The following is a 144,179-nucleotide window of genomic DNA, read 5'->3' as shown; positions in this document are numbered from 1 at the left end:
ACATATACAGGCAGAAAATGCCCCAATCTCCCATCAAGATCCCATCTGTAAAGCACTTAACCATGGACCATTAGCACTTTAAATGTGGTGCAGATCATCAGGGCTGATTTAGACAGAAGAATGAAATGGTATTGATTCAGGATTATGGCCAGGTAAAGACACCATCATGCTGTTTGTTTTGTGCTTGATGTTCATTAAATGAACTAATTTATGGATAGGATTAGTGTGATCTATAGAACAGAGGCCAGGAATGGAAAGCAATATCCTGAACTGCGTGAACTGGAGACTGGATTAGGATTTAGAGGAAGAAAAGGAAAGGAAATATAGGCACCGTATGTACAGTGGCCTGAATTCTGCTGTAGTGAGGAAGAGTTCTTCCAAGCTCTGTCCTTTCTGGACTTCTGCTGCTTTATGCTGGGTTCTCATGAGCTTAAGTACACAACCTCAAGCTGTCAGTTTGGGATTGGATAGACCGGGAGAAAGTTCAGTTACAGAGCTGTAAATTGCTTCCCCCTGCACCCATAAATTAGCCCCAAATATCCCCAGTGTTCCTGTTTCTCTCCTCTAGAACATCAACTACAACAGCTTTCCCTAAAGGTGCCTTGTTGCCATTTGGCACTCGAGGTAGTCACTAGTTTCCTGCCCTCCCCTGTGAACCCAAATTTAGCAATTGGTTTGATATTTACTTGGGGAGCTGATGAGAACATTTTTTAAATGACTACATCTCAGGGGAAAAAAAGTGAGTTTTGCATATAAGTATCCACAAGACACAGTAAATTGGTTTCCAGATCCTCTTCCCTTCTCCCACCCTCTGACAGTCATCACCACTCCTGGGCAGGGGAAACCTGCAGTGTTCTGTGAGTAGATATTGACAGCCTAAAAGAAAGGGGTCCCTGAGGGCTTAAAAACCAGCCTGTGCCTCAGGAGACACATTTTCAGCCCCCCTTGTGATGGCAGCCTCTGCTGATCCTGGCTTTCCTTTTCCCATCTCACCTGTTCCATGCTGAGTAACCATTTTAAGACAGGGACGATCCCTTTGGTCACAGTGCTAAGGACAAAGCAGCCTTGATCTCATCAGAGTTATAAAGTGCTGGGATAACAGCTGTAAGGAAAGCAAAGGCTCTTCATCCCCCTTCCTCTTGTCTGAAGCTGAGAGAGGAGTAAGCTGGTATCCTCAAGAGGCTTGGAAAACAAATCGCTTTTGTGTTTGTTAAGTGCTGAACTTCACACACTTCAAGACCTGCTCAGCTAATTAAGACCCAGTGTAGGAAGCAAAATGGGTGAAACTTCCCCAGGAAGGCTGGAATAACTCACTAGTTATTAAAATCTGTTACGCCAAAGAAATGCCAGCAAAGTCCCCTCTTCCTCCACCCTACACCCCAGCATCATGGAGATATCACAGAGAAGGGAATCAGGTTTTCCCAAGTGTTTTGCAGCTTCACTGCAGCATCTGCCCCAGGCAGACCACCCAGGCAATTTGATCCAATTTGTTAGCAAGAGACATCAAACTTCTCCATGGTGTCTTTAGTCTCCCAAGTTCCAGGATGAAAAACCTCTGAGTGCAATTCCAGAGCAAAAATGGCTCCAAGGCACTGAGGTTACATGAATGTGCTTTAAAAGCATCTGTTAACTCTGTACTCCTTTTCAGCTGTAAAAATTACTTCATATGCTGTCTGCAATCCCCATTTATAGGACTTCAGTACTTTGGTGGATGGATGGAAGGAAGGAAGCCTGGAGCATGCACAGGGGAAGGTACTGCAGAGCACTGTGCACAGCATATTTTGTAGTAATCACTTGATTTCTTCTCAGCCTCTTCCATACAGGGGGATGTCTGTGCAAGAGTCTGGGCCTGTGGTTTCCAAAGCATCACTCATCCCCTGCTTGTTCACAAGACACAACCCAGGACTCCTGGAAGGATTAGCTTCTGCTGCACTGGCCACAGAAGGCTTTGCAAACTCACATTTGCCTGGTGGGCTCCCCTCCCACCTTTAGTTTTCCAGCTGGCTCTGCCTGTTTTGTGGTGGGAGGACTCCCGGGGAGCAGGGGAGCCCAGCTGGCCAGCAACTTTCCATTTGAGTGGCACAAAGAGGCGTAGAGGGGAGTAGGATGATGCTGGTGATGTGAAGCTGTGACCCTTGAATGTGGCACATGCAGCCCACAGGGAGATGTGAAGAAGCAAATCCATGATCCCAGGGTGATCTGCTTCCCCAGATTTCTCAGGACTCCTGTCCTTCCACAAGCAAACATTTCACTGCCTCTCACCCACCAAGACTCAGTGGGCACTCACCCCTTCCTGCTACAAATATCTTCAATTGTCATTTGTTCCTGGTTCCCCACCCCACCAAAACTACACTCCAAAAGGCTCAACTGCTCTTTTTATCTTTCTTTACTACTGTCACTCTTTTTTCCATTCCTCCTCATCATGCAGAACCAGAAGTAAATAAATGAGCCCCAACTTAATTTTACACGCACATATGAGCAGCACAAAGGAGCCATGAACAAAATCAGCAAAAAGCCCTAATTCCAGCAGTCTTTCCCAGGGCCCTTCATGGCATGTGATGTTGGAACAGCCACTGTCAAATGGTGCTCCAGAATGGGGCTGTTTCTCCATCTCTCCCTCCCTCCATCCTCCTCTAAACCCTGGCCACTCTCCTACCATGGCTGTCCCCAGCATCCCAGGGCTGTTTCCCTCTTCCTGCCTCTCCCTGGGCTCCCTCTGCACTCTCAGCTGCCCAGGATGCTGGGGATGGAAGGGGCACCTCCTGCCAGTTGGTGGCTGGAGGGAGCGGTGGGGGCTGAACTGTTACCATTGGAGATGGCAGCAGATGCTTCCTGGTGGAGGCTGCACTGGCTAATTCAGGGCTTTGTGGTTTCAGAAAGAATCCCAATTATTTCCAATTAGGAGATTGTAGTGACAGCTGCTCTGAACGGGGCCTTCTCTCGCAGCTGAGAACCTGCTCCACGTTCAGCTGGGGCTGGATACCTGTATTTCCAGCACGGAGAGCTCAGCCTGGGCTCTATTATAACATCTTTTGCTTCCACCTCTCATTAAGCCATTCCTCTCTCCCACACAATACCACTTCTCAAGAGGAATTTTGGCAGTGGAAACGTCCTTATCTCTCCCTCACCAAAATCCCTCCATTTTCTCCTTTCTATATTCAGAGTTTAATTTTCCTGTTGTGCTGTCCACCTCCCCCTCTTCCCAGTTCCCCCATTACTTCTGCCTGCCCTGTGATGTATGGGCCTTGTCAGGCAGTTTTGGCCTGACCCAGGCAACCAAAATCAGAAGAAAACCTGGTTTTATTTTGCCTGGGGAGAATTCATCACAGAAAATGTCTCATTTAGGGAAATTAAGGATGAAGGAAAGGGAGAGCTGGAAATTATTCTGGTTTGGTGTTAAAAATATATCTATCTACTGCTGTGTTAAAGGCTGATATTTTCTTTCCACTTTTCTTTCACTCTTGTCCAGCCATATCACACAGTCCAGAGGCAGAATTCAGGAATAAGGGGCATTGGGCCCCTTGCTGGCTGGAAAATTCTGCCTGTGGTAGAGAGTGAAAAGGATAAGGAGCTGTTGAACAAGAAGACACTTTTCTCTCCATTCTGTGCCATAACTACTCATCAGAGGCAAATGGAATCCTAAAAATACAGACTAGACAAATGCTTTGAAAGGAGGAAGGGGAATATGCGGGTGCTGGCTTTAGTTATGATTCAGTTAAGTCCTTGTTTGTTTGGAGACTGAGCCTCTTGAATCACAGCAGAGCAAACCCAGAGTGAGCCCTCAAGTGTGCAGAGTCCTGGAGAGCCTCCTCCAGAACTGCTGTCTGCCCTCCCCAAGCACAGGGACAGGGGTTTTCCTGGTCTCCCTTTTCTTCCTCCCTGTCCCAGACACAGTGAAAAGTTCATGGTTTCCTCGGGGAGAATTCCCAGGTGTTTTCTCTTACAGGGGAAGGCATCACTTGGCTACCCCACACCCATCCCAGGTTTGCACTGTGGGCACCAAGGAGCTGTAGAGCAGATTTGGGGGAGCTGTAGGGCAGGTTTGAAATCAGAATTCCTTTCTCTGCTATAGAAACCCCACATCTGGAGGGAACCCAGGATCTGTGTCAAGAAACTCTTGGTCTGGGGGGACACCACCCGTGTTGAGAAGGTGACACCAAGGGGAGGCCAGGCCCTAACTTGACACAGGTGATGCTAACAGCAGTGCTGGGCTGAGAACAAACCCCTGCTGGTCCCTGCTGGTGTCATACCCACTGGTACCCACAAGAATTTTGACAGCAGGTTTTGGCACATGGTGTTTGTCTTGATCCCTGCATGGCTGTGCTCTTAATAGTGCTTTTCATTTTCCCTGGGGTCCAAGAGGGAAGATATTAGTCCAGGAGATTTTTCTGTGGTACTGGGATGAGTGTTGTCTATTAATTCATGTGGAGCTCTTAGGTGCTACAGAAGATAAGTGCCTCGTAAATACAGATAAATAGATCAGATTAGACCTTGACAGTGGTTCATGCAAAAGGCATTTTTATGTGCAAAAAATAATAACATTGTAGAGAAATAGCTGTTATTTGAAACCTTGGGCTAGAGCTTCCATAATTGATATTGTTGGAGGAAAGATGAAGCTAATGGAGAAGACCTGCTGTGATTGCCCTTTTGTCATTGACTAATTCTTCCAGCAACCAAAGTGACATTACCCAGCTCCCATTTAGACCTCCAAGCAAGTGGACACATTTTTCAAGAGAGCACAGCTCAGTGAGCACCGAATCCTTTCACAACTCTACGTGCCAGTACGGTAGTGGCAGGGGTGAGGGAATGGGAGTGATTTTGAAAATCAGCCCTCTCCTTTGCATCCTGACTGCTTGGAAATCTCAACCACGGTGTGGCTCAGAGAGAGGCTTGAAAAATGTCACTGCCCAAGAATCTGGACTTATCCATGACCCTGATGGAAATCACATCCTCAGCAATTTCAAAGGCAGTGCAAGGAGAAGATTTTGGGTTCTTGTGATTATCAGCTCAACAAGGGTTGGCCACAAACTTGAGTTTAACCCATTCAGGCCCAAGCTCCCAGCACATGGGAGGTTCCTCCAGTGGTGTAGGTTCAGACCTTTCTAAGCTACAAATGAAGGCAGACCCTGGATTTCAATTTATCCACGCAGAATTAAAAAATAGAAAGGCAGAAATAAACACTTGAGTGATCTTGGGAATCCTGAAATAAACAGCAGTTTTGTTCCTCTGACAAGTTACAATGAAGTACCAGCATTGCTCCCTCAGCCCCATCACATTAGGTACAAAACACAAGTGCTTAAAAGCCAGGGGATAAATAATTAACAGCATCATACATCTTTTATGCCCTATATAAAGCATATAAAAGGTTAAATCCTGACCCATCCAAAGGCAACGTCAAAGTTCTTGACTTTAGATGAACTTGGGTTTTATCTAAATTGGTTTTTCACACACAGTGAAACGTGTCGTAAGATTCCTCCACAATCTTAATTCTGCACCAAGAGAGATGATTTTCTATCATCGCTTCTAGAATCTAAACAGAAAGCAAACCCTTTTTAAAAAATGTGAAATACACCTACAAAATTAATATTGATTTGAAGACAAACAATATTATGGAAATCCTTTTATTTTAGTATAAATATGGGCACATATTCACCTATTGCAAATTCAGTACCACTTAACAGTAATGGTACTTAGAAATACTTCAACTAACTAATGGTATTTACCACCTAAGAATATTCTTTAAAAGATAATGTTTGTACACCAAATTCAATGAAATAAAAATGCCACATAAAAGAGGAAAAAAAAAAGAAAACAATTCACAGGTTAAGCATGAGGTTGTTTTGTCAAAATAAAAAGTGCACTTCTTTGTACTCTGCTTAAAAACATATATTTATTATGTGGGCAGTATAGGGTTTCAGGAGTCCTTAATCATTCATGTCCCTGTTTTTAAGTGTGAGGGCTTTGCAAATGATGTGATAAGTAAGTACACTGTTGTCACTTAGCAACCGTAACTTCTCTCTGAAATGAGTTGTTTGTTTCTATAACAAACGAGACACTCGGATACCATGGAGATAAGCAGAGACCTTGTCTGCTTTGCCAGAGCCCATCCTGGGAAATGGGATATTGCTTGGAGGGATGAGGTCATCACACAGAGGAGCAGCTCTTCGTTCCTGTCCACAGCATAGAAACGTGGGCACTGGCTGTGTTTGTGCTGATCTGAGAACAAGACTCATTCTTCTTTCGGGCAGAAAACCTGGAATTTTGGGCTTAGCCATGGTGAACTCTCCAGTGTCCAGGACATGGTGGGTTTGCAGCCAGCTCTCAAATGCTTTTGTTGTTATCATCAGCCTTACTCTTTACACTCAGCTCCACACTTGGAAAACACCATCTTTCCATCTTCAGACAGCCCTGCTAGAACCACACTGGGCCTCTTCTTGGCCCCTAATTGCTCTTTTATGCCCCTCTTCTGCTGTAATTCAGCTCTAAGGCCAGTTTAAGCATCTGGAGGAAGATCACTGGCCTCTGGGAAGTCTGTGATAAAGAATGTCCAGTACGGTTCCTGCAGATGGGAACTGATGCCACACCTTGAGGGCTGTGTCTGCGGGAAAAAGGAGGAAAGACAAATGGCACGGCTGAGATAGAACTCCCTCCCTCAAACCTGAGCTCCTGGCATTAAATTAAAGCACAAGGGTTAATAACAAATGTCAAAACAGATTTTAGACAGCTCTGTTCTCTTCTAAAACTGTATTTAATTGTACAAGGCACCAGTAAATCCCTGGACACTGTTGATTTGCTAGAGCTCACCAGATTTTCCCAAATCTTCTCCTCCCTCACTCCTGTATTTCCTGACTTTCACACAATCAACTTGTATGGCTGTTACAGCTTCTTGAGTTTAAATTAATCTTTTAAAGAAGGATGAATCACACAAACTTTCTTTTGGTTTAAGAAATCACATCCATATTCATACCCACTAATCATGTTTGATAAATCAGAATTCATTGTGAAACACACTAGCCCTTCATGTTGCTTCACTTTTTAATCTCACAGGGAAAGCAATCATCGCTGCCAGGGGGCTGGGCTGGGCTGTCTCGGGTGTCTGCTTGAGTCAGCTCCCTTGTTTGTACAATGCAGCTTGTGCTCCTGGATCTAAGCTATCATCTAAAAACGTAATTAAGTCTTCAGCACTTCAGTAGCAAGAGGAATCCTCACAGTGTGAATCAAACACCATCTTCTCAGTGATGCTGGCCTGAGCCTGCAGCTCAGCTGCGGGAGCAGCTCAGAGCTTTCTTCTCATTCCAATGGTGTAACAACCACATGGAAACCTCAAGGTGCTTTGCTTCCAGGTCATCCATGGGAAGAGTTGCACCTGCAGTCAAAGAATAAACAGAGAGATGTTTGTAGGGATCAGCAGGGTCTGTTATTATGCAGTGGCTGGTTTAACCAAGTGCAGTGTGTGGATAAGAGCGAGGGAGATGGCATTTCTGCCCCTCATGTCATTTGGACAGGAACGTGCATGATTGTGTGTTTTCTGTTTGCAAAATGGGACTTTTGGCAACACCTAGATAAGTGCAAGATTAGCTACATCACCGTGTTTTTCTACCCCTATCAGTCCGTTAATCTTGATCTTTTCTTTAGAGGAGAAGTCTTCACATGGCTCCAGTTCCTCTGACATACTCCGTCTGCTTCTCCTGCTGCCAGCTCCAAGATGATCCCTTCTTCCCCACAAGGTGAGGCAGGAGACGAGCAGCCCACAGTGGGGGAAGGACAGTGACAAAGTGGAGTACTCTGGACCATGAACCTCCTCCTGGGGATGATGTCAAGGTTCTGGCTCTGCTCCATACACTGGAGTTGCTCTGCTTTCCCACAGTCCCAAGTTTTGGGCTCCCCTGCTTTCCCAAAGAAATATAGCTGTTATTTGCTGAAGCAGATTCTAAACCTGCCACACTTAATAATTCAGTGGTGAACTTTCGAGCTGTGAGCAGGTTGAAAAATAACTTGCTTTAGTAAGTACAAAATCTCCATTTCTGCTGCCTTTGCTTCTCCTTCCCTCCTCCTCTCGCCCATGGCCCCAGCAGCCCCTGCAATCCAAACACTCCCCGTTATTATACTTCGGAGCAAAAGGGAAAGGCAGGAGGGGGAGAAGAAATTCATTTCCTCTCTGTGGGATGTTTATTGTTTTTCCTGCTCTCAGCCATCCAAGGTCTCTGTCATTTTACGCGATATTTTATAATGGGAACAGTTCTTGTGGGTACCAATGAGTTCATCTGCAGAGAACGTGGAGCCTGGAGATTTAAATTTATACCTCCCTGCCATGGCTGTAATTGGGACTCCCGGGAGAGGAAACCTTGACAAGTGACAAAATAACCCCTGCCAGACCCCTCTCAAGACCTGTAGCAGGAACCCCAGGAGGACTCCCATGATCAAATTAGCCTTAAACAAATGCTCCAGCCTGCAGTAACTAAGGGTGTCACTGCTGAAGGTCAACAAGGTGTGTGTGTGTAACTTGATTACTGGGTTTAGTTCCCATTGCCTGCTCCCAATCAAAGACCAGGAGCTGCAACACTGGCAAAACATAACCAGAAGAAGCTGCAAAACTAATTAAAACTCGTTACTCCAATTGCCTAGGAATACATTTATTTAGGCCTTCCCTACCCCTCTAGCTATGCAGGCATAATTCCACCAGCACTGTTTCCCTGCATATAAATTAATAAAATAGAGTACACACGTTTTCTCTCCTGTGAACTGAAATTTGGCAATGTCTGTGATATTCATTTGGGGAGCTGATACAAACATTTTGAAGATGTCAGCATCTCAGTGGAAAAGAGGAGGTTAAGAAAGATTGATGGGCAGATGGATATGGATATGCAGATATATCCATAGATATAGATGTATAAAAAGGATTTACAGTTTGCTTCTTTTCTCCCACCCTTTTGCAGTAAGCTTTTTAGGGAAACTACGTATTGTATAAATAGATGTAATTTCCATGGAGGAGGAGAAATAATTAATACTGATTTGTCAGCTGCCAGGGAATGTGTTTCAGGTGCTGCACTGCCTTAACTGTTGGTTAAAAGAGGAAAAGTCCCCATAATTGAGCCACAAACTGTGCTGGTGTAAAAAATCTGTATTGACCTTGTTCAAAACACAAATAGCTCCTTCTGATAAAAATAGGAAGACAAAAATTCCAGATGTAATGCAAAAATCATGGGATGAAATTCTCAGACAGGATTATGTAGGAAGTTCAAACTTGAAGAACAAATGAGTTCATAATTATTGATTAAATTATTATTATTATTAGATGTTAATTTATTCTGGATTTCCTCCCAGAATCTGCTGGGTTTGAAACATAAACTTACTTAGTTAGCACAGAGCTTTTTTGTGAGCCCAAGGCCTGGGAGAATCTGTAAGTTCCACAAAAGCTTGATGGGACTCAGGAACTATGGGAAGATTTTCTTAGGAAAAATCAGTCATGGTGTCAAGGGACTGCTTTGTTCCTTGCCCACTGTTTGTTTCTCAGTCATTAAATGGGGCTCCTGTTCCTGGCAGAGCCCTGTTGACAGTCCATCCCTGAGGTTTTGTTCCAGCAGACACCGTGTCCTGGCCCTGGCTGTCCCTGTCACATTCCAGTTGTGCTCCTGTTGGTGAGCTGGACTCTTCCCCACTGCCAGAGGAGCGGCTTGTGCCACAGGCTGGCATTCCCAGGCATTCCCTGGCATTCCCAGGAACTGCAAATGTGCCATTCAGGATTCAGCTCCCTGCAGCTGCTCCAGGGATTTTTTCCTGGATAACATTCCAGGGTATGGGAGGAAGATCTCCAGCCCTCATCCTGTGTCTCCCAGTGCAAGGAGATGCCCAAAGCGCCTTCTCAGCGTCCTGAGCTGTCCAAACTGCCCCAGCATGTGTAGCCATCCTCTAATGCCATGCACAGCCTGCCCAGCTCATCAGCTCACATCCTTCCTAACATGCCCAAATTCTCCCAATATCCCAGTTGCTCAGGGCTCCAGGCCGTTCTGTGCTGGTGGTAAAAATTACAATCACAGAATCGGACTTTTGTGTGTTACCCTCAGCTCAGTCACCAGCAGATTATTTAATTGCATGGGAAAATGTTCTCTTTAATCTTTTAGAATTAGTCATCTCTTCCTCAGTCATCTCTCTATATTTTTGGTTAGAGACACTGAAAAATCTTAATATATCTGTGACATTTATAGCACATGTTAATATTATAAAACGTCAGAGCTCTATTTGCAGAAATGAATACTGATGTGATGGGAGTGTTTTATTATGTCAATGATTTTTATTATAAATATGATAAAACTGTGTCATCTCTTTTTTTCCCCAAATAAAAAATAAAACCACCTAATAATTTATCCCAAGGTTACCGCTGTGCTACCTGGTTAATTTATTCAATAGCAGTGCTAAAAAAAATACAGCCGGCAATGGATTTTCACGTTGTGTGGTCATTTGATGGATGTTATCATTGACCTGAAGGTTTGTTTAGGATTAGAGCGTGACAACGCACACAGGAACAGGGTTCACACAGCGGCTTCCTGGAGACACAAAGCCAGGAGGTGAAACCTACTTTTGAGGGGATAATTAATCATTACCAGAGAGTGAAAGGTGAATGGATGTCATGGAATCTCCACTTCTCTCTCCAGGACTGCTGAAATTGCCAGCCTCAATCTCACCTGCCCTGTCTGCAGATGAGGCTCTTGAGAGGGTTCCCTGCTCAAGGCTCCCTGGCCCTCAGGCTCATTCCCAGAGATCCAGGAGCTCTGGATGGTATCTTAAAGAAGGCCATTTATGGGCTATGATCCATCTTACTAATTAATCTTTATTACTACAGCTAGCATTTACTGTGGTGAGTAAGCTGAACTGGTCACAGCTGGTAGTAGCACTTCCAGCCCCAAAAAGTGACAAATTCACAAAAAATTAAGAGTTCACTGTAAGGATAATGATATTTTATTTAAAAGATTAGTAAATAAGGAGAGTTTCTATAAATTCCCTTACTTATCTTTGAAAGTTGCAGGCCTATAAGAGTCATCTCTAAAAGCAATAAAATATTAATGTATTTAAAAGACAGAATGGGAAAGCTTGATTTGATTCATACAAAGTAACATGACTCCAAGGGCTGGGATTTTTCAGAGTAACAAGGAATGTCATGGAAGTCCCTCCAAAGTTAGAAGCAGCCACAATAATGAAGGGGCACATCATTGCTCTCTGAGGTGACACACTGCATGATGAGGGATCTGTTCCCTGGAGAGAAGCACAGGGAGGATGGAGATTGCAGCTTTGAGATGCTATTGCTATGGTTGGTGGTGTGCAAGACTTCAGGATTTATATTTCTTTTAATTTAAACTTTTTTTCCCCTCCTCCCTCTCCTCTTCTGTCCCTGTGCAAAGAGAAACCCAAAATTCCAGTCCTTGTAAGAAAGACATCTGTTCTGGTTGGTGACTGGGAGGAGGTCAGGAAGAGGCTCTTGAAGATGACTGTCATGCAGTAGTACATAATAAATCCAGAGGGAAATTTAATTAGTGGGTGTTTTTAATGGCAGGCATCTCAAATGTCTGGTGAGACGCCCAGTCTGGTTTTTCAGACCTCTCTGGCGCTGAGACCTGGCAGAGTCACTGCTGAGGAGGAGGTGGGCAGAGGGGTCTGTAGTGGGCAATGAATGAAAGGCTGAGGGGCCAAAGGGACAGCCTCTTTAGATGGCACCAAACTGAACAGCAGCACTGGGCAGGGAAGCTCCTTCAGCTGCTGCTTGAATGAAAAATATCCACAAACTGCCTCTGCTCAGCTCAGTAATAGGATGCTTTGTGGGAAGAGAAATTCCTGCTGGTGTCCAGTCCAGAGAGCTCCCAAAGAGGCAGGTGTGGAGTGGCCATCCCTTGGGACACTGTCAGTGGGACAGGGTGGGCTGTGGCCTGGCTGTGCAGGACCCTCCTGCCCTCACAGCAGGAGGATTCCTGAAATGCTGCCTGGATCATTAGGCTGTGTCCTGTTAGTGATGTTTATGGAGGCTCCCTGAGGACTCCAGCCTGAAGTAGCACAGCCAGAGAGGGCTTCTCCCTCCCATAAGTGACTGGAGACAGAATAGCAGCTCTAAAAGAAAATGCTGAAGCTTCTCTTTTAAATGTTCCACTGGGCTCTTGAGAAGCTTCTCAGACATCTGCAAGGCTCTGAAGGATGAAGTGATGAGCCCACTCATTCATAGCACTGCCCAGCTGCTCCCAGCAACACAAGAATGCAAACTTTCTTATGGTTGCAAAGCAGGATGTGGTAACCAGCTCATTTCATTGTTTAATTTCTTTCTTAAGGAGGGAGAGGGGATATAACCCCTCCTTCCCTGGATTGCAAATGGCTATGGGTAAACTAAAAGTAGGGAAGTTGTGACAAGTTATTTACTGCTGAATGAAATGCCCTGATGAAGAAGCATAAATCACGGTTTGCTCAGAATATTTCCAAATTAAACCTGCAGAAAAGCCTAATGTCCTTCCATTTCTCCTGCTCTCAAACAAGGTTTTCTCAGTATGACACTGATCTGAATTGCTCTCCCTGCAGACATTCATAAGGGTCTTTTATTGGCATTTAAAGTGGGGTCCATAGAAACACCCTTCTGTACAGCAGCCCTTTGCACTCAGGGGTTTGAGGATGTACAGGAAACAAGGCTGGAAACAAGGTCTCCTGAGACATACGTAGACTTTTAAGTCCCCAAGCCCACTGTCACTTGGGCTGCTGAGATCCGGCTACAGATCTGGCTGCAGATTTGCTGCTGTTCTTGGATCCCAGCTAAAACTAATATTGATGCAATTCAGTGGGATAAAGGGAGAGAATCTATAAATATTTTTTATAGATTGTTATCTATGAATACAGCTATATATCTGTATGTACCTGCCCAGATATACAACAGTGTGTTTCCCTGCAATCCTCCTCTGGACTCTTGCCTGACTCCTGCCCTTTGGCAGTGGTGAAGTGCTCACCCTCCTTGCCCAGCTGGTCCTGGTGTTCACCAGGGAATTCCAGTTATGTCCTCACTGGGGCTGGGGTTTGTTTACATTTCCCTTCCAAGTGAGGTTTTATACCTCCCATTTCCCCTAATCTCATGCTTCAGGAGCCAGCCACTGGGAGAGAGATCATGTGAGGGAAGAAATTCCCTTATGTATGTGCTGGGATTTCAAAACACAGCACTGGAGAGCAGAGCTGAGCCTGAGGTCACCCAGGAGATGCCTTTAGTGAGCTCCAGAGAGAAAAGCGTGGCGTGATGGTGCATATAATACCAGCAAACCAGTGGACCCTGAAGCAGAAGAGTGTCTTCAAGCTGGTGTTACTCTGGAATATAGAAAAGATTGAGTCTGAATGGCTAAAAGGGGAAGAGCTGTGATGGGCAGCTCATGGAGGGAGGAGCGTGGGCTGAAGGTAAAGGGCAGCCTGTGTGAGAGGACAACAGGGAGGAAACCATAATATGACAGAAAATAGAATTATGGGATGAAATGAGCAGTCAGAGGGAATCTCTGAAAGGCCTTAATTCAAAGGCAAAACTGCCAGATCCATAATGTTGCTGATAAACATGAATAGGTCAGGGAAGGAGTGAGGCATCTCAGGAACTGAGAGAAGGACTGGAACTGAGGATTTTGAAGGAAGAAACTCTGCATAGAGATGGTTGTGAAAACCAGAAGCATTGGCCTGAGGCAGAGAAGAAGGATAAAGGACGTAGGACCAAAGCACAGAGATACAAGATTGATTTATGGAGAGGGGAGGGCCTGGGAGAGGAGGACAGCCAAGGGGAAACACTGGCAAGAAGAATTCATTTGAGGAAGAAGTAATGCCATGGACAGGGACAGCCTGCCAGATCTTGGTACTCTCTTCATTTTAGTTTGTCAGTTTGCTATAGTTTCACTTCCATCTATCCCTTCCACAACCACCTTACTGAGCTCCTTAAGGATGACTCATTAAAAGTGGGGGGGAGGGATGGAAAAAAAGAAAAAAAAAAAAAAAACAATAACCACCTATTTCTTTTCTAAACTGAAAGGGCAAGATGTGTTTTTTATTTGAGCTTGAAAATACCTTTCAGAGCTCTGCTGGCATTTAATTTGTTTACTCCTTCTCTGGACTCTCACTTGCCCCTCTCTGCTCCTGTTGTTCACAGTTTCTCCTAAGTGGAAGCAAAGCCACTAACGGCCAGGTTGGAGGTGAACTTTTAAACTCACAATTTTTGAGCAGTTTCAGAAGGAAACAAATGGAAGCTGCTCAGGCATAATTTAGGAAATGGGTGGAGATGAATGTGCATTTGGACCTGAAACAAGAACAGGGAGACCATGGACTTCAGTAGAGCAGGAGGATTTTCTGCTTCTTTGAAGAAGCCAGGGGTGCTGTCTCAGGGATAAAAAGGAATGTTAAAAACATCTCCAGATGTGGGAATGGAGCCCAGGTGAAAGTGGCCTTCCTCTTCCTGGAGATGTGACCTGGGCACTGTGGTGGCAGTGTGTGGCAATCCATGATGACAGCTTTATGAGCACATATGTAATGGTGAGGCTGAGCTCCTGGATGGCTCCAAATGGAAGTTTTAAATGCCATGAAACCAGCTGTGCAATACTTTGTGTTTCACAAGAAAAGCAGTGAGGAGGTCTGTGCCAATTTCCAATGCCAGGATGTGCATGTGGACATGGATGTGTGTGCTCTGACGCTGGAAGGGCTGCGGTGCTCTCAAGCTGTCCCTGCTTTCCCAGGGAGAGGAAATTCCAGTTCTGAACTGAAGTGAAAAGGAGCTGGAAACACAATGACCTTTGAAAAGAGGAGCATCATTCCTGCTGGTCTTGTCCATAGAGATGGGGATCTGACAGAAAACTCTGCCTTATCCATGCCTTGCAGCAGGAATCTCTGCAGAGCAGCCAGAGCAGCAGCATCTCTTTCACTTTGGGCTCGCTCAGCCTTTTCCTGGGGCTCCAGGGAACTTGTTCCTATTAACGTAATTGGCAAACACATTGTTCAAGTATTAGCAGTGGCAGCAAAGCCATTGTGTGGGACAAGTCAAGGCAAGCAGTGCCTTCTTCACTCACAACACTCAGAGCTGGGCGCTGTTACCAGGCCTGTCAGGTGCTGACTGTGGTCCAGAAACGCTGTCCAGCTCTGAAGCTGCCTGAGCTGCTCCAATCTTAGCCATTATTAATTTGACTGGGGATAAAACTACATTTAAAGGCCACTTTCTGCAACTGAAAGCAAGTGAGAAAGCATTTTGCGTGACGTTCATCTGCCTCAAGTGTAGGGAGTAAGTGAGGCAGAGCTGTGTGGGAGCAGGACTGAAGGGAGTTGGGCTGAAGGAACCTTCCCATGTCCACATGTTTACTGCATCCAACTCTCCCCTGGCTCCAGCATGTCATCCCAGGAAGAGGTAAAGCAGGAGAGTTGCATAAAGCTGGGGAAAGGTTTGAATCAGCAGCTCCCCAACACAGGAAAATGTCCCCAAGGCTTTGCTGCTGCACCATGGTTATGTAAGGCACAAGTAAGGAGGGTTTGCAGGTACTTTGTTGAATAGGACTTCATGGGAAATGTTTATAGCAGTGAGCCAAATCCCACAACCCCACTGAAATCAATGGCATTTTACGCCGGGTATGAACAGGGTCAATATTTTTATGATGATGCCTTCACTGATATATTATTTGCCTTAAAAAAATGGAATGAAAGTGATCGTAAAACTCAGGTTATGCTTAAGTGTCCAGACATGTGAATAATGCAGTTCCTATATGACAATAAAAAGGATGGAAGGAAGATCTTTTAAATTCTTTATTGATGAATTTAATGTAGCAGCTAATACCAAGTCGATGACACAATGAAGGGTCTGAAGTTGCCAGGTCCACATCTGTGATTTGGGCCAGTCCAATGCTTGAGGGTGATAATTTGGGTCATTAACAATTCTGCTGAGGCTGTGTAAAGAAGTGCCAATAAGATCATCCATGGCAAGGGGTTGGAATTACATAATCTTTAAGGTCCCTTCAAGCCCAAACCATTCTGTGATCACAGAGATCTCCAGGTTGCTTTCATGTAAAGCAGAGTTCCAGTGAGAGGAAACTGGAGAGAGTATTGGTGACCCTGAGATTAATAGGAATGTACTTCCATATCACTGCCCTGTACACAGCAATCCCAGACATCTCTTCCTTCATCCTGCTGCCCAATGGTCCCAGCTTGCTTTGATCTTTCACATAAATCCCCAGTTCTTAGTGATGTATATTAAGGAATACTTTTATTTTCTCTTTTTGGTCAGGAAAGCATGCACTGCTTTTTTTTTCTGTATATGCAGCTGGAAAAAAAAAAAAAAACAAACCCACAGCTCCCCACCACCATGTTCCCAGAAAAACCTAAAGATTTTAAATGGACAAGACACATAAATGAGAATCCAAAACACACTTGTAACAACCTAATGCATTTTTTAGCCATTCTCATGCTGTTTGAACACAGAAAGCTGGGCACGCTCTGGCTCCAGCTGACATCTCTCCTGCTATAACTCTGCTAGAGTTGAGATGAGCTACATCAGCAGACAATTTGGCCCAGAATTTTTCTCGTGACCAGCAATTTAAAACATAATCTCTGAAGGCAGTGGGTGTTTAACCACTGTTCCCTCTGCTCCCTCCCTTTGGGCTGCTTGGAGCCTTGGCAGTAGAGAAGGAGTGTCCCTCCCCTTTGTCAAACCACCCAGACCACACTTCCCAAACAACTGACACTGAGAGAAAATCCACCCAAAGATGTCTCTGCTTCAGAGACACTGCGTCCTCTCTCTTCTGTGGGTAAACTGCCCTATGGAGGGGACACCTGCACGTAAAAATTTCAATAAAAACAATACAGATTTCAACCCCAAATCCCGTATCCTGCTCATTGAAATAATTTTCTCCTTAAACTCAACCTTATGCTTTAGGGGGAAGCCTGTCTTTAAATGAGAAGGAAGCAAAAGCTGTGGTTTCAGCAGACTGTCTGTTAGAATTGAAAACCCTGGAGCTTCTGGTACATTGTTGTGTTCATTAAAAGTTTGTTAAAATTAGTGGGGAAAAATAAGAAAACAAAAATCATTACAGGAAGATTTTTATTTCAATATGTATAAACTCAGATTGATGAACTGATTTTATTTTTTTTTTCTACACAAACATTCTGTTAATTAAGTATTTTGTTGTTTATTTACCTTTACAAATACCCAAGGACAGCTTCACAGCAGGGTTTATATTACTCCCTAGGAAGCAGAAAGCTTGTGGGTCTAGGGAAATATTTTTATTTAACATTTATACCAGACTACAGACCTGATTCACATGCAGAATTTTCCCCTCTGAGGTATTTCAATGTACCCATAAGACTGATAGCAGAAAAAGTTGAACAGAAATGCAATTTTGCTGCAAAATAGTTAAAGGATAGTTTGAAAATGCAAAAAAAAATATTTTGAGTTAAAATCCTCCAGGTATGTCATTTTGCCTCATGATAATGATATTTTGGGGCACATTATTCTCTCCCACGGTCTTCAGAGTAGGGCTTGTACCTGCCTACTTCAAAGGAAATGTTGAAGCAATTTCTGCAACGCTGGTATTTTTCAGCTGATTTTTTTTTTTATTTTGATAGAAACCAACTACCACTTTGCAAATATTTTGATGGAAAATCCCTAGCAATTTCCCACAATTCAATGAACTCAGTTAGATTCCTTGCACAGTCTAAATTCCATGAAAACCAGCATCTGGAATCTGTATCCAGGAGAAATATGCACACCTTTTTTTTTATTGGGTTTATTATATCTGGATTTTCCTTGGTCCCGGCCCCTCTGATTTGAGCCATCCCCACAGATGATTGAGCTTTATTACAATTTTGGATGCTCCTCCTATGGGTGTCCTGTTGCATCCTGCAGACAATGAACTGGAGAGGTGCAGGGAAACAGGAGAAGAGGAAGGACAGATTTTGAGGAGCATCATTTCAGGTCCATGTCAGAATCCTGTGACCACTCAGCCCTAAGAAGGATTTGATCTCCCATTTCCCCACCCCTGAGCCACTGTTGTGAGCATCCATGTTAATTCCTAGCAGGTTGCCACTCCTTTTTCCAGCCTGTATTTGCTGACATTCCAGGGCAAACACGGAAACAGGAAATCAGATGCAGCTGCAGATCCTGGAAAATCTGAGCTGTTTCCAACAGGCTCCCTTTATTATCCCCACCACTTTATTTTTTGGCAGCAAAAGCCAACTAACCATGAAATAGCTACTTCAGCCACAGGAAACTGAACACATCTCATTCTCTATTTCCCTCTCTCCATGGTTCTATTTCATGTTGAGTTTTGATGAGCCTTAGGGATATGTGTCCTTGGGTGATCCAAAGTTTATAAAGTAACAATGAGATCCTCAAAGTAGTAGTAGGATAATGTTTGGCAAGAAAACCAAGCAGGAGAAGACATAAAGGAAAGTGGGGGAAAAAAGAGGAAATAGGAAAAGAGGGGCAGGAAGAAACAATAAAGTCATGCAAAAATGAAAATAGGGAAAAGGCTAAAAGGATGGTAAAGCAAAGATGGAGGAGACAGAATGGAGAAGATGAATAGATGGGCTGAAGGAAGGCAAAGGAAGGGGAAAGCTGAACAAGGAGTGATAAAAGAACTCCAGAGCGATGGGTTTGCAGGTGCATCTCAGCAGGTTGCCTCTGATGGGCTCTCTCAGGGACACAGCATGGCACCTGTGCTAATTTATAGAGGAAATGGAAAGGAAATGGACTCATTATAATGAACACCATTAATTCACCTCTCCAGACTCCACCGATTGAACAGAGAGCATCACACCTCTCAATTGTCATTTGTCTGTTCCATCCTTCTCTGTTGCCTGGTGGAAAGGACTTGTGAGCACAGACGCCCCGAAAGGCTGCAGAGCCACTAATTAGCATATATATTGTTTGTCCTGGTACAAATTTATAGCAAACAGCAATATTTTACACTCCAGTAAAGTTAATAAATGAGGATTTAGGCTATAAAAATTTCATGTTCTTTTGTGCAAAGGTCAATTATAAATAGTTAAGCTCAGATTCATCCAAAAATTCTGGGCTTCAGCAGGGGACGAATAGAATGTGTTTTGGTCACTCTGGTTGCAGCTGGACAAATGCCTCTTCAACAGTGCCTGAGACAACTCTCTGCAACAGCCCACTCAGTTGTAGAGTGGTTTTGGCTCTGAGGTGATGGATGCCCCATTTGAGAGGAAGAAGATGCTCTGAAGGGTGGGAGGCACAGCAGGATCTCACTGGGCCAGGAGAGGGGAGAATTTAATGTTTGGAGTTGTCTTCTCTGAGAGGGAGTTCTGGAGCTGGAAAAGCAGATGCATTCACTCAGCATCTCCAATGGTGTTACAAAGGACAAAAACACAGAAAGAAATTAAGGAATACGAAAACTTCCACATTTTAGACGTAAAAGGAAATCTGGATTTCAAGACATCTTTTATTTCATAGAGTCATGGCAAAATTTTGGTTGAAAGTGGTCTTAAAGTCCCATGGGCAGGGACACCTTCCACTGTCCCAGGTTGCTCTAAGCCCTGTCCAAGCTGGCCCTGGAGACTTCCAGGGATGGGGCAGCCACAGCTTCTCTGGGCACCCTGTGCTACGGCTTCACCACCTTCACAGGGAAGAATTTCTTCCTAATATCCAATCTAAACCTCCTCTCTGTCAGTTTAACCCCATCCCTGCTTGTCCTGTCACTCCTCCATGTCCTATTTGCATTAGGGGAACATGTGGGATCCACATTTTACTCAACTCTATAAATGAAGGAAGGAGAGGTGGCTTTGGTTTAAAGGGCATCATCTGCATACGAGTGATGGAAGGAGATGTTGGTTGTTCTGTGCATTATTATTATTATTATTCCTTTATCACACAGTTGCAACAGGGAGACTGTATCCTATTGTATGAGGTCACATGTGAACGTGTCAAGATAGATATCTCAAGGCTGGGGGTTTATAAGTTATGGGATCAATGATATATAGATTTATCTTCTTCCTAGTGCAGGAGGAAAGAAAAAATATTGATCTTTCCTGCAACAGCCTACTTGAGAATTGAGGCATTAAATCAGAAGTTTTTTGAGGGATCCTGGGGAAGTTGGTCTGGGAGGAGATAATTCAATTGCAGGACATTGGAGATTACAGGATGGACCAGACTGAACAGAGGATTCAGGAGTTAAGTTACCAAAAAGAGACTGTGAACAAGAGCATCTGAAGACTTGACACCACAGGAGGCTGGGAATGGAAAGGGCTGGATCCCAGGTCATGGAGGAAGCAGTGTTAAGCAAACTGTCACCCAGCATTTGTCACCAGGCTTAACCTGGTAACCAGGCAACTGAGAGATGTGTGAGAAGCTCCCTGCATCATCCAGAGCCAAGGGATGTGTTTGGAAGGGAGGAGAAAGGGCTTGGGAGCTCTGCAATTCGTGGGATCAGCAGCCCATCAGGGGCTGCCAGGCTGGCAACTCAGGGGACACATGCAGGCTTTGTAGGGTAGATCAGGGGGAAGCAGGAAAGCATGGAAATGTAATCAGCAGGGATGGGGACTGTACTGAAGAACCCAAGCTTTTGTAATTCCCATCACTATCCACCTCTGAACCATTCCTGTGGCTGTCCCAAATGCCGTTCGTCACTTTGGTTTTATGCTTCCCTCTCCAGGGTTGGGCATCCCCTGTGTCCCTGTGGAGCTTCAGTTTCACTATGGGTCGTAATCAGGGACGTGGATCATCCCTTCACTGCCCAGAGCCCAAGGCAGCCCCCACCGACTCCAGCAAAGGGAAGGACATCCATGGGACTAGAGAGAACTTCCCCACTGCAGCAGGGGAGGATGGAGGAATAAATTTATTTAAATAGGCCACGGATATCCTGGGAGCAGCATGTCAGCAGCTGGGAGTAAGGAGACCCCCTCAATGGAGTAATTTCCTATGGGAAATGGTTTGAAGCTCCTGTTCAAGAAGAATTTTGGCAGGGAGCAGAAAGCTGTGTGGAGGAGACAATGCAAGGGGTTTGGAGAAGGGGTAGGAAAAAAGGGGAGATACATCTTTCCACTGGAAGAGTTGTTAACGCTCTGTGTACATCCAGGGAGGAGAACTCAGCAGGCAAAGCTTGGCTTTCCCACTCCCCTGCTTTTCACTGGGTGAACTTGGAAGTTGTCCCTGGGAACAGAGGGTGTGCAGAGTTACCAGCTCTCTGTGAGGAGGAGACGCAGACACCACAGATCCTGAGAGGGGATTAATGATAAAGTTGACTGAAATGAATCTATTGCCATCATAATAACCTGTGAGTTCATTTCCCTGCATTTCCACCTGATCCATTTTTTTCTGCTTGACATAAAAGGAGCTGTGCAGCAGCAGAGAACAAAAACAGGATTGGAAAGGAGAATCCATCTCCCAGGATGAGCAGAAGCTGTTGGCTGCTACTGCCAGGCTGGCTCAGCAAAGGTCACCCCAAATGGGCAGACCTGTGAGTTCTGCAAGAGGCTGGGAAGCAAAAAGAGGCCAGGCCTGAGCTGGGCTGCTCAAGGGCTTTCAGAGATGCCCCAGAAAGGGGAGGGATGCTGATGTCTGCACTTGGTCAGAAGGAGACAGAGCTCAGCAAGGAAGCTAATGCAGCTGTGACTGTCATGTTGGCTTTGCTTCATTTACAGCACCTGTTAATTACACAAGGTTTGTGTGGGGAACAGCTGGTGAGGTCCCTCCCTCTGTCCTGCTTCTGCATGAGCTGGCCTGGTTGTGTTCTCAGCATGTCAGACCCAGGAGGTTCTTGTCCTTGTGTGTCCAGGCACCATTCTCACTATGGCTCTAGTTATGTAACGTCCGAATTTTAAATTAAACTCTGAAACATTTTTGCAATTTCTTTTCATCTCAGACCATAAAGAATGACAAAAGAAGGGAGATGGGGAAAGCAGCTCTTCAGCTTGGATGTTTTCAGGACCCTTGTGATTTTCAGCCAGTTAATTTCTGACCCCTCTGCTCCAAACCTTCATCCTCCATATTGTCCATAGGTGAAGATTTTTACCCTTTACACTTTTAGAATTACTTGAGTCAGAATGGAAAAAGCTTCTGAAGTTTAAGATACAGAACTTGTGTCACTTCCTCAAATCCGAGGGAGATCATATTTGTTAGGCTGTGGTGACTGGAGAGCTCACTTTCAGAAGATGTTTACACAGAATATTTCAGATATAACTCCCTGGGTTTTTTTGATATTTATATAAAGTTTGGGGAAGACTTCAAATACAGCCTGGATCTCATTGTATAAGAGCAAAGGTGCACAAGGAAAAATGACAAATCTTGTGACAGCCCACACCTTCACAAGTTAGGAGAGGTCCTGCCAACCAGGAGTTCAAGCAAAGGGAGCAGAAATAGAAAAGTCCAGGAAAAGTGGATATGGTGATATCCTGCATTAAGAAGAGACTTGGATTAGGGTGTTTCACTGATTGAGAAGGAAGCAGCCACAGGAGGGTCCTCTCGTGAGACAAAGCCACTTTCAGTGGTCCCCAGTCTCAAATTAAGTCTTTAAACTTGGCACTGATGGTGTGGGCCAAACCCCTGCCCTGGTATTGCAGAAATCATCTGTTTTCCAAAATACTGAGTGCTGGGCACTGTGCTGCACAAAGACAGGGTGAGAGGCAGCAGCCCTGCTCCCCCAAAGGCAGGACAAGATGGTAGAGGGCGTACCCATCCCGCAGCACTCCTACCTCTGCTGCTGCTATTTCCACCTTGGAAGTGGGGCTGCAGAAGGGCTTGAAGAAGCCCAAGGACTGTGAAAGGGGTGTCCTGTGATCCACATCATCTCCTGCAGCTCCAGCTGTGGTGGTATGGGTGGTTGATATACATAGGTTAGTTGTCCACTCTCTTACCTGGATGTATTAACCACTCAGGAGTTCAAAAACTCATATAGATTCAGAAATTTGGAAGCTCAGGCTGGTCTCATCAAAGCTTTCAATGTTTTTTGTAGGTTAAGGGGTTCAGGGTCCAGTCGGGACGGATGGAGACGGGAGATCTCTATAGGCAGGTCTTGGGACACAGTCGGTTTATTGTAAAGGGCGTGGGTATTGGGGCACTGCTCAGAGCTGCCAGACTCAGCTCTGAGCAGGCCCAAGAGAGCAAGAGAGTAAACGGGTGAGAGAGAGAGTGTAAGAGCAAGAGTAAGAGCAAGAGTAGAAGTGGAAGAGAGAAAAGGAATGGAAGAGAGAATGAAGGTCTGAAGTCCTGGTTACAATACAATAAATCATCTTCTGTACTGAATATTCTAATTGTCACTAACCAATCTAATACAAGATACAAATCCTATAGCATTTACATACAGCCTATAAGAGTTCTTATATTACCATAGAGTGTTACATCTTAACTTCTAAAAACTACTCTTTGGACCCCTTCTGCTGAGCTAGTAGGGTCTGCTCTGACCCTTGGACCTGTTTGCAAGCAGAGGGTATTGTTCCATCAAGAGGGGATTACTTCAGTCGGCCATACCATTGTTTTCCAGTTGTTCAGTAACTAAGACTTGGTATTTCAAAAGTGGCTTTCATTTCGATGTTGCCTGTAGTTTTCATATTCCCAAAATCTTTTGTCAGGCAATCATATCCACCAGGCCTTCCTGTTTCATCTTCCCCAACAGTTTTTTCTCTGTGAGCCAGAGGTAGACAAACACCCTCAGGAATTCACCTTTAATAAACACTTGTGGGGCAAGGGGGTGAAGAGCATCCAGCCAGGCCCCTGTTACTATACTTTCGCCTTGTTCAGTACTTCTCTCACTCAAATATCTCAGAGACATAGGGGGTTGCTGGTGGTGATGGGGATCTTATTGCAATTAATTAAAACCAGAGCATTAGGTTCACCTTGCTGTGCTGACTGAGTGCTTTTCATGGAGCAGAGTAAGGCCAGTGGTCCTTGGCAGCGACAAAGCTGGGAGGTGGAAACGCACTGTGTCACTATCTGAGAAGATAAAGAACCACTGAGCTATGGCAAAACTAAAGCTTGCCCTAATTCCCCCACTGAAGTCTGCAATCAAGCTTGGAAGCAGCAAAAATGCCTCCAGACCACAGCCTAGTGAGGAAGTGACACAGCAAGTGCCATCTACAGCTGGAGAAGGCTGCAACAGAACAAAATCCTGGTGCCATGTCACATGCCATGGGTACAGCTGTCCAGGTACTGCAGCCAGGCTGGGCCCAGAGATGTTGGTCAAACCGTTTTTCTCCTGGCAAAACCCATCCTGGGGGACCTGGATCTGCTCCAGGTGTCCCCCCAGGCTCTGCTGTGCCCCCCTGCAGTGTGCTGTAGGAAAAGCATAAACAACATCCAGCTGTCTGCCTCAGCAACAGGTCCCTTTTGGAGGGTGTCAGTGGCAGCTTGAGGCAGTTTCCTCACTGGAACAGGATCTAGCATCTCCAGGGGATGTGGAGGAGAGCCAGGCTGAGACAGCCCTGATCTGAGTCATGGAGTGACTTGCAGAATTCCTTTGACTCAGTAGCTGAAGGGGTTTGGGTTGCTGTTCTCGGGCTTATTCCCGAATCTTCTGTCAGGAACACAGCCGCAGCCAGCAGGAAGGAGCGGTGGTGGGGCTGCTCTACACTGCTGCTCAGAAACCTAAATACAAATGCTTCCCTTTGAAACCCCTTCTCACATAACAGTAGAGGCATGGGCTCCAGGGTTTATTTAATGTTTTGTCATTTTATTCCCACTCTTTCTTCCTTGTCTTCAAAAGGTGCTGCTCACAATGCAGAGGGAGGATCTCTTTCTTAGTTTAAGAGCAAAAAATGTAAATGAGGAACAATACTTGACAAAATAAACCTGTACGGGGAAATCTTCCAGCAGTTTTGCTTTTTGTTGCGAGTTATTATGTACACCCCTGCTCTGATATTATTTTATAATCTAAAATACTGCCATGCAGTAATAAAATAATTAAATACAAATATATTATTACATCTTTGTCTGGCTTAATGATGAACACCTTGGGCAGGGTCACCTGCAAGGTAGAAGCAGCTGGTGGCCTTGTCAGCTCTTGTCCCCTGCTCGGAGTCTCTCTCCTCATTTCCCTCTGCTGCAAGGCCCATTTCCTTGGCCAAGAGCCATGAGCCTCCCAACTGAGAGAGAAATTCGAGCATAGGAAGCAATTTATTGTCAAATAAATACAACCTCTGACATCAGTTTCATTTCTTGTTTTTATTGACCCATTTCACGCATCTGAAGTCAATTTTCAAAGCCTGTTAGGGGCAGGTGTGTCCTTCTTAAATGACCTCACTTTGCACGGCTCCCAAAGAGCACAACCAGGCAGCATCACCTGAGCCCAGGCTCAAACTCCTGGTGTCAGCTGCTGCATCCCTTGCCTCTGGAGCCCAGAAGAGGGACAGCCTTGGAGCCAGGCAGAGAAAACCTGTGAGAGGCAAGCAGGAGGGGCAAGGACTGGAACTGGCTTAAGAACAAAGGGTGAAAGTAAGAGTACAGCAGGAGAATGGGACTTGCTGTGTCAGACCAAGACAGAAAGAAGTGAGAGAGAAGAATAGGAGAATAAGATGGTGTTAGCATAAAATTGTGCTGCAGGAGATAGAGTTGGAAGAAGAAATGTTTATGGGAAGAAGAAAAGAGAGAAGGCAAAACGAAGAAAATAAATGAAGAATTAGTCTGAGGAAGACAAAGAAACAAGAAAAAGTACAGCAAAAAGGGTTTGTACTTCTTCCTCCTGAAGCAGCTGGGTTCAGTTTGTTACTTAACATTTTGGGGCTGTGTTTTAGAGGCTTTTCTTTTTCACCCCCCACTATCCCAGGTTGCTCCAAACTCTGTCCAGCCTGGCCTTGGACACTTCCAGGGATCCAGGGGCAGCTACAGCTTCTCTGGGCACCCTTTGCCAGGGCCTCCCCACCCTCACAGGGAGGAATTTCTTCTTTTAGCAGAATTGGGTCCATGGTTACACCCATTCCTGGGCCCTGGGAGCTGGAAGCCAGCCAGGGTTGATCAGAGACTCCAACCTTCTCCTGCTTCCTCACTTGAAATCACTACCTGCCACCTCAGGAACTGCTGAAATATGTTCTCCACACCTCCTCTGAGCTCCCCACCCTCAGAAGTCTCCTTGGATTTCCAATTTAACTCCTCCAGGGAGAGTGTGCCTGAAAGGAAGAAGCATAAGCTTACTAAATGAATCTCTTAATCACTGTCATTTTAGTCCTAAAAAACCTAGCAAAAACAAAGATATAACTTCTGCAGACAAATGGAAGTCCAGCAGTGAATTTTCCCTTCTGATCACATCCCTCCGGAGAAATCTTTCTTGTTGAGCTGATTTTTTACATATACAAAGCACATTTCCTTTGATATTTTCCACATTCAGCAAGGTGAAAATGCTGGTCAAAAATGGCTTATTTCTATGCAGAGAGAAAAGCAATGTGCATCCAAGCTTTGAAGCCTTCCTCACTAAGCATAACCACAGTGTTCTCAGGAGGAGCTGAGCCCAGGCTGTCTTGGTGGATCAGGCTTTAACCTGCTAAGACTGAGAGGACTTTGATGCTCCCGATGGTGTTAAAGTTGCCCCATGTTCCCAGCTGGTCAAAATTATGGTGCACCCAATATGAAATATCATAGTGAAATGAATCTGAATGAATAAAGTGTGATTAATTCTGCATGTTAAATGGTCATAAGACGCTCAGGGTGCATGAGGCAGAAAGAGCCCAGCTTTCTCCTCATCTTGAAGCTCACAGCATTTAACCATGTTCAAGTTTGGCCTGGTGATCCTGTGCCCCCCTGGTGAGTGAACTGCCTGTGGTGAATCTTGGATTTCGGGCAAACTGGCATAGATACTGTCTCCTCGCTACTAATTGTCCTGAGATAAATCTTGCTATGATGAAATAGCTCTGCCTACAAAAAAAAAAAAGAAGTGATTTGTGAAGGAAAGGCTGCAATGAAATAGCAGAGAGCTCAATAGTGAAGTGAGTTAATAGAGGAGGAAATGTAGGAACTGAAAGCTGAGTCCTACCTTTCATCCGTGCAGTGGGCTCCCCACACGAGGGGAATGCTCTCCCAGATTTGTGCAACAAAGGAATGCAAAGAGGCCCCACCATCCTCTGCTTCTTCCCCCAGCTGGATTAAAATTGTGCATTCAGAAAGTGAGCCGGGATGGATTCCATGTAATAAATTCTGTTTGAAAGCTGGAAGGTTTGCAGCCAGCAGAGGAGGGAAGCTATAGGACAGCCTTCAGCAGGAGGAGTGGGTGGCAGGCAGCAGCCTGATGGGTTTTATGATGAAGCTTGATCTGCTTTCGAGTGGGTGTGCGTGGAGCAGTTGCCCAAGATAGCAGGGACTGGATGCGATGACCTTTGCGGGCTCTTTCCATCATGTGTTTCCTGAAATTCCAGTGAAATCATGGGGTATAACAGACACAGTTCAATATTTTTTTGTTTTATGGAATGTACCTTAGCTCACACCAGCTGAGAACAGCCCTAGTGTGGCCAACACCAAGGCTGGCAACCTTTAATCCTTGCCACGTGTGACAACACCTCAGCCCTCTCAGCCCTCACCTGGCTTCCTGATAATACCAAGGATGGCTTTATTCTTCAGGGCCTTTTTCTATTGTAGAGATGTTAGCAATGATCTGGTGCCACATTCAAATAGATATTTCTCCCTTTGTCTGGCAATAAAAGATACCTTGAAAGAGCAAGGATGGTGGTGAGAGTGTCAGGTGGGGTCACAAGGCACAGGCATTCCACAAAAGGGAACAAAATAACAATGAGAAAATACCTCAAAACACTTGCCAGATATAGCAGCCTAATTAATACAGCCGTTGTTTGCTCAGTGGCTGAACCTCCTTTCCTGTGCTTGGAAATGACTGCTGCGGAATTAGAGGGAACTTGACTTTGTTTCTAAGCTTTAGCCCTAACGATCTGCTTTGATGGAGAAATGTGTATGAAATCAGGTGGCTGATACTCAGCATGGGAGCTCTGGGTTGTGTCAGAACCAACCAGCACAACATGAACATGGGATGCAGAGTACTAACAATGTAATGCCTATTTTATATATATATATATCTATATATATATATAGATCTATCTATCTATCTATCTATCTATTTCACAGAGGGACAGTGTGCCCCCAGTCAAAGTGCTGGATGGACTACAAACAGAACAAAAAGGGCAACCTGCAGAATCTTACAATTCAACCAAGTTATGGCACAGAAAATATAATTCCATGAAAAAATGTTTGGCAAATAAATGCAAAGAATTACTCCCTTGTAGGAGGATAACGCACAGAAAGGCAAAATCAGTCAAGTAAATTAGAAAGAATTTCTAAAGCAAAATTAGCCTGATAAACCTGTGGCTAAAAGTTAATCAGTGCAGTGCTCAGGTTCGGTGTCACTTCCCTCAGGGTGCTGCTGAGCATGGACAGTGACTCAGTGGGGATGCATCAGTCTGGACAAAAAAACTCTCCCAGCCCACTGCTCACCAGACCACAGCTGTCTCCACGTGTACCCATCCGTTTCTGGTAGGAGAACGACACTGGCTTTGTAGAACCTGCTGTTAAGCTTTGTAAGACTTCCAGCTTTGCAGGGCTCTTTTCCCAGTCTCTGTGGTCAGCCAAAATGGCATCTCTTGTGCTGTTGTTTCTCTGGAGACCGTCAGAGATCTGCTGTGCATGCACTGCTGGTTGAAACAGGCAGTGCTGGACTCATCCCTGTGCATTTCAGGATATAAAAAGAAGGATCTAGTTCAATAAGACCATAAAACAAATTTGTCCAAGCTGCACAGGAAAACAAGCCCAGCTGCACATTTTTGTGGATTCATTTATCCTACAGGCAACAGCTCAAGGGTACAAATGTTCATGGTTTCTCTTGCTACCACGTAACACTGAAAAGCACCTCTGTATTTGACATGGGAACAGAATCGAGGTGTCCCTTCATCTTCCCCTGTGAATCCCAGAATCAAACAATGTTTTGGGTTGGAAGAAACCTTAGAGAACATCTCATTCCCAGCCCCTACCATGGGCAGGGACACCTTCCACTATCCCAGGGTGCTCTAAGCCCCGTCCTTGACCAAGTGGCCTTGGACACTTCCAGGGATGCAGGGGCAGCCACAGCTGCTCTGGACAACCTGTGCCAGGGCTTCGCCAGCCTCACAGGGGAGAATTTCTTCCCAATATCCAATCTAACCTTCTGAAGGGGCAGGTTAGAGTAGGGAACATGCCAGGTTGGGGCTCTGTGGTCCCTGACTATATCCCTGGAGGAGGGAATGGTGTCCCTGGACAGACGTCCTGCTCCTGCCAGCACACACAGGAGCACATTTTCTGTGTATCCCTGCTGCTGCTGAGGAAAGGCTTGAAGTGCTGTCTAAAACTGCACTTTTAAGAAACCTCAGTAGCTGCCCAAGGACAGGAGTTTGCTTAATTGCTGTATCAGTGTGTTCAAAGCTCCTCGCTATCTCACCATCGCCCTGGCAAAACATGTATTATCCATTTGTCCTTGGAAGCAGCCATCCCCCAGCGCAGTGATTACAGCACTCTTGTGCCACATGAACCATGCACAGCTCTTCTCCTGCTCCCCCCAAAGATATCATCCCCCTGCCTTTCCCCTAGTTATGACAGAGCTCCTTCTGTTCAATTTATAACGTTTGCACTCATTTGTTTTCCATCAGATTGGCTTCAAGGCACTGCATCCAGTGACCTCTGGCAAAGGGATGGGAATAGCACACACTTTTATCCTGGCACCAGGAAGCAGCAGTGACAAATTGGTTTACTTTTCTTCCTGACACGGGGGGTTCCGAGTAGGGAAAGGGGGTTTATTAGCCTGGACTTATGCATCTAAAATATGCTGGGTAAACTCTGCTCTGATTTTATTTAAAATATGTATTTGGCCTTGTCTCTTATTGCCTTGAAATGCAGTGAGTTTTGCCCAAGTGGATGGAAGCTTCTGGCTGGAAATAAACTTGTTATCACGATATGCTGGGATTTTAAATTTTTATTTTATTTTATTTAACAGCTAAATATAAATGTTCAGTTGTGTATGGATGTATTCGGTTATGTTAGGGAAAGGAACAGCACATACATCCACACTTTCCAGCACAAAAATATCCAGCCATTTACCAGAGAAAAGAGATTAGGAGGTGTGCACAGCCACAAACATTTCTCCAAGCCTATGGGAACATTTTGGAAAGAAAGTACTGTTCCCACTTCTCTCCTTCTAAAGCGAGCAGAAATAGCCCAGCAGATGGGGGATTCTGGGTGATTCTTGGCAGCACAAAGTGATAATAGCATTGAATTTGGTTTCACTGTGTTTTGCCAGCACTGCCCTGCCCTCCAGTTCAACCCCCTCCATGGGCACATCCACCTTTGGGAGTGCCCAGCAGAGCGGCAGAGGAAATAAAGCAGTGGAGATAATTTGTGTGGCATTCAAAATACCGCCCCTCTCTGCACAGCCTGTAAGGTCTACTGATAAAAGCACTAACAGGTGGGTCCTGTGTCTTTGTTACATTCATCACTGATTTAAAAATCAAGGAAAGGTTATAACACCTGAGGACTTTTCCTCAAGAGCCTGCATAACCATTTCCAAGAGGACACGTGTATGTGAATATTCATTTTCTACCCTGGCTGGGCTTCTTGCTGTGGTTCTGAGGATGATCACAGTACCCATCTCAGCTTGGTGCACTATCACAGCACCATTTTCAGTGTTCCCATGTTGCTGCTGTGTCCTGACCTCAAAGGATCGAGCTCAATGCTGCCTCCTCAGAAAAACTCCATTTGTGTTCCCTCCTCCACTCTCCTTTTTTCGTGGCTGATATTATCTCCTGTTATCTTAATTACAAGCTTTAAGGGTGCCTGCTGCACAGATCATTGATGGAGTTTGATGTTTGTTAATATCAAGTTGCATTATGAAAATCTGGTACATTAAGAGCTTGGTGTCTTTCCAAATTATTCTGAAGATATAAAAAAAACCTAATAAGCAATCCACTTTAACTAATACAGACTAATAAGTTGGGAAGGCAGTGGGTGAGTTTGGGAACATGTTTATTTGAAGGGTTTTAAGAAAATTATTTAAAGAGCCCTTGCACAAGACTTGCTGTTCAAGGTCAGGGTTTAGTGTGAGAATTTGGGTTAGTGCTGCTGGGGACAGCAGACAGCAATTTGTGGTCATATCAAGTGAACCTTCCCACTTGTATTTAATTTTCCCAAAACAGCAATTTGTCTTTAAATATGAACACTTTTTAAAATCAGATACAGATGGTTGTTTTTATCAAATGAATGCTGTTTTATCACTTTAAAAGCTTTTGTTCTTAGTCAAGTGAAGGCAGTGGGCAGCACTCCCTTGTTTTTGAAAGAAGAAGAGCATATGCTTTTTAATTTGAAATGTAGCACTAATAGCATTATCCACAGGAGTATAGGCTGTGCTATTGTGGATTGTGGATAATGCATTTATGCTCAAATATCCTTTATTCCCTCCTGAGTGAAAGAATTTAACAGCATATTGTATTATCATGCCACAGAGAATATAGTTTACACCAAGAGTGAATTTTTTGACAGTATTAACTCTTCTTATAAGTCTGTGTTGAAAAAAAAACCCTCAACCTATCATGAACAACGAAAAAACACTGTTGAGGGGAGATCTGGAGATAAGGCAGACAAGAGCCAGAGACAGTTTCAAAAACTGTCAGGCACATCCTTCTTTTGCCTTTCTCAGTCCCTGCTCCCTTCTCACCAGAAGTTGGTGCTTGTGCTACAAAGGTGCCACGCTGGGGGATACAGTGGAATGGGGAGAAACGGGCTTGGGATACACAAACTCAGCCCATTTGTGACTTTCCCTGGCAAACTCCTTTCCCCCAGGGCTGGAAGACAACTGGTTTAATAACCCAGAATGCTGTGCTCTTTGCTTCAGCAAAGTTGACTCTGTGCATTCAGCCTTACTCACAGGTATCTCCCACAACCTCCTGGGAAAATGCTGAACAAACAGAGATCGTGGCTTGGACACCCGGGGCTGGCCTTGCATTGTTTGCTTTTTATTATAAGGCTTATCTTACTGTGTCATATGGTTAAGAACTGGAGCCTTGCCTCCAAGATAGCAGAGGGAAGGCAAGAAAAGCTTGTGCACATTTGTCTTCAGGTCAGTTTTACAAATGAATGTACTGATGCAGCCCTCAGAAAAAGGCATGGGAGAAACTATGAGCAAGAGAGAGCAGGAGCAAGTCCTAACTTTGTTACCATCATGTGGTTTTCTGGAAATGAAAAATCTGGACGCTGCTCTCATGCTCTCTCACCAGAGGACTGGCTGTGCTCCAGTATTTGTGTGAAGTGCTGGGCTGGATCCTTTCACTCAGAGACAAGGGAGTGTAGCCACAGCCCAGCTGGAGGGACATTTGGAAAACAAAACCAGGTCATGCACCCTGTTCCCACCTGCCCCAGGATCTTGGGATGTCCTAGTTAAGTCAGGGACATCAAACCAAACCTGTTAGAACCATCAACATAGAATGAGGTGACAAAGGATGAGAAGCTCTATGGAATGAAGGCACCACGGGGTGCAATGTACAAGTGGGGCAGCAAAAGAGAGAAAAGAGATTTTTGAAATCAAGCTGGACACTGAGTGCCCACCTACGACCTTGTAGGAGGAAGCAGAGAAGGAATTCCTGCTGTCTCCCAGGAGGATTCAGCTTGAACCTGAGCTGACTGCCTGTTGGGCATCAATTACCTCAGACCTGGTTAGGACAAGACAGGAGGTCCATCCTGCAGCTCCACGTGCAGGGCACAGAGCAGCAGTGCTCTGGTGTCCATCACAGTGCTTATTGTGAAGCACAGAAATATCTGCGTCTTCTTCAGCTAAGGGAGGATTAATTTTACCCATTTTTAGTCCTGTAAAAGTTTAAATGTCTAAGCAAGTGATCTAGCCTTCTTGTACAGGCTGTGAGGAGAAAGGGAGGAATCTCCAGAGCATGAGTCACCTCTTTTAATGTATAGTGTCTGAAGTGGGTGGGTTGAGTCATTCTCCAAAGGTAACAGTCTCTTTCTGTCTTAAATAACTAGTTACAACTGAAAGCCTGACTTCACAGTGGCAGAAGTTAGCCATCTTCAGTGTCACCAGCATTTTTATAAAGTTATTTTCACAATTTAGAGCAAGGTGAGAAGGCTCCTTCTCAGTTGATGGCACTTCATAGGACTGTTTTGTGCTTTCTCCTGGAATCTGCACATCTTTGTCCTTCAGAAATGGTGCTGAAATGGTTTGCTCAAGTTTCATGGAGTCAGAGAAATTAAAGGCTGTTGGAAATAGTCACTTGACCCATCCCCAATCCACAGGCAGAAAACTGCAGTTCAGTTTTGTTATTCTTAATGTTTCCTTCTTTCAACAATATCTTCCAACAGTCAGTAAGAAAATTTCAGTTGTTTTCAATGGGCTTTGATCCAAGCCTGCAGAGAAGCAATAGAGGAAATTCAGCTGCAGAAGCAAATCAACAGAGGGGAAAGGTAATGGCATGAGAGAGCTAAAAGACGTAATCGTGAGATGAGGGGAGAAAGGGGAACAAAGAGAGGTGCTTTAAAGCCTGAGCAGAGGAGGAACACAGAGGCAGAGCTCAGCGGAGAGGAGATCTGGGCACGGAGAGAGGGACAAACTTGTACCCTTGAAACACGCGTCTCTCCACCACTGCAGCATTACTTCAATTTGAAAATGCCTAACTGCTCTTCAGTTTAATCATTGCTGCACTTTTGGGTATAAGATGAATAATTAAGCCTGGGAGTAGAATACAGCAAGTGTTAATAGGGCAGAAGGAACTGCAAAGTCCTTATAAAAAGCTGTGCTTGCAGCACGAAGTGGCTGCTGTTCTCTGCGTCCCCAATCACTGAGTGAGGAGCAGGAAAGTACTAAATTAAATGAAGTGCATCTGTATCCATTCTGCTGGACTCTTTTCCCCCTGTGTTTGATACTATTTCTTGCTAAATAATATCCTGTCTCTAGCAAAGGCTGAACAGTGTAATTCTAAATTGTCCTTCCAAATCCATCCAGGACAGACATCCCGCACAGCCCTTCCTTCCATGCCTGCACCTGAGGGCTCCGACAGGCACAGCCTTCTCCCTTATGTAACTCAACGTCTGAAGAAACTCTCTGGTGCTTTAAAGAGATAATTCAGTCTGAAGTGACAGCGTTGTGGAATTCATCCTCTCTGAGGAGCTTAAGATTTCTTCTTGTTGCTGTCAGAAGATGAACATGAAGTAAATGCCACTTCACAGCATGAGAGGCAACAATTAAACAAGGTCTGAGAAGACCTCTAGGACGCTTGAGCAGGGAGGTTGGCCCAGGTGACTCCACTGTGATCCCTTCCAGCCTGACCCATTCTGTGAAGACATTGGGCCATGCACACAGCAAGAGAAGGCAGAGCCAGAAAAAGTTGTACCTGGAATAAAGTACAGCCATTAATCCATGTACAAAGCAAGTGATTGTGGTTTGCTGCTCTCTGCTCTCTCCTCCATCTGGTGTGCCTCCCTTTCCCTTAGCACCCTCTTCCTCAGACCAACAAAGCAGCAGCTCAAAGGACAGCAGTTCATATCTGAATCACCCAAAACATACCCAGGGACAGCGTGCAGGGAGTGTTGTTCACTCCTCTGGGAGGTCAGACCAGTGACAAACCAAAACCAAACGCAATGCTCCTCTTTCAGATTTTCATTTTCCACACACACCCAATTAAACAGAGCTGTGTACATTAATCAAATTAGGTGGGGAGGAAGAAAGACAGATTGTTATTTTTAAATCCTTGGAAGATGTTTGGGAATGAGAGGTCATAAAAGTAAAGAGGGAAGTCAATAAATAGAAAGGAGAAAATTATTTTTACCCATTGCAGATAAGGTATTTTTAGAGCAATCACCTGAAAGCTCCCTGAACTACACAGAGTGATAAGCACAGCTCAAATTGGCAGCTTCAGCCTGGCTCAGACCCACCTTCCCTGGCTTCTTTAAAGTGAGTTTTCAGTGTAATGACTTTTTCCTTTCCTTTTTTCTCCCACCTCCAGTCATTTCTGCTCTCACTGAGGCACCCCAGAAAGTCTGGTGCTTGTATGGACATTTGAGGAGATCTCCAGTTGTTAAGTAGGTATTTTTCCTCCTCTTTGATTTCTTTTTCATCCTTTTCTTTGGTCTCCTTTCTCCTTCACAGGAGGTGGAAGGATGATGAGCCGAGCTTCCCCAGGCCAGCATGTTGGAAAAGAAATCAGAGGCTGACTTCCCTGGGGCCAGGAGGACACACCTTTGGCTGGAACATCATAGACGGGGGTGTCACATGTGGGGCAGGAGCAGTGACTCCATCAGAGGCCTGTGCCACCAACCTCCAGTCTGGAGGCAGCAGACCCAGGCAGAGCTGCTTAAGGGGCCTGGGTGTGTTTGCCAGTAGTGGGAGAATGGGACATCACTGGGTTTTTAATCCTCTTTTTGCACACTCTCCCACTCAGCTTCACCAATTGTCCATGTCACACCTTGTCAGCAAGGAGATGGGATCAATACCATCATTTCTCATAGTCTGGTCAACAGTCCAGGCAAATTTAGGTGTAGGAAAACTGTGGGGTGTGCACAGCCCCTGCCCTGGCAGGAGGCCTGCTGAGATAAGGAGATTGCACAACCTCCCAGCAGAATCGCCTTGGAAAAGGCAGCACTTCGGTGAGGGTGAGGGAAAGCAAGAACCATGATCCTCTGGGAGACCCTGTGTAGATTCCTTGTAACCCATTGGCCTCTACCCTCTCACACCCACCCTTGTATCCCTGTAAGATCTACCCTTCTCCCCCTTTGAGTTAGAGAGCTCGTCCCTGGCCTCCCTTCGCGGGGTGCGGGCTAATAAAGCTGCCCCATGCAGAACTGCTAAAGGAGCCTCTTGTCTCCTGGTCCAGCCTGGGGTTTGCCTCACAGAGCAAGAGCTGAAATCACTCCCACTGAATCCCTAGAGAGCTGGCAGCCTGCTGAGACAGGGAACCCCTCTGCAGAGGCACCCCAGCAGCTGAGGGATCCCCGCAGACCTCTGGAAGGCTGTCCCTTGTGGGACACCCTCTCTGGAGCTGTCACGGCTTCCAGGGTCTGAGCCACAGACCCCAGCCCGGCTGCAATGGAAAACAACTTTGGATCAGGATAAATCCAGGACAGGCCTCACACAGACATTCCCCTCTAATGCTGCAGAAAAAAGCCTGGGATGCACTGACTCAGCTGCGTATAAAACACTTTTTTTGGCTCTCTACTCTTCTAGAAAGGGCCAGATCTTCAAAATAATTCCGCATAAACCACATTGTGCTGTAACATGTAAGCTGAGAATTTAAAACAGATAATTTCAAAGGTAAGGGAAGATGTCCCAGTGTCTTCCTCAACCTGAATTAGCAATTTTCCTGCCAGGCTGCCAAGCTTTTGAATGTGTCAATATGTTGACATGTTGCCATAGTTTGGGGAAAACAATTGTTTTTGAGCCATCTTCCCATCTGTTGTGTGAATTTGATTGTCTTCTTGCACCCTGCTGGCCACTTCACTGAGAGCCATGGTGCCTCTGCCTTCATGGTTTTCCAGAGTAAGGGCAAGGAAAAGGAATTTTCTCTTTCAGGGATCAAAGCAAAGCATAGAAGATGCCAAAAGATAAATATTTGACTTTGAAATGTGAAAAAAAGAAGAGGAAGAGCAGCCTCATGGGAACAGATCTCTTGGGGTGTCCTGCAATCTGGATGTACATTTGTATTGCAAAGATAGGAGCTGGGGATGTGGTGTGTAAAGATGTGGGTTTTACAAGAAAATAGAATCAGTTAGAAGACCTCTGGGAAATCACAGAATGTGTGTACACTTTATGGTTGGTATAAAATTAAATGCTTTTTTTTTTTTCCCTGCAAGATATTGATCCTTGTTCTTTTATTATTATTTATTATTATCATTTATTTTTGTTCCTCTCTCCTTTGATTATCCATGTCCTGGTCTTTCTGGTCCCTAATTTGAATTGGGCCTATTTAAGTGAAAGAGGCTGATAACTCTCATCTCTTCTCTCTTATGCTCTGAATAATTATAGGTGTCCCAGGAAATCTGGCCTTCAGTAGAAACTTTGTGAAGGTTTTGAAAGATTTTCTTAGAAAACACTTGGATCCTGCACAATTATCGGTTCTGAAAGGTGCTTTGCCCACCCTCTCCAGTGGAAGGGCTATTGATCATCTCACAAAGGCAAGGCAGGTACTCACAGGGAGAAGAGTTGAGGTTTGGTTGCCTTTTCAACATCAAAGATAAAATTGCATCTAATGTTCACCTCATTCACCTTAACTCCAGTGGTCTGCACTAATTAAGGTGGAGCAAGCAGTGCTGGTTAATAAAGAACACTGTAATTCAGCTTGTGCCGGGCAGTGATTGCGACAAGAGGAAAAACTCAATAACTGATTTAAAAGATGGGCTTTGATTGCCAGAAATATCTGGGGCTTTTGTTCCCTGATTCCAGAGCACACACTGCAAAACCCTGCCACCATCAATGGCCCTAATGTGACACTCAAAATACCTTCTCTACCTTTCAAGTTGGGCTGCAACTTGTCAAGTTGTGCTTTAAAATATTGTAGATGATACTCACAATTCTGTCTTCTATTTTGAAAAAACACTCTTCTGTTTGGCCATATGTGCCACCATCCTGCTCCCAGGTCCTATATCCAGAGCCATCACATCCCACACAGTAGCCAGCTCCTTTTGGAGCAGCTACCTTGTTCCCTCCAAGTTCCACACTGCTGTAGTTTACAGGAAATCTTGCTCCTAGGTCTATTTTGGATATCCATATGTCTGCCAGGTTTGGTTCTGTCTATCCAGGACAGTTCTTCCCCACTATCAGAACAGACTGTGCTCTTTCCTTCCCACCACAACCAGCCATCCCCGAGACATGTCCTCTGTGCTGTGCCAGCAGGGTTAGGACACAATCCTGCTAGCTCCACTGCTCTGAGGCGAAAACATACACACACAAAATCATTTTCTAGAGCAGTGGAAGCCCAAGGGCAAGAGCCAAATCAGGTGATGTATTGCCCTCGTGGCTAATTCCATCTCTGGAGCATTAGCCATGGAAATGTGTGATGGAGACCAGCTTTTGCAGTCTGCCTGATTATCAGGGTGGGAGTTGGAAATATATAAAGCAACCCCATGAGGTTTTCACCCCCTATCCCTGTCTGGAACGGCACATTCCAGCTGTGTAGACAGGAGACAGAGCAATCAAGAATCACTCCTTCCCAGAAGCCTCTCAGGAGCACTAAGAAAGGTCTACATGTACTCAGCGAGGCCAAGTTTTCACACCCCATTAGCCCAGATGGGATGAACTTCACTTCTCATAACCAGCTCTGCTGACAGAGCTGACCAATTCATTTTTCCCCAGCTGAACAGTTTTCTCCTACAGAAATGCAAATTCAGCAAAATATCATTTTTGTTGACATTTGTAATGGGAAATTATTGAAACACTTCATTTCCAGTTTAGCATTTGGCTGGTTCTGTCTCATCTGCTGTGAAGTAATCAAAACCCAGCAAAGAAGCCCTTCCCTCTTAAATCATTCACCAAAGTTTCCCTTCAAGAAGCCTGTCCTGAGATTCCTGAGATGAAATATGATGGGAGGTTGCCTTTTACCCAAAACTTTGAGAATTCTGCTTTCCTTTTAACTTTAGAACTTCCCTTCTTGGAATGAAACTATTGCTCCAGAAAGCTGCATTTCTAGGGAGAAAATGGCCTTGCAGAAGCTGAATCACAGAAAGGATGGTTTGACTCAAGGCTTTTAAAGAATTAACAGTTGCCACAACAGGACTCCCTCTTACGCAGCCAAGGCAGTGCAGAGAGGAGTTGGTACAGGGAGTCCTGCGTGGTTCAGGCTTTTTATAGTGACAGATTTCTTTGCATAATGTATTTTGGGTGAAGCTTCAGGTTTATTTTGTACTTATCTGATGACAGAAAAGTATATATTAAGTCTTTTAAAGAAAAAAAAAGGAAAAGAAAGGTTTCTTAATCAGCTTATTACAGCCTTCCATGTCTAATAAAGCACTTATATGGCAGTAAACCTGGAATCCTACAGGAGTTTGCTGTAAAGTGACAGATTCAGGTCAGCACTGTTCATGAGCAGCCAGATTGATTTGTGATGCATAACGATGGGAGAAATGGCATTATTGTTTTACAGGAGAGCACAGAAAGTTAGAATATGCCAGGGCCATTAGAACAGCTGGGCACCCTGGTCTGAAATACCTTGCCTCTGGCCAGTGCCTGATATTTCAAATAAATTTAAGCTATTCCACAACTGGTGAATAAAGCAGTCACACAGTAGATGTGGTTTTGGCTCTTTAGCTCCCTTCACTCTGGCAACAAACCCTAAGCGTCCCTGTTACCTCTTGCTCCTGTAGGTACAGATTTTGAAAACCACAGACATGGGATGGGTACAATCAGGGCTGTCTGCAAGAGATCAATTTTTAGATTTTCCTTCCTTTCCCTCTGTCGCTGCCTAACTCTGTGACCATGGGCAACTCTTTCAACATCTACTTCTGCCCTCTTTCTTGTTTTGAACAAATCCTTTTTAGCACATGAGTTTGTCCTGTCTGTGTCTTCTGGTTGGCTTTTACGTTATTTCTTGTTCTGAATTTGTTGGCCTTTATTTTTATTAAGTGGATCCTGTAATAAATATACAAGTAATGCTAACCTGGAGGAAATGCTGCTCGCTCTATAAAGATATCAGAGAGGTATAAAAACACTTTCTGAATGGAATTATACTGAAATGGTAAAAGCAATGGCTCCTGTCCATCATTTCTAGGGACAGCAAAAAACCACCCTAAAACAGATGAAGGACTGGTCCACCTTTATGGGACTGACCCTTGAAAACCCGCTGGGAGCTTCAGACGGTGCTACATGCATCTTCCTCTTAATTAGTGCTCCTCTCAGAGACTTTGTGACACCAGATCTCCTTTTCCTTACATCTCAGTAAAATGCCAGCTACTGTGGGGTTTTGGTGTGCAACTGAGGTCCCTCAGTGCTACATCAGATATATTAATTCTCATTAAGAAATGATGCAATCAGTGCTCATTTGGACACGTGCTGTGCCCCTCACTGGCTGCTGGGTGCCCTGTGATTTTCATCTTGGGCTGAAAGGCTCTGTGCACTTTCCATCACAGCTGCCCAGGCTCACCACACCCAACCAGCTGCTGAGATGAACAAAGTAATTCAGGCTGGCAGGTTGGGTTTTTGATCTTGGGACTCCTGGGCCTTTACAGCCCAGAGACCTGGGATTCTCCCTGCACGTTACCAGTTATTGAGAACTCTGAATTCCAGCCAAAATAATTTATGGGCACTATCTTAACTCTGAGGGGTTTGAAGAATCCCTTTGACTTTCATGCATCTGCCACACACATTCAGACCCTCAGTGTTGCAACCCATTGTGCTCAGCACCCTGCAGGACTGAACCCTTCACTAATCCTCCTAAATCCAAGTCTATTGACTTTCAAAGCAACCCGCCAGGGTTTCTTATCTACATTTCCTGAACAAGCTGCTTGCTTAAGCTGAGCTTTTTTGCATTAGTCTTCAACCAGAGTTGATTTTGAGCAATGAACATGATTAGATTTTCATATCAAGAGGGAATGAAAGTCTGGAGATAGTTCACAAGTATCCTGGAGTGAGGCAGGAGTGATCTACCTTAATTGAGTAGCTTGTAAAAACACAAAAGGTCAGAATTAGTGTCTAAATCCAACTCAGGCAATATCCAGGTTTTTCTTTCTCATCCTGGAATGAATCTCAACAGAACCCTGAGTCTAAATGTCTTAGGGAAGTTTGAAAGCCAGATCTCAGCCCTTAGATGCCTGACATTTCTAGAATATGATCCTGTCACCACATGGCAGAATAAGATTCAGTCCTAAACTACAGCACAGCCCCACAAAAGAGGGAGATGCTGAATGAGGTTAAGGAGCCTGCTCCAGAAAACAGGCTGAAATAAGGATTGCTTCATCTCCAGGAAATGTCCATTATGGGGGTCACTTTACCCCAAAATCAGGTGAAGACTGTTCCTTCAGGCTGGACCTGAGCATTTGGGATGTCAGAAGTCTGAAACAAAACCCGCATTGTGGCAGCACAGCACTGTACATCTTTCTCAAGGCCTGTGTGAGTGGGGCAGTCAGACACCAGCAACTGGCTGTGGAAGTAAAGCACACCTGGAGTAGCCATTCCCACGCTGACATTCTCCTCATCTTCATACAAAGGTCAGGCTTAGGGCTGAGACTCCAGAGAGACTCTGGTACAGTTCTGTGCAGGCTTTGCCAGAGCAAGTCACTCTTTGTCCATTTTGGACTTCTTTTTCCCACCTATAAAATCAGAGTAGTCCTAAACTGACCATGTCTGTATAAGTGGCAAACTTGTATTAATTCAGTGTATGCCCAGGAATAAACACAATGAGACTTGGATTGTCACTGAGACCTCAAAAGGTAGATTAATAGATAAATTAATAGATGTCTGTTAATAAGTTAAAAGATCAATAATATACACATATCAAACTTAACAAAAACCTGCATGTAGAAACACAGAAGGTGTAATTGTGTTTCTGTCCTTCTGATGTCACATTCAGTCTCTTGGCTCCCTCGCTTCAATTCAACAGCACCATAATCCAGGTGTTCTTCCCTCTATTCCTGGCAGCAGCTTTGAGAACTCCTGACCTTCAGCTCCCCTTGGCACACCCTGTTTGAGGAGATGTGTGAGCATCTTGGAAAATCGCCCCAGCCGAACTCCTCTTTCCTATTTAGACAAATCTACATTCTAGACAACATGACTGACAGTATTAAGACACAGGGCTAACTCAGAGACTCAAAGTAATACCCATCTCACATTTGTCAGTCAAGAAATCTTGACTTTAAAGTATCCTTTTTTACCTAAAATTTCAGCCAAAATGGTTCAGTTGGACATTTTCTACTGGAAGCTGTTGTGTAGTTAAAAATTAAGGTATCTCACAGCGATTTATCACTGGCAAAAACATCCCTAATAAACAAAATGAGCTGGTGTGCTTTTCCCATTTCATTTTGCTTTTTTTGCTCAGCTTGATTTAGTTGACTTTTTCAGCATTAAAATATTATTTTAAGCTGTGCTTGCATGTTGTGTGTTATATATAATATCTAATGGGCTGGCTTTGTTCATCACTGAGCCAAAACTGAAACGAGGAGGTGATGAGAGACAAGATGGGCTGGGGGAGTGAAAGGAGTCCTCCCTGAGCACTGAGGTCAGTAATCCAATTTCTTTTGTGCCTGCCTGTATCTCTTCAGGGGTCACTTCACCAGATCTCACTCCTCCACAGATTCTGCTGCCGTGGTGATTTTTTCCAGCAATACCTTTTGCAGTTCTCCTGGGGAGGAACCCATGGTCTGTTTTTTTTAGGTCTCTACACAAGGTCAAGTTTCCTTCTTGGCTTAAAAGCAGGTGCTGGAGGTCAACAGGAACCACCTGGAGATTGCACTGCTCTACAGCTAAATGCTCAGGATGGGTACACAAAGATGGGTAACAGTACCTGGGGCTGTTCCTGAAGATGTCTTTAATATCCAAGGAGCAGAGACTTGGATAATTTGCCTTTTTTTCTTGTTACACTGAAGGAAGGTTCGGTTGAACAATGTATTTGTACAAAGCACCCATCTTGGGCCAGTTAAAAATTCAGGAGGAAGGACTGAAGTGTCCAACAAGGCTTTTATATAGTATTTTAGTCCTCACTGGTTTCCATATTTATTTAATTCACAGATGAATAATCATTTTGGTGACATTAGGAGAAGATTTAGATGAAGGCAAAGAAATTTTGAGAGTGAGATAATTGATGTGTAGATTCTTGGACAAGAAGTCTATAATCTGACTGGCTCCAACAGGGTTAATCTATGATTTCAAATTTTTCCAAGGTAGAAAGAACATGGAAGTGTCTCCCCTGTGACCTCCTTATGCCTTGTCTGCTGTGTCTCCCTTCAGCCTCTCCCCAACACACACACCACAGACCATCCTCCTGTGTCTCTACTCTCACACCTGCAGCACCTCCTCCTTGTGCCATTTCTTCCTTTCAATGAGGGTAAATTCCTCAAGGAGAGTGCTTTAGGAGACAGAGCACAGAGCTGGGTTTGGCACCCAGCGTGTCTCCTGCAGCACTGGGACTGAGCAGCCAGGCTGGGGATCTTGCTACACCCTTGTGCAGGAGGCACCATCTGCCAAATGTCCTCCTGAGCCATGTTTTAGCAAGTGGGCTAAAGAGCTAAAAAGAACATCCCATCCATGGCAGCTGAAGTCCATCACAGCTTGCTTACAGGATTCTGGCTCTGAAGGGAGGCTGGGCAAGTAGCCAAGAAGCCTCTCTTACTTGCCCATGTTTCTCTTTGGGGAAAGAGATTCCTGGTTTAGCATGGCCTGAGACAGCTTTAGGGAGCAGGATGGCTTTAAGGGAGCATTGGAGTTCCCTCATCCCAGGTGCAGCCCACCCAAGAAGATGCAAACTCCATTAATCTGATTTGCCAGGGCCTTGGGGCTGCTCTTGATTTCTTTGAAGTCACTGGCATAAGCCTTGTCATCTCAAAAAGTAGCAGATTTCTTGTGTTCTTTTATGTAAGAGCAGCCAGGCTTCCAGGATAGGGAAGGGAAGGGAAGGGAAGGGAAGGGAAGGGAAGGGAAGGGAAGGGAAGGGAAGGGAAGGGAAGGGAAGGGAAGGGAACGGAAAAGAAAAAGGGGAGATGATCTCCATGCTTTATTTATTTCTCTGCTTTCTGCCCTTGTTGCCCCCTCCCCTTTCTTGTCCACCTACTTCTCATCCCTCCAAGAGGACATTTCTGCTCCAGAATGTGGTTGTTCCTGGAATTGTGCAGGGGGGTCACTGGGCCTGACTGGGGGGGTCTCTGGGGATGTGCCCTTTGCCCCTGAGGAGGCCAAATCTGCTGAGGTCCAGATTCTTCCTGATGATTCCATGTGATAGCTAATAATGGCCTACCCACGTTTCCGTGGCAACTCCATGCTGTGCTCTTAGCCCTGATCCAAATGGACATTCAGCACACTCCAGAAGCCATAGCATCAGCATGTTAATAAGACTTGCTGACGTCTTTTGCTTTCTGCCACACCGGCTGGTGAGCCTAAATTTGAATAATTTAAAAAGAGCAGATTTCTTGGCAAGCTCCCAGTGCATTTCTGTCATGTGACTGGAGGAAAGTGGTCCCAGAAGTCTTCTGCATCTGAAGGGAAGCGGGACTCTGCCCTACCTTCTGCTTTTTCCATGCTTTGGCTTTGGGACACCTGGCATTGGCTTTTCTTTTTTCCTCTGGGTTATTTTGAAGCTCCAGCTTTCATGTGGTCCCTAATCTAATGACAGCAAGGAGCAAGCTGGACAATCTGATGAATTGCTCCCTAACTCCTTCTTGTGCCAAGGAAGGAAGCTGGGTTTTGTTCTCATACAGTCAGAGAATGGCTACTCTGATTTGAGAGTATGAACATCCCTTTTATCATTAAACTCTACAACAATACCCACTGATGATGCAGGTTAGTGGGTCAAGTTCTATGGTGAAAGTGTTCTCCTGGCCTCACCTAATTCTGCTCTGTTAATTACCCTCCATTCCAGTCATTGTCTTGTCAAACACATTTTTATGACCATCATTTCCTCAGGAGCCCATTAACCCCACTGTAGCACTGGTGTGGCCTCCCTGGGGGATCTGAACTGCTTTCTCTTGCTGAGACAGATGTCAGATGCCTCCACATCTCCTATTGCCTGCAGAACAAATTCCCTAAACCAAACCTGGGGGATGTTTCTGGATCTGGCTGTCACAGACTGCCCCTTACCTGGGGAAGGGCTTTTGGGACTGAGCAGTGGAAGCAGAGCATGTGCCCTGTTTAATTTATTTCCTAGCATCAAAAGCATCACCCAGGCCACACTTGATTGGCTTGTTTGGCTTTTTTGCCATTTTCTCAGTGACATAAGCTTTGAGCCCAAAATTGTGGTAGAGCTGCCAAATAGCTTCATCTTCCCTACCTTGAAGGACATGGGAGTTTATTCTTGGCATTTTTGCTGCATTCCTTCACAAAATTTCATGTAACCACGTTGGAACGTGGCTCCACTGTGTGGTGTTGATGTGCCATCATATTTAGGTGCACCATCAGGTACTCCCAAGGTGAGTTCCATATGGTGAACATGTCTATGCCAAAATTCCTTTCCTCTTCCTGCACTGTTTCCCTACACTCCAGCTTCCCCCTTCCCAGCCATGATGGGAATGTTACCTCACGTGCCTCTCTCAGCTCCACACCATCCACTTGGTTCTGGATGGGCCAGCCAGGATTTAATGTTGTGCTGGCACCCAAAACCTTGCTTAAGGTTTATGGAGTTGCCCTCGTTGCTGAAGGCAGTAAATTCTGGGGGCTGCTCATCCCAAGTCATCATTAAAGATACATGAGGGCAATTGATTTTATCCCTACCAGTTCCGAAACACCAGGCGAACTTTAGGTAATGTGCTGCTAGTAACCCATGAGATCTGAGATTTAATTGCAGCTTCTTTGTCTTCTACTCACTAGACCTGGATTCTTATCTCAAAGGAAAGGAATTTATCGAATTAATTTCACTCTGTGTTGGCACGGTCACTATTCCCAGCCATGAGCAAATCCCATCATTGCATGCAGGCTGCAGCTCAGGCTGCTCAGAAACAGCAGTCAGTATTTTTAGAGCTATAGTTCTTTCCAGTGTCAGCTCTTTGGGTCATACATGTAATTTAAACAGTACATTTCTATTCCCTGCTTAGATGGATGTAACTGTCAGGAACATTATTTCTACTGATAATTACAAATTTGACATTCATTTCCCATGAATACTCTCTACTATTTGCTTAAAACTCACCTCCATGCATACGACTGCTGCCAAATGTTCTCTTATCAGAAAGCTGAGGCAGAAATGTCACATCTATAAAGAACACTCTTGGAATGGTGGCGTCTAATATGATTTTCTGCTACACAAAGCAAAGACCAGGCAAATGAAAAACAAACACTGGGAAAAATGGGCAACCTGAGGCCTCTTGTGTGGGCTGCCCAGGGGAGAGAGAGATCTTGATACGAGGTAGAGAAAAAAAGCTACTACTAAAGGAAATGTCCCTATAAACATCTTTGCTGTTTAATTCACCCAGCTCTTCTTCTGATACCCATTCTCCAATAGACAGACTTTTGTGACTAATCCCCCTTTTTGGAGTTTTACTGATTACTCAAATTGCTTCTCTTATGCCCTCAATTGGTAGCTCAGGAGGAGAGTTCAATGAATGCATATTTTCCTTAAGGCATCCAGGTCCTTCTCAGGGAATTTGGATGAGATCAACCTAAGTCATACGAATTAAACCTGAAGCCAGCCTTAATTGCCCAAGTCCCTGGTGACACATGACAAACACCACAAAGCATTCAGGTCTTTCCAGAACTGATGTTAGTCTTAGAATCTCAGCCAAAGTCTTCAAATAAAGTCAAAATTCCTACAAGACTATTTGGAGGTCAGTTGAATCAACATGTTAAATCTTGAGCCAAACCTGAATCTTGGTCTTTGGATCAGGGCTGTGCCCCTTGCTCAGACCTGTTTTCCCCAGGATGCTCCTCCAGCTCTGGAAGCCATCAGGATCAGAGATTTATTTCTCCCTTTCTGGAGGGCAGGAATTCCAATCTCTCACTAGCACTTCTCAATCCACTTTAACTAAAAAAAAACAGTGAAATTAAGAGAAACACCTCACTACTCACCTCCCACAGTGCTCAGGCTTCATCACCCAGCTCAGCTGATCCTACATTCACACACTCCATTCAACATCCTATTTTTCATTTAAATCCAAACACATGTCCACACACATTCCAAAAAAATTTACCCACCTTTTGGTTATTTTAGTATTTTTTTTGATAACTCAATTCTTTTTAATTTGGCTTTATCCTTGCAAACTCAGGGTAGGCTTGGTTGTTGTGCTCTTCCCTCCCACCCCTCCGTTTTACTAATTTTGCATATATTTTCATAAAATGTTCTCATATATTTGCTGTAATTTTTTTTTTTTTTTTGTGGACAAAGTGTAAGTGAGACAAGGATATTATTCACAGCCACAGAAACATAAGAAAGTAAAAAGGACTTTTTCCTTTCCCAATGAACACAAATGACCTATGTACCCTTCAGTGTCTCCAGGTTTCCTTGGAAATGTATTCCCTTGCATTGTGCTTTAGTTTTTGTGGTGATGAGGGTTACCCAGTGCTACTGAAAAACCCAGCACCTGAGGCAGAAAGACAAACTCAGCTTTGCCTTTATGATTTTGGCTTTCTCTGCTTTAGGGACTATGTAGAAAGGCCTTAAAGATGAGTGAGTGAAGATTTACAGGTGCTGCTCCTCCTCTGGCACCACAGAGGGCAACATCAGCCCGATGCAGGGCACAAACTGCAGGTCAGCTAAACAACCCCACACATCCCATTTTCCAGCATCTGCTGAGCCTCTACCTCTGGTGAAACATCTTCCAAGATGGAAATCCCAAAGCGAGGACACCTGAGCCCTTCACCCACCCTCCACCTCTTCTGTGTGGTCCCACCAAGGAGGCATCAGTTTTACTCCCCAGGGGCTGCCATCCCCTCCTGTCCTCCAGCAAAGCTCAGCACAGGCTGTGGGAATAACTCAATATAAAGCTGGCATAAATCTCAACAGAAGAAATATCTTTTATCTTTAACCATTTACTCCCACTATAGGAATAATGGTAGCTCTTTTACATTTACATATAACTCTTGTTTGTTTGCTTTGATTTTTTTTTTTTTTTATGTCTCTTTGTCTTGGCACCTGCATAGCAGAAAACTTGACAGTTCAGTACAGAAGTTTGCCCCTCTCTCTGCTTCTCCCTTTATTTCCTCTTCTGCCCCTGAGGACTCGCAAGCAACACCCCCAAGGTCAAGAGAGAGTACGGTGTTACCCTTTTATGACGGATATAGAAATAACAAACATGCCTGACAGTTTTATACAGCTGCTAGAACGGGTTTAGTTTTCAACAAATGAAGAATTTCCTCTTTTTTTTTCTCTTTTGTATATTAATTACATTTTACAAATCTTATTTTTCCCCTTTTCTTTTCCTTCCTTTCCCCCCACTTTTCCTTCTTCCTTTTTACTTTTTCCTCTTTTTTTTTTTTTTTGTTTTTTTTTTGGTTTTTTTGTTTGTTTGTTTGTTTTGTTTTATTTTTTTTTTTATACAGCAAAAAGATCAATCACCAAGGTGTCCATTGCTAAGTCCGGGGTTAGCAGAGTTTGGCTGTCATCTGGTCAGACTGTTTGAGGATCTCGGTGTTGTACAGGTCCAGTGCATGGTTCACTCGGATGATCTCGCTGTTGGTGAGCTTCAGGCGGTGCTTGAGCATACAAGAGAACAGATCCAGCTGGGGCTTCCCCGGGGCCACTGGAGGCGCCAGGCGGTTGATTCGGTCCCGAATATCCAGCAGCAAGAGCATGACGGAGGAGGAGGAGTAGAACTGCCCGCCCTGCGTGTAGGACTGGTTGACCTGCTGCACTGCGCTGCGCAGGAGGTCGGCGTTGAAGCGCAGGCTGTAGCCATAGACCTGCACATCTGAGATCTTGATATAGAACTGGCGCTTGGTGGGGTCAGAAAGGTCCACGGGCCCTTGGCCGGTCTCATTGCGCAGGAGGGAGGGCAGCCGAGTCCGGCTGCGTAGGTAGATGTGGACGGTCTCAAAAAAGGTTTTCCACCGGTTGCCCAGCAGCAGGGTCCAGTTGTAGCACTGGCTGTTTTGGAGGCGGATTTTCTCCCAGCGCGGGTAGCCATACTCCCCGAAAGGCATATTCCAGCCCTCTGAGTGGCTCCCACTGAACGGGTTGACATAGACAAAGAACATGGGGTCTAGGCTGCTGTTGCGCATCTGGCAGATGCGCATGGAGATCCCGATCACCATGTGGATGAAGTCCATCCGGTTCTTGTTGCTCTTCAAGGTGAGGGACATGCGTTTGCGCCACCGCGGGTCGAAGAAGGTGTCCAGGCGGATCTCGTTGCTGATGAAAGTGGTGTGCACATACAGACGAGAGTCCATCTTCTGCAGCAGGTACTTCAGCTCCAGGTCCTGGAAGTCCAAGTCCGTCTCAAAGCTGATGAACTGCTCGCTCCGCTCGGAGTCCACGTTCTGGGGCTCACAGCGGCCTCGGTAAAGCTTATAGCCCTTGTTGCACGAGCCGCAGAGGGAGATGTTGGCAAGGCTGCACATGGCACAGCTGTTGTTGCCCCCGATGATGCAGGGGATGGGGCGCTGGCACAGACTGGTGCCACCATGGCAAACGCAGCTCCGCTGGCTTTCCAGAAAGGTCCCCCAGAACCCGTTCTCGTTGCAGTAGAGCAGGGACTGGACTCGGGTAAGCCATTCCTGTATCGTCCTGCAGGTGGGGAGAAGGAAGAATTAGCATAGTAAGGCCTCACAGGGACTTGGTGTTGGCATCTTGCTGGAGCTACAGTGTTTTCAGGGATATATCTGAGGCAGAGCTCTCGGAACATCGATACCCTGCTGAGGCATCTGGGAGCTATTCCAGTCTATTTCTAGACTGAATCTTTCATCTGCTGTTTACTCCTTTGGTGATGAGCAAAAGCCTTCTAAGAAATAGCTACCAGTTAGAAATGCTCATCTGATCTCTCTCTCTTCACTCTGCTCTAGGAGCTGATACAGGCACGGTGTTCTGCCAAGGATCCCAGCAGTGCTACAGTGACATGGGAATGGAGCTGATAAAGCCGTGCCAGAGGCTGTGGGGCTATCAGACATCACAAGGGCAGCAGAACTCCCAGGCTAGCAGGAGAAAACTGCTCTTCAGGTCACTGGCAGTTGGCCCCACCCTCTAAAAAACAGACCCATAACAGGATAAGGCAAAGCAAGCTGCAAATTCTGCTTGTGGTGCAGAGCTCAGAACAGCAGAAAAGAGGGTGGAAGCCAGGATGCACAGAGACAAAGCTGCTAAAACTATTCCTCCTTAAACAAACCCAAAAGATTGCTGCTAATTAACCACCTCTTGCAGTCTCTCCCTTAAAATCAGCCCCACTCACCCACCCCTGAGCCCCACCACTCCCACAGCTGCTGTGTCAGCACCTTCAACTCCACATCCTGCAGCCCTGGAACAACTCCTAGAAAATGACAATGCAACCCACATTCACTTTTTGCACAACCCACTTGCCATGTTGCCTTGTTTCCCCCTTTTCCCCCTTCCCACTGCCCCAGGAAAGCTGGGCACAGCGACTCCTTTCTCAACAGTCCTCAGCAGAACTCTCTGTGCAGCCGCTGCTCCCTCCCCTCCGTCTTCCCCCTGGCTAATGAATACTTCATTGTCTCCTCTGGGCAAAAAGTTCTTGGTAGTGCTGCAGTGAGAGGACTGGCTAATGACAAATTAGGATTCAGCCCCTGTAGAACGGGAGGAGTGATTATGGACAGAGGCTCTCAGAGCTGGATTAGTGAAATTCATGGCACCTGCATCGCCTGACCTCCGAATAATCATTAAGCTGTAGGCTGTATCAAAGAAGGCATTAAATGATACAGCAGCAAAGAACAGCAAGATGATTCGGGGGAGGGAGAGAGTGGAGGGATGAGAGTGTAAAACAGAGGAAAGTGCTGGAAGGAAAGAAATAATCAAGGAGCAGAAGCAGAAAAGTTGGGAAATAAAGAGAGGAAAATGTGCAGGTAAAAGGAAAAATGAGAGAGAAACACAGTGGGCAGGAGTAACAGGGGTGGAGAAAGGCAAAAACAGTAACACCAACAACTGAAAGAGAACAGGCAGGAATGAAAAGCAGGAAGAAAAGGAGTGAAAAGAAAGGGAAAAAAAGACAGGGTGAGGAAAAAGGAAGGGCATTAGACAAAAAATTCGGAAGTGTTGGATGTGGGAACAGACAATTTTCACATTCTTCCTGTGGTACAGGGCTGCCAGGGTCTCTTTCCCCTGTTCCCAACCAAGAGGAGCTCTTCTGCTGGTGGAAAGGACAAGGTTGGCTGGGGAGCTTGGGAGCAAGGCAGGGACCTCCATAAATATCTGCTATAGAGGGAGACAGTGACAGCCCAGGTCCCTCGAAAAAGTGCACAGGGCTCCTCCTGATTCCTGGGACAGCTCTGCCCCGGAGGGGAGGGGACAGCACAGCACAAAGTGGCTGCAAAACACAGCCGCAAGCTGACAGCACCAAGAATTTTCAAACCATCCCAGGGGGTTGAGGCTGCCTTCTGCTCACAGGTGAATTTTTGCTCACTTTTCAGCAATACAAATATGTTTTCACCCATCTGAAGCCTTGTGCAGTGCTGGATTGATGCTTTGCACAGGTTTTAGGGGTTGATAATGCCCCTGAGTTCCTGGGCCAAGGACTGCTAGGCCAAAGCAGGGGACACAGTATAAATTAGAGTCAGGTGACCACATTCTGTCCATTTTGGGTGTGTTCTGTCTTAGAAAAAAAATCACTGGATCGTTCTGTCCTTCTTTATACTAACAGCCAGCAGAATAAAATGGGAAAGAAACCTCAGCTGATATCTTGCAATGGACACCAGTAAAATTCCTGTTCCCCAGATGAGCTTTGTGGAGGAAGGATGGGAGGTTGTTTTTTGTTGTGTGCATGTGTATGTCTCAGCTTTCAGCAAAGACACAAGTAGGACTAAAAAAACAAGAAGAAAATGAAACAGGAGACTACCTACCATCTGCTGATGGCAGCAATAAAGGATGTAATTAAATGAAAATACAGAATCCAGGGCAGAGCTGGGCATCGACTACAAACACGATAGTGTGAAGTGTGAGAGAGTGAGAGAGAAGAAAAGTGGTATAAATTACCCCATTTCTTCTTGCAACTGGGGCAGGTTAAGAATATACACAGGACCAGCCAAAGCCTTCAGCTGACAGAAGGTAACTCACAGCACTGTACCTAAGACGTGTCAGAGAAGGAGGATGCTGGAAAGAGCCACTGTTTAACAGCTAAAATCCAGTACCAGAGTAGCCACTGATTTTCATTTAGAATTTTCCCAGGGAGGTGGTGGGAGTCCCCACCCCTGGAGGTGTCCAAGGAACGCCTGGATGTGGCACTCACTGCTCTGGTCTGGGTGACAAGATGGGGATCAAGCACAAGTTGGACTCACTGATCTTGGAGGTCATTTCCAACCTCAATGATTCCATGATTCTAAAGTGAAAATAAATGTGACATGCAGGCCAAGCTCTGAGTGAGAATTACTTTGCAGTGTTTTCTGACTGTTGCTCACTGGACACGTGGTTCCCTGGCAATGCTGAAACAGGGAGCCAGACAGATTTTTCTTTTTATTTGCAAGGAAAAAAGGCAGGGACGTGAAAAGTTTGCCTTTGTAAACTCACCTTTCACTTTCCAACCAGTGCTGGCTGCTCTGGGGGTACTTTTGGGTTTTCTGTACAGAATAGTGAAGTAAAAAATGCTATTTTTATTCTCAGCAGCTGTGAGATATATTCTGGCTGGAGGCCAGAACATGTATAATCGCTCTCTCCATTGGATGTTATTTCTATTTTACATCCGGTATTTTAAAATAAAACTACAGGTGATCATTCAACATCGAAGCTTTATTAACTGAGGAGTGGTCTCCTTTTTAAACCAACAGACTTGCCTCTGTTTTAAACCTGTAAACTTTCCTGGGTTTTTACAAAAGAAGTCCAGACCAAATATACCTCTGTCTGTCTGTCTGTCTATCTATATCTTTATCTATATTTTTATATATCTCTGTCTCCTTAGCTGTTGCAAAGGGTCATGGAGAATCAGCCTAATTGCCAGAAGGCCTACTCTTCCTTCCTTATCTTCCTTTTGGAAACACCACTTCTTCCTCTCCCTGAGGACAATCAACAGCAATCTCATTTCTTTTTTTTTACATTGCCTTTGAATGTATAATGCAGGCTTACAATTATGTGTATTAAAGAGAGAGAGGCTTGCTCTTAATAGAACCTTGCCATCCTTTCAAAGCCACTGGTATGCTTGATAAGCTTCTGTCACTCTGTACCGCAACAATTAGAAAATTAGAGGATTTCCCAGCTCTGTGAGGAGAAAGATGGGTTGCACCTCTTCCACTACAGAGCTCCTACCACACTGCCCCCCTGCCTCGCTGCAGATGCAGAATGACAAACAAGAAAAGGAATGATAATACGCCTGCTGATGTTGACTTAAACAAATCAAGCACATCAGTCACTTAAAAACCCAGCTGCCATCATCCATTCCATCCTCCTTCCCCCAGATTTCATTGTAGTAGTTGGAGGCTCCCTTTCTGCTTGGCTGGGTTTTTAAAATAGATGAGAAATGCTGGAGACATATTTGTCTAAATGTTTTGGAGCAACGTGGTTGGATGGAGATTTCCTTGCTGCTGTTTCACTTTATTGTCATTGTTGTTGTGGCACAACTATAAAATCCACATTGGACATGCCTGTGGCTCCTCCAGCATCAGCCTGGTCAGAACAGCTCAGCCAGTTGGCAGAGATGGGCCAGGTTTAGGAAGCTCTCCAAAGACTTTATTTCATAATCTCTTACATTTAATAGATATTTCTCCTCATCCCTAGTAAGTCCATCAAATCTTTGTCTTGAAACATGAGATTTCTTGGTAATTAAAGAGGTGTTAAGCCCTGGAAGAGTTTTCTGAGCTGCACCAGCATGAAATGAAAAGTCAGCGTGTTCAGCAGCCAGGGAGCTGGATGAGAGCAGTAGACAGCAGTCAATCTGTCAATTTTTCTCTTGAAACTGAATATTTAGCTAACGAAGGAAGTGGACAAACAGCTTCTCTTCAAATATTAACTTGGCCTGACCCTTCCAAGAGAAGCTTGGAAGAAAAGGTACTCAGAGTCATTTTTTTCCATAAGATTTTCAGTATTGCTTCATTCCAGACAATGTAGAAAGACACAGCAAGAGATGTTTATTAAAATCCAGAAATGCAAGTCTCCAAAAAGGACTTGAAGCAAACTCGGCTACAGGTTAAAGCCGAAAGGAACCAGCAGGAGGGGATTATTAGATATCAATAGTTGCTGTAGCAGTAATGGAAAATCTGCTCTCTCCACCTGTAATAACCCTGCAAGGCTTCTGCTCAGTGAGGTTTTACAGGTCCACTCTGCCTCTCACAGCAGCAATGTGATGTATTCCAAGTGAAACTAAAGCTTCTCTTTCACTCTGGAGATACTGAGGAGCACAATTCAAGAATGGGCTGAAGCACCTTGTGCTCCACGTCCCTTTTAACAGCAAGTGGAGGCTGAAAGTTTGGCTGTGGATTTTGAGGAAAAACCACAAAAAAGCAGCTTAGTCTGCAGAACAGACTAAACATATTCTTGCAGAACTTAAAGAATAAGTGATGCCCTCCCCCTGGGTAGGTAAAACCACACTGAAGGGATGTGAGTGCAATCAGGAATGTTACAAAAGTTACCTACACCTCCAGGAATTTCAACCCACTCCCAGATTTTACCGTTTCCCCCAAACATCCATGCCAACACAACCCACATCCAAACACAGCCTGCTGGGATTAGGTCCAAGCCCGAGCTCAGCTCCACCAGCCCCCCAGCCCAGCCCCCCTGTGCCCGAGGAAGGATGCAGGTACCTTTCCCTAGGCAGCTGGTGGTTAGGATTGTGCCGACACCGGACACTGAGGCCAAAGAGTTTACGGGCAGTGCGCTGGATCTTCTGGCGCTGGGCTTCCAGCGAGCTCTGCAGCAGCTTGTAGCGGTTCTGCAGGTCCCAGTCATTCCCCCAGTGCTGGTGGATGCTCCCAATGGTCAGGAAGTGGTTGCTAGGTAGCCTTTTCATGAAGGATTTAAACTCATCTGGAACACACACAAGAAATGGGGAGAAATATGGAGGTTTCGGAGCTGTAACAAAGTTACAAAGCTTTTCATTAGCTGAGGGAGAAAGAGCAGTGATGGACGAGGCCATCAGCGCTGCCAGAGGAAGGTGATGTCCATTAACTCACTGTTCTGTCACTCTGCCTCAGGAAGCCACTAATTCCATGGCTGTTGCTGCTCCCATACAGGAAAAAAAACCCTATAGTGAATATCAAGGTGAAACAACACAGTTAAAGTGTACAGGGTGGAGGAAAAAAAAAGAGAGAAATTCCCTGGAGCATGAGGTTATAGTCTAAGGGTTATAAACAAAAAGCTGGGAGTTGTAATCATTGTCAGTTAAAGAGTTCCCATTTATATTGTTTTTTAGCTGCTCCTGAAATGCTGTTTGTTGTTGAAGGCAAAGCATTTGGCTGTGTCATTAAAAAAAAGGGGAAAAAAACAAAGCTGTAAAAATTCCCCAGAGGAAAGGTTTGGATGCTGTTAAAATGTCCTGCTTTCGCATTTTTTAAAAAGAGCATTCTGATTCTTTCCTCTCATTTAACTCCATTTGAAGTTAAATGAGTTGCATTTTGTAATGAGGAAAATAAAATAAAATAGTTTGCAGAGCTCAGGTGAGAACAAAAGGTGTCAATTTTAGCTAAAGGGAACAAATCCAATTGATCGAAAAATATATTGTTCAATGTTGCTGTTTGTTGTGTTTGTTGTTTTTTGATCACTTTATTTCCATATTATTTTGTTTGATAATGAAAAAACCCACCATTATGCAGGGTTTGTTGGAGGGGTTTTTTTCATCACAATCAGAAATTCTGATACTGTTTCTGTTTATGATCACCCCTTCCTTCCTCCCTGAGAAGGGTGGTTTGCTCAGACTCTGATTACCAGGCTGGGACATCCTCAGATGGGAAAAAACCAGATGGTTTCAACTTTCTCAGGGAAAAATAACTCAATTTTTGATGGTAGAAAACCATATTTGACAGAGTGAGACCTTGAGAAATGCAATGAGTGGGACAATAAGAACTCCATAAAATGCAATAACAACAAGAGCAGCGTTTTATACCAGGAGAGAAAAACCCCATGTGGCAGCACAGGCTTGGGCACAACCAGCTGAGGAAGGTCCTGGGGACTGAGGTGGGTTAACAGTCTGTTCCACTGGAAAAAAATGTCATACTGGGCTGAATCCAGCTGGTTGGGGAAGTTGATATTCACCTTTTCTTGGCACCACTGAGGCTACACCTGGGGCACCCACCTAAAAGGGATGAACAGAGGGAGGGCGGAGCTGAGGGACACCAAGATGCTCCAGGGCCTGAGCACAAGTTCTGCAAAGTCAGGTGTGGGGAGCTGCACTGGTTTCATTTGGTAAAGAGGAGGCCAAGGAATAAATAATTACTGCAGCAACTGCTCAGAAGGTACTCACATTTATGAACAAAACTCCTCTTTTTAGAGACAGTTGCTATAACAAGGAGCAATACACAGTTTGCAGCTTGAGAAATTAAAATGATTTACTAAAAAATTTTCTTCACTTGGAGTTAACGCAGCGCTGGAACATGATCAGAGATGTATAAAAATCTCTCATTTTAGACTCTGCTAGACAAAACCATGGCTGACCTGACCTAGTGCTGGCTATGGTCCTGCTTCTAGAGGGAGGCTGGACTAGACCCCTGCCATAAACTTCTCAAATAAGACAACAAGAAGTACAGCCATCTTTTCCTGTACATTACTTACATTATTTCTGATACCTTCCCAATCCTTTTTTTTTTTTTTTTTAATTCCTTCATCCTCTTTTCAGAAGGAAAAGAGGACAAAAGCAAAGGAAAAAAGTCAGAAAAGGAGAGCTTGTAAAGGCTGACATCTTTTCAAATAAAAAGAAATAATCCACAGAATTAGTGGAGAAAATCTGACCAGATAATTTACATCCTATAGTACAAAGTTAAAGATATTTGCATAACAGATTTCCTATTATTCATCAACTTGCAGTTCATACTTAACTGCCTAACAAAGGATATCTGTACATTAGTCAGTCCCATCCTGACATGGATGGTAAATGGATGTTCACATCCTACTCATCACATGGTGTAACTGAGCTCCTCATAAAAATCATCATCATCACTGCACTACCAGCATCCATGGGACATCTGCTTATCTCCTTTCTCCCCCAAAGATAACTAAGAGATTCCTTTTTTTAAGTCGTCTCTCAGGTTTTCATTCTGGTTTTAATGCTGCTTCCAGTGCCCTTCTCCTCCCCAAACCTGACTCTCTGCTTTTCCGCGGGTCTCTGAAAGTACCATCATGTATAATTGCTTCTGTTGACCATGCTGATTACTCCAGGTACCTTTCAGCAGTAAAAGCCTTGCATTTGCCTCCCGCCCCTTATAAATCAATTTCCTCAAAAGCCTGTTTGTGCAGGAGCCCAGGCTCTTTTCCCTCTGATGATGAATGTGCTACATTTTTCATCGAGACGGGCAAGGCAGGAGTTTCAGTGCAGTGTGTACGTTTTGCTACCGCAGTGCAACGTTGGGGGAAAAACAAATGAGCAGCAAATCTGGCAAAATAAAAGCTGGATGGGGTTGTTTAAAATTAGGGTGATGAAGGAAAAAAAGTACTTTAAAACCAACATCGTTTCTTCATTATTTATATTTATTTATAACTCTGCCTGGAAACCAACAGTATGGATGGGGATATTCATTATTTCTGGGAATAGTTCATTTTTAACCCTAAGAATTTCCAATTAATTAAAAGTCTGTTTGCCTTTATTGTTATTTTATTCCTCTGCACAGAAAACCTTGCTGATGGCTGGGACTATACCTCCCGTGATGCAGCTTGGCCCCTCTTTCTGCCGAGTCACCCCATCCCTAAGGCAGTCCCATGGCAATGACTCAGCATCACAAGTGCCACCGCAGGGAATTGACAGGTCAGACATCCCTTTCACAGATTAAGTTTTCCTTTTGCCAGAGTTAAAAAGAAAAAAAAAAAAAAAAATCCCATTTACATCAGAAGGCAATATTCTTGAAAAAAACAAAGAAATTAACAAATAAAACTCCACTTAATGACTTAATGACTTAATTAAAAGTTGGGGTTTTTTAATCCACAGTCACAGAATTTTTTGACCAGCCATTCTAAAATGCCAAGAATAAAGCAGTGTTATTTTTCTCAATTTACACACAAGCAGTGAAGCACAGGGCTAAAAAAAACTCCTGAGCTGATTCAAAGCAGCTTCAGTTCACTGCATCCTCCTTGACTTTGAAGATACTATTCCAAATCACACCAACTCCTGATTCACCCTGCATGATTTTTTCAGATTAACAGAGGATCCAACATAGACCAGAAGCAGAATACAAATGTTTTAGGCTCTCAGTAGCTTCCTGTGCAAAATGGTATTTGCTTTCAGAGCACTCCTGTGACTTTCAGTCCACTTTATTGGAAAAGCCTTCAGATGTCATCAGAGATTTCTCCTCTGCTGTTCATAATGAAGAAAATCCCCTAGTTATTGGGAATATTTATTAAAACAAAGAAGCAAAACACTAATACTGCAGTCTTTTCTGATAGCAACTTCCATCTCAAAGGATAAGTTCACGCATGATGCATCAAAGTGATGAATCAGATGCAGCATCTTTAGACATAAAGATAATCACTCCATCTAGCCCTGAAAAGCCTCCAGCCCTGGGTGGAATATGGCAGAAATTGCACTGCAATATGTCACTTTAACATGGCAAATGAAAAACACCTTCCCCAGTTCAAATCTCAAGGGGAGGGAGCCTGAATATAATTATCTACCCTGGCCTGTGCTTGGATCGAGTGCAGCAAGGACAGAATGTGACAGGGACAGAGACTGTGGGACTGGAACTCCCCTCTCCACAGGGCTCCCACCTTCTCAGTGCCTGGGTTAGATCCTCTGGGAAGAGAAGGGCTTTAATGAGACCAACCTGTGACTCTTGAGCACCTTATGTGAAGATCCTGTGCCAGAACTAACAACTGGTAACACATAACCAGTGGCAGAGCTGTGCTGGCCAGCACTGCCAGCAATCCTTGTAAACTTGTGTAGTACTGAGCTGGCAAAAGCTCCTGAAATCCACATTTCTGGTTTACCCTGGTGTTACCCACCCCATCCATGAACCCATAGAAACTCACAGAAAACATCTGACCTCGTTAGCTGGTGACCTGCTCCTGGAACTGCCCAGCCCTGTGGCTCCCCAAGGTACATGGGGCGATCTGGTCAAGATGGGCATTAGCCTCAGGCCATTAATTCCCACTCTGACTGCTCAGCTGAGCACCAAGGTGACAGCATGAGTGGGACATAAGGATCTATGCAGCAGCAGAAACACCAGCAGGGGCCACATGTTGAAGTATGAAGAAAATCCTCAATAGCCCTTCAAGGAAACATCACAGGCTACTGCATTTCAGCTGTTAAAGGGATTATGGTGACCTTCAACATGAAGAAAGAATGAAAACTTAGGAAGAATTCTTCTTGAATTTAGCTAGATGGTTCTTTTCTCAGAGTTTTCCTCCCTGACATGGAGATCTGGGCAGTTGTGACAATAATCATTGAAGAAAATGTGTTGGAAAGTAGCTGGTTAAACTGAAAGATGAGAGTCAACACAAGGACAAGTTCCTGATGAAGTTCTGCTTGGTGCCTGTGTGGTTTTGGGGCAAGTAGGCCACTTGCGAAAGGATAGAATTCACTGAAAGTGTTGCTCCTTCCTACCTCAAGCCCTCAAGAGTGTGTATCCCATGAGTACAACACACCTGCTATGGGTAAACTACTCCCACTACCAGCATCAATGTGGAACAAACTCTGCTGGCACCCCCAGCCTCACCTGGGGAGAAAATGGAAAAGAGAAATGTTCCCAGCAGCAGACATTGCCCTGCAGGAGAGAGGAGTCATTTTGCTTTCTTCTCCCTGCCTCAAAGGAGGTGTCATCTGTCCTGTGTGTTCTTCTCCCTCTGAATTGCTTTCACCAAAGCAGAATAAATCATTCATGCAAATCTGAAAAGCAATTTCTGCATCATTCGTATTATGGAAGATTCTCCACAGACCTATTAAAAGAGAGATTTGGAGATGGTTTGGTATGAAAAATCAGATTTTTGACCAATCACACACTTCCATGGAAAATATCCCTGTACACATAATACCATGTGTGGTGTGTGTTCCTGTCTGTGTGTTTAATAGAGGGAAAAAGGGTACTCCCTCAAGACTAAGATCCTGGGTTTGAGCTCAATATCCTCTATTTTTTAGCCAAACTAGAGCATTATACTGAGGGAATAAAATATTTTTACCTGATACAATCTGCCATGAATTGAAAAAGTGAGTTTTGCTCAGTTACCTGAATTCTCCAGATCTTTATAGGCTTCTGTCCAGGTCTTGGCCATGTTTGCCAGTGTGTACTCCATGATCTGGATGTCGGTGATGGGGCAGTTGCACTGAGGGAACTCCTCAGAGCACTGGCAGCCGCACTGGCTGTCCCGGCAGATGTACTCGCCCTCCCCATTGCACATGATGTAACTCAAGGCAGACTGGACAAACTTCTCTTGTAAATATTGAGGGAAGATGATCTGGAGACCTGGAGAGGGAACAAGAGGGTTATGGGAGGAAAAAAAGTAAATTAAAAAGTAATTTCAGGTATTTATTCCTCAAAACCTGTTTCATTAGCAGTTTGGGAAAGTTATGGTGAAGAATTAAAAGCTGTCATGAATAAGGAAGGTACCACCTGCATCCCTCCAGGGCAAGTAGTGATTTAGCTGAGAACAGAGCCCATCTTGTGTGTGGGAGAAGGGCGACAAGTAACTTCTCTCTTCCCAACACCCTTTCATCCCATTCCCAGATCCCAGCATAGTACAAAGCCCCTGAATGCAAAGCCTCCCTTAATCCCAGGTGTGATTGTTTTTGTCTCCTGAAACCAAGTGCTAGTTCAGAAGCAATGAGCATTATGCTGCTCTTACCTGTTTTGAGAGACACTAAATGGGTTTGGTACCATAGAAAAAAGGAAAATACACACTGAAATGGAAAATAAGAAGGAATGGAAAACAGAAGAAAGGTAAATAACACAAGAGTGGATTTGTAAAAGACCCTCACAGAGTTAAGTGCCCAGCTCCCACAGCATAAATACAGGAGTTGGGTACCTGAGCCTTCACAGCTTGCTCCCTGCTAGGAAGGCTACTTGCCAAATCCTATAAAAGTGCAAATGGATTTAGTGCCAATGATTTCAGTGGTGCTCAGCAGATTTACATTAGCAGGGAGATCTATCCCCTTGTCCTTTCTCCATGGCAAGTGTTTGTGTATCCATCCATCTGTGCAGGCATTAGTGTAAGTGCACCCATGCTCAGGTACCAGAGGACGTACTAAGAGTTTAAGTGTTTGCCCTGTGCACAGTGTACATGGTTTTCCATCCTGTCCTCCTCCAGACTATCTATGGATCTCCCTGAGGATTCACAGCTGTTTGTTTCTATCTGGCAAGTCCTGCCTGTCAGCCCCTGTCAGTGTCTGTGGTGCAGAGGCAGAGGACAATGACTCCAAATGAGCCTTTCACGGGACCCCACTTGGAAAAGGCCAGGGACTTTGGAGTGGCAGCAAGAGGAGTTTATGGCCTGAATGGCAGCACTGAACTCCAGTGTAATGAAGGCACGCAGGTCAATTACCCATCTGTTTGTGTTTCTGCTGTGCTGAATTACTGGATTTGTGCCTGACAGCTCATGGGAGTGGAATGAAAATCAGACAATAATTCAGAGGATGAGAGTGTGCAGGAATGGCAAAAAGGGCTGTGACCCCTTTCAGGTGTGCAGGTCCACTTCTGATGGGTTGTGTTCACCTCAGACAAGAGAAAAGCCACGGGTGGTGACCCTGGGACCCCCATTACCCTTTTGCTTTTGGATCCAGAGATGCACTTCAGCCTTAATGAGGTCCCTCTGGAAGAGCAGGTTTGGGGGCTCAGGAGGCTGTGGAAGGCCCAGGGAGCCCTGTTTCCTCTCCCCCTGGTCTAGGTGAGCACCATGCTTGGTGGCAGCAAGCTGCCCTTCTGCCTGACCCCACTGGCAGCCTCCAGGCAGGATGATCTTGGAGCACTGTCCAGCTGGGAATATGTTTGTGACACTTGCACAGGGAAGGACTTCAAGCCTGGCATTCAGTGGCACTGTTTCTGCACAGATCCTGCTGCCTTTTTGGCTTTGCTATTGGGGACTGGAAGGAACACACAAAGAGCCGACCAGTACAGCATCCCTGCAAACACCTCACAACTGGCCTGCAGAGGATCATCATTATGAGGTCCCTTTGGTCTTTTCTGAGATGTGTCTCAACAAGAAGCTCAGATTTCTTCCTGCTGTCTTCAGGATGTCCTGAAGGTCAGCCTCTTCTAGGGATTGTAGTGATAAGACAAGGGGGAACAGCTTTAAACTGAAACAAAGTAGGTTTAGATTTGACATTAGGAAGAAATTCTTCCCTGTGAGGGTGGTGAGGCCCTGGCACAAGGTGCCCAGAGAAGCTGTGGCTGCCCCATTCCTGGGAGTGTCCAAGGCCAGGTAAGATGGGGCTTGGAGCAACCTGGGATAGTGGCAGGTATCCCTGCCCATGGCAGGGGGTGGAACAGGGTGAGCTTTAAGGTTCCTTCCAACCCAAACCATTCTGGGATTCTCTGATTTATCTGAAACAACCACAACAGAGGGATGGTCCCTTGTCAAATCCTCACATGGGTATTAGTGATGGTCCCACCTGCCAGGATCCAAACTTTCCTTCAAGATGGAATGAAAGTGCAGTGCTATTGGAGAACTGATCCACAAAGGGGACTGGAGAGCCTGAAGGCAGCTGTACTCACTGAGCTTTCAAGCTCACATGAGAGCAGAGCTGGACTTCTTGATGTGCATTGACTCTTCATTCATGGTCCAAGTCCCATGAATACATTTTCCACTCTGCTTCATGGAGGAGCAACGTGCTCTGGCTCTTCGAACATGATCAAATGACCTCAGGCTCTTAAGTTCTCCATAGTTTCTCTTTGAATTTTAACTTGGATAAAGCACAACAAGCTGTTTGGTCCCATCTACGAACGATCCTGACTTTGGAGATTTTTATTTTATTTTTTCCTGGAGGGAATAGGGTGAAAAAAGCAACTGAAGTTTCAGGGAAAGCACTTCCCATTCCAAGGGACATCCTCCATGCATTCCAGCAGATGCAGAAACATGAATACCCTGTAATCTCCAGAACACAACACGTTCTAACACTTCAGTGCTTCACGTGGATACTCTCTTTCTGCCCATAAAACTCATGCTTTCTGAAAAAAAATAACATTTCCAGGATAACCTCCTCTTGTAAGAAATAATATCATGTTTAAGGGGCAATCAGACCTCTTACCTCTGACCTAGCACCAACTCATCAAAGCACTTATATAAATACTTAACTTCATCAGCGGTTTTGCTTTATCCATCAGTTACCTGAAGCATTTGACAAGAAGCACACACTCAGAGCTGTGTTTGCACAGGTGACACCCAAATCCAGCCACTCATAGGAGCACCAGTGTGCACACTCCAAACACAACCCCCTGACTTTCAAACAGGCTGTAGGGCTTACATGTGACTCACATCTTCCAGCCAAGAATTTCCTTGTGGAAGAAATCAGTGTTACTGAAATACAGCTGTGCCTATTTCCACAGAAGTACTTTCATATATATATATATATATATATATACACACATAAATATTCACAGATTCCTCATCATCCCCAGACAAGTGTAGATTCATATCAATTTTTTTGCTTTAGTTTTGAGCATCTCTGTGATCAGACCTCAGCAAGAGATTTTACAAGCACTGTGCCAGCAGCAGCATCTCACCGAGTCCTGGAATCCTCCCTTTCATGTGTAGTTCTAGCCCATGCCCAGGGACTAAATATTGCTGCAATTCAGTGGGTTATGGTTGTCAGTAAAGCACAGGTGGCATCAATCTTTTGAGACCACTGCTCTGGTGCTACAGTTTCTATCTGTAAAGCAGGAAAGCTGTAATCCCAAGGAATATAACAGCCCCACAGAGCAGCTTGTGCTAGCTGGGAAAGCCCTGCTGCCAGCCACAACTCTAATAAAATATTCCAAATGCTGTGTTGTTCTCTAACAAATTTATTTGGGTATTTCAAGCATTCAGAAAAACACATATATATTCAATCTTTCACTGTTGTCTACTGATGAAACAACCTCCTGTCAGCAGCCAAGAAGAGAGGCAAGCTGGTCTTAAAAACTGGAATATTGGACCATTTCCATGGGGACAATCCCTCAATCCAAGCCAGGGGGCACAAGGAATGGGCTCATCCCCAACAGCAGCCTCAGGAGATGATAACAGATGCACACAGTAAGTTTGCTGCTGACTTGAATATCTTAGGTTTGAAGGTAACTTACTGATCAGAGGGGGAATTCTGCCACTTTGTAAAGCATAAAGTTCCTCTTTAAAAATGAAGAGAGGCACCAATTTGGTATAAGTTTATCTTAGATAACTACAGGCAGCATATGAAGTGTCTGACAAGGGAACATGTCCTTAATTCACCTAGAGAAACTATTAGAGAGAGATGTTGGCTTTAGACTGTATATAAAAGGCTTCCTGCATTAAAAGAGGTAAATTTCCCCAGCTCTAAATTAAAGCTATTTGAAATATTTTCCACAGAAGAGTTCTCTGTTGAAAATGCAGTTTCATTGAAGCATTTTGTGAGAGCATGTTGACTCCAAAAGCACTTTTGACTTTCTAAATGTATTTTTTCATACTCCCTCATTTCACTGCACTGAAAAGCTGAAATGTTTTGTGCTTTCATTACCATTCTGCCCATTTTGGTCATTACTGTTCTGCCCATCTTCGAAAAAGCTTTAATAGTAATTGTAATGTAAATTCTAATGTTATACTATCATATATATTATATAGGTATTTAAATATCTCTCTATGTAGTTATATATGTATAATATAGAAGGGTATTTACAGATCTATAATAATATAATATTAAATATAGTAATATAATATATGTAATATTATATAAGTATTGCATATAACATGCATTATATATACTATTATAATATATGACCACATTTGATGCAGCAAATGACCTGATATGCAACATTTCCTGTTTATTTGCACAGTTTAGAACAGCACAGAAGCATTATACCTCACTGAAATAGTGCTATGCTCCAATATTGACATATACTGTCAATAACAGTATTAATACAACAGGATGTGCCTCTGAAATTTGGATTTCCTGAAATTTTTTAAGGTGTTGCTTTTTTCAGTCAAATTTTCCAATTTCTGCCCAGGACACTTGTCCAGGGAGCACAAATTCCCCTTTCCCCACCACGTTGCTGTAGAGCTGCTGGCTTCTTGCCCTGCATCACCACAGGGATCCTGCTCCAGGAAGTGCTGGGAAAAAGGGAGACCTTCTGTGGCTCCTGGGATAAATATTGTGTATATATGTGTATATATATACCCCAGTGCATGTCAGGCATACTGGGCCCACAGGATACTGGTTTATAAATTAGTGATTCTTTCCTGTCCCAGTAACCACAAGTGCAGCACCAGACACCCTGCACCATCCTCCCCTGAAATCAACCTGCCCAAACCCTACATGGGTTCATGGAATCACTTAGGTTGGAAAAGACCACCAAGATCATCGAGTCCAACTTTTGACTGATCACCACTTTGTCAACCAGACCATGGCAATCAGTGCCACAGTCCACCCAGTCTCTCCTGAAAGGCACAGCTTTGAAACCCCAACTCCCAGGGCTGGGCGGCAGCAAGTTCAGACAGAGAAATTCTCCCTGTCATGAAGAAGCTGCTCTTTTATTGAGCCAGGCTCAGAGCTGGAGTGACACAAAGGCAGGAACATGGATTTCTGTCAGCAGCTCATGCTTGGCTGCTGATCAGATCAGAGGAGACTTGGTCACGATCCATTACCTGCTGCAGCCCTGTGACTAATTCCTAATGAGGCCTCTCAGAGCAGAGGAAGGATCCTGGGTAATTATCCCAAGAACCACACTCCAGATTAGGTAGAAAATGCAGGTGGAGCCTTAAAGGTCACTTTGATCTATTAGGAAGAGCTCCTACCTTCCTCCCTTCGCTTGCTATCTCCCTTGGCCTGGCTCCAGCCCCTCCCTGCACTAGGCTCAGCCATGGAGCATGAAACCCACCTGTGGTTGACCCTCAAGGTCCTCTGTCTGCTCCCATCAGAGATCACAGCCTCATCCCCTCTGTCTCCTAATTTTCCCCTCTTCCTCCACCTCCTTCCCCATCCCTTGGTTTATCTCCTCTCTTGTAGGATCAGATAACCAATACAGGTCTATTGATTTACCCACTTGTCTGCCTAAACCCAAGCTGCCTGCTGATTTAGCTGCTTCCCCACTTATCTCATGTGTCATCCTTGGGTTTTCATTATCAGCACAGTGTAAAAAACCCCTCAAATTGCTCACTGTTAATTAGGTAAGAACCAGAACTCAGTGATTTGGGTAATCACTGGCATAGTGAAAACAACTTGCCTATGATTTTTAATGGCAAATAGTAACAACAATAATATTATATCCACAACATTACTTGGTAAATGAAACCCAGTTTCTGTGAAACCAAAGATTAAAACAGCACTTGCCAAATTATACTCAAAGCGGAAGATGTAATGTAACCCATTCATCTGAAAAATTAAAATTTGTGCAAGTACAAGGATTCCAGAAATAAAACCATCTGGGCAAATGAGCAATTAAATACCACATTTCCTTATTTTGTAAAAAACTTGGGAATAACCTTCGTAAATTACATGCCCAGTGAATTTCTTCCTTCTACTGAAGCTGACTTCTTGCTAACCAGCATGTATTTATTTATTAATTCAGCCATGACCTCTGTCTGTTGACTTCTGGACTAGCTCCCCATCTGGGACTGAAGCCATGGCTTCTAGCATTCAAATAAAACCTCTGTGACTTTTCCCAAAGATTATGGTCATTAGAGAGTCCCAAAAGCTGATATGCAAACCTCTTACACAAATCAGCGATTCGGGAGGGATGGAGAGATGGGGGCAGAATTCTCCTTCAATATTGATGGAAGAGGTCACATTTTTTTATGTTGGTGTGTGTATCATACACAGAAGTCCATCAAAATTCAATGGCAGAGGGCACTCAGACACTTCACTGGGGTCAGCCGTGGCTCTGCTCAGCTGAGCCTCATGTGAAGCCACCAGAAGCTTCAGGGAACTTCCAGACACAACAGTATCACAGCAAAGAGAAGAGGGGAAAAGGCTCAGAGAAAGGGCACCCCTCTCCCATTTCCACCCCACTCCCTGGTTCCTGGGCCCTACCTTGCAGGTGGAGTTTGCTCTCAGTGCTTTGTAGAAGGACAGAACTCACAGAGTCCAGATTGTCGTAGCTGTTACAGCCCAGGGGGCCGGTCCGAGTTTCTGTTACCTACATAGGATGTAGAAAAGAAAGAACGTTCCCTTTGACTGCAGCCTCACACCTTCCCCAGGCTTTTAAAATCTTTTAGTTCAAAGGACTCCTTGTCACCAGCTGATATAACCCAAAGCACATCTTCCCTAGTTGGGAAAAAAGGCCCCACCCTGCACAGACACTGCTAATGTTTGGCGCAGTGGCAAGCTGAAAAATCAGAATGAATTGTGGCTGCTCTCTTCAGGGTACCTCAGGTTATTCTGGGCTTGGCAATGGGATCCTGCTTATTGATGTTTCTCATAGACGATCGCCACTGGAGAACATCAGAAGCCTGTAGAGGAATTATTCCCTGGCTTCTCTTATTGCAAAGCAAGAAACAGAGATGGATTGCCAGCCCACAGCGGTGCCTGGTGCTCCCACAACAGATGTGAACACCAGCCCTGTGCTGAGGATGGATGGAGGCACAGATGACCTGCAGTGCTGCTGCTGTTGGTTTCCAGCCATGGAGGAGAGCTGCCCTTCTGGAATTCACCACAGGTGATTATCTGCTGTCACTGGTTCAGTATCTCAACACAATCTCCCATCCAGAAGGGAACAGACTCAGCCATGAGACAGCACAGAACAGTAATGAGAGCTGAAACCCTTCAGAAATGGCTAACAATGATGACTCCATCCACATCACCTTCCCTGGAGTGAACTCAGCAACAATAAAATCCCTGCCCAGTGTAGGATGATTGCTCTCAGAGAAGGCAGCCTTTGCAGAGCCATTTTCCCTATTTTGTATTCTCTGAGCAGCTTCCCTTTCTTCCTGCTGCAACCCCCCAAGCTGTCTCTCAGTCCGTTTCATTCCAGATGCCTCAGTAATGCCACACTGAGTTTTTCACCTTTTCTTGTAGCAAATTCAGCTGAGAGATGTTTTGCAGCCTTACACCCCCAGGAGACAAATACTCCTAGGTGGCACAGGGTTGTTCATTTCACAGACCTGCCTTTCCCTTCCAACCTCCATAAATGATCTGGGTCCTCTGCTCCCTCTCTCCCTTCCAGAAGTCCCTGTCAAATTTAGTGAAAGTCTCCCATCCTACACAACCACCACACTGAATGCCCACCTCTTTCCAGACATTTGTGGCCCTGGGAAAATCAATTCTTCAATTGAATAAGAGAAAAACTAACCCTGGGAACAAAACAACTTGTGACCAAAGATATCAGACCGGCAAAGTCCTGCCCCAAATCCCTGGAGAATCCGTATAGACACACAATCTTTTGCCACTTCCTAAGGCAGTATGTGGTACCTTAATTGCTCCGGTAGAGATCTGGATCTCATGGAGTCTCCTCATGGTGCCATCACGATCTACAAAGTAGGAGGACGCGAGCTGGTGTAAAGCTTCAACGCTCTGGGTGGCGTTTCCTGACTTTCTGTCGAGGCGGCTTTTGTCCATGTACATGGTTAAGGCCTCCTCTCCTGCAGCAGAAAGAAAAGGAGATTTCAGGCTGCCAGGTAGGGCCATCCTAACAGGAGCAAGTGGTGTCATCTACTGCACCTAGAGAAAGAAAAGTCCTACACCTAAAGCACTCTCGGAGGAATTTGCCCTTCCTCGCCAGCACCAGGACCCCAGGGGGATGTAGAGAAGCCTCCTCCTCTATCCAGACAGCAAGGCTATGTCCACCAGACAAGTAAATCAGCTCCGCTGAATTGAGTAGACAACATTTTGGATATTTTTTAGCCAGCAGAGCTTTGACACAACTGCTGGAGAGGATTCAGCCCATCTGTCCCACTCGAGGAACATTCTCTCTGTGGGTAGTGCCTCTAGAATGATGCACACCTGACAGGACAAGATCCCACTTTATGCAAGTCTCTGTGTGACCTGATTGCTAGAAGGAAAACTGCAAAAAGAATACAGTGTGTGGGTAGGTACAGTGGACAAACAAATGTTAGTTGGGCCTCTTCAGCTTCCAGTGGCCTTGCAAAAGGGGAAGGGAAAGGGGATGAGTGAAGAGAAGTAATCAGAGGAAAGAGTAAATAAGAAATTTAATTTAAACTAACCACCCTTACTGCCTTCTTTCCTCTCCCAGAGTCTCATTCAGGGAATATAAGTGGAGAGTGAAAATACTGTACTAGATACGGGACAAAAGCAGGTGATTTTGAAATGCTAACCCAGAAGATCTGGGAGTGAAGCAGTTAAGAACTGATAAACATCAGCAGAGACCTGAATGTAACAAAACATATCTGAAAAGGACATGAAGCCGAGAAGGCATATTTACCTAACAGTTCAATTTGTGCTGGGTGAGGCATGTTAAAATCCAGTTCATTCTTAACATAAGATTGGCACTGTCAGAGATCTAAAAAGGTGGAATGCCATCCTGCATCCTTAACATGTGAAACTTGGATTTTAATAAATGAAGAGAAGACACAACTATGGGAGGAATGTGCCATTTCTGCATAACTCTCCTAATGAGAAGAATGGTGCTTGTTCTTATTTGATAGATGAACCACTGATGAATTCACTGCCTCTGGCAGTGATAGCATGGTCCAAAAAATATGTACCACCACTTTCAAGATCAAAAAATATTTTGGTCTTCATCATCTTTGCATAATTTTTTTTTTTTAAGAGAACAAGAACTTATTTTTCTTTAAAAATCTTGTTAGCTGAAATAGTTTAATTCATCCAAATTTCTTCTTTTATTGCATATCTGAAAAAAATAACCCAAAATCGCGGTAAGCCCTCCCCCTCACTTTCCCTGGAAATTTTCCAGCTTTTATCTGAAAGCCAAATGCCTGAAAACAAACCGAAAATATTCTGGATGAAAATCAAAATATTTTTATTAGATTTCAGTTTTTCAAGCAATAGTTGTGTTGAGGATTCAGCCTTTGGCTTTGAGATGAAAAATGGACATTTTTTTTTTGTGGAAAAAAGGTACTTTTCATCAAAAGAATTGATCAGTTGAAATCTTTTAATTGGCTTCGCAGGACCCAAGTGGAGAAGTTTGGCATGTAAAACTTTGTCTTTAATATTTTGTTAAAAATAACAGACTGGCCTTTGACCACGATCAAAGCTGTGGTAGTAACAATATCATCATTGTTACCTCTCACAAAAACAATTGCTTTGATTTCCTTTCTGACCGTTACCATTATCATGTGTTGAACTTGTGAGGAGACCTTGGCAGGGATCAAGGCTCTGCCACATCAGGCTCTGTCCACACAAACAAAGTTAATCCATCTTCCAGGGGATTTAACCCCCTGTATCTGATGAGACACAACAGGTGAATACAACAAACAGCCCGCAAGATACAGGTAATAAAATGTCTGTGGTTAGTGTGAGGAACAGTGGTCACTGCACCGACCACTCTCAGTGCCTTTTCAAGTTTCATCTCTTTGTGTTTTTCAGGAGGATTTGAAAAAACTTTGTCAGTTTTCATGAGTCAACTCATTTGCCACTGAAGAGGTTGGATCAGTGTGAAAGTGTATTTTGAGCCAGAAGTTTTGGATCTCTCATGTAACAGAGGCATTTAACTGCAAGGAGATGCAGTAGAGAGAAATGAGAAATGATGCTTCACCACCATTTTGTGAGGCTGTGGCAGGAGAAGGAACACCTGGGATAATTCTCCCCTTAACTGTGATTTACAGCCATCAACTCTTTATCAATTCCACCAATAACTGGAAAAAACCAACTTTTTCTGGAAAAGTATCATGCCTTATATTAATAGCCAAGGCACAAAAATCAGGACTTTTTCATTCCAGACTAGCTCGTTTTCACAAGAGGAATGAGGCTGGAATGCCTTGGCCAGAGGGCAGGCAGGAAGCCTGGGTGGAATCACATCAGGCAGCAGCACTGGTGTCAGATCACCAGCAGATCTCCTATTGGATTTGATCCTTACACAACACAAACCAGGCACTAAGAAACACAACAGAGAAGAGAAATCTGTGCTCTGGGACAGTAGGGATCAGTGATTTCCCCACAAAAGCTGTCATTTTTTCCTCCAAAGGAAGAGAGAATTAAAATCCATGAGCGATGATGCTTTTTCCTGAAGGATCAGTGCTGTCCCTAGGATTGAGAGGTGCTGAGCAGGGACACTGCTGCTGGAAACCTATTTTGTGTAGCTCTGTGCAGAGCTGGAAAAGCACAGCATCCCCATGGAGGGGGCACACGGGAAAGCAACTCTTGGATCAAGAGAGGTTAACAGAACTTTGCTGCATTATTAAGTCTTAATTTCTCCTTTATTAAATGAATGCTATGTTCAAAGTTGTTTTTCCTTGAGGGCTTTTCCTGAAAATTGGCTCTCAGCTCCATCCCAGAGCATGGATGCCCTCAAAGTGACCCTTCACCAATGCCTTTGTCAGAACCACACTGGAGCAGACCTGGGTTTTTACTGGGCTCTCAGGGGACCTGGCTGCTCTGTAGGTTGAAAGGCACCAGAGCTGTTCCTCCTGTGGCCAGGTGTGGAAATTGCTGTGTTCAGGTGCTGCTCTATCTCCCACCCTCCTGGGGCCCGTGCAGCAGCTGGCGTTTCAAAGCCAGACAATTTCCTGTGTGTTTGTCACTCGTCTGCCACCTCCTCAGACACCAGGCTGAACTACAAACAACTGTAACCCAGGGCAGAACTGCTTGTAGCTCTGCTGAGGAGACACCAGCTCCTGGGAGAGCCAGTGTGCCAGGACACTCTGCTTTTATATCCCAGAGCTCTTGTTTAGCCCACAGACTATGATTAGAGCGTGTCTTCCGTGCATAATGCATGCCCAGCTCCATCTACATTTTCCCTGGGACTGCCATTGCCAAGATAAATCCTCCTTTTCTCCCTGCCATTGCTCACCATGCTTGAGGCTGGTGGAGTGTTTAGCTCTCCCCTCTAACACCAGTTCTCATTACAAGTCTCTGCATATTTAAAGTTGTTGTGTTGTAAAATCAGGAGAAGAAACAAGTCCCTGTGAATAATTTACAACCTCACCCAGGCAAAATTAAAAATATATTTTACCATCAAAGGTCTTTCCTATTTCTAATTTCCACGGATGTGAGTGGCAAGAAAAAGAGGAATGTCAATGGAGAAAAAGTAAACCCACCAAAAAAAATAATCTCACTTTCCTTGGCTCTCTTGGGCTCTGTAAAACATCATCCTGAAAAGTGAGTTCCTCAAAAAAAAAGCAGTATATCTTTACTCAGACTTCATTAAGGCCTGATGAAAGCAATCACTTGTGCTCTTCAATGCTTGGAAACCCCCTTTCTCTCACACTTCTTGCTGATGGAATGGACTTGTTCGGGTGCCTGGACTGAAGAGCAGCCCAAGGATCTTTGAAGGACGTTACCACACCAAAGGCCATTTGACTTCAGGGGAACTGTGCCAATTCACCTACCACCTAATTTGTGCATGAATCATACGTACACATCTAATCTCATCCCAGTGTCTGCAGAATGCTCTGGGAACAGACAGATGGCCAGAAATTCCTCAAAGTTCACTACAAACATGGCAATGTGGCAAGGCTTGAGGTGAGGTACATTAGAAGGAGCAACAATAACAAATTCTGAAGTAAAATTGAGCCTTTAACACTGCAGAATCCTTCTCACAGATAGTAGTAGTAGTAGTTCTTGGAAGAAAGTAGTTCTTGGAAGAAGAACATTTAAATGAAAGAAAGCCCCACCCCAAAGGGGGAAAAGAATTGTGAAAATAATACTGAGGGGGAAAAAAGAACCAGGAGCAAATAACAATAGGAGCTGCTGATTTTCACCCCTCCAGTGTTCAACAGTTACTACTCAAAATGTTCCTGCAGCACCACCAGCATCACCTGCTCAGGAGTTCATGGCCCTCCAGGGCTCTCCCTGATGTCATCCCTGACACATTCTGTGCACACACAGACCTCTCTGCAGCCCTTGCATACACATTTTGAATTTTACTGATCTGCTGTTTTTGCAGAAGTCTGATCCATGGTAATGCATTCAGCCTTCTGACCATCTCTTCCCCTCTGCTCACGCTCCCTGCCCAACTCTTTGATCTCCCTTTTCCTGGAGCTCTTTAAAATTCCTCCAGTTCCAGCAAGAAAGGATGTTTTTCCCCCTGTGTTTGTTTTCATCCTGTAAAAAAAGAGGGATGAACACATTCTGTTGTGAGGCTGAAGGCAGTGGTGCAGGGCTGGCAGGACAGTCCCCCAGCTGAGGGACGTGTTTCTCCTGACACACATGGTGGTCAGAGCAGCACAGAGGCACACGTAGCACAGGGGCTGAACTCCCACCTCACACTCTGAATTCCTTTGTGAAGGTTCTTCGGACTCTGGGTACACAGCTGGGCTTTGGGAGGGGGAGCTGCAGCCTGGCCTGTGCCCCCACTGCACCACCATGGTTTCAGAGCCACAGGGATATTCAGATTGCAAAGGACCACAGTGGAGTATTTGGTCCAGCCTCCCTGCTTTGGCAGGGTCATCCCAGAGCACATGGCACAGGACTGCATCCAGTTGGTTCTGGAATATCTTCTGTGAGGGAGAATCCACACCCTCTCTGGGCAATCTGTTCCAATGCTCCCAAGAAAGAAATTCTTCCTCAAGTTCTGGTGGAACTTCCTGGGCATCAGTTTCTGCCTGTTCCTCTTGTCCTTGTGGCTGGCACCACCAAGATGAGCCTGGTCCATGCTCTAGGCACCCCCGTTTAGATAATTACACTCATTAACAAGGTCTCCTTTCAGTCATCTCTTCTTGAGACTGAACAGCCCCAGCTCCCTCAGTTTTCCCTCGTAACAGATGCCCCAGTCCCATCACCCCTGCCATAGCCTCTGCTGGACTCACTCCAGGAACTCCATGCCAAACTGGACATATTTCCAGCACTGCCCAGTGCCTTCACCAACTCCCCACAACCCCCCTCATCAGAAAACAACCCAGGTTGCCACCTACCTCCCAGGGTGGCAGAGATGAGGAGGTGGGTGCCGTACTTTTTGATGATGGTGTCAATGAACTGCTGTGTGGTGGGTCTCCTGCCCAGAAGGCGGATGCTCCTCTGGAACTCAGGCATCAGGGGCAGTGGGTTGTGGAGCAGGTCCCTCCGCTCGATGGCTGTGTTCCTCACCTTCCAACGGGCAAACTCCCTATGCCACAACACAGGAACACAACAGGGGTGAGCCTCCGAGTCTGGAGGGGCAGGGAGAATCACTGGGAGCAGGAAGGGAGGATGGAGACAGGGCCAATCCTGTTGGACACTCCTACATGGATACACACGTGAGACCACAAGGCTGGACAGAGGGCAAGGGGAGGAGAAGAGGAAAAGCGAGACATTATTGCACAGTAACGATACACTATGAGGATCAGGCTGGTAAGGAGGTGCCCTTGGAGTCATCAGAGGTGTCTGGCAGAGAGCTGGACTTCCCTAAAACAAAAGCAGGCTGGTCCTTTCACCCTCCCACATTTTGGGGTCTTGCACTTCTCCATAAAACAGCAAATTCTGGTCTCTGTCAGCAGGTCTAAACCACAGATCTAGCCCAAACTGATCATTGTTATATCCCTGCTACCCACAAGCCTTCCTGGCACACTTTTGCAAAGCAAAGCTGGAGAAAATACATTTTCTCCAAACATCTTCATCTTCAGGACTATGGCAAAAGAGCATTTTGGAAAACAATTTTTGAGACAAACCATGTAAAAGGATGGATTCAGGTATCAGCAGAGTCCAGGATGAAAGCAGAGGTTTTGTTTGTGTTTTAGAAAAAAAAACCAAAGTGATTCTCAAATCCATGCTTTTAAACTCAGAGCAACAGAGAAAAAAAATAAAGTTACTGTTTGCAAAAGCAGTGCTTTATTGCAGGTATCCATTTTGAAACGACAGAGGGAAATGCCTAGAGAAAAGCTTGCACACCTGCAATCTAAAAATCAAGCCTCTGAAACATCACCAGCTGAGCACCTGAAAAATGAGAAACCTATTAATGTCTTTCGAAAAATATTGAGCAAAGCCTTCCTTAAAGGAGAGGATATTATTTGTACCCATTCTCCTACGATGCACCTGCTCTATCTTAAGCTGTCTCCCAGACCATCAACTCAGGCTTCTCTGTCACTTTTCATTCACTTATTCCAGTAACTTGGGTTTAGGACAAACATTTTATTTAGATTATAGGTGTTGTGGTTTAACCCCAGCTGGCAACTCAGCCCCATGCAGCCACACACTCCTCCCAAAGAGGAAGAGAGTCTGAAGGGTGAAAGTGAGAGAAGTCATGAGTTGAGATAAACAGTTTAGCAGATAAAGGAAAAGCTGCACGGGCAAGCAAAACAAAACAAGGAATCCATTCCCCACTTCCAGCTGAGTCACTGGTGGGGTGGGATGAGAGGCAGAAAAGCCCTGACCTGTGTAAGCTCTGCTCAGCAACACCCCTGTGCTATCAGCACTGTGTCCAGCAAAATCCAAAACGCAGCCCCATACCAGCCTGGAAAAAATTTAACTTTATCCCAGTGTTACAGAAGACATTTAATAACGTTCTCTGGGAATAGTTTTGCTTAGCATTAGTGTGGCTCAGCAGTAGCAGCTAAAGCAGAGGAAGCCTTCACATGCAAGAACTGACCAAGGATCAACTTCTTTGAGAAAATTAATGCTGCTAACAAGGAACAAGCTGAATTCAGCAGATACAAGTGGAATGAAGATAAGGACCAAGGAGACTATTCCAAGAGAATGAAGTCACTTCAGAAGAAGGCCAGCCCAGCGACCAATAGAAACAATAAGTTAAGGGACCACTGATCAGAATCAAGGATTTGGGGCTGGATTTGAGGATTGGGTGATTAGATGGTACAGGTATAATTCTGAGGCATGAATTGGGATCAGGGTCCTCCCTGGAGGCACCCAGCTCAAATTGTAATCTAGGAAAGACTAATTGGAAACCTTCCGGCAGACTTGGCATTCCCAGAAGGATCCTGGAGTCAAATCTGTTACTCTGGCTGGTGTGGAAAAATCCATAACACCCAGTCCAAACCAGGAATGACAACACCTGGCACTGAGGCAGCATGTCCCATCACGGTGTGTCCACCCAGCACAACAACCCCACCCGGCTGGCAGAGACCCTGACTCACAGGCAGATTTAGGAGACTCAGTTGCAAGGCCAGGATCACAAACCAGATCTTTTCTGCCCAGGTTGATTCTATACTCAGTCCACTCAATGTGTGTTAGGTTATTTGACTAAATGGAATTATGCAGGTATTTATTTGGATTGTGCCCCTTCACAACACTCCACGCTGCCTGGCAGCAGTTACATTCATCAAAATAGCAAAGTGCCAACTATTTATTTCAAAATATCTCCTTCTACCTGAGCTAATGCCCCCTCTGTAGTTCCTTGCTTTCACAAGCCAAGTCAAAATGCCAAAACAAAACACACCTCTTACTATGTTACAAGAGTCATTAGTGTCAAACCTTCCAATCTTCCATCTTTCCTAGAAAAACCTCAGTCTAAAGGCAACCCCCCCCCCCCCCCCCCTATACAACAGGTTCTTAACACAAAGAGTGACTGAAACAGATCATTGGCTCCCAAGTTGTCTGCAGGTAACAAATACATCACCAGTGTATCCCCTTTATGGAGCAGAGGGTGTTATCTGCTGTTCCAGAATTGTGTAAAAGTTGATTTTAATGATAGATAAAACTTTAAAAGTAAAGACAAATAGTTTCTCTCTGACGCTACAGGGAGGTTTCTCTAATCATTCCAGATTAGAGTTTCAATCCCAGACCTCGCTACACAAGGAAATCCCCTTTGAGGAAGGAATGGTCCCTTCAGCAGTTGCACTGCATGGGAAGGGGCAGAGCTGGATGCTTAAAGACAGGCAAGGTTTTATAATAAATAGACATGCCCCCGTTCCCATCAGAAAGATCATAACTAGCAAGCATAGAAAGAATGCCATCTGTGCTTCCTCTCCAAACAGACAATTATTGCTTCCTATAAAACTCAAGCCCACATTCGGATTCCTGCTTCCTGCAGTATCCATAAAGTCAGGAGGGACCAGAGCACTCCAGAGCCAGCATGTTTTCAGAAAGGGCTGAGGGAATGTTTCATGTTCCCAATAAAGTACAGACAATTTGGTTTTGCTGCTTAGTAATAGATAATTTAGCAGCAAAGACCATAGATTTGAAACGTGCAACTGGTCAGGTACTGATCCATATTCTCCTTCAGGGAAGCTGCGGCTGCCCCCGCATCCCTGGAAGTGTCCAAGGCTAGTTTGGACAGGACTTGGAGCAACCTGGGATAGTGGAAGGTGTCCCTGCCCAGGGCAGGGGGTGGGACAAGATGGTCTTTAAGGTCCTTTCCAACTCAAACCATTCCAGGATTCTATGATATATCAACACCCAGACCCTGGGAGTGTCACCATTCAGGGTGTGGAGATGGACAGGGCAAACTGGGAAGCGATGGACAATGAAGGCAGGAGAAGGCAGGAAAGGAGGATGAAATTTTGATAAATAATGTGTCCAAAGGGAAAGTGGGTTCATTTTTTACACCAGGTCCAACATCACCTCATGACACCACTAGCAGGAGGCAAAAGCAGGAGTTTAAAAGAAATCACTGTCATAACCTCAGCCTTTCCTGCTTCGAAGGGACAATCCCAGTCCCTATTCATGTAGCAGATGAGCCCTGAGCAGGATTCACCTCTAAAGCATGGCAGTGAAGGAAACTCTTCCCACCATCAATTGTTATTGATGACATCTCTCCCCAGGGCTTCCTGCTCCCAGGGCACATCAGGGAGGTGAAAGCCCAGTTCTGCTGTACTCCTCCTGTGCTTGGATGTGTGGCTTTCCCAGCTGATGAGAAAAGCTGAGCAAATATGTTATGATGAATAATTTATGCAACTAACTTAGATGTTTATCTTCTGCTCATAGAATATCCATGAACCAGTTGCAATTCCCTCTAAGTTATGCATTATTTGAATTTACTTAGTGATATGTTTCAAGCTTTTTTATAGGTTTTGCATAGCATTTGGCTCTTTTATTTCTTTGTATGCTGTTGACTCGTTGGGATTGGAATCCAAGAAGGGTTAAGTTTGGAAGGGAACACCAGTGGGATCATCTGTTCCAACCTCAATGGTCAAGCAAATGATATGGTCTTGTTAAGCTTCCTGTTTAATGTCCAAAAGATACATTTTAAACTTGGCTCACTGAATTCCAATATTTTACATGGAAAGCAAACCTCTAATTCCAGCAATTTTCCAAGCAACCTACAGAACCCTCTGCTGCAAGATGCACCTGAGGCCAAGACTGAGGTACAATTTTGGAAAATAGACTTCACATTAATAGATATGGCTACTGAAATCATTTAGAATTATTGAGGTCATAAAAAAAAAAATTATATTTGCAGGGAACAGCATAGATTCGGCCTTAGGGAATGTTCCAGCCTGGAACTCCTGAAGCCTCTGAAGAAACACCTCCAAGAACAGGTTTTCGATTAGCTTTCAACTCTAGATTCAATTGCATTTTCTGCAGAAGCAGAAAATCAGCCAAAATTAATTCAGGATGCTGGGTTAAGTAAACAATACTCTTGTCTGTTTGTCACCACTGAATCCTTCCATCTGTGAATCTTGGGAGGATTTACCAAGGCCTTGGATTCATGGATAATGGGTGCTGAAACCTTTCCTCACAAAACCATTCTGGGCTACCTTTCATTCTGGTTCTCAGAGCCACCAGTCTGCGTGCCACCACCTGAGACACAGAGGTGAGGCCTCTACAGGTATTGAGGCATTTAAAAAGAGAAATACTGCCCTGTGCATCACTTACTTTCCAGGTAAAGAAGTTGCAAAGACTTGACCAGGATTAGGGGGCACCCTATGGTACAGCTAGGATTGGTACAGTTGGGATTAGTACAGTCTTCTGACCCTCAGGAGAAATTCCAAGCAAGGACCTGAACTTCTGCCAGCAGGGAAGCTTTGAATGGCTTTGGAAAGCTACCTCTAAGGTGAGAAACCTCTTAGCAAGGAGAAGGAAGAGTCAGTATCCCTGAGGCACAGATGGGATAAGGACACACTCTGACCCAAGGTCTAAGTAGTGGGGGAGAGGCACTTGCTGGTGCTCTGGCTCAGCAGGGCTGAGAGCCCAAGGGAATTTGGGGTGTGCCAGGAAATACCTTCCAGGCCAGCACAGGACAGCTGCCCTCTGGAGAAAATCCAGAGGACTTTCTTTAGGGCTGAAAGGGGTAGGAGGTGCTGAAGGGGGAAGGGAGGTGAGAGGGAAGAGGGATGAGGGGTGAAGTACTGCCTCAGGGAGGCACATACACCTAGTAAAGGCTTTTCTCCCTGTAACAGCAAGGGGACACACTTTATTTGAATAGGGCTGAGGATGAGAAAATACTGCCCCTTCAAGCCTGCATTAATGAGCTTCCATCAAGGCCAGCATGTCAGGGGCAGAAGGAGCCACTAGGAATGTCTCAGTGCTCATTAGCACTATGACCCCTCTAGGGAAACAGAAAAACAGGGAAAAAAACTGCTGAAGAGGGAGGAAAAGTCAAGAGCCTGGAATAGGTACATCATGTAGACCCCACTCTGCACCATCACAGAGGACAGCAGGATCCAAGGGCGGGAGCATCTCTACCCAGGGAGGGAAGTCTGAGGGAGAGAGTCCATCAGAGCAAATTAAATTCCCCATCTTCAAATGGCCAAGACAACCAAAGCATGTAAGTGAGGAAACAAGTTCAGCACAGACCTTGGAGCCTGGTGCTTGAAACAAAAAAGAAATGAAATGCATCAAATAATGATCAAGACAGACACAGTTTTAAAAAGGAAAAAAAAATAGCAGAGAAGGAAGACACTGAACAAAGCATAGTAGAGCACCCCAACCCCTCCTGGTGCTGGAGGCACATCCTTCAGGGCAGCCAGTGCAGCCCACCCAGTGCACACCCAAACAGGAGCAGCGTCACCCCTCCCTGGGAACTGGGCAAGGAAAAGGCACCAGCTCCTTTCTGCTCAATGGCTCTTTACTTCTTTTATAAAATTTATCTTGAAAGTCACCAGCTGCTCCCAAAGGTGATGAGCCTTCCTGAAGGCAACACACTCTTCAGTAACAGCAGGACACAAACATTATTTCATGCCCTCTCCTTGGCATATTGCCCACATAATTGACTGTGATGACACCAGAACTCCCTGATGTCAGAGAGATGTTCCCTGGGATTTTGGTGTCCCTGCCCCTGTTTTCCTTCAAGCACCTCACCGTCATTAAGACAGACATTTTTGGACATGTCTGTATATGCTGCAGACAACTATTAGTAACTGTCACTAGTGTGAAGCAAACCAGAGAGATTTTAGGCCTTGTCTGGGTAAGAAACAAGTTCTGTGTTACCCCTAAATCTTCCAGAATCCTTCCAGATGCTCCTACAACAGAGCTGTTGGTTTGGGGGGTTTGTTTTGCTTTGCCATTCCTTTTTTCAGCCCAATTGTCCCACCCACTGGCTGCACAAAGTCCTGGTTATCTCCAGTCCTCAGGATGATGGCTCTTCCTGGTTCCTGTGAGCCCTGGATTCTGCAAACAATGCCAAGGGACAGGGTCTGAGCACGACAACAGCATTATAATGCTATCTTGTTCTGCCAGATCAGGGTTTATACAAGTCTTTGTGGGGTATCTGTGATTATGGTGGGGTCAGTGATGTTTCATTTCCAGCCTGTGCCCTCAAAATGCCAGACAGCCCCAGGCTGAGCAGTGCAATATTCTTTTAGCACTTTCCTCTGCAGCTTGGCCTCTTCCCTATCTAGGCCAGCATGAAGAAGTCACTCTTTTCAAAGCTGAGCTTTTCAAAGGACCTACAAGAATTAGTTTCCTGTGAGGGTTTGGCACTCATCCCGCCTAATCTATTTAAAAAACCTCCAGTCTGTAGATTTAAACTAGTTCCAAATTAGACAGAGGCTGAATCTCTGCCATGAAAAAAAGAAAAAAAAAAATCTAAAAATTTAATTCCAGAAAAGTATGAAAAAAGAATCACTTAAGCTGAAAGTCCAACAGCATTTTGCATAACAACCAGGCAAGCAGACAGGCTCACTTATGACAGCTGGCAGGTGAATGAGGTAAATAAATTGACTATTGATCTATTGATAAATGCTGTGCTGTCTGCAGCAGGTTTATTGCTATAAGGGCATTTACCTGGATAGGACTGAACCAAGGAGAGGACAATCGGTGTTTGAATCATTCAGCAGAGTCCTATGGCAGAAATTAAGCAATGCTGTTGGACTACTTCCTCCTCCACCTGGCTCCAAAGGACAAAGGAAGAATCTCCTGTTGCTTTTCCCCTTGGTCTGTCCTTTGGCCATGTGCTTGGTGTTGGCTGAGGGGTCTGAAACCTCAAACACCCCCCCCTTTTTTGGGCAAGCAGTTCAGCCTGCTCCAGAGTTTTGTTTTCATCTCTCTAATCATATTTTTTAAAGATATTAAATTGTTCCAGAGTTGAAAACTCTGAGGGTTTTTTTTTTTGGAGAAAGAGAGAGAGATGGAGGTAAAAAATAGGTCCAGAACAACATGATGATTGCAAGAATCAAAAAGAAATAAAATTATTTCAGAGTTAGAGGGATTTCATGTGACTTTGAAAGCCCCTTGGTAAACAGGTTGTTCCAGCACTGAATTAAAATCCAGTCAGACAAACATGATTCCAAGTCTTGTGTTTTCTCTCAGGATAGGCCTGCATTTGGGTCTCTTAGGAAGAAACATGTAATGGTTGGGTGCCCAAAAGATCAATTTGTTTAGAAAAAAGCTGGAATAAATTTATTACTAGAGACTCAAGGCAGAGTGATTCAGCATAGGTAAGAACAAGTTAAAAGACAGGTCATCAAATTTAATCATTATTAAGTTTGCTTATTATTAAATGTGATCATGGCCAGGATGTGGCTGTGGTTCTTAACCCTGACTTCAAATCCAAAACATGAAAACATGGCAGAGTAAGTTTCTACCCTTTCACCTGCTTGGCATCACGTCCAGGTCATGGGTTTCTGCATCCTCAATAACACACAGTAACTTCTGAACTTCTTCAACACAGCTGCCTTCATCAGTCCTCTATGGATCTGTTCCCACATCCCAGCAGAGCCAGCTGCAGCAATGCCCTTCCATCTCACCCATCAGTTCCAGTGTTAACAGCTTGTGGACATTTATTCCCCCAGCTCTCCCTGTAATGTTATTTGTGCAGATTTCCTTGCAAAAATCCCACACCTAGAGCACTGGAGAGACCCTTCCCAACACCAGCCTCCGTCATCCTTGGCCACCCAGCAGACGAGTGATGGTGAGTGGTGCCCATGATTGTTAACATCACCTCAGCTGACAGCACTTCTAAGCCACTATAATTTCCATCAGGGTTGATGAGAGCTGCTGGAAGCAGGAGTGACATCTCTCCAAGAGCTCCCAGCATTGTTCACACCACCATAGCTTAACAAACATTATTAACAATAGCAAATGTTCTGCTCTGGTGCTGTTTTCTCCCTGAAAGCTCACCCAGATCAGACATGGTTTATTAAGCTACTGAGGAAGCTTCCAGCAGGCTGTTCCAACAGGCTGTGGGGTCCTGTGCTCCAGCACTGGGATGGACAACACAGAGACACCCAGTCCTTCACTGTGAATTCGGATAAAAAATCACGGAAGATGCAGCCAGAACAGCTCTCCCACTAAAATACCTGATATAGCCTAGAGAAACTCATCTGTGAATCAGGCATTTTGAGGTCTCTGGTTACAAATACAATGACAGGTATTATTTTTCATAGCAGGATCTTCTGGATTTTTGTTTCTAGGAGTTTGACCCAGAATTCCCAATCAAGTTGATCCTGGAATGTCAAGGAGCTGCCAAGAAGAAGCTTTCAAACAACACTTTTGAAGCAATGGGTGGAAACATCTGAGTCATTTAAGGAATTTTAGGTATTCTTGAGGAAAGGTGGGATAGCTGACATGATTGTAGATTCTCTTCTCCACACTTCTTTCAATTCCCTCCTTGGACACTCCTTTGCTCAGCACACAATCCTAATCCAGGGGGATGAGGGCAGACATCAGCCAAAACAGGTTGGAAGGGAAGCCAAGACACAGGATATTGAGACAAATAAGGCTGTATAGGAACATGTGACATAGACAGAAAAAAGCCCCAAACTATTCAGTCTTGTGCTGTAGCAATTGGTTTGGGGGTGGGAAACAAGAAAAAACTACAAATAACCCCAACAAAACAAAGAAAAAGCCAAACAAAACAAACCAACCAACCCAACAAAACAAACACAACACACAAAAATAACCCAACAAAAAACCCCAAACCCCAAAATAAACAATAAATCCACAAAAAAACACCCGATAAACTAGACCTTTTCACATTGATGTGTTTTTTGGGACTCTAGTAGATAAGAGGATTACAGCCTTGATGAAGTCCCTCCTCTTGTGGCTAAGTAGTACATGAGAATATTTAAATCTGTTGCTTTTGTAACCAAGTTTGCAACGGAAGACAGGCAGGGAGAGTTTAATTTATAGAGCAGATAACGAATCACCCAGGGGCGACTGGCCCATGTTAAGTCCTGGTGAGCCCTTGCTACCCCATGGACCCTGTCAGCAAGCGGTGCCTACCCTGCCCCAAAATTCACCATGTGGATTCAGAGCCTGCCAGTGCTCCTAGGAGCACAATGGCACCAATCAAAGGCTGGAACAAGAACACAGTTTGGAACAAATCATTTCATTAAATTGCACTTGCTTCATTTCCTGAAGATAGAGGTGTATGTCGACCACAGGCTTTTTTTCCTAATTTTAGCTGTAGCAAGCTGATAACCTCAGCCTGTGACACCACAGCCCCAAACTTTGCTCTGTACTTATCATGATTCACAGCTTGCTCAGATGAAAAAACTGAGAAATGTTGCCTTGAACCTTAATTCCTCACGTTGCAAGCAAGGGTACCTGACTGCTGCACCGCCGGCAGCTTCAGCACAGCATTTGTCAATACTTGGAAAGCAATATCAGGAATTTAGCCTTGATTGCCCTTTTTCTCAAAAAAAGGTACAAAATTTTCTCCAACACAGCATGCAGCCATGTTTCAGAACTCGAACTGTTGTTAGAAAATGGAGCCATCACACCTCCTCCGGTCAGTCGTGCTCCTCACTTGGCAAAGGCTCAAAATCACTGATTTAAGAGGGAAAAAAACCCAAAAGATGATGTTTAAATACAAAGCTGCTCCTGCCTCCTCTACCCAGCTGAGTCCTCTAGGCGGTCCTGGCAGAGCCACCTGGGCACAGCTGCCAGGCTTGTGGGCAGAGCAGGCAGTGATGGGAAACTGTCCCCTGTCGCCCAAGCCTCGGCCCTGAGTCATCCTCAGCTGATGGAGACACCACTGAGCACTCAAGGCAGGAGCTGGTGGGTGGATGGGATGCCTAAAGGCAACCAGTTGGCAAAGCCACCTGTTCCCACCAGGGATCCTTTGCTGCAGAGCAGCCGAGGGGGTTTTGTCCAGGTTAAAGGAAGTGAGGAGGGTCCAGCCCCTTCCCTGCCATCCTTCAGATGGAAGGGTGTCCTCCACACTGCATGAGAGGATATGCAGGGAAGACAACTTTCAGGGGTGCAACAGGACAGGCAGACTAAGCGCTGCCTGCTTGCAAAGGCACCCCCAGATCCAACAGATGGCCACCAGCCTCAGAATGGCACAGGGGATGGGATAAGGACTCATATCCTCTATCATCTGAGCCATTGCAAGGGATCTTGCAGGAAGCTTCTATGAGTACACAGCAGAAGTAGGAGAGAGCAAGTGAACAAAAACTGTGTTAAAATAGTAAAACAAAGACACACTTCCCTCCCACTTTGATCCTTGCCACCTAATTTCCATAGTATTGGGACATTATTTCCTCCAAGTTGGTTTAGGAGAAAACAGTGGTTCTTCCTCATGATTCCTCAGGACACTCAATTCTGTGCCTTCACCCTCAGAGCTGGGGCTCCACATCCCTTTGGTTTCCAAGCTGTGCTGTTCCACTCAGGCCACTGGCCAAGGGTTGCTTTTCAAGCAGTGGCATCCAGCAAGCAGGAATATCCACAGTGGCTGTATGCAGAGGATGTCCCCTCTCAGTATAGGATTCAGATGGTGACTGGGTCTGAAATTACTAGCAAGTAGCATAAGATAAGAGGTTAAGGGCTAAAAAAAAAATTAGGCTGCAGAGTATTGCTGCAGCAAAATTTGAGTCATACATAATCAGAGACATTTGTGCTTTGCTCAAGATTAAAAAAGAAAAAAAGTTCCCAAAAGCCTACGACATTTCAGAATTACAGTAAAACTGAAGAAATTTTCTCTAAGAAAAAGGTGACCCATTTCCTCAGACTACATCCCTCTTTAGCAAAAAAACTGAACACAAGCTGTGAGAAAGCCTTGAATATTCCCTGGTTGCTCCAAAATCTCATTTCTACAAAAATCAGTTTTGATGTATTTAATTTTCATTCCTAGTCATGCCATTTCAAACTCAGGCATGTTTTGATGGAGGAAATAAAAAGACTGCAATAAAATAAAAATTCACAAACTCATGAAGAAAGGCAATCTCTTTGCATGCTGCAAAGTGGCCTGCAATGAAAAGATAACCATGCTTTTTATGCAACACTTCATAAAGAAAAAGCTTTATTTTTGTCCTGTCCTAGCCAACGAACAGGGACTTGTGAATGCAAATGCTTTTGTTTCCTGGGATCTGTTTGCGAAGCTCTGAGGCACTTGGTTATTCAGGCACATGCTTGGCAATTTCCCTATCATGAGTCATGTTTTCTTTAGCTGTTATTTGTGACTTTGATATGTGGATCTCAAAGCACCTTTAAGCAAATGTGTCACTGTAGATGGAGAAGCTAAAGCAGCAGGAGATGAACAACTTTTCCAAGGAAAAGATCAAGAATATAGCACAACCATGAAGAAAATTCATACAGATGTAGACAGGTCAAAGTATTTCACCAGCAAGGACTAAAGTAGATGGTGGGGTCATGGCTGAAGTTGCTGCCCTGTTTTGCCTGCCCAGGGCTCAGTTCATCTCTGCCTCCACACCTCACTCAGGTTGTGCAAACACAACCCCACAGCAGCTACAGAGAACAGAAAAAGGGCCAGAATCACTAAATCATTAAACTTGGTAAAGATCTCCAAGATCATCCAGTCCAACAATCAACCAGCACCACCAGCACATTCACCATTAAACCATGTCCTTAAGTGCCATATCCACACAGTTTTTGAACCCTTCCAGGGATGGTGACTCCAACACTTTCCTGAGCAGCCCCTCCAATGCCTGTTGTTCCACAATTCCTAATACCTAAAACCTCCCCTGGGGCAACTTGAGGCCATTCCCTTACGTCCTGTCAGAAATATGTCCATTAAAAATCACCACTGCACAGATTCCCAAATCTCAGCCCTTTATGGAGGACACAAAAGCCATGTGCAAGCCGTGGAGTGAGTGGAGTCATGCCACAGGGAGGATGTTGGACCTGATCGATACCAAAAGTGAGAGGGATCAGATGCACACCCCTAGCACTTATCATCTCCCAGGTAGGGGAGTCTGGCTGGGAACTCCTGGAGGGTTGGTTCTTCCCCTCTCTCTTGTGCTGCTCTCTTTCACAGCAGACTTCTTGGTTTGTGTTGAGTTAAAAGACAGGATCCTTCTGAGGATGAACATTCAGTCTGAGGGCATCAGATGCTGCAGAAAAGCTGAGGAGAGACCCCAAGGTGTCCCTGCCTGTGGCAGAGGATTGGAACTGAGTGATATTTAAGGGCTCTTCCAACCCAAACCATTCTGGGATTCCATGAAAAACCTCCCGTCATGGCTATTTCAGGAGGGGAGGACGGGGCAAAGTTAAATTATCAGCTCCTATTCTAATTCAAGATACACACACACCTGAGTTAGGGATTATGTGCTATTGCACATCTGAGCCTCTGCTCCCAAAGAATGAATTGGACCCCAGAATTTAGAAGCATATGCATATGTATATATTTATCTACCGAGCAAAACAACCATATCTGCAATGCTTTTTATTTGCCTTCTGTGTTTTGAGATTTAAAGACTTGTATTTTCTGGCTTTCCTCTGCAATCCTAAAAGACAGCCTATTCTTATTTTTTAAATGGAAGTTGTGAGTTATACAATTATATGACTCAAGCCTGGAGTGCTTAAAGAAGACAGGAAAAAAGCTAATGTGAATCCCCCAACTCTTACAAATACTGGAAGAACAGAAAATAAAAAGCAGTATCTTTGCAGTCTAATAGAGAGCGGGTCCTGATCTTTTCTCTTACTGACTGGAAACCACACAATCCCCAGTGCCTGAGCAAGTGCTAGGAGGAAGGGGGACAGAACAGCTGCTTCCTTGCCCTGGTCTAGGTCATTATCCCTGGGATACAGCTCTGCCCTCCCTGGACTAGGATAAACCCTCAGAGTAGCTGAGTGATGCTCCAGCCAGTGGGATGCATTTCAGCACTTCCCTCTACACTGAGGCATCCAGCTTTCCCCTTTCTCCTGCCTTTTGGTGGAGTTCCTTTCCCTCCTCATGATTCCCAGCCATCCTTTCTGTTTTTCTCTCCGCAGCTCCTTCAGTATGCAGAGCAGGACAGACATAGGGTCCTACACACCATATTCTGTGGTAGGACATAGAACCTGATGTAAACTTAACCCAACCTGAAAACCTAATGGAGGGCTCCTAAAACTGTGGGAGGAATAAATTATCCACCTCTGTGCAAGAGCAGCACCCAGAGGCCTCCACAACAAGCACATGTTTATCTCACTGAGATCTGTCCCTGCATCAGCCCTGCCTGTCCCTGCTCCTTCCACTGCCACGGCTAAACCCCAGCTGCTGCCAAATCCCAACTGCAGGGAGACAGGATAGGGAGAAGCAACCCCATACTGAGGTGTCTTTGTGCAGCTCTGATACTGTTCCTGGTTTAACTTATTCCCAACAGGAGATGCACGGGGTAGTCCCACCTCCCCTGCCTGTCTCTCCTTGCCCCACTTATCCCCATCTCTGGATGGGCATGTGGAACCTGTATTTAAAACCTCAATCTTCCTGGGCACTGGACCGTGCCCAGCAGCACACTCATCGCTGGGGCAGAGTTTCACTGACTGATTGTTTTCTGATTCTGTTTGGCATTTTATCCTGGCTGCATAGAAAACTTATTATAAAATCATATCTGTGTTCCATAGATTATATCTGTGGCTCACTGCGGCGGGAGTGCAGAGCATGACAGGCAGAGTCGGAGACCAAGGTGACAGGGACCGAGCTGCAGTGCAGTTGTGGTGCTTGCAGGGGACAAAACAAGAGCCCCTTGGTCAGCTGTGGGTTATACTGGGGGTGGGATGGGTGGGATAACTGTTAATAATTAGCTGTTGCAATTCTCCTGGCCAGATCCATGCCATCTGCCACAAATAAATGTTTTAAACACAGAATAGTTTCATATTAAATGACTGCAACAGTTCCCACTGCTATTAAAAATCTCTCGGGCTTTCCTCTAGATAGTCCCAGCTTAGAGCTGCTGTTCATTTGCACCTGTATAGAGTCCAACAGCCTGTGCTAGAACCAGAGAAAATTATTGTTTAGGATTTTGGTTATTCCTTGGGTTCTGGGAGCAGTCAAGACCTGAGAGATGCTGACTGCAAAGAGAGCACCCCCAGCATCCCAGAGGTTTAAGACTTCAGTTCTTCAAATGGAAGAGTGAGAGGTGGGAAGCTGTGACCCGGGTGGGTCCTCTTAGTGCCATGTTCCTTGGGTTAAGATACCAGGTGCTAAAGCCACTCTGTCCTTCCACCACCTTCCATGTGAGCCAAACAAATGGCATACTGTGAGTTCAGCCAGAAGACACCCCTGGAGTTGCATATGGCCCAGAAATGGAGGTAACCATCCCTTTTAGCCATGGTTTTCCCATGTTCCTCCCAGCTCCATTCCCTGTTCACCTCCCAGTCATGCACAGAGGGTGTGACTAGTGGCATTCAACCTTCCTCCCCTCAGCCTCTCTCTTGGGGAACACTAAACATGCAGACTCACATTCTGTCAGTTGCTTGGCAAAAACATTCTCTAAAACAGGGAAGGTGTCCTCAGAAAAAGGCCAAGGAGAAAAAGAAAGTTTTACCTCTGGAGAAACAACTAGACATAGCTTCTTGGAGAGGTGGAAAAATGTTCCAGCCTCCTTCTCTCCAGAGTTGTTTCTGCTCTCTAGAATATGCATTTCTGGAGAGAGCTCCTCTATTTCCCCCACTCCTGAGCACAGACAGATCTGCTGGATTTTCCTGCCCACTTCAGCTAAAAACAAGAGGTACCTTGTTCACAAGTTCATCACAAGATGCTGGTGGTGCCAGAGGCTCCATGGCAGTGGAGTTGGCCATCTGGAACAAATCCCGTGTATCTCTTCATCTCATTGACTTTGTTCCATTTCAGTCTCAGCTGAAATTGGATCTTTTATCTCTCCTCCCTTGCCTGTGACTCTTATTTTCCCCCTCATACTGTATCTGCTGCTATTTATGATTTATTCTCTGTCGCTGTCCTATTTAATGCTGCTAAATGGTTGGGATGATGGTTTCTGTGGATGGTGGAAGAAAGCAGAAGGATCCTGTCCTTTACCCATCACAGAGGAACTGACTGAATATGTCCCAGCACTGTGGGAGATGGGAATCCCCAGCAGCACCCTGAATTCCTTACTGCCCAATACTGTGAAATGCCACAGTGTCTTGGAGACTGTCAGGGGGATGGTTATTGGGAATCCTGGCTAAAGCAAGGAGCCTCCAGGATGTGGGGCTCCTCTCCTCACAGTGAGCTTAGGGCATCACCTTACTCCAAAAGGACTGAATGCCCTTTCCTGAGTGAGCAGCTGGGATGTTACACCTGGCATTTACAGTCTTCATCCAAGCTCTGGAATGCCCACAGGTCCTCTGGTCTCACCATTTCAGGAACCCCTGGGATGTGCAGGAGTCAGAGCAGCAAGACACGAGTGTCTCTGTGAGGCTTCTTCCTACACTGGGATTTTTTTATCATGCAAACGCCACGCTGCAGCTGGTTCTGGGAAGTCTTCTGCCCACACACTAAATAAATTCTGGTGTGGTGCTCTGCTTCTCTATGGAAACTGTACCCTGCATTTCCCTCCATAGGGTTTTTCTCATTTCAGGCTCCATAATAAATTAACGAGAAGATGTTTTCTTTACACCAACCGTATAAGAGACACTTTTCTGTACTCGATTAATCTTTAGTGATCTATATTAAATATTTATCTGAAGAAACGAGGCCTGTACTGCAGCAACATTTTCTATTATGAGACTTTATCATATCAAAAGATATTTTCCTAGTGCTGACTCCTTCATCTGTACCCAGCCAGCATTTCAAATGGAAGGGTAACTTTTTTTCCCTTTCTCTCCCAGTGACCTTCTCCCTCCATAACAAGCTGCTGATATGTTAGAATTTACTGGGTTCTAAACATTTTTTATTGAGTAGGAGGGAGCTGGGTGATTTGGCACCAGCTTCCCTAATAAAACCCAGGGGAGAGGCTGCAATGTTTGACTCCAGTAAAGGTCTGGAAGCACCTGCAACCTTCTGGGATGCTGGTCATGAATGACAAGGGGAGTTGGGAGTGTCAGTCACGTAGCTTCCCCCTGCTGAGGCACTTTTGGAAGGAGTCCAGCTCACTGGCACAGGAAAGGGAGCTGGGAGGGACCCGGTAGAAGACTGCTCTGTTCTTCCCCAGTATTTCCAAAACTGTGATTTATCACGTGGAGCAGTGAGTTGGGATCCCTAAACCTTCTTGCACAGCAGCTGTGAGGTGGGGAGATACTAAACAGTTGAGATAACTCAGAAGGGATGAGGACCTTGGTGTTGGGGTCAAACACTGGTCCTGAGAGAACACAGAGAACTCAGGTCACAGTTTGACTTTGAGTAAGTGGATGGATTTCCCTATCTGAGGTAGACCTAGCATTGGCTAGAGATAACCAGAATTAAGGCTGATCTATTGAGGCAGTGCCAAAAGAAAACGCAGATGTGGGATTCTGCTTGTGGTATCAGGTCCTGACCAAAACCTCAGCAAAAAGAGAGGGTCCAAGTTCACCATGAGCTCCCAACCTTCCATGTCTCGGCCTCCCTAGGGAGCAGAGCTTTAACAGTCAATAACTAAAATACCATAAGCCTGAATAAATCATCTCAGGACTAGATATACACACATTATAAATGTTTAGTTCTGATGATATATGACTGAGCTGTTATTTTGACAAATAGCTAGTGAATAATATATCTGATGAACTGCATAATATTTTACTAATGATTAATTTATTCATTCAAAACAAACAAACAAAGCCCAGCCTTTTCCTCCACTATCCTAAAGAACTCTTATGGCTGCAAAGGGCTTTGAGATCCCTGGATGAGCCATGTCTGTTATTCCTCTTTTTATCATTGTGTATTTCTAGTGATTTATTACCAGGGACAATAAATTCATGGCTTAAGTTATGGATGGCTGCATTTCTGATAGTAGCAGATCCTGTTTAAAAACTCCTGATTTTGTAATGCCCACTAAAATCTACAGGAATTTGGTACTTAGGTAGTTATTTACCCACACAATGTGCCTAAATATCTTTTTGAAGTCTGGGCCAAGCTTATCTGAAACATTCTGACTGAAGAAATGTTGTTTGGGATATTGTCCCTAGGGTTAGTTACTACAGGATATTTACTACAGGACGGAGGTCTGTGAGATTTAGTTGAGGATTGCCCTGGCTGTGCTTTTCTCTCTCCCTCACTCTCAATCCCATTCAGAAATACAATTTCTGTGAGTTCTCAGAGAAGATAAAGGACCAAAGAGCAAGAGCTCTTCCTCAGAGCTTTCCTGTGAGGGAGGGGGCTGATTGATTACAGATCGGAGGCTGTTCCACTTTCCCTTCCTAAATGAAAAATTGAGAGCTCTTAAAAATTGAATAAAATATGCCATTCTGAGAAGGATTTCCACTGGCACGAGCACAATAGGAGGTAGTAGTGAGTTGCTCAATATTTCTGTGTGCACTGGCTAATCCTTTACTCCTCGGTCCCCGTGCACTCTCCCCGTGGCACCTGAGGATAACTCATCTGTAATTGGTAAGGGCTCCAGTTCTGTGTCTCCAGACAAAGCTTAAATCGCTCACTTTTGGGAGAGCTCCAGCTTCAGCTGTGGCTGGAGCTGCCCAGGAGAGGATTCCTTTTAGTAGCTACTTTCAGGCCTGCAGAATCTGTCTTTGTTCCATGTTGGAACAATCTGGAACAGCTTGTAATGTTTTCACTAGACAAAATTTTGTCAAAATAGCTCATTTCTTAGATCTCTTGCTTTCACCATAGTCACTGGTGCCCAGAGAGGCACACATCAAAAATACGTTGAACCCAATCCATCAGTCTGAAACACTTTACTGCTAACAAAATAAAGCATTTTGACAAAACCTTACTGTGGAGAAAATGTTTTTCTACTTCACTGAGACAATTTTATTGCACCTAAAATACAAAGACTTTGCCATTCTGTTGTTTTCCTCCACGCTCGTAGAATTTCATCAGTTCTGCTCCCCTTTTGGTGCACAGTCCCTACCACTATGAGTGAAAATCCTGCTTCAGTGTTACAAACACTTGTGAGACCTTGACAAGGAGCTGAGATACTTCTATGCCAGCTCACAGACAGCAACTGTGCACAGAAAATCTTTTCCTTTGGGTGCTCACTCACAATTGTGCAGGAGATGGTCACCAGTGGAGCTTATATATTCAGGGGGAGATAAAGAACTGTCTTTTTTAAAGACCTGATCCAAATATCTCAGTTCCCCAGAGTGACAACAATAAACTTATTTTTATGACTCTTCTGCAGGAAAAAATTAAGTCCAAGTACAGTTGGCAATTATCCTGTAAGCTTATTACATAGTAGCACTCACCCTCTTGCACACTCTTGGTTCCTCTTTTTTTACATGCTGGAAGAGCTGGTAATTTCTGTCCCTTATTACAGAGTCATTTCACAGGGAAGCATTCTCAGATTTCATTTAATCCACTGTAGGCTGTGCAAGATGCTGCAGACACCTCAATAGCTGTGTGCACCTCAGACATCAATGGTTCTGTGGGCATGGAGTCACTTAGGAGTGACCAGCAGAGCCCTGTTTGCTCTGTCCCCTCCCCACCCTTCAGTGTGTGTGGCTCCTAAACAGAATGACACAGCCTGAGTACACCTGCATGGGGAAGGCAGATGACAGTGGTGATCCCTCTTCATCTTGCCACACCAGCATCCCTGGTTTTGTGTCTGTAAACATTCCAGGAATATTATTGTGGATGCCACACGTCTGGAAGTGCCCGAGCCAGGCTGGATGGGGCTTGGAGCAACCTGGGAGAGTGGAAGGTGGCCCTGCCCATGGCAGGGGGTTGGAAGTGGGTTTTTTTTAAGATCCCTTCCAACCCAAAGCATTCTGTGATTCTGTGACGAGTAAAGAGCCCCTGGGTGGTGCCTATACCCATAGAAATATTGGAACTATTCGTTTCAACATTCAGAGGCTTTTTTGTCCTTTCAGATCAATTCAGTTCATCTGACATCATCAAACAATTAGCAAAACTTCAGTTGTGGCATCAGTAACTTAGCCACAAGTGTCTGTTCCCTGTGCAATCCTGTGGTAGGATGGAAAATTCTGGAATATATTTCTCCCTGGCTTTGCAGTGCTATTGCTCTGTGGCCTGCTCTCCCTGCTTATGCATGCTGAGGAGATTTGCTATTATGAATCGCACCACAGAACTACCTTCAAACTCAAATTTAATAACCTAAGTATTATGAAGATCAATATTATGGCTATTCTCATTCATATGATTAACACTAATATAATTTGGGGAAATATTTATGCTGCAGTAGTGACTGGAGACCTGGATTAAAGAGGAGATCCTCGGCAACTCCACAGAAGGAAAGACACTGTTGTCTCCAGATGGGCACTGAAGTGCAATACTCCATTTCTGAGTCTCCATGGGCTTGGATATTTTATGTAAGTTACCTAATAAGATAACAAACCAGCCTTACAATCCCTACAGCCACACTGGTGACAGTTTGAAAATCATGAGTCAAGCTCAAAAAAAGAATTAAGAGATTGGTTTTAAAATTCATGAGACTTTTAAAATCTGATAAACTTTAGAGGGTTTTTTTCTTCTTTTTTTTTGCTTTCTGCTTTCTGAGTATGTAGGAGTCGTATTATCAAGTTTTCCTCTGCAATTATGAGGGCCGTAAACTTACTTTAAAAATTGAGTTGAGACATTTACATAATCACAGGACTCTGAAAGTGTGGGCTTTGAAGAGACATTAAATAGTCTTGAGATACAGTTCATCATGTGACTTGGCAACACTCACTGCTGAACAGTACAGCAGAGACTCCAAATATCAAATACTCCCAAGGAACAGAGAGGAGTCTTTTATGGGTGGGAGGGGGGAATCTGACACTTCCACAGTCTGCACATGAATGGGGGAGAAGGGGAGGAAAACAGGGGAAGGAAAACAAGGAGAACAAGGACTGTGGGACTATTCATTTCACTTTAATCAGAGAGGAAGCTAAAAAACTTTTTGTCTTATTCCTGTATTTCCTGCTTGCTCTTAACCATGCAACACATGCTTTTCCCTGTGTACCAAGCTCTCTGATTAGCCTCACCCTGGCTGTGCACCTGCACTCCCCAGGGACAGCCCCAGACATTTGGAGGGGAGTTAAAAGTAATGTTCTTCCTGGGGTTTTCGCTCAAGAGCTGGAAGATAACACTGAAATATTTAATGCTGAATACTCGATGGGCAGGTTTGCCTTTGCTGAAAAAAAATTAACCAGTATGAGAGAAAGGGGAGGGAAAGCAAAGTGAGGCTGGGCAAGGGTGCATGGGCTATGAAAACACCTTTCAGGGGTGCATGGACAATGAAAATACCTTTCAGAGATGCATGGATGATGAAAACAATTTTGCAGGGATGCACAGGCAATAAAACACCTTTGCTCTCCTGACATAACACAGCTTCTTCCACCTGCAGGTCGCCATGGGGTGGAAGTGTCCCTCACTGGTCAGTGCATCCTCATCCAACCTGAATGCCCGACATGCTCCGTGATGTTCAGATCTCAAACCAGTGCTCAAGCCCAGCCCATGCTCCAGCAGAGCTGCCAGCCACCATGAAACCTCTGCTTGCAGCTTGCAAAAGGCACTTTTATTGCAGAAGCATAGGCTTCCAGTGTCAGGATGCTTCACTGAGTCAGAGTCCAGAGACTGGTCCCCCCTGTAAGTTACAGGGGTACCCTTCCAGTGGCTTTTCCATGACACTCACACAGGGGAATGAGAGGCTGTTGCAGTATCAGGCATTTTTGAGCCTCCAGACCCTGGTGAGAGCATAGCCATCAAACAGGGCTCTCCTTCAACAAGCCTTGTATATCCCTGGGAGATGGACAGTATCCAGGGGTTTTTCTTTAACTGGCCTCTAAAATGCCTGGTTGCTCCCTACCCTTGCTGAAACTGATGGCAGGAGAAAGCACAGCATGGGGTTTTGGGCCAGCAAGGGTATATTAAAGGAGTCCCTTCAATTTAAGGAACTCCAGGAGGCAAAACACCTCTTGCCTCAATCCCAGAGCAGATAATTTCCATGCTGCTGCCTAAAAAGTGCTGCACATCATTGGCAGGTCCAATCAGGCAGCTCTCACACCTCCAGACGTTTGTCCATGAGCAGGGGCTGTGTCAGTGTGAAACCTGGCCCTGCAAGGCTGCAGGACAGCCCTGAGCAACTTGATCTCATGGGTGGCATTCCTGCCCATGGCAAGGTGTCTGGACTAGATGATCTTTAAGGTCCCTTCCAACCCAAGCCTTTCTAGGCTTCCATGGTTCTATTTAACTCTGTTGTAGCACAGCTTTTTTGGAATCTCTCTCCAAAAAAGCTCTTTCATTGCAAGCAGAAGCACAAGCTGGCTTGACCTGATTGAGAATTTGATGGAATGGCTTCCTCTCCTGGCTGCTCACCCCTCTGCTGGGAGCCATCTGCACATTAAAGCAGATGTTGGTTGCACTCAGGTCATGTTTCCAAGCTTTCTTTTGTAGCCATAAGGACTAGAGATTCTTCCTCCCTGCCTGCACTCATTTCTTAATTAAAGCTTAAATTCTGATGTCATCACATGACTGTAGGAGCAGATCCCCAGGCAGGCATTTAGTACTCTGTGTTGTCAGCAGGACTTTGATTTAGAAGCATCACAGATCCTTTAGAGGATCCCATCCCTCTGGAAGCCCCAGCCTGGCCCCGCTGGCAGCTGCCACTGCCAGACCTCAAGGCTCCCTCTCAGGCAGGTGCTGGAGCAGGTCAGAGGCTTTCCCACGCCACAGAGCGTGGGAATGGGGAGGATCTCTGTCTTCTTGGAATAGTGGTTCCAGAGCCAGGCAGCTGCGAGGAGTCTGGCAGGGAGGGACAAGGAGGAGGAGGAAGAGGAGGAGGAGGAGGCGGCAGCTGCCAGCAGCCTGCACTGCAGTGCCTCAGCCCAGAGAGCTGGGTGGGTGTAAACACCATCCCTGCCCCTCTCCTCCCTCTCTCCATGCTTTTAACTTGATGGGATGTATTTGACCAGGAAAAAAAACATTCCATGGTGAAGGAAACCTCATGGCAGCTTCCTGTAAATACTTCATGGCCACCATGTGAGTTCTGGAAGGGTGAAGAGCTGCAGGTGTGAAATGGGTCTGCTCATAAGAGCTCCCAGGCTTGGCCAGCAGCAAACAGAGCCCTGGTGCACACCCCTGGCAGCCAAATGCTGCCTCCATCAACCCCGTGCTGAGGAGCAGAGCAGGTCTCACCTGCCCCAGGCTCTCCTGAGGGAAGCTGGGCTGTGCCAGGACACCTGGATGCTGCATCAGCTCCTTCTCCAGGCACACGTGGGCAGCAGCACAAAGTGCTGGCTCTGCACAGGAACATTTGATATCACACTGCCTGCAGAGGAGATCCTGGCACAAAGGGCTGACCCAAACCCTGCTGCAGGCAAAGCTGATTCCAGGGTTTCTTTGTGTCCTTGGGTTCTGTACCTGCTCTTAGCAGCTTAGCCCAGGAAAACTGCCTGGATGGCTCCGGCTGCCCTGGTGGGACACATCTTGTTCCATTTACAGAGCCTAGTGGGTGGCAATCAGCATAAAAGAAAGGGAAAAAAACATACTTTCTGGAACCTAAGGGAAACATTGGAGGGATTCAGAAATAAAAAAAAACCTTATAATGCCTTCTCCCAGTGCTACTTGTGCCAGAACAAAATTATTCTGTCCATCTAACATGATCACTTTTTATTTTAATATAACAGCTTCTCTGCTGAAATAAGCATCCGCCTGATTTGAAAACAGAATTAATAATCTGCTCATTAAAAAAAAAAAACCAGCTAAAAATATTTTTTTTTTTAAGAAAGAGAATGAAAGCTTCTCTTTGCCTTGTTAGCCTTTAAAATATGTTCCCAAGCCACTGGACCATAGTCTGCTGCCCTGGAGGAATCTGAGAGGAACGTGCAGAGTCATTGCTGTCACAGCATGCTGGGAGCAGCCCTGCTGGGCACAGCCTCTGCTTGACATGTGGAGGGGAATACTCCCTCACCGTGCAAGAAGTCTCCAAGGGGACAGGATGTGGACATCCTTGTCCAAGCCCAGCAGGATGCAGATCTCTTTGGAAAGGTTCAGTGACTAAAATATTTCTGTGCTGCTTCTGGGATTCACTGGAAGGAGGATCAAAATATTTCTTTGTGGATTGAGAAGGGGAATTTTTGTGCTGGAAGACGCAACTCTGCAGATCTGTGCTAGCACTTGGCCAATGCAGCTAAGAGCTCCCCTGGATCAGCAGGCAGGCACTGATCTGCCTTTGCAGGCACACAGCTCACAGCAGTGATTTTCTCCAGAGGAACTGGCGTTGTCCTAACCACAGGAGCCTTATCAGAATGTGAACTTATCAACTGCTTTGCCTCCACGCTGTCCTGTGGTGGACAGGGTGTGCGCTGCTGCCTTCGGATGCGGGGCTGCCCTTCCCCAAGCCTGGACAGATTTTCTGCTCCCACATCTCAGCAGCTCCAAGCATATCAAAGGCTGGTGCCACTTATCCTTCCTCTTGCCCTCTGTTCTCAAGAATATCAAAGAGAAGGAGAGGTGCGTCCTTCTGTCAAGTCCTGCAGCTGCCAGGGATGTTCCCAAGCTATCACCATCCGAATCCAAAGGCAGCCAGAGCAGCTGCTCCTCCAACCTGACCAGAGCCAAGCTTTGTGCCTGCTCAGACACCCCAGGATGAAGCTCTGCACAGCTCAGCCCCAGCCATTCCCTGCCAGCCCCTACTCCTGCCTTATTCTGCTCGTGCAAATCCATGAAAAGCTGCACATATGCAGGGAGTTGCATTATGCAGGGGATGTAAACACAGCAGTCCCTGCACTGCATGAAGAATGAAGGTTGGGGCTGAAGGAGATGCTGTGTGATGGAATTGTCTGGTTTATGCCCATCACTGAATGGCTTCTGTTTGCCAAACTGCTTTTAGAGATGCTGAGACAGGAATGTAAATTGTGGCTTTCATAAAGTTGCATAAACGTGTAGTGATGTCACTTTTAGATTAGCATTTACATTGAAGACAACACTAGAAGGCTTCATTGTTTACAAGCGCTATGGAAATGGATTTCAGGTTTTGGTTTACACACATTTATTTACACAGCATTTACTGATTACAAACCAATGTACATCGCTCATTTACAGGCATAACATAAAACAGGGAGATTCTGTATTTTTGCCTGTATGGTTTTCCATTGCTCATTCCACACGGAGAAAAGAACCTCCTTTCATCTCTTTCAGCTCCCTCTGTCCTTCAGTTGCTGTGTTGTCTCTCCTAAAAAAGCCTTGCCTCTGACTGGAAAACAACAAAGTTGATGTCCCCTTTAAACAGATAGCATAAACCCCTAATAAGAAAACCTTGTCAGCAGAACTCCAGCGCAACCAGAAAAGCCCAAGCAAAGATTAAAAGGCCTAACAGCGCCTATCAATTCATACCAGAGCTAAGCACCACCTTAATGCTGTTTGAGAAGAACGTTCGCGGTGCTTTCTTGGATGCTTCAGGCATCCAAACAAGCGGAACAGGACTGAAAGCTTGCCAGGGTGTGTGTGTGAAGAGAGCATCTGTGAGTGCAGCCGTGGCATAATTTGTCACAGTCACAGCACCCAGGTCCCAGCACCCAGCCTGGTTTTGGGAAGCACCACGAGCCTTCCCAGGCAGAGCTGCATTCCGGCTGCTCATCTTGGCTCTCATTCCTCTGCCCAGCCGTGCTGGGGAAATTATTATTGGTTTTTTTTTTCCTAAGATGCTGAACCCAGGGAAAATCAAAGCTGGACCCTAGGGAATTTCAAGATTTCAAAGTCACAAAGAGCGAACAACAAGGACAGTCTTTTTTTTTCCGTCCTTCCCTAACTCAAGGATATAAAAACTCCTTGCAAATTCAAATTGAAGAACAAACAGCTAAACACAATACACTGAAAACCAAACTGTTTCTCTTTTGACATTTTTCAAGTGGCACTACTTGACTTCATGTCTTGAGATAAACTTTTGTACCTTAAAAATTAAAAAAAAAAAATTCACTGGATTAATAAAGTGAAAATAAACAGCAAGGCTTGGAACTTTCACTGAGCCTGAAATGAAATGTTTTAGTTTTTTCATTTTACTGAAAAGTTGAATAAACATCCATTTCATATCAACACATTTTTAATGTTATTTTTGTTCTGTACAACCAGTGAACCACAAAATCAATTATTTGTACTGCTCTAGTGACCAGTAGATTAAATTCAATGCAATAGAGAGACAGCAAAAAGAGTCAATGAGGAATGTAGAGATGGGAGAAGAACAGCCTGAAAAGATGATAGAAGCAGCTCTAATAGATTTTGTCTCTGCCAGAACTTAGCACAACCAAAACAACTTCACAACCACTTCAAAAGAATTTATGCACATTGCTGCTGGAAAGAGCAGCGTCACCAGTCCCTTTTGTCACCCTCCTGCCTCCATCCACACATTCCTGTTCCTTTGCTATCCCCTGACCACAGAATGAATGAGATCACAAAGTGATCTAGTTAAAAATTAACTTTTTTTTTTCTTTTCCTTTTTTTACCTGTCAGACTGCTTTTTCTGCCAGATCAGTTCCTCAGCTCTGGAAATCACAGGTTTGCATGAAATCTGCCTAGAAGTTCCAGTCAGGAAAGGCCAAACTTCTGTAGGTTGGAGTAAACTTTAGCCTGGAGAAAAGGAGGCTCAGGGGGGACCTTCTTTCTCTCTACAACTCCCTGAAAGGAGTGACAAGTGACAAGGAACAAGTGACAAGAGGAAATGGCCTCAAGCCGTGCCAGGGGAGGCTCAGGTTGGACATCAGGAAGAATTTTTTCGTGGAAAGGGTGGTCAGGCCTTGGAAGGGGCTGCCCAGGGAGGTGGTGGAGTCCCTACCCCTGGAGGTGTCCAAGGAAGGCCTGGATGTGGCACTCAGTGCTCTGGGCTGGGTGACAAGCTGGGGATCAGGCACAGGTTGGACTAGATCTTGGAAGTTTTTTCCAGCCAAAACAATTCTGTGATCTGTGCTTCTGATATAAAACCACCCATAAAACCCTCACAATCACTGACCAGCTTGGCCAAGCCCAGTGCCTGACATAAGAGTCACATTTTGCTTTTGCCCAGAAATAATAAAAGCTCGTTGTCCTCCCAGCCAAGGCAGGCAGCCGTACAAACCCTGGTCCTGTGTTTGCAGCTCTGGGCACTGGGCAGTGCTGGATGTGCTGGAACACATTCTCCAGCCAATAAACTACTGAATTTTCCTTGAAGTCAACAGTTTCACATATTTAAGTCACAGAGAATCTGGCTCATTGTTTTTAATTTGTGGTGCCATAAAACTTTGAAAGTTTTGTGAGACAGTTTTGTGAGACCAATCTTTTTTCTCCTTTATTTTTTTTCCTTGAAGGGAAAATTCAAGCAGTAGAACAGCATATGCATTTCTAAGTGTTGTAGCCTGTGCTACATGCACAGCAAAGATTCTGGCTTCAGCATCCTTCTCTTCCTCTTCACTGAGGGAGTGACATGTTTAGGGAGCATGTAGCTGCTCAGATTTGTGGGTTTCCTAGGACTAAATAAAAATCTCTAGTGTGGCTGAATGCATTCACTAGAGCAAATCCCTTTATGAGCACACAGTTTAGTGTCCACTCTGAATTGGAGAAACAGGGAAATAACAGAAATGTTGGTTAGATGGGACCCTGGGGGTCCCTAATCCAACCTCCCACTGGAAGCAGGACCAGCTCTTGAGCACATCAGCTGGGGCTTTGTCCAGCCAAGCTTTGAAAGCCACCATGGGTGGAGACACCTCCCACCTCTCCACTGACTTGTCCTAGACCTGCACTGTTCTCCTGATGAAACAACATTTTGGGAGAAAAATAAAATCAGCTTCTTTCCCCAGGCAGCATCCCAACCAATTTCTGTCCAGCTTGTGCAGCAAGTTACCTTAACCTTTCCTGTCTCAGGAGCTCCTTTTCCTTTTTACTAACCAGGACCTTGCTGTACCAAGTGTATGTCAGCAATTGTCATACATCTGTCTTGTCGCTCTGCAGAGGGAGGGATGGGGCAGAACTGACTGCTTTGGTGTCACCACCCCCACTAAGTTTTGAATCTGCTGGTGTATTTTAAGCAGACCTGACAGAGGTCTCAGAAGGATTCTCTATTTGCAGGTTTTGTGAAATTAGGCAGCCTCTAACTGGTCCCACTGCAGAAGAAGTTGCAAGGCAAGCAGATCTCCTTTTTATACCCCAGGGTTTCCCTGCTCTCTTACACAGAGAGCCAGATTTCCCCATCCCCACTGTCATTGTAGAAAATGGAATTAAACTCCCACGCATAGAAAATATGCATTTCTTCTTGCACATGGACATTCCACTTGCAGCCCCGTGTGATCATCCATTTTATATTGCTGTTTTCCCTTATGTCCAAACGTCTTGCAGCTTTTAATTAAGTCTGCCCAGCAATGCAGAGCAGGCAAGTGCTGTCATCTCCTCATCTCCCCTTCTCAGGGGGTGGGGAGGGAATTGAAGCACACAGAAATGAGGTCACCCACAGCCACACCACGAGCCTGGGACAAAAATCCAGATCCTGCTTGTGTCACCTCTCTGCCATCCTGCCTGCGGGCTCCTCTTTCCAAGGCACTGTGTCCTGTCCCTGTTTTCCATTGAACTGGCAGTGGCAGCCTCTCTGCTCAGCTGGATGAGCCCATCTCACCTCATCCCTCTGCCTCCCACCTCTGACATTGAACAACAAAATCTCTTTTTTTTTTTTCCTAGAAAAGGTTTTTCTTTTTCTTTCTTTTTTTCTAGAAAGTATTTGTGTTTTCGAGAACTTGCTTCAACTGAGCAGCATCATCAGGGAAATTCCTGTCTCCGTGTCTCTGCCTGGCTATTTGCATGGAGTATTCCAGTGCTCAGCCCACTTTTTGCTTTACCTTATAGCTAAATAATCAACTTCTGAGAGAAGAAAAAAAGGACAACATGACAACACACTTCAAAGCAGTGGGCTGAAGCTGTTAACTGTTCAGTGGTAACAGGGATGCTTTCTGGTCTGAGCAGAACCCCAGTCCCAAAGCCAAGCCAAGCTTCCTCTGTTTTCCAGCCTTCCTGCAGTACCTCGTACCCAAGGCTCTCATGACTAGGAACAAGGATGGTGACAATGAATATTCAGACATCCCACAAACCAGTCTCAGCATCTGCCATCCTATCTGCATTAGCAGCAGTGTGCACAGATAATGATCAAAGCAGCATTTTCCTGCCAGAGGCCCCCCTAAACCACCCTTATTAGTATGAATCGATGCTGATTAATGTGCTTCCCTCGTGCAATGGTATCCACTCCTACTGTTCATGATTTAACATAAAACATCTCCCCCCTTGCTTGTCTTCCTCCTAACACCACGTGCAAGGTGTGAGCCTTGATTGAGGGCACCAGGAGAATCAGTGATCCACGTTTTACAAGAAACAGACCTAAAATCCACTGAAATGAAATGCATGGAAGGAGGGAACAGGACTTTGGAGGTTGTAACAGTGAAGCATCTTTCCATGCTAGGATGGTAGACCTGGATCCAGGCTTCCTATGAAAGAGCTCATCAGCTCTGAGATTCTACAGCAATTCTGCTTATGCAGAATATAAAATAGCCCTGTGTGCTTGCTGCTGACAGACCTTTGGACTTCAGTAGTGATGGAAGGAGGACTCCTCCGTGATTTTATGTTGCTTCCTTTATAGCATCACCTGTAAAAAGGAGAAAATGCTGCATTTTGCCTTATGCTGCTCTTAGCACCACCAGTGGCTTTGTCTTGGTGGTTTTCCAGTGTAAATGACATGGTCCTAATGTGCTGTGTCCATGTTCCCACAGAGCAGGACACCAGGGAAATCACCACTAAACAGCCAACAGCGTTTCAATTAGGGATGGGTGAAGCTCCCAGAGATCCCCTGATTTCACATCCTCTCCAAACCCTTGGTCACTGTGGCTGGTTTGAGATCTGATGCCATTGGCCTTGGGAGAAGAGCAGGGGTCAGGCCAAACCTCACTCAACAAAATCACAAGTTCCCCAAGGAACTGCCTGACAGAGCAACAAACTAAAAACCAGCCAACCTAAAAGAGTATGGGAGGAAAGGGGCATTGAAGGAGAAGATTGCACAGAAAATTCTCGTGCTCCATATCAGCTGCTTTTCTAAGGAAAGGAGTGATGTCCTTAATGCAGGATATGTGCCTCCCTTGGGCTAGTCTAGTGCAAAGAGCAATTGAGAGACATATTTTGGTAGGAAAGAGGCTTCTATGCTGGAATTAAACAGTTGACAAAATCCCAGCAGCTGTACAGATTCTCAAAGTCAATTTAAGGAGCCCACAAAATGAGATTTTACCCCTGTGGGGTTCAGTAAAATGGAATGTTCTGGGAGAGTGTGTGCACGGTCTAGCTCTTAACTGTGAGAATTGACTGTGGTTCCACTAATTCTCCATAGCCAGACTGAGTCTGATATCCCTTCAAAAATGCATGGGTTCAGCTTTTAAGTGACCAATTCTGCCAGCAGAGACAGATATTAAAAACAAACAGCCCTCCAGCATCCAGCCAGACTCCCACCTGATCGTTCCATCTGCTCTGCTGAAGCACATGAGGCTTTCCCCTCCTCCTCAGCTGACCACAGTGGGAGCAGGTTTGTCCCAGACTTGTATTTCCAAAGTGCTCAGCTCCCAGCAGCTCCAACCACCACACACATGGCTGGTGTTCCCCAAGCAGTCAGATCCCTCCTTCAGCTCAGTGTGTGGTGTTTCACCATGAGATGCCCTGGGTACCCTTGCAGTCCTCTCTAAACTCTCTCCCTAACGACTTCCACTGGACTTTGTCTCATCTCCAGTTTCTTTTGGGAATGGTGACTTCTCCAGTATGGTCACCATCTGCAAGACCCCTCTCAGACACCTCCCTAACACACAGAATGCTGATGCCTGTTTTCTCCCATGCTGGAAGGAGGGTGTTGTGTTCTCTGCCTGCTCCACGTGGCTTTTGTAAATGGTTCAGCAATACTCAGCAGAAACAGAGAAAACAGATCCCTTTCCACATAAAGTCCATCCTGAACTGAGGTAAGACTTCAAATTCATATTAGTTTCCTACAAACTGAAAGGGAATTTGTTCCTTACCCCCTGACAGATAGGACAACAAATCACAGGCTTCACATGAAAACAAGATTTTGGTTCCTTTATGAAAGTGGAGGAGGCAAAGCCACGGCACAGGCTGCCTGCTCAGGGTGTGAATCCTCTGTCACGGGAAACCTTCCAGGTTCCCCACAAACCTCTGCCAGACATGACACAGGTATGTCTGAGTCTGCCTTGGGGAAGAGGCACGGATTAAATGACCTCTCAAGGTCCTTCCAGACCCGTTTCTCCATGATGCTTAGAGACAAGATCCCAGGCTTGACGGATCTGTGGCCTGACCCACACTGACAGTTCATAGATGCGTCTGAACACATCCATCGTGTGGTTCTCTCCCCCCAGCCCCTGCAGACTCCGTGGTGGCATCCCAGGCTGCACAGCTCTTTAGCAAAGGGCAGAGCCAGTGCCAGAGGCGAGGAGCAGGGCAGGGATCTGCAGGCTGGGTCACTGTGTGTGTTGGCAGGCAGGGCAGGAGGGGAGCTGGGCAGAGCACAGCCAGGGAGAAAGGCTTTTGGGAAAAGGCATTTTCTCTGCTTCTCTGTGCACAGGCAGTGAGACCTCACCAGTGCAAGCGAGGCAGCATATTTTTTAGTTTTTGGGGCTGTCTTCCCCCTGAGCTGTTTTGGAGAGGACAAGCCAGGACAATATTTTTAACCTGCCCTTGCTGCTGCAAGGGGAGGGGGTGCTGCACTCCCTGGAGGCTGCACGACAAGAACAACTCATTTTTCTTCCCCACACAGAGCTGATGCCTCACACATCTCTGTTACTCTGCTTCTGGCTCCGTGCTCATGGGACAACACCCCCTGCACACAGTGATTCTCTGTGATTCCCTGCTCCCCCATCCCCATGTCTATGTCTCCACGTTCACAGTGCCATGGGCTGTTCACCAGCACTTCCCTGCCCACCACTTTGCATAGCTGCATTTGCAAGTGTCTTTCTGAAGCACAACAGGACCATATAATTATGTAAATGCACACATGCCTGGGAGAGTTTTCCAGTCTCTTTGGGTTTTAGCACAAATCTCCTGACACTTGCTGGCTTATTCCCCTTCACTCCAAAGTGCTTGCTGATTTAATAGGATGTTCATGTAGGCACCCCAGCTTTTCAGATTAAAATGAAGAGGAAAAAGTGTGGTTCTAGATAGCAAAGCTGGCAAGAAGAGTTTGAAACAAGCAACAACTAAGGCTTAGAAACCTAGAAGGCAAAATAAAATCCAAATTCTGCCTATCCTCTGTAGGATTTTTTAATTCTCTGTAGTTTTTTAAACCAAGATCACAGTTCTGCAGGCAAGTCCAACTTACACACGGTGATAAACCCTCAGAGAGTCTGTGGTAGGCAGCACACAGCCAAGGCTCCCACACAGCAGCGTGAGAACTGTCACACTGACGTGCATGGTGACATCTTTATGTGAACCTGAAGCTATTGGCAGTTCACATGTATGAGTTTGGTACAGAGGCTTGGGCTGTCCAGAGCTCCATTGATTTGAAAAAGCTGCTTGGGAACCTGCCTGTGAACTGTCTGTCACCACGAATGAAGAACACCCACCCCCTCAGTTCCTTTTCATCTCACTCTGTGCTTCGCACATTGCCATGACACTGCAGTGCCTTCATCTCACTAGCAGAGCACTCCACCCGAGCCTTCGAAGCAATTTGCATTGGCAGCTGAGGGCCATGGGGAACCAAAGGAGCATTTCCAGGTGGAACAGGGACAATAGTGCATCTCCCATTGACTCCCAGCCTGGAGCCCATGGGAACTGGCAGAGTTCCCACCACCTGAAAACTCATCCAAGCCCCAGGAACCCGGCATACCTGTATATTTTATATCTGGTTGTAAATCCTTGACGATGTCTTTCCACAAAGGATAAGTAGCTCCGTGAGTGGTGGAAAGGCCCCCTGTCTGAAATAAGCCAATCAAACTCCTTGGAGACATGTTGGTTGGTAGCAGCTGGGTCCTGGTGGGAGGGCTGTACGAGTATATGGTCCCATATAAACAGGAGGTAGAGGAACTCAACAAGCCTCCAGTTCATGCTTTTCTGTCTGCCTTTTTCCTCTCATTCTTGCTCCATTCTGTGGAGTCCTGTTGAAAGAGAGAGGGGATAGGAGGAAGGAGAGAGAGAAAGAGAAATGAAAGGGAGAAGAGGGAGGAGGGAGAGAAAAAGAGAGATTAAAAACGGGAATTGCTCTGATCCTTTGACAACCATCTCTCAGGGTGAAAACAGACGTGAAAAATCAAGTTTTAAAAGACTTTGGTTTGCCTGTGTTACAGCTTAGAGTATTTGGCAGTGTTTTATTCATGTATTTTAGTGGTGCCTTTAACCTCCTGAGCATATATCACCTTTGAAATAACCAGGTCCTGACCTGAGACATCCTCACCCCAACTTCTCCATCATTTCCCTCATGAAGTTCTCCACAGTGCTGCAAAGGCAAGTGAAGGCTGGGTACAGGAGGTGGCTGCACCCTAGGCTACAATTACCCCTTTATTGTCCCTTTAATGCTGTGCCAGAGAAACGTGTCTTCTGCTTTCATGTCTCTCTGATGATCTGTAATCTACTCTGTGCAACCTGAGCAATCTATAAAGACCCAGCTCTTACTTTCAAGTGCTGCCAAAAAAAGAAATAAAACAAAATAATTACCCAGGCTTCAGCGACAAGCACACGCAGACACGCAGGCACACACACACAGACACACACAACTATGAAATCCTGCCAGACTCTGACAGATAAAAATGTCCTCACCCTGCTTTCCTGCTGCAGTGTTGGGGAGGTGTGTGTGGTGCAGGGGATGGGGTCTGTTGCTATTTCATATGGTGGGACCTCGAGGCTCTTCCCAAGATCAAGGCTCTGCAGATGACACAGTGAATGCTGAACATGCATATTCAGCAAGGGAGATTTACTAGGGAGCTTCAGGGGATCCTTCCCAGCACCTGGAGCAGGACACGCTCTCACTGCCGTGGTGGAAGAGTGGCTGTCCTGCTGCACCCCCGGCGAAGCGAGGCTAGAGCCAGCCCTGCGCCACGCCAGCTCCTCTGCCAGGCATGTGACAAGACATATGGTGAGTGGGAAGAGAACCAGGGGGTAAGATGCCTTGCCGAAGGTTACCCAGCAAGCCATGGATACAGCTGGAAGAGAGCCCTGGTCTCCTGACTCCCATTTCCAGCATCTCAGCCATTAGCTCATCCGCCTCCGCAGTCGGGCTGCTGGCACCGTGCCCCTCTCCAGGCAAAGCCATGTGCTCTTGCGGTGGCAGGTGAGGGGCTTGCTTAGCTGTCACCCCGCACCCAGCACAGTCCCCTCCTTCTTCCAAAGCACTACGTGGCTGCAGCAGCTCAGCCTGTCGGGTTGTGCTCCTCGCCCGTGGGAGCTGCTTGGAAAAAGTCCTCTCCACACTTACAACTGGTTCCTCCTCCTGCCTTCTGGGTTTTGTGAAGGATATGCCAACACTGTGGGCATAGCTGGGCCAGCAGTGATCTTAAGGCTGCTCCCCCAACTCTTGGGAGCACAAGTTGTCCTCAGGACAGGTGATACCCACCTGTTCCTGTAAAATACAGTGCAGAGAGACTACAGATATTTTTTAAAGCAGGAGAAATTAGGCTACTCAAAGCTTTGCCACAGTGAGATTTCACGTCAGGCTTTTTTGCACATCTCCAGAAAACCTTCTGGTTTTGAGTCTGAGTCCTCTATAAGCACTTGAAAAGTTTGTAATTCCCAGAAAGAAAAGGTTTTGCTAAAAGTGTAGGAGAGGTGTGCTAGAGGTGCCACCCGCATTCACAGCACTGTGTGTGAACCTTGGCTGGTGTGAGCAGCAGAGCACAGACCAGAGGCCATCAGCATTGGTGGTCAGCATGGCTATCTCCTCTGCTCCAGGAGCTTTCCCTGGAGCATGTCGGAGCTGCATCCCATGGCAATGAGTGTGTGAGGCTGCTGTGCAGGTGGATTGGAGCCCTGGGTGTGCCGGGGAGCTCAGGAGCCCTCTGTGTGTGCCAGAGTGTGTGGGAGCCTGCACGTGTGCACAGCATGTGTTCGAGGAGCTGCAGTAAGCTCAGCAGCACTTGCCAGAACCGAGTTGTGTACGTCTGGTTAAAGACGACACTCAGCTGTTGCATTACAGGAAGAAATGGGAAAAAAAAACAAGTATGGGAAAGTCAGCCAATGTTTGATTTTTCTGTTGGTCTCATGTAAACTTCTTTCTAATTGCAGATGGAATATTACTGTTATTAAACCTGGTGGTACCTGCAGCTCCTGGCTGAGGAGGTTGTTCCCATTCTGGAGACATGTTTTTAACATCAGCCTTCACCACTGACTCTTATTTCAGCCCTAAACAGGGCAGTTCTCAGTGCTTAGTCCCTCACATCACACAAGGACTGGTTCTACCTTACATTACAAAACAGGATAGTTTCTAGCCTCAAACTGAGGGCAACAGAGCACATTCCAAGTGGGCCACAGAACATCCCTGCTTCCACTCACTCATGAGCCCAAGGGGATTACTGGGGAATGCTCCCAGCTACATCCCACCTCAGGATCTCCAAATTCCAGTTCAGAAGTGTATTTCTACTGCTTCTCCACCCTGGTTCCTTCCCTGCCTGGTTGCTCTTGTCCCATCAGGGTGAGCAGCTGCAAACTCAGCATATTTGCCGTGAGCTGGGTGTGCAGGTAACAATCAGCTGCTCTGTACATGCTGTCCCAGCCTCCTTGGTTGTCTGTTCATTAAACTCATCCATAGCTACTCCCCTCATCTGCCAGCCTGGATCAGTTTTCCCTTAAATATTTCACTGTCTATTGGATTTCTATGGCAGAGAGAAGGGAGCTCTTATGTACCCAAGTTGGGGACAGCCCCGCCTCCAGTTCCCGGCACGATGCAAGTGAGAACTGAAATATGAGAAGAGCCAAACAAAATGGGCCTCAGAGAAAGCCCAGTGTGTCCTCCTACATGTGAATATCATACACTGGAGAAATAGCAGCTTGTGAAAGAGAGGAGATAGTCCCTAATTCCCCACACACACGTCTTCATCCTCTTTTCCTTTCCTTTGGGGCACAGTTGGAGTCAGGATGATTTGGGCTGTGATGTTCTTATCCAAGAGGTAAGATATGGGGAGAACATGCCTTGAGACCACTGAAGAAGTGATCACATCTCCAGCATGGAAGCTGCCTGAATCAGTTCTGAGAGCAGGGAATGGTGCCTGAGGCAATGGAGGATGGTGGAGCACAACTGGGTCCAGACTACTATCACACCATCAACTTTAATTTTTTAGTAGTGTCTTTTTCCCCCCTGTAGCTGCTGTAGAGATGTTGTTTCACATTAAAGATTAATCCACTCCACAGGGCTGGTCCCCATGGAAGCTATAAAGCTTACTAAAGTGAGATTATCTTGTGTCTAAGACAATATTGTGAGGTGCATTCAATCTACCTCCTAACAAGCTTGAATCTGAAATTAATTTTTTAGGTGTCTTTATGGGGCTCCAGTGATGTGAAATATGTTTCATGGATTTGGCAAAAGGAACCATGGAAGAAGCAGGGAGGGGAAGTCTCCAAGTATAGAGCTCTTAGGTGGGAGACCCAAGGCTAACTAAAAGCTAAATCTGGCACAAAAGCAATCTGTGGACTAAAGGGTAGACTCAGGGGAGTCAGACACTGAGTTTTGATCCAAGAATCCAGTGTTTTGCTCAACTCTGCCCCAAACACCCCCTACGACCTTTGGCAGTGCCCTTACGTGTGGGGTCTTGGCCTCACTTTCGAATTATCAACATGGAGCCACAACAGCATTTGTGTGACTGTTTGTATCATGAACTTGTTGGAGAGGCCCGAATCGGGCTGTAGCACCTCCTGAAACACAAACCTGCTGCCCATGTGACTCCAGTGGTGTTTCTGTCCTACAAGCAGTGAATGACAACCATCTCAGCAAGCTTTGCAAGGCAGCTGTTAACAATATCCAGCTATAAAGCCCATTTCCACTGAGAAGCACAAGCAGTGAGTGAGCTGGGTCCTTCTGGCTCATGTCAACAAACACAATCATGCAATCATCACATCTGTTAATAAACATGATCTGTGGGTGAGCCAGGACATGGCTCCAGTTCACAGCAAACAAGCAGTGGGAGAAGAAAATGTTGGATGTGCTGACTCTGAGTCATAGTGCAGTCATTTTCCAGCACCGTCCAGCATGGAGGCACATCCCCCAGTGCACATGGAGATCCTTCTTAAAACCCCTTGGAGTTTGTTAGGTGGCTTAAGATGCCCTTTTTCTAATACAAATTCAGCCTGGAACATTAAATGTTCCTCATCTTATGAGTCTTCAGGATTCTTGGAGGAAAAATAGGCAAGTATTTTCTGTAAAGTGCAAGTTGCATTTGAATGTACACTTAATTTCTTTGTGATTGATATCTGTGTGTTAATTATATTCTATTTCTGGCAATACCTTTGCTGTCACAAGGCAGTGCCTTTTATCCAAGGAGTTCAAATTGAATTAGAGACATTAATTAAAGCTCTCAGCACTCTAGTAAGGCAGGCAAGTGCAGTTACTCCCGTTGTTTCTTGAAATAAGAAGAAAAGAATAGAGCTGGATGTCTACTTAGCCACTTAAAAGGTAATTTTTATACAGTGGGAGAGCTCAGAGTGATAGATTTTGCACAAAATTATATTGCAAGGTCTGTTTCATCCAAGGGAGGCTGTGCAGCCCCAGATCCCTGCTATAAACAGGCAGACAGGATGCAGGTGCTCTGACTCTCCATCGTTTGCTGTGAACACTCCTCTGCCTCCTGGGATTTTCTACCTTTCCTCTAACCCCTGTACCTTTCATTTATCCCTTCCATTAGATCCAAATTGATCTCAAACACATCCCTTCTGTTTTCCCATGCTCATTGTTGTGAACTATTTCCATCAGAAATGCAGACTCAGGAAAAAGAAATTACTGGACACATTATTTGCAGTAATGGAATAAGTCCCCTATCTCTTTAAGCTTCACGCACCAATAATTCTTCCTTGTGTCCTACATTTGGTCTTTGGCAGGTTGAGAGAGGTTTCTGCTTGCTGCCATTTACCAGAAGGAAGAGGCTAACAATTGCTATTTGTATCTGAAACACTTCTGCTCTTCAGCAACTTCACACACTGCTTTGGGATGCTGATAAATTAGTAAGAGGCTGAAGTGTCAGGGGAGAGATGAAACAGTTTATGTTAGTTTAGAGCTCGACCCTGTAAAGTGACGAACATCTGACCTCCTTTCAGTGAGCAGCTTAAGTGTACCCTTAATTTTAAGTATGGGATGTGCTACTCTAGATTTTATTCAGCTATCCCTGCTTCGAGTTTGTGCACTCAGATTCCTGGACAGGTAATTACTGCCCCACACCTTTACGATTTAATTTAACTTGTGGAGCAGTAACATTTCTGTCCTGCCCCTAACTGAGAGATGGCCCCTGAAAGTATTGGAAAGACAACAGCCAGGAGCAGCCCTGCTTGTCCTTTGGAAACCCTGCCCAGCAACCCAACCCAGCTGGGGACACCTTTCCTCTGTCAGGGCCAGAGGAATACAGGGAACGTGGATGGAAAGGGAAGCCAATCTGGCAGAGTTTAAGTCATATGAACTGCTGTGGATAAACCTGAGCTCTGGGAAAACAGAATTTGGCCACTTCTGACCTAGATGTCTTCATAGCTCAGACTGGAGACACTGATATCTGCCTGAGTCAGGGCTGGAGCTGCAACTCAGCAGTGGCTCTGACTCTCTGGGTGACTGTGGCATACAGCATCGTAAAATCCCAAATGGTTGTAAAGCTATTTCTTTATGGAAGTGGGATTTCACTATTTCAGGCAGTGATTGGCTAATCCCTCCCCAAATCTCCGTAATTCTGTTCTGATTAGTGTCTAAATTTGCATTACTCTTTAACCACTCCAGTTTTAAATATGCATGAGTGGTTAGACCTGCGGGATATTCATCCGCCGAAATATTTTTGGGTGAGGAAAGGCAAGGAGATGAGAAATACTTCTTCAATAACACCAACAGAGTCCACAAATTCACTTCACTTTTGCCAAATTGCTCATGCAGAAAAAAATAACGATTGGGAGATGTCAGTGTTTGGGTTGTGAGAGCTCAAAGGGGAAATGTTTCCAAATCTCTATTTGAAATTACTGGAGCTTTTTCTCCTTTTGATTTGTCTTTCCACCCCCTTAAGATGGAACAGTGATAAAAATATCACTTTTGACCCCAAATGTCTTGTAGGAGAAGAGATTTTTTCTTCTTTTCAGTTTGTCAACACTTTGCTTACAACTTGTCAGAATATTCAGTGAACCAAAACCACTCCACAAACCCTTTTTTATTAATGGAGTTCAACCAGCAGCCTAAACGGAGCAGTTTTTGTGCAGAAACTCCAATTACTCCCTGCCTTTAAGGAGGAGAGAATTAAAAAAGCTCTGTACCTGCTCTCAGCTCGTTTGTCCCTCCACTTCAGCGAATTATAAAATCCTGGTGTGATGATGAGGAGGATGAGGGGCAGCTTCAAACCAAACAAGAGTAGCAGGTACCTCCACCAAGTCACAAAATCAGGTGGCGCTGGACAGAAGGAGTCAAACCCCAAAAGTCCTGATCATAAATCTACTGGTCAAGGTGCCAAAGTCACTGCTCTGAATTCCAGGCTCCACAGACACTTGGGTCAGGGCTCTGCTTGGAAACCTTCTCACAGCGCTCCATAGGTTGGGAAATTAGTTAAAAGGAACTTCTGCTTGTGCACACAGGTTTATGGTGAAGTGTCACGGGGTTATGAAGATGGTGAAGGGTCTAGAGGAGAAGCCATAAGAGGAACTGCTGAGGTTTGTCCAGCCTGGAGAAGACAGGACTCAGGAGAACTTGTGGTATTCAGATTCCTCACAAGGCGGGGTGGAAGGGGAGGCATGGATCTCTTCTCTCTGGTGACCAGTGATGGGATCTGAGGGAACAGCTGGAGTTGGGCCAGGGGGGTTTAGGTTGGATATCAGGAAAAAGTTCTTCCCCCAGAGGATGCTGGGCACTGAACAGGCTCCCCAGGGAATGGGCACGGCCCCAAGGCTGACAGAGCTCCAGAAATGTTTGGACAACGCTCTCAGGGATGCATGGGATGGGATTGTTGGGGTGCCCTGGGCAGGGCTAGGAGCTGGACTCTGGTCCTTGTGGGTCCTTTCCCACTCAAGACATTCCACGATTTTGTGATTCTGAAGCCAGTCCTGCTGAATCCAAGACTGGAACAGTGGGTGCTGCACAGACAGCAACCAGCAAGGCGGTCCATGCCCCAAAAAGCACACAATCTATTTAGGAGAGCAAGGAGAGCAGATGGCCGGGGACAGATGGGGGAACGCAAGGGAACAGTGAGCTAATCCCGCTCAGCGGGCTGTGGAGCAGCGGTGTCAGCACACCAGCAGCCCAACTGTTGGCAAGAGTTTGATAGCTATTGTCACAAATGAGAGTTAAAAATAGCGAGACTGGATAATGAGCTCGCTTTTGTAGATGTTTGTGAGGAACTCCTCTCATTTATGAAATGGCAGAGATAGAATGAATATAGATGATAATAATAATAATAATGATAAATTGCACTTTTCTGAGCTGCTTATTAAAAAAGAAAATACGGTGGGTGTTGAGCAGTGATTTCTATTAAGCACTGCCCTGAACTTGGAATTATTCCTGCTATTGTTAAAGTACTGTCCTAGCTAGTCCACTTCCCCATAATTTCTTTCAAAGTTATACAAAAATGCAGCTCTATCTTCTGTCTTCCTTACTACTTATACACCTCACATCTAAGTCCAGTAACCTTACAAGCTTTAGTAGATTTTTATCCTTGCAGTAGCTTTAGATGGGGAAACGCTGCTTTTTTTCATTCTGCAGGATGGGAATTGAGACACAGGGTACATTAATGGCTTGTTCCAGATCATTTTAAAACTGCTTCAGGAATTCAACCCAAATTTCTTACGTCTCAGCTCAGTGCTACGTCTCCTTGCAGTACCCTTCCTACGCACCTTCATGCTACTATTCCAGAATTAGCTGGGACTTGCCACAGAGCTGCTTAGAATTATTTTGGATTGCTCATTTCATGTCAGGAAAATGCCAATTCATCAGAGGCAAAATACTTTGTAGAAATTTGTTGATTTAAGGGGGAAACAAAAGGCATTTTGATAAAGTCAGCTTTTCTTTGGAACAGAATGTGTTGAGTGTTCTGTTTGGAAGGGATTGGTTCAAGATTGTGTTTTGTTTTTCATTACATGTTGAGTAACATACATTCAAAATCAAAATGAAGTGTTTTCTTAAGCTGTGTGTTTTGATTGAGCTGAAATAGATTTTGTAATTTATGCACAAGAGGAAATATCCAAATTCATTTAATACTGTTCCTACAGTTTGGAAAAAGAAACACCTGCAAACCAGACACAATAAACTGAACAAAAATCATGCAATTCCCTGCAATTTTCACTAGAAATTTCGGAAAGAGTAATCTGAATGCTCAGTTTAATGAGGCCTGTGACAGAGTCCAGAAATCGTGGGCTTTGCTTTCACTACTGTTCTGTCCTGGTGCCAGTCTTGCCTTTCTAACATATTCCACTGCAACGATTGAGACCTGTGAGCTGAGAGGCTGAAGGAAAAATTGATGCCAGAACTCCTCTGGAGAGCAATAATGTAATATTCAATCCAAGAAAGTCAACTCTTATCCCACACCTGACAGTCTGTGCAGTATTTCTGTTCTGAAGTTCATTCCTGGGAAGAGACTTTACCACTGAAGCCACATGGAGTGATCCCACTCCATAGGGCTTGGGAAATGCAAACTACCACTGCTTCTTTCAGTAAAAGAAGTTGAGGTTGCCTAATGATCCTCGCAAATGGTTTATCTTCCCATTTGTCTTGTCCCTCAAAAAGGAGCTTAGCCTTTGACTGGGTTATTGTGTTCCTCCACTCTTACTGGAGGAGCTGAAGGGGTTAAAATCCACAGGCCATCCTCCTGGTACAGCTCCTGCTGCTTGGATAATGCCAGCCCTGCCTGCCAGATGAAAAGCACCATCAGAGCTTCCTCAGGGCACCATATTTAGCCACCACTCAGCTGGATGGAGACAAGAGAAGCAGGGGCAGCTGAAGAGGGGAGAGAAAAGGGACTCTGAGATGGCAGCTGCAAATTCCAGCCTTGGGCAGCTCCACCTTCCTTATCCCACTGAGTGGATCAGGAATTTGTTGTGGCCATAAAATCTCTGTGCATTTAGTCCCCCTGGCTCCTGCAGCCACTGTCTCACACCCTTGTGCATACCCCTGCCAGGACACTCTGGAAGCAGGGTGGGATTTGCTGAGAATGGTATGGCTCAGGCTTCTGTGGAGAAACAGAGCTGCAGGTAGGGCCAGGGTGAGCACAGGTAGTCCCTGATGTGAGCTTGGTATCCCTGCAATTCCCTGGGGGATGACTTAAAGGTGAGTTACACAAATCACTGCTTTAGGTATGCAGGACACTGCTCTGAGGCTGAAAACACCCAGGATCTGCCCCTTCTGCAGCCCTGCTACCCCACAGAGGAGAAGTTAGATGCACTGCACTTCAATTCAGGTTAGGAATGTGAGCTAGAATGAGTATTAGCCCCAAAAAACAGCATTTCATGGGCAGCTTCTGCAGCAGAAGTCAGAAATCTGAAGTGCAGGCTCTGCCACTGCAGGTTCTCCTGGAAGGTCTATTGAAGTCAATGAGCCTTGGGTTGGATCTCACTGCAAAAAGATAATCAAATATCATTTTAACTCTTAATTTGGAACAACATATTAAATTAGAAACTCACATTAACCTGGAACTGCATTTATATAATGAGAAGATTTAAAATCTGTGTACCATGAAGGTGGGAGAACATCTACCCAAAGCTGTTCTCAGCCGTGAATCCCAGAGCCAATCCACCTGGAGCACTGCATTTCTACCTATTCCCCAAGCTCTAAGCCTGGGATTTCCACTGGGCCAGAAGGATGTGTGGAAAATAAAGCCATCTCATCCTTACCAGTATTAATCTGTCAAGCACAGAAGGCTGGTACCAGCTAAACTCCAACCAAAGCCAAGAACTGGAAAATCCCAGAGGATACTGAGGATCTGCACTGGCATCACAAACACCCTCTCCCATCAGTGCACCAGTTCTGCAACACAGATATGCTAAAAAAAAATTAGAAACTGAAGGAATTAAGTCCTTTGTGGGATTAAAGTTCAACACCACTCAGGTCTGAGCATCTCAAACATTGCAGCCCTTTGGTACCCACGTTTGAGGCCACCTCTAGCTGTGAGCTTTATTTATTTCCTTCTCTGAGACTGTTCTGCTCTGTGCTTAATCCATCTCCTGACCACCTGGAGTGTTTGAGAGTCTTGGCTGTGATGCTTGTCTGTTTAGATAGACTGTAAGTAGAGCTGGTCAAAAAATTTTGACAGAACAGTTTTTTGCAGGAAAACACAGTTCCCTCAAAATCGAAACGTTGCATGGGAACATGTCAATTTTGACAAACTTTTTCATGTTTAAAGTGTCAAAACAAATAATTTGGATTTTCTCTCTTCATTTCAGTCATGTTGAAATGTTTAATTTTGAGGAAATAAACACACTATTTTTGTGTTGTTTCAATTAATTTGTTTTGACATTTTCAGATATTATGTATTGTATTGATATATGTTTAGAATGTATTGTATTACATGTTTAGAATGCATTATATATTGCATAAAACATTTGGTGCTGTTTATTTTATGTATTATCATACAGTGCTAAATATTTCCCACAGTATCTTAGTGCTTCAGCACCACAGGAACAGAAGATATCAATGATCTCAAATTATTATTGCTTTTAAATTTTTAGGTCATAAGAGCCTTGTGGGATCATGGTTCTCCTTCACACTGAAGTTTAAAAAAAACCAACCAAGAATAAAAAGGCAGGAATTTCCCAAGGAAATTGCCCATTTTCCAAGCAGCTCTGTCAATGACAGCATAGTACAGCTCCTCTCCCCTCTGCACACCAGAAAACCAACTTCTCTACTTGTTAAAGAAAAAAAAAAGAAGAAAATGCAGGTTTTCCCAGAGCAGAACTTGTATGCAATGTTTTCATAAGCACCAGGGATTTAAAAATCTGAATATCACTGACCACCTGGGGCCTTTGTCTTTCAAACCACTTATGTACTTTTAAGAGATATATTCCACCTCCTTCCTGGAAGTCTACCTGATTTTTTTTTTTTTTTTTTTTTTTTTTTTTTTTTTTTTTTTGCTTGTTTGAAACCACATGTCTGCTCCTCCATGTGTACCAGAGGGGAATCGCTCCCTGTGAATTTCTGCTGCCACCTCTGTGTAGGTGGTGGGAAAAGTGGGTTGAAAAGAAGGGCAAAGCAAGTGGCAAAAGGGAAGGCAAGAACAGCAGCACGGAGCTGAGCCTGCAAGAAGCAACTCCATCGATTCCTCTTTTAAAGGAGAAAAATGTCCCCAAGGTCCCCTGTGCAGCCACAGGTTCGGTAAGAGACGGAGGCAGTGCTGGATGGTTGGAGGACACAGAGCCCATTCTAAATGTGGAGAGAGGCAGGACCCCAGCGAGGCTGTGTGGGATGGTGATGGAGAGATAGCAGAGCATGACCATGCACGACCATTCTCCTTCCCCCTCCTCCCTCTCAACAGGATTAAAGGAAGTCCCAATACATGCTAAGGGCTGCTCCTTCCCATGGAAGGCTCAGCACCCTCAGAGAGAGGGATCAGTCCTCACCACCTCTCCCAGGGAGAGCTGTGTTTGTGAAGTGGGAATAAAAAGAAGCATCCCAAACTTCTGGAGATTTATTTACAGTGGAAGAGGGGCTTTTCTGTCTGCTTTTCCTCTTAACGGGACATGCCTGGAGCGCTAGGCTCCATGGTTGGAAATCTGAATTCCCCCATGCAGCTGCCAGGAGTGCACCTCTGAATGCAGATCTGCCTGGATGTGTCCCCGTGCTCCAGCTGGCCTGTCACTATGGATTACAGCTCTTGGCTAATAGTGAGCACTGCTGGAGTCTGAGATTTCCATTAAAAGCTGATGTTCCCACCTCCCCACCCCACAAATGGCTCCATCCCATCCCAGCTGACATTTCTGTGCATACGGCCTCATCTCTGGGGTGGGGAAGGAGCAAAGTGCCTCAATTTGTCTGTGTTAGGCAACAATGGAACAAGTTGAAGGCAGGAAAGGAGGTTTGAGGATGATCAATTTTGAAAACTCTGGATAATTTACTTGAAAGTTGACCTTACCCCTTGTCACCAGCACATCTGTAATATTGGAGCCCCATCTCTCTGACAGCAAGAGTACAACTGAGCATGGAATTACCCCCTGGAAGAGTCCTTGAGGGAAATGCTATATTATTCCAAGTTACATTGTGGAGTGTCTTTGGAAAGGAGGAATGCTCCTGCAGGGAGATATTGCCCATCCGAGCCAGACACTGCAAATCATTAGCCCTTCATTGCCAGAGGGACTGAGGGCTGCTGACAGATCCAAAAGAATTGGCGTGGACACTTGACCTTTCCTCAATGCCAGGAGGAAATCACTGACCAGGAAGAACAGCACATGCTCGACCAGGCTCTACAAAGGCAGGCAAGAAGGTCTGGAAGAATTCAGAGCTATTTATAAAGCAAACACTACAGTTTCAGCACAACCTGTGCAGTTGGCTGGTGCTGCCATCACTCGCGGGCAGGCCGAGGGGTGACTTCCAGTTTGGCAAGTGCCAGGTGCCATCACAGCTCCTCCCGCTCCAAGGAGGACATTCAGAATGAATGCCTACAAAGCTTCCACGGGAATGCTGAGAGATTTACACCTTTGTGGGCTGGGGGAAGGACAGGACATGCTGAGTGGTACTTTACAGTTTCCCTGGCATGGTGTCCTGCCAAAGGCCGCGAGCAGTCCCCTCCACCAGCCTGCACACATTCTCCTGCTAGAACTCCTCACCCTGGATGGATCCTGCACGCCTCTGCAGCTTCCTAAAGTGACTTTGAAAGCAATCCAGAGCAAGCATCACACGTGTCTTCAACAGCCTGACTCCCAGAAAGATCCCGTGCAATCAGCTGGCCAAATCCAAATCCGAAAAACACCTCCATGGCTGGTCATGACTAATTAATTCTGCCTTGACATTTCCCAGGGCACCTAGCAGCTAGTCAGAGCTGCCAGAGAAAGAGACACTGCTGTGGGAAAGGATAAATAGTCTTTCCTCAACTGCAGACATCAAATTAGATAATAAATAGCTGGCTAGATACATAATTTTGTATGAGTGTTAAATTAAATGCAGAGCAGAAATACAGCTGGCTTATCCCTGTGAAATCAAAGGTGTTGGGAAAGAGTTTCCAAAGAAGAGTATTTAGAGTCTGCTGTGCTCACAAAGACACAGCCTGAAGTTATCTATCATGGCTTATGTGACTGTTTACAATGACAGGCAGCTATTCTTGGACACTTTATTTCTGGTATAACATTCTCAGACCAGAGCAGCTCAAGGAAACTTCCCTGTAATTTACACCTCTGTTTCATCCCTCCTCCTGCAGACTAAACATCTCTGTTCCAATAGGACCAACACAGTTTGTCCCCACCAGCTGTTGTGGGCTTAGCCTGTGTTCCTCAGGGAGCTGCAGCTGCCAGCCCAAAACAGGGGCTCTCCTGTGTACCCCTTAAACACTTCAGACCCCTAAAACCACAGGTTCTGTCCAGATTTTCCCAGCAACCACACAGCAGAGGCTCCGGTGACAAGCAGGGGATCCTGTAGGACTCGAGGAAGCCAGCAAGAGGTGCAGTGACATCCCGGGCTCAGGTGGGGCCCTGTGGAGCGGGTGGCCCAGAGCAGATGGCTGTGGAACCCCTGCCAGCAGCACAGGGAGCACCATCAGCCCTGTCTCATTGAATGTGCACACCCACAGCTGATTTTATTCCAGCAGCACCACAAGTCCCTGTGCACAAACCCAGCCACACAAATCAAGTGCAGGATGTCTGAGCTCCTGTCACAGCACAGCACAGAGGTCTGCTGGTTCCCCTTACATACCTCCCAGTCCTGGAAGTCTTTGCTTTCGCCCCTGTATCCCTGAGGAGACAAGTCCCACCCTCCAGATATGTTGATGTTCTCCTCCTGAGACAATCAGTTCAGACTCTGCTCCCATTGCAATGAGGTTCCTGAGCGTGCAGGGGCTTCCTCTGCCTTCCTGCACCTTTGCCCAGAGTCTGAAATCAGTTCAGATCATCCCCTCCCTCCTTCTTTGCAACTTTCCTTCACCCACCTTGCTCCTCCTTTCTCCATCGCAGCAGGCACAGCCAAGACGTGTTATTAACACTTGCCACTTCGTTTGCAATCTTCTCCAGGAGGAGCAGAGGAGAAAACGGGAAAGTGTACAAAAATTGGAGAGTCAGGAAAGTTGGATTAAAGGAAGAGTAGCAAAGACTTGAAGGTGTGAATGAGAAAGTGCAGGAGTAGAAGGAGGATGAGAAAAATCTAACGGGTGAGAAAGAGATTTATAATTAATCCCCAGGCTGGTGAGAAAGCAGGGAATGAAGTCAAGACCATACGCTTCTCTAAATGGTTCTGCTCCTGACTGACTTCAGACAGATCTTTTTACTTTCTCCTTTTATCTCCCATCACTCTGGACCCTTTGAGTATCTGTTATTTGAGGTAGGAATTGTCTTTAACCACGTGCAGCATAAAGGAAACTGCAATCATAGGCACTAAAGGATGCAAGACATTGTTTTTAACACATCCTAAAATTAGGCTCAGAAAAGCGCTTGGGGATTGTCTGCCAATGTTTATTAATTCAGATTGAATTCATTAGATAGTTACTGTCAAAAAGTAGGATGGGAAAAAATTAAAATAATCAAAGTACACGACTGCATTATTTCTTAGCTTAAATGCTTCATGATGAGATGTTTATGAAGTGGATCTAGAAGGAAATATTAAAAAAAATAAACCAACCAAAAGGGAAATACTATGGTCACGAAAAAAAATTTATTCATTTATGAAAAAATTAAGTTTTGAAGTGATTTTCTACTCTCTTTTCCTTTTAGTCTCAAATATAAAATCTTTTAATTTTTCCCCCACCACACTAATTATAGTTAAATACCTAAAAGTAATTTTTTCCCTTCATTTTTTCTTCCAGAACTAAACTGATGGAAAAAAAAAAAAAAGAGAGAAATCATTATTCACCTATTCCTACCAGGAATTCCAATAACTGTCTGTCAGATCTTCATAACAACATGAGGGATCTCAGCAAGGCTGAGTTTCTGTGAGTTCCTTAAGCTGATGACTTTCAGAGTCCTTAGTCCTTTGCTCTCTTCTAGTCTAAACCTGCATTCAACAGAGAACTTAAAATGAAATAATTAGATTTACAGCAAAATAGATGAGCAAAGCCCTGTATAAAAAATGAGTGAAAAGTTCCCAGGAAATAATCTGAGAGTGAATTCACTTCTTCCATTAGAAATTGTCATATGCTTCTGGTTTATTTTAAGATGGTGACACCATCCCTTTTCACCCTCTATTTCTCTGAATTCCTCCTTTTCACTTCTCCTGGCTTTCTGTTTGTTTTTTTTTAATCACCACAGAACCAAACAGGCACAAAGTCCCAGCAGAAAATTGGAACGTGTGATGTCCAAGTGCCTAAGACATTAAGCCAAAAAAAAAGCAGCAGAACTCCCTCCATCAGCCATCCCTGACTCAAGCCCCTGAAGAGCACTTGGAGTGAGACACAGGCATGCAGGGATGGGAACAGCCTGTTCCAGGGATCCTGCTCCTCAGACAGTGTCTGCACCCATTTTTGTGTCTGGTTTCTCCAGCACAGGACCGTGCTCACAGCAGTCTTTGTCCCAGGGGTATTTAGGGAAGCAGCAGCTGCTCAGCTTCCTGTATCCAGAGGATTTAAGAAAACTAGGTATGTGTGTAGGAATTGAGCATCTAATATCTCTGGATGTTTCCACATTGCCAAAGATCTCAGCTCCCTGTATTAGTTTGCTCTTGGAGTTTCTCCAGGAGGAAACAAGCTGCCCCTCAGAAATAACCCAGTTTTGGGTATATTTCGCTTTATTAACATCAGTGTTGGGCAATATGAGCAAGCACAAATCCTCCAGTGGTTTATTGTCATCTTCCACAGTCCTGCAGCATTGTCCCAGCAGATGCTGCAAGCTTGAACACTCTGCATGTGGGGCATGGAAAATGCACCCTGAGTCTCTTAACACAAAAATACTGTATTACTGAGCTGGGAATCAGTCCTCATATCCTTTCAAGTGCCTGGAATTTTAAACTTACACCTAAAAATAAAATCCAGAGTGTGTCTTAGCTGTCCTGTTGATTTCCTTTTCCCTGACTCCAAATGTTACTGGTGGAGGTCTGGAGACCAGAGCAACACTGTGCAAGGGCAGCAGAGTGTGTTTGTCCCCAGCCCTTCCATTCACCACTGCCACAGCCCCCGAGGGAGGGTCATGCCCCAGCATCAAAGGAGTATGTATCCCTGTGGTGTAAGACACGAGGGTTTGGGGACTGCATTCACTGGTGTCAAGGCTTTACAGAAGAGCTGCCTAAGAGGAGCAGCAATGAGAAAAAAAGTGCAGCCACGGACAAAATATCTGTCTTCAAACTTAACAAAGTAATGAGAAGCACTGCAGGAGGATCCACTGGTAGGAAGGACCTATCAGCCTCTTTTGCTCTTCCATTTAGTGCAAGCAGCTTTATCATTATTTGCTATTTACTGCAAATGCTGAAGTTGGTAAAAAGATTAATAGGAAACAGCAGCCTTGATTCAGCATTCTTAAAGCACAATGCACGTCTGTGTGTGTGTGTGCACTTGCAAACTCCATTTTATATTTTGTGTATGTAACATACTCATTTCTGTGTGCAAGGGAAGCAAAAAGATGCAGTCAGCATGTTCTTTTTCCCTTATCTATTCCAGTGAAAGGCCAACTCTGCCAGTGATCTTAGGCAATGAGGAGAGAAATTCATTCAGGCCAGATTTGTGAAGATAGAGCCATTTTACTGGGGTGGAGGGGAGACAGAGGCAAACCAGTACTGCTTTTGCCCAGCACTGGAAGTGTAAAGAGTCAGCACTGCTGACTACCAGTCTTTGGGGGATTATATTTCATGAGTACAGGGGTTGCTGAATTCTTAAAAAAATCCACATTTTCCCTCATGCCAAACTTGGATCCGAGCTCCCTGGGTAGTTCCCATCCGCTGTGTGAGCTGGAATCTCAGAGCCGCAGCACTGAAGGGATTCAGCTCCTGTGCATGGAAACACATGCATTTAAAAAGCTCTTCTGAAAAGCTCCCAGCCTAAGTGACCTACTCAAGGTCATATATAACATGTCAGTGACAGTACCACAACTGAACTATCTTGCTACAGCGCTGCTTTATTCACACAGTGCTGCTGCATCCCAAAACAGCTGCTGCTCCCGGTCCGCTGCTGCCTTCCTCTCCTTATCTCATCCTCCTCAGAGACACATCTGTCCTGTGCTCCGTAAACCATAATATACCTGCAGTCTTTTATTCACTATCTGTCACTGGGCAGTTTTATTACAGATCCCTGAATTAAGCAGCCTAGACTACAATCTACTTATTCCTATCAGCCGTTCTCGCTTTTGACCCTCACCTCACCTTTCAGCCTTGTCAGTTTTAAGGCTTTCAGGTACTTGAAATGCAGGGACAATTCTGATTCTTGGGGGAAATCCAGCAGAATTTCACTGAGGCCAGCCTGCTGGTCTCCCTCTCTTTTCTAAATGCAAGTGGTTGGAAATCAGAAGCTTGCACTGGTCTCTGCAGTCCCATTTGAACCAATCCTTCAAGAATACTAACAGCTCCCATTTTAGACCTCTGATCCCCATTCTTGCCATTCATAAAATTTTATTCTCCTCCTTTTTTTGCTCCTTTAATCAGAAATCAATCTTCCAGTGATGCAGGTAAATTGCAGTCCTACCTTATAGCTTTTTTTTTTTTTTTTTTGCATGCATCTTTCTGATGAATTTTGCAGAACAAAAACTCCTTTGTCCATCCTTCCCAGCCCAGGCCATGAGCACAGTAATCATCACACCTACACAACACCTCACTAGCAGATTTACATCTGCCACTCACATCCCTCTCTTGTTTCGATCCAGGAACCAAAGGAATCGTTTGTCCCAATGTGGCAATTTGTCTGAGCATTCACACCTGCCCCACCAGTGAACTTTGTGTTCCCACCATTCAGCTCTCCCTTCCCTCCTCCCAGTCACACACCTGTCAGAACTTTATCCCATCTATTGACGTGTTTTCCTCACAGCCAACAGCTGCCCACACATTCCACCTTTCTGAAAGAAGTACTGCTGTATTACCTGACCAGGGGAGAGTAGTTTCTTCTCTGTTCACCTAGAGATGCTCATGGCCACTGCAGAAGTGTCACCTGTTGAAGCTGAACTTCCCTGTCTGTACTCAACAGCCTTGTTTTCTCTTCACCCAACCTCTGTCTTCAACAGCAGGAAAAGAATGGCTGATGGGAAAGTTATGGAGAAAAGCACATTCCTCCTTCCTCCCATCAGCACGGTGATAATGGATGACCCTGGGCAGGAGGCAGGACTGTGCCCAACACAAGGCAGACAGGGGGAGTCACCCTGGGACCCTCAGGGGGATGGGACTGTGGGGAAAATATAGGGAGAGGAGATGGCTCCATAGCTGATCTCTGTCCGCCCTGTCACTCCTACCAGGCTGCTTTGGTTAAGTCTCAAGGTTTCATGCACCCACTTACCTTTGTTGCAGCCTCCCTGCATCAGCTTGGGCTGATTCTTTAAGGTGACATCTTACAAGCACCTTGGAGGCTGATTTTCCAAATGTTCCCCCTATCCCACGGCAATATTTAAGGTCCTGTTTTCTATAATGTTCTGCTACGTTGCCACCAACTACTTTGAAAATCCGTCAAGGCAAAATTGCAAACTGAAATGCTTCTACTGACAGGATTTGACCTGATCTCCGAGCCTTGTGCTGCATTTCCTCTGGTACTGAGTAGAGGTAACAGCATTCCCTGTTTCTTTTCCCCCTCCTCTGTCCAGGCAGCAGGCCCTTAGGGTCAGGGAGCTTGTATCCATACAGAACCTGGTGCTGGGAGACTCCAGGCTCATCCCAGCTCTGCACCAGCCCGCAGATACCGGTTCTGATAGAGGAAACTGAGCTGTGCAGCTCAGGGTCACGGCTGCCACCTATAACCACCCATTTCATGTCCTACTTCAATATCTACTCTAATCATTGAAATTACTTTTGTGGGAGCTGACACAGAAGAGGAGATTGCTGGATTGATATTCTGTCTGGCATTGATGAAAACCTTTTTATAATACCTTAATCCAGCACCCACAGAAGCAATTTGCTAATCTCTTGCTGACTTAGCTTCCAGCGGGATTGACCATAGGCAGTCACATCACCTGGCCAACCATATTATGTTCTTTTTATGCAGACAGAAAATGTCCTTCCTGACCCCAGAAGATGGTCATCCCTTGCTTTGAAGCCTGAGACCTGATTACCATTGTCCCAGATTGTAGGGCTGCAAATGCTATTAATTGCTACAAAGTTATGTAGCCTTTTACACTTCAAATCCATCCGGACTTTCATCTCAGCAACATCCTGCAGCAGGGAATTGTGTGCCTTCACTATACACTGAAGAAAGGACTATTTCCTTTTAATTTGCTTTAAAAGTTGTGCCCTTTAATTTTGATGTGTCCCCTTGTTCTTGTATCATCAAAGTGTTAAAATGCTTCTGATCACTTTTCATTTTAACCTTCATATACCTTTGTACTGGAACCTGAATGTCCCTTCTCACTCCCATCTTTCCCAGACTAGATGAACTATTATTTCCAGGCTTCCCTTATTTAACTTGTTAATATTTGTAAAGCAATTTAAAATGTATTAATATGGTTCAATTATAATATCACTTCCATTTTCCATCCTTCCTTTTAATGTCTCAAGTGTCCATCTAATTTGCCATCCATCTCCATTGATTCTCCCTCTGATGATATGTTAGTCTTTATAATATCCCGGGGAATATTTCTTCTGCCTTCCTGACCAGCATTTTGGAACAAAGAAGCTGAACACTGATGGACCATAAACATGATTCACTCTGCACTCAGCCTGTGTATGGATTTGCTGTTGCTTAGGCTTTGATCTTGGAAATCAGTTTCATTATGTCCATGGGGCTGTAATTAAAAATTTCTGTGTGATTCCAATTGCAGGATCGGGGTCTTTGTGGTTGTGATTGCTCTGGGTCAGTTGACAATTGAGCCCAGGTGTGAAAATAAGTCTATGTTTGATAAATTTTGAGCAATATCTGAGCACTCAGTGACACATCCAGCAGCAGCAGGGCTTTTGAGACAAGAGGAGTGATTTTGGCATCTATCCCGTCACAAAGCGGGGAGAGAACTGAGATATGGTTATTCACCCCTTCTCTTTCCCATAGAAAGCTGAGAGACACACAAGGAAATTATGTGGTACCAGATCTAAAACCTCCCCCAAAAAAAAACTTCCATAGATGACTCGTAACTTACTCCATTACTGCAGAATGTTATGAAAACACAAAGCATGAAAGGAATCAATAAAGAAATAGTCACACACAGGATATTCCAGCTGGCACTGCAGATGACAGTCCTCAGACAACCACTGACTTTGCACGTCGCCACACGGCTGAAAGGTTATCCCAGGAGTGAGAGCGCTCATCCATGTCTTTCTTTTTTCCAGTCTTAACAAGGCCCAATCCAGCTCCATCAGCAAAATATATCCCTCCTTCATCTCTCATCCTCCAGCAAACTCCCTGAGCAACACTTCCAGTTCCAATCAGTCTTTTTACCTTAACTCTTCCCCCCAAGAAGCAAATAAAAGGATTGCTGCATATGTATCTCTAATTGAACAGAAAGGGTTTTATCTAAATATTTCTAGAACTCAAATTTCCAGTCTTTGGTTACTTTAGGTAAGTACTGTGGGAAAATCCTAACTGGTCTCTTTTCCCTGGTTGACCAGACTTATCTATTCACTGGACTAAAACATGGTCCATCATTTTCAAATACTTTACAGTTCTCTTTTAGGAGAGTGGAAATAGCAGATAAACCACATTATTAGCATTCTCCAGCAAAAAATCCCAGCAAAGCCTGGAGTTGTTTTGCAGAAGCAACTCCGAATTTGGACGACATGACAATAAGCAATTCTAGAAATAGCTGCTGGTCTTAAGGCTATGTTACAGGGATCCTTGCTGCTGCTAAAATTGCTGCTGCAATTTTAGCACAAACACTGCGCTTAGTTCTTTTCTTTGACTTTCTTGGTATTTCTTAGGCATTCTTTGGTCTCAGCTTGTACCTTCTAAGCTCTTGCTGCTGCCTCAAAACACACCTTTGATTTTGACTGTAAACCTCACCCAGAATGGAGCAGTGTGGGAAATGGCTGGAATAACACTCCTGTTCCAGGCAGGGAGATGGTCTGAGCCAGGAGGGACCCAGAGCCATATACATACCCCAGCATATGTCTGAGGGCTCTGCTTACTCACTCACCATCTGCACCTGCCTGAAGAGCAGCCACGTGCCAAGAGCAGCCTGACTGCTCCAGCACCCGCATCCTGCCTCGCTGGTGTCTGTTCCACTGATCCCAGAAGTCTAGCTAAGGATTCACACCTGCTCATCCTGGTCCTCCTGCCTGCTCTGAATCCCCAGCTTCCTCCCTGGAGTAACAGCTCATTTCTGTTCATTCTTCCCTGGTTAGTTTTAGTTTCTTTGTAATTTTCCACAAACTCCTTTTATTTATTTTTCTGGTTTCTGCAGCCTCACCTGGAATGTGCTGCCTGCATGAGGCGATGGTTTTAAAGCTCACTCTCCCTGTCTTCCACCCTGCTTAGCAAGTCAGCATCAACAGCTGAAAGGATAAATTACCACAGAGGTCTCCAGTGTTACCAATGTATCTGACAGCCACACACGCAGCTAGGGCAGGGTAAAGAAATGGCTAAATGGAATCAGTTGTGCTGACTCAGGACTTCTGGCCAAAACTGCATCCAAAACCATGATGGCCACAGTGGAGTCCAGAGCACAGGCTGGGATCTAAATCACACTTTAAATCAAAGCCTAAGAAAGAGATCCTCACTCACCACAGAGCCAGTTAACAGCCCTGGCTTCGACAGGTTGCAGTGATTTACAGCAAGAGGCTGTGAGCTTTTCACAGGAACTCGCTTGTACAACATATTCCAGCTGTAACATGCGAAGATATAAAACTCCAGGCTGTAAGAAGACCTGTTGTAAGGCTTCAGGATGTATCTTCTCTAAATACCAGGGTAAAGGACATGCTTCCTGTCAGGATAGCAATGAGACAGGTCCCAGGCATGAAAAGACTACAAGATCCAGAGCTACTCTACTGGAAGCTGGGAGTACGGAGAACAGATGGGAGTGAGAGCTCCCTCTACTCCTATATTCTCTTTTGATATCCAACCAAAAGCCCTGGAGCAAATTGTTGGGGTTTTGTTGGTTTTCTGGAGCTTCTGTGTGAGAACCTCTCACAGCTTCGTTTGCAAGCTTGGTGTGTGTCAGCCCTGAGCTGACTTTGCTGTAATTCATGACTCTCTGGGAGGGAAGATGTCTCTGTGATGGAAATACTCCACCGAATGGTGCCCTCTGCTAACACACACACACACAGAATTGTTCCAGGGCTTCAAAGCTGCACTGGTGCTTCTGGCACCTCAGTTTCTACCTCTGTCCAGCATTTCCATCCCCAGTACAGTGAACAACAGCATGTGTCTGGCAAAGGCAATTCACTCCATCCTCCTCTGCAGGCCACCCTCTGAAGCTGGTTTAATTATTCACTCCTCTATGACTTACTGTTATTCCTATTGCCACTGGAAGAGGTGATCCATTAGCAGTGCAACTGGTTGTGTTTCTGGAACAAGAGCCAGGAATCATGTGTGTGAGAGTTCAAGCACTGGGGAATGCTAGGTGAACACCCAGAAACATGCCACCACCACTGGGGCCAACATGGGTCCCACTCTCACCCAGCACTGCAGCGGACAAAGCAGCAGCTCTGTGCAGAGCTGAGCTCTGCCAGCTGCGCTGTGCAGGCAACAATAAAATGGATGTAGAACACATGACTTCAGAAGAACAAATAGCAAAAATAAATAAGCATCTTTCTCCTGTGAAGCTGCTTGCAGGTCCTGCCTCAAGGCTGCAGGAAAACAGCTCCCTGAGCAGGGGGCTGTAAACATTGTGTTAAATTCCCCAGCCCAGGCTCAGGGGAATCCTGGGCCTGACTCTTGTTTTCTTTCCAAAATGACATGTTCATATACCCAGTTTATGCCACCTCCACTTAGGATGTGATCCAGCATTCCTGAAATAAACGTAAGTCCTTCAATAGCCTTCAGCTCAGTCTAAATCAGCTGCTCCTCTGATTTCTGCTCTTTCTCCCATTCCTCCCTCCCACCAGTCAGGACTTTTCCTTCCCTGGCACTGCATAGCTTAGCTCATCAAGCCAGCAACAGCTGTCCTGTGCCTACTCCAAACCCTGGGAATGTCACCTCGTTTGTCTGGTCCAGCTCTGCCCATCCTCTCTCCAGACAGAAGTTCCTAGCAGATATATCCAGTTTGCTTCCCCAGGTCTCTCTGCTTGACAACATTTCCCTTTTCCACACCAACTGTAGCCATGAGCCCGCTGCAGCCCTGGCCTGACGTGCTCCAGGCCCAGCACGTCCGCTGGACATGGCCATGCAGAGGCACAGCAAGCAGGGGAAAACCTTCCCTGGCATCCAAGAACACACTGGAGTACCACACATTGCTGGGGGGAGATGTTTTGCCCTGACTTAGCTCAGCACCATTCCCTAACTCGGCATCCTGCTCAGCCAGCCTCGGCATCCTGGCAGCCATCTTCCAGGGATGAGGGAGAACCGCAGGACCAGCCGCCGGTCCGTGGATGTGTTTAGAGGCCAGATCTGTCTGTGTATGTGGATATTCTTCCTTTCTGAAAAGTTGCTCTGTGTGGCCTGGAAGGAAATGGGCCAAGGTCCTTATGGTTGTTAAAAATCTCACGATACTTTTGCAAGCAGGATGGTGTAAATCAAACAACTGGGCACAAGCTCCCTCGGTCCGGGTAATTTATATTCTGCCTCACTAAGTTCATCTCTGCACTTCCAATGCATGAAGTGATTTTTCACTTCCCCTGTAGTATTTGCTGGCACGGAAAAGCTGCTGGGCTCTGTCCCAGAAGTAGCTGCATTTTATCACCGGGTGAACGATCCCTGCGCGCACCGGGCCGGCTCCCCGTACGGCTCCCGCTCGCCCCGCGGCTCCGTAGCGAGAGGACGCGGCCCGCACCCCTCCAGCCGCACCTGGGCTCCAGGAGCAGAGCCCCGCCGGCACCGAGCGCCCACCCCCGGCCCCTCCGCTTTATCCGCGGCTTGGAATGCGGGCAGGGGATGCGGGCGAGGATGCGGACAGGGGATGCTGCCGCGGAATGCGGGCAGGGGTGCGGGCGGGGGTGCGGACAGGGGTGCGCGCAGGGGTGCGGACAGGGGTGCGGACAGGGGTGTGGGCAGGGGTGCGCGCAGGGGTGCGGGCAGGGGTGCGGACAGGGGTGCGGACAGGGGTGCGGGCAGGGGTGCGGGCAGGGGTGCGGACAGGGATGCGGACAGGGGTGCGGGCGGGGGTGCGGACAGGGATGCGGACAGGGGTGCGGACGGGGGTGCGGACAGGGGTGCGGACGGGGGTGCGGGCAGGGGTGCGCGCAGGGATGAGGACGAGCCCCGCTCCGCTCCGCGCTGCTCCGCGCCCGGCGCTGCGTGGAGCCACAGCGCCCCCTCCTGGGGCCCGGCGGCGCCGCCCGCTCGCCGCGCTGGCGCAGCGGGGCGCGGGGCTGCGCGGGGCTGCGCGGGGCTGCGCGGGGCTGCGCGGGGCTGCGCTGGGCTGCGCGGGGCTGCGCGGGGCGAGGGGGGTGCTCCCTTCCCAGGGGGGTCCCTCCCTGATTGCCCACCTCCGAATGCCGTGCCTCGCGGTGCTCGGGGAGTTCTTCACCCTCGTTTCTGTTCTTCAGCGATTTCCCCGCCTCACCCCCCCCCCCCACCCGATCAATTTTTTCCTGCTTTCTCAACATCTCTGCATCAGCTGTAAATACCAAGTCCTGGATAAAGGAAATCCACGTCCATTCCTGGAGGTGGACAGGGAGCTGGGCACGGATCCCTGGTTCTGGAGTCAGTTCCTGCCGTGCTCTCCTGAGCAATGCGCCTGGAGAAGGTGGTGGGGCTCCTGCCTGAGCAAAGATGGGAGGATTTGGCTTTGAACTATTTCTGTCATACAGACAACAATGATTCTTGTCTGCTGGCAGACCCATTCCCACATAGTGTTTAGCACCAGCCTTACACATACTTTCAATGTAGTAAATAGTGGTGGCTAGGAGGGAACAGATACACATTCTGTGTCGTTTCCTTTGGGACACGTTTTACCTAGAACAAGCCAATTCACCATATGTTCCTCCTCTCCAAAGTTTTAACACAGACTTTAGTTGGCCTCATTATATTCCTGCTCTTGGAGGCTTGTCTCCTCACTAGGCCCTATGGAAAGAGGGGAAGAGGAGGAAGGTCAGAGGGGGATGTTAAACACCTCTGACACCAGGGACATAATCTCCCCTGTGCCTACTCTATCATTTCTCACCAAAGGGGCTTGCAAAGGGAGTATCTGTCCCCTGAGGATGGAAGGATTTTGCTCTGAACCAGGGTAAGACTGAAGTGGAGCTTTGCATTGTGTGTTTTAGCCATAGATGTGTGTGTGGTTCTGCTCACACACACACTCACACACATTAAAAAGCTATGTAACTCCAGCAGAGCTCTTCCCATACTCCCAGACTCCAGCTCTTGATCAGAGAAGGCATGATGGGTATGGAATTGCCACCGCGCCCCCAGCCATTTCCCTGCTTCCCTGTCTGCTGCTCATCTGCCTTTCCAGTAGTGAAATCATTCCAGAGTCTTGGGAATCTGCAAAGAGCCATAAAACAAACGTACACACACCAAACGTAGTAGGCTTTTCTGCTGAGTTGAAAAGGGCTTTGGAGTCAGACAAACCCCAAATCAATGCCAGGAGCCAACTACAAGACAGAAAACTACACTGGAGGAACAAACCACCTACTGCGAGCCCTGCAAAGAAGACAGCATGTGTGTGCTCATGTGAACTTCTGAAGGTTTGATTTACATAATAAGAATATCAATGCAGCTATTTCTGCACGTTCCAGTGTGCGTGGATCCCACCTGTGCGGCTGAGCGTGTGGGAACTGCGGGGCCGCAGAGCTTGGAGAGGTGTTTGCATTCACAGGAGAGCAAGCCCGAGGTACTGTGTCTGAGCATGGGGTGGGCTGTGAGTTCCACAGCATGTGCTGGATTGCTTGGCGTGTACATGCTTCAGGGAGATCACGGTGGCTTGTCTGGGGTGTGTGGGAGGGAGAGAGTCCAGGGCTGTCTGCCTGCTACTCACAAGGAGAGCTGATTGATATTTTTGCTTTATAAGGAATTTTTTTTAAAAAAATCTTTCATGTTCCTTACACCAAAGCCTCTTTACTCACTCTCTCCTTCTCTCACTGTCTCCCAAATACTTCTCTACAGCTCCTGGGAAAGCAGATTTACTGCCATTAAGAAATTATTATTATGCAGCCAGATGAGCAGCCAGAGTAAAGCATGAAGGACCTTCCTATCCTGCCTAGTGCAGATGTCAATCACACGGCTAAATTCAAACACGAATTCTGCCAGCATTTAATCTGCTGCTGGGTTCCTCCATGAAGAGGAGACTGCATCCAAGAAGTGACACCTCCTCCCCTTACCCACTCCCAGGTACCAGCACGGGGGAACTCTCCAAAGCCAAAACACACACACCTATAACCTCCCTCCTCTCTCTAGATCGTCTCTGAGTCTTTAGACCCAGGCTGTGCTGGACCTCGGGGATGATGCAATGGCATGGAGATGCTCTCCGTCCCCCCGTTCCCCAAGGACTGGAAAAAGGCAAAGTTATGCTCCATACCAGCCTCGCAAGCAGCACTGAATGCCGAGTGGGGAAAAGCCATCTCCAGCACCGTGGGGTGCAGCTCCCCGCCATCGCTGCCCTCCCCCGGCTCTGCCGCTGTCTCCCATCCCCGCTGGAAGTAGAGGCAATCAGCCCAGTGTGGAATTCGAGGCGACAGACTTTCCTTTTCCTCCGCGATTTGCTTGTCACTTGCGAAAGCGGAGCAGTGGATTAAGTGGAGATGACACCATCTCCCTGGGGACGGTCCCCCCTGCTCCGGGATGTATCGATACTCCGGAATACAGATGGATCCTGGCTGTCTCCCACCCCCACCGCCATACCCGCCTCGCCGCCAGCCCAGCCGAGTCGGGGCTGAACCCCAGTTGCCGGGCATCCTCCGGGGGGGCTGCGTCTCGCCCCAGTAAAAACCAGCGCTCCCAGTCTTCCCAGTGCGCGAATCTCGGCCCCTCGCTCAGCACCACGCACGCAGAATGGCTAACGGATCCGCGGGACTCTGCCGTCCATCCCCCCTCGTCACTCCGCGCCGCCCAGGGCGGAGGTGCAGGCAGGGGGAGCGGAGGGGCCGCGGGCGCGTTACACAACGCGCGGCAGGACGGGGGAGCCGGCCCCGGGCAGGGGCAGCGCCGCAGCCGCAGCGCAGCGCTCGCCTTACCTGATGCTAATGTCCCTCCCTGGCGGAGATCGGGTCGCCCGTGGGTTTTATTCGGCTCGGTAGGAACTTGTGGGAGAGCTTTTCTGTCCAGCTCGCATACTGGGTGCGGGGCTGATACTGCAGGCGTGAAAATCCTGGGGCTCTAGCAGTCCTTTTCATGCTCAGACAGAAAATCCCCTTCCTTGATCCAGATCGCGGGCATTAAGGGCAGAAGCAAAAAAAAAAAAAAAAAAAAAAAAAAAATTCCTTTTCTCCCCTTCTTCCTTTTCCTTTTTCTTGCTTTTTTTCCCCCCTTCCTGTGCCCCCCCCTCCCCTCTTCTGCTGCTCAGTTCGTAGCCATCGGGGGAAAGAGCAGAGGCAGCAGGAAGAATGGAGAGGGGGTTAGAAATAAAAATGAAAAGAGCTCCAGGAGGGAAGCGAGAGGCTGGGCTTGCCACCGGGGGAGGGGCTTGGAGTGGGCTGGAGAGGATGAATGGGGAAGAGGAAAGCAGGGCGGAGCCCCAGCTTGGCCATTTTATTCTAAGAAGTGTTTCGTACATAATTAGAGAAGGGGAGGGGCCGGTGGCAAAAAGGAGGGACTTAAGGTCGGGCCAGACGGAGCCTGGGCCGTGGGAAGGGAGGGTGGGAGTAGGAAGGGCCGTCGGATGGAGCTGCGGGAGGGGTAAAAACTTGTCTGCCGAGAGGGAATAAGAGGGGGTTTGGGGAGGAGGCTGCAGCGGCGCCGGTTGCCATTCCAGGAAGACCCCATCTATTTTTTTAAATTTTTTTTCCTACACCCCCACGCCTTCTATTTTCTCCTTGCGGACTCGGACAGCGCACGGCTCGTTCGGCCGAGCTGGGAGCTGATGGGAGAGCAGGATGCTTCCAGCCTGGCGCCACGCTGGAGGGATCCCAGCTCTCCTTGGGGAGGTGCGGTGGGGACGAGCCTCTCCGCATCCCCGGCGGGCGGGCGCGGTTCAGCACCGCGGAGAGCGGCGGCCGTGCCGGGAGAGCCGAGCGGAGCCGGGCTGAGCTGCCGCGGGCGGAACCGAGCCCAGCCAAGGCTGGAGGCAGCGGCAGCCGGCTGCACTCCCGGCCCGGCTGTGCCCCCCGGGGGAAAGTCCCGCCGCTGGGCATGGAGATGACTTGGGATGAGGAATGGAGATGGGGCCGATTCAAGGGCATGACCCACCCAGATAAATCTCAGCAGCTCAGCAAAGGCAGCCCAGGGTACGAGCAGAGCGTCACAACACTGTGATGTGAGGTTTCCAGACAGGGACCCCTAAGAAAAGCCAGTGGCTGGGAGGCGCGGGGCGGGGCTGGGCTGGGCTGGGCTGGGCTGGAAAAAAATCAGGGAAAAAATCAGCCACCTCGTGCAGGGTATGTGGGGAAAGGAGGGCAATGGGAGACGCCTTCCTTCCTGCAAGGACAAGCCCTTCTCTGGCCTGCAAGGACATTCTGTCCTTCTCTCACCCATCCCCTGTGGCTACAGAACATTGTCTTAGGCTAAATCTTCAGCAAATCTTTCCTAAGCAGAATAAGAAGCTGTTTTGTTAAACTCCAAGCTGCTCCGACAGGGCTGAAGCTTAGCTTATCTCAGTTACAGGATACCCAAATCTCCCGAGTTGTGCCTTTTTCCAAGTGACTGTTCAGCCACAAAGCACACTTCCTGGTAAGCCACCTTGGATTCTGTCACACTGGCTCAAATAATAGTCTGAAATCATTCTCACAGATTCCCCTGGTGCAAGGCCTCAGAGGAAACTCCACAGCAGGGAATATTCAGGAACTGGGTCTTATACAGAACCTATAAACAAGGTCAAAGCCGTTGTTTAAACAAATAAATGGTGCTTGGGGTTATCATCAGTGTGTTCTTTCATTGATGCTCTTGGCATTTACCAGAAATAGAAGAGGAACCTTTGTGCCCTACATGAGGCTGTTTGAAATTAACCTGCAGTGTAGCCACATGGGATTTGCCAACTCAACCAATGCAACAGTTCTGTGTGTCTTTCCTCAGTACGCCTGAGATGGCTTCTGTGATTTGGTCTGGCAGGATTTGGCACCACCCAGAATGACATTTCATATTCCTGTGAAGAGGGAGAGAGAGAAAACGAGTGAGATGATACTCTTCAGGCACCCAAAGGTCTCACAGACCTAGGGAACATTTCATCACCCAAGGGCTGGAGCTGTGTCAGGGGAGGATATCAGGAAAAGGTTCTTCCCCCAGAGGGCTGTGAGGCACTGCCCAGGCTCCCCAGGGAATGGTCACAGCCCCAAGGCTGCCAGAGCTCAAGGAGTGCTTTGACAGCACTCTCAGGCACAGCGTGGGATGGTTGGGGTGTCTGTGCAGGAGCAGGAGTTGGACTGGATGATCCCTGTGGATCCCTTCCAACTCAGGATATTCCATGATTCTGTAATTCTGTGATAAAAACTCTACAAACTAACACCTCCGTCCAGAAAGTCTAAGTCAACCAACTCCCGGGGCAGTTGTCCTGCCTGGAAATAAGATTTTCTATGAATATAATAAAAATATAATTAGAGGAAAACATAATGCAAAAAGAATCATTTTGCTTATCATTTTCCTGTCCAGAATGTTTTCCCTGTTCCCCCCCAAATCACACACACACTGTTGCTGCATCTTTTCCCACAGCTGTGACTGTCTCTGTATCAAAAGCGGATTATTTGGTGCATTGAGTATTCAACATGTTCTCTTACAGTATTGTTGTGTTCAATGAGCTTTGCTCATCTGAATGGACACTCACTGCATAGTCCACTGGTTTAATTTGCTGCTTTGGAAACCTAAGCAGGTTACAGTATATTTAGCTATGTGTCTGTTCTTATGTGTCAAAGATAAGGTTTCTGGATGCCATTTTTAAAAACAAAATTATTTCACTTCAGTAGCTTTCTCTTTTCAGTGGTCTCTTGTTTTTAGTCTGGGGTATTTCAAGTCACCTTCTCCCTACAACGAGCAAAGCCTGGATCTTCACCCCAAATCAGCAAAGCTCCATTGAACAAGGATTTCTATATCTTCTTCCAGTAAGGAATTTTTTTTTGAGCTTTTAACAATTTTAGCACATCCAATCCTCACTTTTTTTGCCCTTCTTTCCACAGATGTCTTAAAAGCAATGTGTGGACTTCTTTAAACTATAATATTGTTCCCATGATGAAAATAGAGACCAGTGTATCAGGAGAGGATATGAATGAGAACAGAAATTCACAACACTCAGGGTGAAAAGAGAGAGTCTCCAATTTGCAAGCACTGGGAAAAAAAAAATTGTGGTAGTGACGAGGATGGGGAAACAGTAATTTGTACTCTTTATTAGAAGTTTAGGAAGAAAACACATGGAACTGAGAGATCTAGAAAGCAGAGAAGTTGGTCACTTAAGAGTGCCACAATGATGAACAAAGAGGTTCCCACAGTGTGTGCCAGGTGTGCTGTGGGTATGGGTTAACTCCAGTGTTCAACTCAACACAGCATAGTCATCCCCTCACTGCCCTCCAGCCCTCACTCCAGGGACCTGGGGGAAGAGGAAAGGGCAAATAAAAGCAAGAAAACTTGGTGGTCAAGAGAAAAAATTTTCAAAATTGAAGCAGTAGAAGATGACTAAAAGAAAACAAAAGAAGTGAGATGAAGGCAATCACTCACCACATCTCACAGGTAGATCAATACCCAGCTGGATCTCAAACAAAAGATGACTAATCTAACTAAAATCCTCTTTTTTCCCTTTCCATTGCTGAGCATGATGTTCATTATTGAAATTATCAGTGTATGAACAGCAGTTTTTGGTCACAGACCTACAACAGGATCCTATGAGCTGCTATAAGGGAAATTCACTCTACCCCAAACAGGCCAGCACAAAGTGCCATTATTGTCTCTTGCAAAAGGAGCTGTATGTGCCAGCTGCACACAGTGAATTCTTCATCTCTATTTGTGATTCTACAGCAAAACTCACTCCAGAGTCCCTTGAGCTGGTGAAGATATTCAGACTCCACTCTCAGTTCTTCGCATGCTACTGGCAAACTTTTCTTTCCTACATATCCTGTTGTGTTGTCCTCCTTGAGAATGCACAATGTATTCTTGTCAAGGTTTCACAGACTTCATTGTTTATTACAGGCTAAAAATGGATTAAATTTGCTTTGTGAGCATTGTATTGATATTCTGGTGCTTTCCCAGTCTCTTGTGAAATATATTTCCTCTTTCTCCTCTGCGAACAATATCACAGCAAGCAGTGATCTTACCCAGACTGTGCTTTGTGCTGGTTGCAGAGATATCCTATGCACCAACCAGATTCATCTGCTGTTGGTATCCCTGAACACCTGGATGAGTGTCTCAGTGTTCCCCAAGCAGGATGGGTGACACAAAGGGCTCTGTGGCCAGACAACTACCAGGCTGTTCTAATGGATAATGGCAAGAAGGCTGTGAATGGGCTCAAGGGTCAGGCCAAGAGGCAAGGAGTAAGCAGAGCCTGTTTCCACCACCCCCAAATGCAGAATTAAAGGTGTATGTCGAATCTTCAGCAGTGGCTGGGGAAAGGCTGGAATCCCCAGCCAAGACAAAATGCTGGCAGGTCCCAACAGGGTGGGAAGAAGCAGTTGGGAAATGTCTGGGGCTTTTTCTAAAAGGAGCTTCTGATATCTAGTTCCCCTGCATTAAACTGAAGCATCATCCTCAGTGCAGTTCTTAGATACCTTAAAAGTTCTGAACTCATTAATCTTTCCAAATAGGTACTTCCCCACCTTTGCATTGTTCCTAAATTAACATATCCCAGATTTATCGTTTTAGATAAATCTCTTTCCAGCTTCAAACTAACAAAGGCAGAATGCCTTAACTTCAGAATTGAACTCCAGCTGTCCTGGGCAGCACCTTTCAGGACACTTGTTCTAAGCACCATGAACTTCTGAAGTTGCAGAATGAGATTTTCAATTTCCTGAAATCCAGCTTTCTAATTAGCTTTTCTAGTATTTTTCCCTGCTGTTCTGCTTCTTAGCAGATGTCTTGTGAGAAAGAAATAATAGTGATTTGTCTTTCACTGAAGTTTAAAATAAGGCAGCGACCACTCTGAGGTGAACTCTCAGAAAATGTAGTGGGCAGAAAGAACAGTGGAAATTGGTTGTTTCCCAGCTCTGAAGACTGTTTCCTGACTGTCACTGATATGACAGTTCCTGGCCAAGACTAGATGATACAAATTAATTATTTGGTCCATTGGATTAATGGGGAATTAGAACAGGCCAGACATTTGGTTTCAGGTATTCATCTAAACATTCTCTGCAGTTAACAGAAAGTGGTAATTTTAATTCTACAGGTGTAATCTTCCTGTTATCTTTGACATGTCTTTGACATGGCTTGAATTGCCTTCTGAAGTTCTCTTTCTCTGTGTTGACTCTAAAGGGAACCAAATCAGTGCTTAGATGAATTCCTAAATTTTAGAAGGATGAAGCCAGAGGATTTGAATACGTTCCTTTAGAGCTTGCTGTGGTGCATGGAAGAGCAAGCAAATGAACCTATATCTGCTGATTTTGCCATTTAGGCACAAATCCATATTCTTTATTAGCAGTCTTTCATATTCACTATTGTTGCTATTGTGTGGGACCAAGCACAAGCCATCAGTATTCATCATCTGCAGTTTAGTTTCCTTCTGAACTTGGACTAAGACTTTTAAAAGGGAACTACTTGTAACTCCCAGCCCATCATGAGCTGTACAGAAGGCTTCAAGCCTCAGTCTCCCTCTGTCTGCAATCACTCAGCACTTCAGACCAATTAAAAAAAAATGTTGGCAGATGAAACCCATGTGCAGTCAAATGCAGGGACTAAAATGTTCAATGGATTTTTTTTTTTTCTTATTTCTCACTCCAACATATCTGTGTTCTTGCAACTGTTTCATGTCTCAGAGAGCCCCCATAAAATTCACTGCAAAGGAGATGGCAAAGCAAGAGGCATGGATATCTCCTGATGTTTATGAAGCAGGCATGAGAGAGGGTTTAGCTTGATTAAAAAAGTTGCAGGAGAGCCACTGTCATCCAAAGTCCAAGCTAATTCTGATGAGAGCTAGAGGGTCAGTGCTTCTGTTCTGATTTCCCCACCCAGCAGGGCTGTGCTGAGGTCCTACATTGGATGTTAGCAAGGAATAATGGTACCAGCCCCAGGAGAAAACCAAGTCATGCCACAAACACACATCCCACTGCATGACTGTTCAATTTGTGCTGATCCATTGCAACTGTCCAGGCCATTGTTTTCAGCCTCTGGAAGGGGTGGCTTTGTCTTTTTGTCCCTGGATTATAAATAGCGGCCAAGCCACCTGGCTTTCTGCCACAAAACACGGGGGGAAACTCTGTTTTCTGAAGCCTAAGGGTCCAAATCTCCAGGACAGGGAATCCAGCTTGTTCCAACAGATTCATGCAACCTAAATGCATTTATTTCAACAACAGAAGTCCAGGTCAGAATGGACCATCACCATTATCTTTGGACCAACATACCTGGTAAGTATTGAATAAAGGAGGAGGAATAAAAAGTAACTTTTATTTTTTCACCACTGGGTATTCTTATTTATTTGGGAGAAAATATGAATCAGTGAGGAATACCATGTTTTAGAGTGTGCTGTTACTCTGAGATAACTGCATTTTGCCTCAGGTATGCAGTGAGTCACCAGGTTGATGGCTGGTGCATTCCAGCACCCTGAGAAGTGGAGCTCCTCACAGTAACCACATGCCTTGAGCAATATTATTTCTCACCTACAGTAGGGGCTTTTTATCTCATTAAGACAAAGTGATGCCATCGATTGCCAGGAACTATGTTGAAAGGGCTTCACAAAAACTCTGCATAAACGCAGCCTCTTGGGCTATTCTGATTAGTGGTCAGAGCAGGAAAGGACAAATCAAAATATTCAGGAATCTATTTACAGAAACATGGTCAGGTAAACCAAGAAGGAGCCGTGGTGTGTGTACCCTATCCAGATGAGTAGGACCAGGATCTTTGTGTGAAACACAGCTGTTTAGATGCAGCCCTTATGGCACTGTTTCCCAAGCAGCATGTTAAAGAGTGAGTATAAAAACTACAGTTTGTTTATTTCATTTGGATGCTTCCCAAAGTAAAGACTGTTACATACTCTGTGTGTGCACACCTCTCCCTGAGCAGTCCTGAACTCAGCTGCTGCCTTTCCATGGAAGTAGAGATATTCCTAACAAGGATCTTTGCCTCCATCCTTCTTCACTTCCTGCTGCCCAGACATGTTTTGGTATCAGCAGGTTTCAGATTTCTGTACCAATCACTTCGTTCTCTGTGGGTTAAACATTAGACAGCAATTCAGTCTGGGTAATCCTAGAGGTTCTTATGTCCTCTATTTTCCCCTCTGGGTATCCATTTGCCCATGGCAGCTCTGAACCAGCCCAGATGTCCTCTCTAGAGCATTGTCATCCCCAATGTCCCAGTGCTGTTACAGTAGATTCATACCCTGAGTTCAATCTCTGGAGCTGACACTATTTTTTGGATGCCAGCAATTAATTCTGCACACAGACACTCAAGGCAACTGAAAGGGCTGTGGCTGTCAAGTGTTTCTTTTTGTCATGTTCAATTCTTGTTTTCAAGCTTTCCTTATGCTTGTGACACCTTCTCCAGGAATAAACATTTCTTTCCCTCTTAGTTGTAGACCAATTTCCTCCCAGCCAGTCAGCATTTAACTCTTCCAATGTTTCCTGAGGAAAATCACCAGCTCACCTCTGGGGGGAGTGATCTATCGTATAGCATGTGCAGGACCAGCTTGGACACCTGGGATCTATTTTTAGCTCTGCTGCTGCTGATAGCTACCTATTCTTGAGGGAATCACTTTACTCCTCTTCACATCTGTGTAATACAATGATAAAATACAGATCTAATACTCTTGTCAGGATTATTTGTGTTTGACTAACTTCCACCTGGAAGCCAGACTGAGCTAACTGCATTTGCCCACCCAGTTTTTTGTCTAGACAACATAAAAGCATGAATCCAGCCCTATATTGAGGTATTTATAGGCAATGTTACAACTGAGAGCACCATGGTTTGCAGTTATCCACACCAGCAGGATTAAACCACCATGGGAATTTTAACATCCTCTACCAAAGCCTCTTTGGCCTCTGTAGATCATCCTGAGGGAAGTTCCAAGGTTTGCCTCACAAACCTCAGTATGGCTGTACTAGTTTGAAAACAAACCAGTGGGAGATCACAAGTCAGAATTATAATTTAATAGGGAATTTAAAATAAGTGCAATAGTACAATAACACTGACAGAGTCAGGATACAACCTGACATCCTCTTAGGATGGTGGCAGCAGTCAGGATGAAGTGGCCCTGCTGAAGCAGTGATCATGTAGAAAAAGAGTCTGGTCTTCACCTGAAGGCCCAGTGGTACAGCTCTCTTCTTCTAGGAATCTCATAGGTAAGGGCGGCTTGCGCCATTCCAAACCCGGGATTATACCCAGGTGGGAATGCTTGGCTCCTCCCCCTGGGTGGAGCATCCCACGATGGGCTGATGTAATTCTATGAGTCATGCGGTGGGCCCTTGATTGCCCATTAAACAGAGATCGCTCCAGAGGGAGTTATCAAGGATGAGTCATGATAGGAGACAACGAACATTGCCCCACCTGCTTTAACAGTTTGGGAAGATGATAATAGAATACATGCTTTTGGTTATATCTTACATTGTAACCGAGGACAATGGCAATAGGTGAAGTTAAAAGGAAGCAGTACTGACCCTCTTGTTCATGAGAGGGATGTAGAAAGAACCTGTTTTACACAAAACCAGAGGCAGAACTTGGAAAAAACACAGTGCCAGACCTCAGTTAAATGTCTTTAATCTCCAAATCATCCATCTCTACACATGTTGACAAAAACCACTCTATAGGGGCAAAGTAATTATTTTTATTCTCTTTCTTTCCTGCCTGCTTCACCAATACTCGATCAATATTGTCATTAAAGCTCTGAGAATAGGTTCTGTTGGTTAATCTGTGCCTTGAGTACAACACGGAGAGAAAGGAAAACAAAAATCCCTCAATCATGTCGCTCTTCCACAGCCATCACCAGTCCCTTTGTTTGGGAAAAGGGGCACATCCATGGATGTATCTTTCACAAACAACAAGGCACATGGTCCTGGGTTTTCAATAGGCATTTGGAGCCCAGGAGAGCTCTCTCACCAGGGGCAATTTGCAGGTAGGTCAGGTTTAGAGGATGAACTGACTGAGGTGTCCTATAAATAGCTGGCTTATTGTATATTTAGTGTGTGCCTTTAACAGGCTTATGCTGCCCTTAAGTCTTCTGTGGAAGAAGGGAGCCATTGTGCCACTGCAACACCGACCTAATTAGCTTTACTGAGGATTTCTTTAACAGGTTTATTCTAACAAGTTTATTCTTTAAATGCCTGATAACTGATTTGTTGTAAGTCATTTTAATGAGTCTCTGTCTTCCTCTGTTGGTTTTAATTTGTGCTGCTGCTGCTCAGTAAGGTTTTGCATCTACACAGAAGGCTGATTGTGATGTGTTTAGGCTTTGATAAGCTTTATTCTTGTAGCAGATTCCTTTCAATGTGCTGAAGTAGGTGGAGGCACGTATATTCCTGTAGGAATGTGTGGAAGAAGGAACATTTTTTTGTATTGCATTTCAGTGCTGTGCCTTTCATCCAGAGAGGCCCCAGCAGTCTCACAAACTCCTGCACTCAAATCCTGCTTGCTGGAAGGAAAGTGATTGATTTCAAGTGGGTTTCTAATCACAGACATAATTCCTAATTGGTGCATTCACCAACGAAATGATAAGGGGTTAATTGTGTACAAGGTAACTCCAAACGTGGTCTGAGCCTGCTTTTATCTCCACAGCACCCCAAGGGTCCCTTGGGTGATAGGGTGAGGTGTTCCCTAGCCTTGTACAAGAGCACCGTGTAGGACATGGGGCTGTTCTGACCCTGATGCTGAAGGTGAGATGGTTTCAAATCCTCTGACTGGGCAAAGTATCCTATTACAGCCTCTTCAAGGCTCTCTGAATGTGCAGAGATGCACACTTTTCTTTGTGCACCTCCAAACACCTCTGTTCTGGAGGCAATTAAGCATA

At 45.5% G+C, this 144,179-nt stretch overlaps 1 protein-coding gene and 2 long non-coding RNA genes across 4 annotated transcripts; 1 reads left to right on the top strand and 2 right to left on the bottom strand.

Moving 5' to 3' along the window:
* Positions 1 to 25,136: 25,136 nt before the first annotated feature.
* Positions 25,137 to 27,161, bottom strand: LOC125336794. The gene is made up of 3 exons (XR_007207851.1): positions 26,940 to 27,161; positions 25,973 to 26,079; positions 25,137 to 25,349 (listed from the first exon to the last, which is right to left on the bottom strand). It is a non-coding gene; the product is annotated as an uncharacterized LOC125336794 (long non-coding RNA).
* Positions 27,162 to 47,540: 20,379 nt separating this feature from the next.
* Positions 47,541 to 134,589, bottom strand: BRINP1 (BMP/retinoic acid inducible neural specific 1). Of its 2 annotated transcripts, none has more exons than XM_048325370.1 (8): positions 134,137 to 134,589; positions 106,375 to 106,642; positions 73,915 to 74,105; positions 68,336 to 68,505; positions 66,959 to 67,064; positions 59,997 to 60,233; positions 54,438 to 54,660; positions 47,541 to 49,272 (listed from the first exon to the last, which is right to left on the bottom strand). In XM_048325370.1, the coding sequence occupies exons 2-8, from the start codon at positions 106,590 to 106,592 to the stop codon at positions 48,132 to 48,134; spliced, it is 2,286 nt and encodes a 761-aa protein (XP_048181327.1). In that variant the 5' UTR covers positions 106,593 to 106,642; positions 134,137 to 134,589; the 3' UTR covers positions 47,541 to 48,131. The 2 variants fall into 2 exon arrangements, with proteins under 2 accessions (XP_048181327.1, XP_048181328.1); XM_048325371.1 differs by lacking the exon at positions 134,137 to 134,589 and adding an exon at positions 120,758 to 120,782.
* LOC125336622 lies at positions 131,530 to 134,346 on the top strand. The gene is made up of 2 exons (XR_007207813.1): positions 131,530 to 132,797; positions 133,070 to 134,346. It is a non-coding gene; the product is annotated as an uncharacterized LOC125336622 (long non-coding RNA).
* Positions 134,590 to 144,179: the final 9,590 nt, after the last annotated feature.

Source organism: Corvus hawaiiensis, chromosome 21 (assembly GCF_020740725.1).
Source record: "Corvus hawaiiensis isolate bCorHaw1 chromosome 21, bCorHaw1.pri.cur, whole genome shotgun sequence".
Classification (NCBI taxonomy): Eukaryota; Metazoa; Chordata; class Aves; order Passeriformes; family Corvidae; genus Corvus; species Corvus hawaiiensis.
Note: the sequence above shows the minus strand (reverse complement) of the source record. Positions and strands in the feature narration are given on the sequence as shown.

Excerpts from the sequence above, each read along its gene's own strand:
- BRINP1 (XM_048325370.1), bottom strand. The coding sequence starts at position 106,592 with ATGAACTGGAGGCTTGTTGAGTTCCTCTACCTCCTGTTTATATGGGAC. Across the intron at positions 68,506-73,914 it reads CATCTCTGCCACCCTGGGAG|GAGAGGAGGCCTTAACCATG; the intron begins GTAGGTGGCAAC and ends TTTCTGCTGCAG. Across the intron at positions 54,661-59,996 it reads TAAAGATCTGGAGAATTCAG|ATGAGTTTAAATCCTTCATG; the intron begins GTAACTGAGCAA and ends TGTGTGTTCCAG.